This window comes from Coregonus lavaretus, assembly GCF_964263955.1.
Source record: "Coregonus lavaretus genome assembly, chromosome: 20".
Classification (NCBI taxonomy): Eukaryota; Metazoa; Chordata; class Actinopteri; order Salmoniformes; family Salmonidae; genus Coregonus; species Coregonus lavaretus.
The window spans coordinates 13,882,287-13,992,952 of NC_140007.1; the positions used below are offsets into that span (position 1 = coordinate 13,882,287).

At 42.6% G+C, this 110,666-nt stretch overlaps 3 protein-coding genes across 4 annotated transcripts; all 3 read left to right on the forward strand.

Annotated features, from left to right (window-relative positions):
* Positions 1 to 13,139: 13,139 nt before the first annotated feature.
* On the forward strand, positions 13,140 to 20,632 carry LOC311147367 (coiled-coil domain-containing protein 22-like). Its single transcript, XM_084184058.1, has 15 exons — positions 13,140 to 13,476; positions 13,971 to 14,148; positions 14,858 to 14,990; positions 15,188 to 15,294; positions 15,795 to 15,879; positions 16,100 to 16,269; positions 16,387 to 16,599; positions 16,739 to 16,930; positions 17,074 to 17,310; positions 17,395 to 17,496; positions 17,614 to 17,721; positions 17,857 to 17,952; positions 18,081 to 18,140; positions 18,285 to 18,359; positions 18,510 to 20,632. Exons 1-15 carry the CDS (start codon positions 13,427 to 13,429, stop codon positions 18,621 to 18,623), a joined length of 1,920 nt encoding a protein of 639 aa, XP_084040184.1. The 5' UTR covers positions 13,140 to 13,426; the 3' UTR covers positions 18,624 to 20,632.
* Positions 20,633 to 22,713: 2,081 nt separating this feature from the next.
* Positions 22,714 to 44,406, forward strand: LOC311147369 (5'-nucleotidase domain-containing protein 2-like). Its single transcript, XM_084184060.1, has 14 exons — positions 22,714 to 23,192; positions 23,727 to 23,911; positions 24,027 to 24,101; positions 24,238 to 24,293; positions 24,414 to 24,507; positions 25,250 to 25,378; positions 33,841 to 33,901; positions 34,599 to 34,701; positions 35,876 to 35,977; positions 36,128 to 36,209; positions 41,891 to 41,977; positions 42,177 to 42,317; positions 42,657 to 42,721; positions 42,874 to 44,406. Exons 1-14 carry the CDS (start codon positions 22,838 to 22,840, stop codon positions 43,133 to 43,135), a joined length of 1,797 nt encoding a protein of 598 aa, XP_084040186.1. The 5' UTR covers positions 22,714 to 22,837; the 3' UTR covers positions 43,136 to 44,406.
* A 17,271-nt stretch (positions 44,407 to 61,677) lies between these two features.
* On the forward strand, positions 61,678 to 83,576 carry LOC311147364 (TBC1 domain family member 25-like). 2 transcript variants are annotated; one of them, XM_084184051.1, is made up of 7 exons: positions 61,678 to 61,881; positions 66,106 to 66,215; positions 70,236 to 70,390; positions 71,828 to 71,952; positions 72,121 to 72,312; positions 72,833 to 73,108; positions 80,240 to 83,576. In XM_084184051.1, exons 1-7 carry the CDS (start codon positions 61,816 to 61,818, stop codon positions 81,992 to 81,994), a joined length of 2,679 nt encoding a protein of 892 aa, XP_084040177.1. In that variant the 5' UTR covers positions 61,678 to 61,815; the 3' UTR covers positions 81,995 to 83,576. The 2 variants fall into 2 exon arrangements, with proteins under 2 accessions (XP_084040177.1, XP_084040178.1); XM_084184052.1 differs by lacking the exon at positions 66,106 to 66,215.
* Positions 83,577 to 110,666: the final 27,090 nt, after the last annotated feature.

Genomic DNA, 110,666 nt, shown 5'->3' on the forward strand with positions numbered 1-110,666 from the left:
CACACCGTAGACTTGGTGCGGGTGGCAGGAACAGGCCGGACCGGGCTGGCGACGCGCACCGTAAGTTTGGTGCGAGTGGCAGGAACAGGCCGGGTCGGGCTGGCGACGTACACCGTAGGCTTAGTACGTGGAGCAGGAACCGGCCGGGCTGGACTGGCGACGCACACCGTGGGCTTGATGCGTGGAGTAGGAACTGGCCGGTCCGTACTGGGAACACACACCACTGGCTTTAACTGGGGATCAGGAACGGGCCGGACCGGACTGGTAACACACATCAGTCTCTCACGCCGTGCCGCAACAACTTCCCTTCCTCTACTCGCCAATGGCTCCCGTAATCCGATAGCCTTCTCTCCACATCTCCCTGTGGCAGCCTCCTGCTGCCCAACCGCCCAAGCCATGTGCCCCCCCCAAAAAACTTTTTGGGGTTGCCTCTCGTCCCTCCGACGATGGCCCTGCCGACGCCGTTGTTCCTCTCTCCGTCGCCTCTCCACTGTCTCGCTCCATGGACGGCGATCCATCCCTTCCAGGATTTCCTCCCAAGTCCAGGACCCTTTTCCGTCCAAAATCTCCTCCCATGTCCAGACCTTTGGAGCTGGGTCCTGTTGCCGCTTGACACGCTGCTTGGTCCTCTTATGGTGGGTTTTTCTGTCACGATCGTCTATAAAGGGAGCAGACCAATACGCAGCGCGTTGAGTGAACATGATGACTTTAATAAAGAAAGCACGTAACTACAAAACAAAAGACGATAGTGAAGTCCAACAGTGACAAAATACTGAACCTGGAACAAAAACCCACAACTCCCACAGGAAAACATACAGATAAATATGGCTCCCAATCAGAGATAACGAGCCGACAGCTGACACTCGTTACCTCCGATTGGGAGTCATTGACCAAACCTAGAAATAAACCCCACAGAACTGCAAACATAGAAATACACCCAAAACCCAACAAAACAAAATACACCCTGGCTCAAATACAAAAGTCCCGGAGCCAGAGTGTCACAATAGCATGTAGGACACATAACACAAGGCTTGACAGACACGGCCTACCATAATATAACATCTGAGATTTTATAGAAAAAAACTGTTAATAACTCTATAAATGACCTTGATCCCCCAGACATACAGTGGGGGAAAAAGTATTTAGTCAGCCACCAATTATGCAAGTTCTCCCACTTAAAAAGATGAGAGAGGCCTGTAATTTTCATCATAGGTACACGTCAACTATGACAGACAAAATGAGAAAAAGAAATCCAGAAAATCACATTGTAGGATTTTTAATGAATTTATTTGCAAATTATGGTGGAAAATAAGTATTTGGTCAATAACAAAAGTTTCTCAATACTTTGTTATATACCCTTTGTTGGCAATGACACAGGTCAAACATTTTCTGTAAGTCTTCACAAGGTTTTCACACACTATTGCTGGTATTTTGGCCCATTCCTCCATGCAGATCTCCTCTAGAGCAGTGATGTTTTGGGACTGTCGCTGGGCAACACAGACTTTCAACTCCCTCCAAAGATTTTCTATGGGGTTGAGATCTGGAGACTGGCTAGGACACTCCAGGACCTTGAAATGCTTCTTACGAAGCCACTCCTTCGTTGCCCGGGCAGTGTGTTTGGGATCATTGTCATGCTGAAAGACCCAGCCACGTTTCATCTTCAATGCCCTTGCTGATGGAAGGAGGTTTTCACTCAAAATCTCACGATACATGGCCCCATTCATTCTTTCCTTTACACGGATCAGTCATCCTGGTCCCAAAGCATGATGTTTCCACCCCCATGCTTCACAGTAGGTATGGTGTTCTTTGGATGCAACTCAGCATTCTTTGTCCTCCAAACACGACGAGTTGAGTTTTTACCAAAAAGTTCTATTTTGGTTTCATCCTCTTCTGGATCATCCAAATGCACTCTAGCAAACTTCAGATGGGCCTGGACATGTACTGGCTTAAGCAGGGGGACACGTCTGGCACTGCAGGATTTGAGTCCCTGGCGGCGTAGTGTGTTACTGATGGTGGGCTTTGTTACTTTGGTCCCAGCTCTCTGCAGGTCATTCACTAGGTCCCCCCGTGTGGTTCTGGGATTTTTGCTCACCGTTCTTGTGATCATTTTGACCCCACGGGGTGAGATCTTGCGTGGAGCCCCAGATCGAGGGAGATTATCAGTGGTCTTGTATGTCTTCCATTTCCTAATAATTGCTCCCGCAGTTGATTTCTTCAAACCAAGCTGCTTACCTATTACAGATTCAGTCTTCCCAGCCTGGTGCAGGTCTACCATTTTATTTCTGGTGTCCTTTGACAGCTCTTTGGTCTTGGCCATAGTGGAGTTTGGAGTGTGACTGTTTGAGGTTGTGGACAGATGTCTTTTATACTGATAACAAGTTCAAACAGGTGCCATTAATACAGGTAACAAGTGGAGGACAGAGGAGCCTCTTAAAGAAGAAGTTACAGGTCTGTGAGAGCCAGAAATCTTGCTTGTTTGTAGGTGACCAAATACTTATTTTCCACCATAATTTGCAAATAAATTCATAAAAAATCCTACAATGTGATTTTCTGGGAAAAGAATGCTCAATTTGTCTGTCATAGTTGATGTGTACCTATGATGAAAATTACAGGCCTCTCTCATCTTTTTAAGTGGGAGAACTTGCACAATTGGTGGCTGACTAAATAATTTTTTACCCCACTGTATAGTAATTTAGTTAAATTCTATTGTTTTATATTGTTTTTTCAAATCGTTTTTTAGTGAGAGGTCTATAGGTTTATGTTGAGAATCGAGCTGCAATGCTATGGTTACACATCATTTCATAAAGACCTCAAATGATCACGTAGGCCTAGTCCTCAACACATTATTGGTATGAAAATAGTTGTATCTATAGGCATATAGGGTGTGGGCAATGTACAATTACACTGCCATTTAGGGCCATCCGGAGACACTCCTCAAGTGTTTCCCAGTTATTGCCCTTTACGCATGCAGTATAGATCATATTGTAGATACTAGGTTAGATGTAAGCCTAACATTAGGCAAACTTTTAGTCTGCTTGACCCATAGAATTAGGAATTATTGGATCTCTATGGCTTGACCAATGATGAAACTATATGCATTCTATTTTGCTACTAGAAGCAAAATCATTTTCTAATCTTATAACTATGGAGACTTTTTGAAAGAGGGATTCTAATAATGTTGACAATAATGTCAAGAAAAGTCCATTAATATTTATCATATGGGTATAAATATAACTAGAAGGTAATTTTCTTTATAAAAAAATTGTGTGACTTGCTCTTTAAAAGCATTTTTGTGGTAGTTGAAGAAGTTTAAAACGTTTTAGTTAAAGATGCAATCTGCAGTTCAAACAACAACAAAGCGGCACCCCACAACTGATTTGGTAAACAGCTGAGGGATGGGGCTGTTGAAATGTAACCACTCTCAAATTCATAGACAACGCTACGGATGCAAGGAATGACCACCCACTGTGCAAAAACTGGTTCCATCAATGTTGTTTCCACATCAACCCAAAAAATCTATGTGATGATGTTGAATCAATGTGGAAAACTGATTGGATTTGCAAAAAGTCATCAACGTAAGGGCATTTAGCATTTTTTTTTAAACCACACTTTTAACCTAAATCCAATGACATGGTGACATTTGCTGTTGATTTGACGTTGAATTCACAGTTAGTTGACAACTCAACCAAATGTAAATCAAAACTAGACGTTGAACTGACATCTGTGCTCAGTGGGCAGCCATGAGATTAAAATAGTTTTTACCATATATACAGTTGAAGTCGGAAGTTTACATACACCTTAGCCGAATACATTTAATCTCAGTTTTTCACAATTCCTGACATTTAATCCTAGTAAAAATGCCCTGTCTTAGGTCAGTTAGGATCACCACTTTATTTTAAGAATGTGAAATGTCAGAATAATAGTAGAGAGAATTATTTATTTCAGCTTTTATTTCTTTCATCACATTCCCAGTGGGTCAGAAGTTTACATGCACTCAATTAGTATTTGTTAGCATTGCCTTTAAATTGTTTAACTTGGGTCAAACGTTTCGGGTACCCTTCCAAAAGCTTCCCACAATAAGTTGGGTGAATTTTGGCCCTTCCTCCTGACAGAGCTGGTGTAACTGAGTCAGGTTTGAAGGCCTCCTTGCTCGCACACGCTTTTTCAGTTCTGCCCACACATTTTCTATAGGATTGAGGTCAGGGCTTTGTGATGGTCACTCCAATACCTTGGCTTTGTTGTCCTTAAGCCATTTTGCCACAACTTTGGATTTATGCTTGGGGTCATTGTCCATTTGGAAGACCCATTTGCGACCAAGCTTTAACTTCCTGACTGATATTTCGAGATGTTGCTTCAATATATCCACATAATTTTCCTTCCTCATGATTCCATCTATTTTGTGAAGTGCACCAGTCCCTCCTGCAGCAAAGCACCCCCACAGCATGATGCTGCCACCCCCGTTCTTCACGGTTGGGATGGTGTTCTTCGGCTTGCAAGCCACCCCCTTTTCCCTCCAAACATAACGATGGTCATTATGGCCAAACAATTCTATTTTTGTTTCATCAGACCAGAGGACATTTCTCCAAAAAGTATGATCTTTGTCCCCCATGTGCAGTTGCAAACCGTAGTCTGGCTTTTTTATGGTTTTGGAGCAGTGGCTTATTCCTTGCTGAGTGGCCTTTCAGGTTATGTCGATATAGGACTCGTTTTACTGTGGATGTAAATACTTTTGTATCTGTTTCCTGCAGCATCTTCACAAGGTCCTTTGCTGTTGTTCTGGGATTGATTTGCACTTTCCGCACCAAAGTACGTTCATCTCAAGGAGACAGAACACGTCTCCTTCCTGAGTGGTATGGCTGCGTAGTCCCATGGTGTTTATACTTGCGTACTATTGTTTGTACAGATGAACGTGGTACCTTCAGGCGTTTGCTCCCAAGGATGAACCAGACTTGTGGAGTTCTACAAAAAAAATTCTGAGGTCTTGGCTGATTTCTTTTGATTTTCCCATGATGTCAAGCAAAGTGGCACTGAGTTTGAAGGTAGGCCTTGAAATACATCCACAGGTACACCTCTAATGACTCAAATGATGTCAATTAGCCTATCAGATGCTTCTAAATCCAGGACATCATTTTCTGGAATTTTCCAAGCTGTTTAAAGGCACAGTCAACTTAGTGTATGTAAACTTCTGACCCACTGGAATTGTGATACAGTGAATTATAAGTGAAATAATCTGTCTGTAAACAATTGTTGGAAAAATTACTTGTGTCATGCACAAAGTAGATGTCCTAACCGACTTGCCAAAACTATAGTTTGTTAACAAGAAATTTGTGGAGTGGTTGAAAAACTAGTTTTAATGACTCCAACCTAAGTGTTTGTAAACTTCCGACTTCAACTGTACATACAGTGTTTGTTGACGTTTTAAAAAATATATATGTTTTATTGTCACATACACCAGATAGGTGCAGTGAAATGTGTTGTTTTACAGGGTCAGCCATAGTAGTATGGCACCCCTGGAGCAATTGTACAAAAAAAGCTTAGGATTTGTATTGTGATGGGGTTCGACAGTTGAAATAAGCTCATGAGGCATTTATAAGTTATAGTGCTGAGCGATTAACTGATTTTTGTTGTTGTTGTTGCGGTTATTAAACAACTAATTGACCAACGTCAGTTCAATTACTTGAATTCCATTTAGTTCTTGATTTTGTGAGCTCAACGCGCCATTTCTCTAGAGAGAAATCATATCATTATTTTGATTCATCCAATTGCAATGGTGGCAACTTCCCTCTGTAACTAGTATTAAACTATTTACACTACCAGTAAAAATTTGGATACACCTACTCATTCAAGGGTTTTTCTTTATTTTTAAAAATGTTTACATTGTAGAATAATAGTGAAGACATCAAAACTATGAAATAACACATATGGAATCATGTAGTAACCAAAAAAGTGTTAAACAAATCTAAATATATTTTATATTTGAGATTCTTCAAATAGCCACCCTTTGCCTTGACGACAGCTTTGCACATTCTTGCCATTCTCTCAACCAGCTTCATGATATAGTCACCTGGAATACATTTCAATTAACAGGTGTGCCTTCTTAAAAGTTGAATTGTGGAATTTATTTCCTTCTTAATGCGTTTGAGCCAATCAGTTGTGTTGTGACAAGGTAGGGGCGGTATACAGAAGATAGCTCTACTTGGTAAAAGTCCAAGTCCATATTATGGCAAGAACAGCTCAAATAAGCAAAGAGAAACAACAGTCCTTTGAACTTTGTTTCTTCAAGTGCAGTTGCAAAAACCATCAACCGCTATGATGAAACTGGCTCTCATGAGGACTGCCACAGGAGTGGAAGACCCAGAGTTACCTCTGCTGCAGAGGATAAGTTCATTAGAGTTACCAGCCTCAGAAATTGCAGCCCAAATAAATGCTTCACAGTGTTCAAGTAACAGACACATCTCAACAACAACTGTTCAGAGGAGACTGTGTGAATCATGCCTTCATGTTCGAATTGCTGCAAAGAAACCACTACTAAAGGACAGCAATATGAAGAAAATACTTGCTTGGCCAAGAAACACGAGAAATGGACATTAGACCGGTGGAAATGTGTCCTTTGGTCTGGAGTCCAAATTTGAGGTTTTGGTTCCAACCGCTGTGGCTTTGTGAGACACGGTGTGGTTGAACGGATGATCTCCGCATGTGTATTTCCCACCGTAAAACATGGAGGAGGAGGTGTTATGGTGTGGGGGTGCTTTATTGGTGACACTGTCTGTGATTTATTTAGAATTCAAGGCACACTTAACCAGCATGGCTACCACAGCATTCTGCAGTGATACGCCATCGCATCTGGTTTGGGCTTAGTGGGACTATCATTTGTTTTTCAACAGGACAATGACCCAACACACCTCCAGGCTGTGTAAGGGCTATTTTACCAAGAAGGAGAGTGATGGAGTGCTGCATCAGATGACCTGGCCTCCACAATCCCCCGACCTCAACCCAATTGAAATGGTTTGGGATGAGTCGGACCGCAGAGTGAAGGAAAAATATCCAACAGGTGCTCAGCATATGTGGGAACTCCTTCAAGACTGTTGGAAAAGCATTCCAGGTGAAGCTGGTTGAGAGAATGCCAAGTGTGTGCAAAGCTGTCATCAAGGCAAAGGGTGGCTATTTGAAGAATCTCAAATATAAAATATATTTTGATTTGTTTAACACTTTTTGGGTTACTACATGATTCCATATGTGTTATTTCATCATTTTGATGTCTTCACTATTATTCTACAATGTAGAAAATAGTAAAAATAAAGACAAACCCTGGAATGAGTAGGTTTGTCCAAACTTTTGACTGGTACTGTATATGATACCAAGTCTGAGCTTCTATATGTGAGTGAAGGAAACAAATGTGCCTGAAAAGAAGGGAAAGTACAGTATATGGCACAGAAGAGCACAGCACATAAAACACCCTCTGACCCCCTTTTCTGTACAATAAAGGGGTGTATACACTACATATTATGTATGGCTTATTTGCTACGTAAGGTTTATTTGATCTAATGGAAACGTTTAAGTTGTTACGAGTTTACTGATATAAGTAGGACACGTGACATCCCGGCAACTTTGAGAAAAAACACTTTATATCGGACTTGTCTCGAGATAGCTATGCATATTCATGGAATGAGGCTAGTAGCATAGCATCTCTCTCCATTGAATACATGCGGTTGACGTCAACAACCCTCATCGAATATTCAAAAAAGATTACAATAATGAAATGTATCCACCAATCCAAATAAAAAATAGGTGGGAGCTAGACAGCCCGCTGTGCCGCTTTGTGGTCTCCCATTGTTAGGGCGGAGAGACTCTTTGACACAGACCACATAAGACAGCATGAGAGAAAAATGTACACAACACAACAACAAGAGAAAGCTCTATCCGATTGATAGTTGTAGTAGTCTGTCTCCACCTCAATGGACATTTATTTTTTCATCACTACCACAGTTGTTATTATTTATATACAGTGGGGGAAAAAAGTATTTAGTCAGCCACCAATTGTGCAAGTTCTCCCACTTGAAAAGATGAGAGAGGCCTGTAATTTTCATCATAGGTACACGTCAACTATGACAGACAAAATGAGAAATAAAATTCCAGAAAATCACATAGTAGGATTTTTAATAAATTTATTTGCAAATTATGGTGGAAAATAAGTATTTGGTCAATAACAAAAGTTTCTCAATACTTTGTTATATACCCTTTGTTGGCAATGACACAGGTCAAACGTTTTCTCTAAGTTTTCACACACTGTTGCTGGTATTTTGGCCCATTCCTCCATGCAGATCTCCTCTAGAGCAGTGATGTTTTGGGGCTGTCGCTGGGCAAAACGGACTTTCAACTCCCTCCAAAGATTTTCCATGGGGTTGAGATCTGGAGACTGGCTAGGCCACTCCAGGACCTTGAAATGCTTCTTACGAAGCCACTCCTTCGTTGCCCGGGCGGTGTGTTTGGGAACATTGTCATGCTGAAAGACCCAGCCACGTTTCACCTTCAATGCCCTTGCTGATGGAAGGAGGTTTTCACTCAAAATCTCACGATACATGGCCCCATTCATTCTTTCCTTTACACGGATCAGTCGTCCTGGTCCCTTTGCAGAAAAACAGCCCCAAAGCATGATGTTTCCACCGCCACGCTTCACAGTAGGTATGGTGCAACTCAGCATTCTTTGTCCTCCAAACACGACAAGTTGAGTTTTTACCAAAAAATTATATTTTGGTTTCATCTGACCATATGACATTCTCCCAATCCTCTTCTGGATCATCCAAATGCACTCTAGCAAACTTCAGACGGGCCTGGACATGCACTGGCTTAAGCAGGGGGACACGTCTGGCACTGCAGGATTTGAGTCCCTGGCGGCGTAGTGTGTTACTGATGGTAGGCTTTGTTACTTTGGTCCCAGCTCTCTGCAGGTCATTCACTAGGTCCCCCCGTGTGGTTCTGGGATTTTTGCTCACCGTTCTTGTGATCATTTTGACCCCATGGGGTGAGAACTTGCGTGGAGCTCCAGATCGAGGGAGATTATCAGTGGTCTTGTATGTCTTCCATTTCCTAATAATTGCTCCCACAGTTGATTTCTTCAAACCAAGCTGCTTACCTATTGCAGATTCAGTCTTACCAGCCTGGTGCAGGTCTACAATTTTGTTTCTGGTGTCCTTTGACAGCTCTTTGGTCTTGGCCATAGTGGAGTTTGGAGTGTGACTGTTTGAGGTTGTGGACAGGTGTCTTTTATACTGATAACAAGTTCAAACAGGTGCCATTAATACAGGTAATGAGTGGAGGACAGAGGAGCCTCTTAAAGAAGAAGTTACAGGTCTGTGAGAGCCAGAAATCTTGCTTGTTTGTAGGTGACCAAATACTTATTTTCCACCATCATTTGCAAATAAATTCATTAAAAATCCTACAATGTGATTTTCTGGATTTTTTTTCCTCAATTTGTCTGTCATAGTTGACGTGTACCTATGATGAAAATTACAGGCCTCTCTCATCTTTTTAAGTGGGAGAACTTGCACAATTGGTGGCTGACTAAATACTTTTTTTCCTCACTGTAGTGCTATTTCCATTTCTATTGTTTTTATTTCCATTTATATTATTTTATTTAGCATGTTGTAGCTCGAAGCATAAGATTTTCACTGTACCCTGCAATCACACCTGCAACCCGGTACATGTGACTGCTAAACACTGAATAGTAGTTGGTAATAAGCAATCTTGAAAGTATGCCGTACAGTTGAAGTCAGAAGTTTACATGCACTTAGGTTGGAGTCATTAAAACTTGTTTTTCAACCACTCCACCAATTTCTTGTTAACAAACTATAGTTTTGGCAAGTCGGTTACGACATCTACTTTGTGCATGACACAAGTAATTTTTCCAACAATTGTTTACAGACAGATTATTTCACTTATAATTCACTGTATCACAATTCCAGTGGGTCAGAAGTTTACATACACTAAGTTGACTGTGCCTTTAAACAGCTTGGAAAATTCCAGAAAATGATGTCATGGCTTTAGAAGCTTCTTCAGCAAGGAAGAAGCCACTGCTCCAAAACCATAAAAAAGCCAGACTACGGTTTGCAACTGCACATGGGGGACAAAGATCATACTTTTTGGAGAAATGTCCTCTGGTCTGATGAAACAAAAATAGAACTGTTTGGCCATAATGACCATCGTTATGTTTGGAGGGAAAAGGGGGTGGCTTGCAAGCCGAAGAACACCATCCCAACCGTGAAGCACGGGGGTGGCAGCATCATGCTGTGGGGGTGCTTTGCTGCAGAAGGGACTGGTGCACTTCACAAAATAGATGGAATCATGAGGAAGGAAAATTATGTGGATATATTGAAGCAACATCTCGAAATATCAGTCAGGAAGTTAAAGCTTGGTCGCAAATGGGTCTTCCAAACGGACAATGACCCCAAGCATACTTCCAAAGTTGTGGCAAAATGGCTTAAGGACAACAAAGTCAAGGTATTGGAGTGGCCATCACAAAGCCCTGACCTCAATCCTATAGAACATTTGTGGGCAGAACTGAAAAAGCGTGTGCGAGCAAGGAGGCCTACAAACCTGACTCAGTTACACCAGCTCTGTCAGGAGGAATGGGCCAAAATTAAACAAGTTAAACAATTTAAAGGCAATGCTACCAAATACTAATTGAGTGCATGTAAACTTCTGACCCACTGGGAATGTGATGAAAGAAATAAAAGCTGAAATAAATCATTCTCTCTACTATTATTCTGACATTTCACATTCTTAAAATAAAGTGGTGATCCTAACTGACCTAAGACAGGGAATTTTTACTAGGATTAAATGTCAGGAATTGTGAAAAACTGAGTTTAAATGTATTTGGCTAAGGTGTATGTAAGCTTCTGTCTTCAACTGTATCTACTTTGAAGAACTACTAAACTGATTTTGTCAGACGGCTCTGCAGCATAGGCATCTACTAACTAGCCACTGGCCTAGCTAAATAGGATGACTCAATTGAGAGAAACAGCGATAACGTTACATGGTTGTCTGGCTGGTAGCTTCTGCCTGAGTAGAGATGAGATGATGACTTTAGGAAATGAAATAATAAAGTCATCAAATAAAAAAAAGTAATATACACAACTAAAATATTTGATTAAAGTAAGGTCATGTGAATAAATGATGGTTAATAAGTATGCAGTAATGGACAGTCACTACCATCATGGGGCTCTTATTCATTGTTTTATTCTGTGTTGTTAGATAATGGAATGTTTTCAATGTTTTGGCAATTGAATGTTCTGAATATTTGCCTTTGGAATTTCAATTAAAAATCTCTAAAATCATTTCAAGGTCATATTTCGTAATGCATTTAATATTTGTTTATTTATTTATTTATTACCGAAACCGAAAACAGAACCGACCTCAAAAATCACTAACCACTCTGCACTAATAAGTTATATTCTTCAAGAATCAATGGGTATATATCACCAATTGAAATGTCCAAAAATTGATGTGGCAATCACAGATTGCCCCCTTTAAGTGAAGCAGTAATATATTAAAATAGCTTGTCTGATTACTTTGATAGACTACTTATCAACCTTATTACTTTGGAGTGTGGGGCTGTTAGATCCTATATTTCATCACAAATAACTGCTCAGATTAGTAGATTAGAAAGGTTTTAGGCTATTATTTGGGGAGAGAAATATGAGGTTGCATCTAGTTGAAGAAGTTTAGAAGTTTGTTAGTGTTAAAACATTTTGACTGGTGTAGTAGTAAGTAGCCCAGAAGTACTTGTAGCAGTAAAGTGTAATAGTGAATGGGTAGGTAAGTTTTTATGTAAGTTGTTGAGAAAGTTCAGTTGTTTGTAAAAGTTGAGATAAAATGTCGTTATAATAAATATAATTAGAGGGTGCTTATAAAGTCCTGTTTCACTGTATGTACAAATGGTTAACCTGTACAAGTGTGAGGTGTGAAATGGAAATGTGTATTTTGCATATCCCACTCCCACTGAGAGTGGGGTCACAGCCAGGGGATCAGCCATTATTGATGGCGACCATGGAGTAATTACGGAAATTTGCCTTGCTCAGGGATTCGACCCAGCAACCTTTCAGTTACTAGCCCAACACTCCTAACCGCCATGTTACCTGACGCCCCCATTTGATGTGGTTACTAAAACAGCTGCATCGTTTGGTTGGTATACTGTTCTGATTTCAGATTTGAAAAGCAGGGAAGTAGACCAAGATTTCATAAGTTGTTGGGAAAGTGGTCAAAGTAGCTGATTTGCGTCAAAAGTTACATTGTTTACAGTCAATAGAATGTTGGAAGTCATGGGAGTTTTCAATAATGGGAGCTTTAGAATGTTGAAGAAATCCCATTAAAGTGGATGAAGGACAAAAAGTATAAATGTTATCCAAAAAAAGTATACAAGCACACTGGTCCTGACCAGTCTACACATTTTAAAGTTTGAATTATGTTTCTACCTTAAAGGGGCAATCAGCAGCTGAAACAATATCAACCAAACCCCTGTTTCGGTAAAAGGCTGAGGGATGGGTCTGGAGAAATGTAACCACTCTCAAATTCATAGATATAGCTATGGATGCAAGGACTGACCATGATATCAAAATTGTAGTTTTAACCATGTTTTGAGGCTGTATAGTGTTTGTTTACATTTACTTTGTTTTAAACGATTAGAGTAAAACAAGCTTATATTTTGGGTTTGATGGGTTTTGACAGTTGAACTAAGTTCATGAGGCTATAAGTTATATTCTTCAAGTATTAATGGATACATATCATTAATTTATAAATCCAAAAATGGATGTAGCAAATGCAGATTGCCCCTTTAAACAGTGTACAAAAAATTTAGTTCCAAATAATAATAAGTCCGAAATAAATTGTACAATAGTTAAAGTGTGATTAACAAGTTCTATTAACAAACATCCCTTTGAAAACAGGCACACGTCTCAAATAATACAATTTCATAAATGCACGTGCCAAACCAGTAATAAATGGTCACTAAGCGACTAGTGGGGGCTTGCTGGGAATCAGAGTTTTACTTGCCCAACTCTCCAGTTTATTTTTATTTTTATAAAGCTGCAGAAGAATGTTGAAACTCAGAATCCCATAAAACACTGCTACCATGTACTCCTCCCATACTAAACTGCCTTTAGTTTAGATATGCACAATTTTAGATTACACGAATGTGTTAGCTAGCTATTTTTCATAAAAGGAAAAGCAATTTGCAAGACATTTTGAAATAGCCAGTGCCTCTTGTTCATGCGCTGTGGAGTGACAACGTTAGCTAGCTAGTTCGCCAGCTAACACAGGCAAGCTAGCTAGCTAGCTTTTTCCAATGGACAAGCCTGTGAAACTGCTTGCTAGTTAGCCAACAGAAGCTTCTTTCTAAAGGCATTACAAGGCACTTCATCTTCTTACAGTGATGGATGAAGTTGATAAGATTTTAATTCACTCGCTTAAACAGACCGGCACGTAAGTATCTAGCTAGCTAACGTTAGTTTCTAACATTATCAATAACCTGTTGTTGCTAGCTATCAATTTAGTTAGTTAGCTAACGTTTGCTAGCTTATGTGTCTACTGTAGTGAGTTTGTCTAGCTCTTGGCTTTCATCTGATAGCTACTGACACCCAGATCTACATTCAATCACTCATCAGAGCCAATAAGTTATCAGCTAATATTTTCCTTGTGAACATTTGCTGAAGTGAGCGCAAATCATGGCTACATTAATTAAAACGTGTAAAAATAGCTATTTTGTTCTAACAGCTGGTTGTTTGATTTTCACTCTGCCAATCTTAAAATATGTCAGCTAGTGTAATGAGCAGAATTTGTCCATATCTTTCTATCTAGCTTGTTAGTTACACCACAGAGCTTTGAATATAATTTGAAAGTGTGTAACCGGCTGATCACATGACTAGTGAGAAGTTAACCCCGTGCACCTGCACCTCATGCTCTGTCTGTTTGCACAGGGATGTGGGGAAGGATGTGCAGAGTGTGAAGCACTTCACCAGTGAGCTGATAGTGGAGGCGGTGGTGAGATGTCTGCAAGTGATCGACCCGGCCTTGGGGAGCGGCCTGTCCCCCTCCTTACCCCCCGGCATGTCTGCCCGCTTCCGAGTGGGCATGAGCCTGGCACAGGCCTGTCAGGTGAGAGAGGAAAAGAAAAAGGATAGTCATAGTGCTCCCCCTCCTGTTGTGAAGTGGGGCTCACTCCTTCTTTTGATCACATGAAGATTAAGATATTGTTGGCTGTAAATGGATAACCATGCATGACTTATTGATGTACCCATATGACCTATACCCCCTTTGCATGACACTCAGTCCAGGGTTTTTTGTATTCTAAAATGAATTTACTGTCATTATATCAACCTCTGTTTTTCTTGGTCCCAACTACATGCATGCAGTCTGGACCACTGATGTCTGAATAGAAGTCATTCAGCAACCAATTTGACCTCCTGCTACAATGTGATTTCATGTCATATAGACTAATGCCATTCTATCTCTTTGAGTATTGTTTTGAACAGTTTTTTATTTCCTCGCTTGATTGGCTGTATTGAATAGCCCAATTGCTTGCATAACTTCAGTTGAGTGATCTCCTGAGATGTAACAGTTTAATTACAATATTTAGAATCTGCCAAGTGTGAATATATTTGGTGTGATCATTTTGTGAGGTAGGCTACATCGTTGCACATGTTCATGGATGGTCTTTATACAAAATCTCATAGACATTTCTGGTTCCATTTCTTACCCGGAATGACCCTCATGTTCTAAAGGGTAGGGGGGAGGCATTACGCTAAGGTCAATGACCTGTGTATGAGCGGACTCCATAACCAGGTTGACATGCGTTTATTTGCAGGACCTTGGCTACAAGGGAGAGATTGGCTACCAGACCTTTCTGTACAGCAATGAGCCAGAGATCCGCTCCCTGCTCATGTTCCTGGTGGAGAAGCTGCCCAGAGAAAGTGCCGAGGCCTCGGACCAACCAGCAGGTACAGACTCAATGTCCCACCATTGTACTGAGAACCATTCATCCCTTAGCTTTAGTTCTCCCCTTATACATTGGTCTATTTATTTGCTTTATGAGCTGAATTCCGATCAATAAAAAGACATTGAATGTTTCTGAACTTCTAAAAATGACAATTGTCTATAAGTATTTCTTTGTCTCATACATTGTACCCCCTAACAGGTAAATCGACCCTCCTCCAGAAATCCATAGCTGCCCAGATTAAAGCTCAGCTGGCTTTGCCCTGGCTCTCTCCATCCTGCAGACTACCCCTCCTCTGTAAAACACAGGTACATCCTGCTAGCTATGCCACAAAGCATTATCAATGACGTGGCCAGCTAAATTTAATATACACTGACAAATAACTTTGGTTTCCTAGATCATGAAGGAAGCTAGATTTCAAGGCTGTGTTTTAGTGAAAATAGTGAGGCAATAATGCAATCCCCCTTTCATGTTTATCCTGTTTTTCATGGCTTCATGATATTTACTCAAGTCAATATTCCCCAGAATGATGCACTATACAAACTTCCAATTTGAATCTATACACACTTCCTATTTGAAACTCTGTGTCTTTGTGTCAACAGTGTTCCCTCTTATTGTACAGTGAGCACCACATATGTATGAAAATACCCTCAAATTAAAGCTGACAGTCTGCACTTCACCCTCATTGTCATTGTATCCTTTCAAACTCAAAGTGCTAGAGTACAGAACCAAAATAACAAAAAAATGGTCACTGTCCAATGAATGATGGTGCTCATTGTATGTGTTCTCACTTCACGTTTCTTTTTAGAACCCAGGACCGTCCCACAGTTTCCACTCTCAGCCCCTTAGTTTACCGCACTGCCTCAAAGTGCCTGGGAAAAGGCAATTGAAAGGTAAGCCTCAGAATACAAGGACCCTTTTTAACTTACTGTCATTGCATATCATTCTGTAATCCAATTCTTCCAATTGTGTAGGATTCTGAATGAGTAGCCTATATACATAGGCAGGTGTTACATTAGGCTTGGTACGAGATCTTCTTTGCCACTGAAATGAGAGCATGTGGTGACAGTTCAACACCAGTATACCACGTCATTCTTTTCTCCCCCTCTCCAGAGGAAAATGACTACCACAGGGACTTCCTTCCCCCTGTAACTGCCCAGCTGTCGCAGCATGCCTCAGTGCCGGCCTCCCTGCTGGAGCAGCATGCAGGGGAACTCAGTGCTGCCCAGGAGTGGGAGAATGAGTGGAACAGCCAAGGCCTCCTCTCCCGCCTCACCCCCGAGGTACACTCTTAAAGGGATAGTTTAAGTTTTTGACTTGAATTTGAGCACAATAATAATATTTCTGTGTTCAATGCAGTGTTTTCATCTGTGAACTCCTTTCTCCTCGTGTCCACCCAGGAATATCGCTCCAGGAAGCGTGCACGTCTACAGAAGCGGATCGAAGAGCAGCTGCGCACTGCGGCCCAACCCCGCCCGGACACCCTCAGCGCCCACAGGTCGGGCTCTGACCTCACAGAGCTGCTGCAGTCCTTCGGGGGCTCTGCCCTCATTGGTGACATCCTTGCCAAGGGCACCCGCTTCACCCACACCGAGAAATTCACTTTCACAGAGGTGAATGATGGGTTAAACAAAGCCTACCCCAAAGACATTGAGCAACATCTACAAATGTTCCCCCTTTTGATTTCCAATCTGAATCCAGTCTTTGTTTCTCTCTAACTGGTCCATGCCTCTCTCTGTCTGTGTGTGTCAGGAGCCTGAGAAAGCTGCCAAGCAGATGGCAGCAGCGGCCAACTCCCTCCCCAGCTCGCATCAGTCGGAGGAGGACCTGCAGGCCCAACAGCAGGAGGAGCTGGCCTCTCTGCAGCAGCAGCTCCAGCAGCTCTCCCTCAGTCTTGAGGAGGTGGGCGGAGACATGAGGCAGCTCACTGTGTCCATACATCAGGTAATTGGAGCCTATCTTATTCAAAACAGACAAACTCTGTGTATTTGCGTAGACCTCGGACCAGAGTTACCACAGTGGAATGAACTACGACATGTAAGATGTAGTCACCCTGCGACATTTACTTATCTCTTGTCTGTGTGCAGGTGTCAGATGAGCTGAAGCAGAAAGAGCTGAGCAACATGGAGGAGGAGGACTCTGTGCGGGTAAAGAAGCAGACCATTAACCTGCTGCCGGACGGGGAGAACAACCTTGCTAAGCTGCGGGCCCTAGTAGAGGGAAGTGCCGAGCGAGTGGTCAACCTGGCCGCCCAGTGGGAGAAACACAGAACTCCGCTTATCGACGAGCACCGCAGGCTCAAGGAGCTCTGCAGCAACCGAGAGGTAGCGTTCGTTTCATTAGATATCACCCAGTGTGTGTGTGTGAGAGAAAGAAACTCTTATTTCAACTTCCATTATTTTCTCTAGATGGAGTCCTCTCGGAAGCTATCTGAAATCAAAGAGCTTCACGACAAAATCCGTCAATCTGCGGAGGAGGCCAAGAAGAAGGAAGGACTGTATAAACAACTGGTATTAGAACTAATTACATGTATTTGGGATGATTTACTTCCACACTGTGTATTCATTTGGTTCCTGTCCAAGCATTATGTCAAACACAATTTTTGGGGAATCTGACTTCTCCTTTAGATAACAGAGTTTGAGAATCTCCCCAAAGATATCTCCCGCTCAGCCTACACTGCGAGGATCCTGGAGATTGTTGGCAACATCAGGAAACAGAAGGAAGAAATTACAAAGGTATACCATCTGAGACACCTCGCATCAATACAGTCCTGAGTATCTCCTTAAAAACAGTCATTCAAACTGAATTTGAATCTGAGTAGAGTGATTTTAAGTATGGTATTTGTGTGTCCCCCCTCTTTGTCTCTGTAGATTCTGTCTGACACTAAGGAGCTGCAGAAAGAGATTAACAGCCTGACTGGAAAACTGGACCGAACGTTCGCTGTGACTGATGAGCTGGTCTTCAAGGTAGAGCACCTAGCAAGATAACTTTTTGCAATTAGAGGTCAAAGAAATCCCTGATAATTTTATTTCAATGGTTCTATACCACAGTTTTCTTCAGTTGCCTAATCAATACTTTTTCTCATACTGTGCAGGATGCGAAGAAAGACGACTCTGTCCGCAAATCCTACAAGTACCTGGCAGCCTTACATGAGGTAAGAGCTTGTTGGCAGAATATAACCTTCTCTTAGAAACTGAAGAGCAATGCATATATCCTTGGGTCTGGTGCACTGTGGTCATTTTAGGGCCCTATAACTATATTGGTTAGTTGTGTGACTTGATTCTCTTTCCTGGTATAGAACTGCACTCAGTTGATCCAAACTATTGAGGACACTGGCACAATCATGAGAGAGATCAGAGACCTGGAGGAACAGGTATATATGGACTCTTCTTTTATTCCAAACCACTAACTTGCACTGCTACTGTACAACATGAGTCAAAGTCATAGTTTGTCATTTTATTTGGCATAGTGATATAGGTCTGACTTGGTAGAGCAAACTTTTTAAGTTCCCTTCTCTCCATAGATTGAAACAGAGAATGGTAAAAAGACAGTAAGCAACCTGGAGAAGATCCTGGAGGACTACAAAGACATTCGCCAGGAGAACTCTGCTCTGGCTGCCAAGATCAGAGAGGCCTGACGTGACCCTCCTCAGCATGAATCACCGTAGTGGCCGCCTGACTTGTCTGCTGGTCAAACTGACCGGTAGATAGCATGCCCTCGAGACTGCCTGTCCTGTGTGTGGAACCAAGAAACCACACTCCATCTCGTCTCAAGACTTTCAACGCTGTCCTTCGTCCACTGTCACCTTGTTGCATTGCCTTCTGGGAGCACCGACAGCATATGGGGGAGGGGAGATTGAATTTTGTACTGAAATGACTTATAATTTTTTTTGGCACAAACCTTGGCTGACCAAAAACCATGCTGGATATAGAACAGATTTGTGATGCATAAAACAGTGATGAATTATACTTGCCTTGCATCCCTGGTGTCCATACACTGGTTGCATATTGATTCCACCCAATCAAAAAATAAGTTCTGTAACAATGATGCTCTCAGACTTTCTATTAGAAATGATCTCAATTGCAGTAGTTCTGATAGACCGAATCAAGTGAATGTCTTGTTGATCTGGTACAATTACAGAAGCACTGATTTACATCCCTATAAATTTGAGCACATCAATCATTACCTACATTCTTAGACCCAGTCATTGGAAATTAATGTAATGTGGATTTAGAACTCATGAGGTCATTTGTTTGAATGTCATCCAGTCCTAGACTAGTAAACCGAGTCAGTGTAAGTGATTCTGCTGAATCTGGTGAGGTTAGTGTCCTGTGAAAATGTCAGGTTTATGTACTCTCAAAGTGCACAATGTTTCAGAAGTAACATGCACCATCAAAGTCCCCCTGAGTAATGGTGGCTGTACAAATTACCAGCTTTAAGCTTTTTTATGTATAATACTTCAAGTAAACTTGATACTACTTTGAAATGCAATGTAGGTCCATGTGTTAAGGTGAATTTCTTCATTTTGCCCCTCCTGTTCCACAGACCAATGCAATGGTTAGGTATGGCCTAAGATACCGTTGATTTGTGCAGAAAGAAATCCATGCCATATTTTGTCTTACAAACTGGAATCGCTATAGAGATTACTAGGTTTGTCCTGTCTAGTTCATTCTCAGCCGTAATCAAATGCTGCTTTTGTCTCTCTTTTGCTGAGTATTATTTGGCTTAGGGTAAGTTGCCTCACCTTTTGGGCATTGATCTCCTGAAATGGTCTAGATTAGATAACAAATAAACTACATTGATCGAAATAATGATTCATGCAAAACTTGTATAAAAACAATACAAAATGTTAGTTGGCAGAAAATTAACATTTAAATGAAAGTCCTGTGCTATGTTGTGTTTTCTTTCACACGTTAAGGTTTAATTAATGTTGAAATGCTGAAAGGTCCTTTGTGTCACGTTTGTATTCTGGCCTTTTTTCCTGATCCTGTGGGAATGCCTGTTGTACTGGCTCTTTAGCCATGTTTATACCTGGTACTAACATGCACCCTTTGTCCTGATCTTGTCAACATTCTAATTGTGCCCACATTTTTTGATGGGTGTAGATGATTAAAAGACACATTGTGATCTCTGTGATCAGATCTCAGGAGGTAGTCAGGCACGCATTGGCTGCGTTCACACAGGCAGTCCAGTTCTGATATTTTGCCCAATTATTAGCAAAAGAGCTTATCTGATTGGTCAAAAGACCAATTAGGGAAAAAAAGTATGCTGCCTGTGTAAGCGCAGCCATTGTGTCTAGATATCAGTCAAGTGTTAACAGATCTGGATGGTCAAACTAAATCATCATTATACTGGCCTCTAAGATCATTGACACTGAGCACCATTGACTTATGGCATCAGCAATTGTCTTCAAATAAATACATTCATATTATTTTGAAAGAATATCTCAAATGTGCATGCAGGGAGACACCAGCTAATCTGGTCACAATGTGGACAGTGGATGGGTAGCTGCATCAAACCTGGATCAGATAAAAAAAAACACATGTTAACACAAGGTGTAAACAAGGCTTCTGAAACAGTTATTTTTGGGACATTTGCATCAGGTACAAATATCCATTATCAATCATTAGTATATCCACACATGTACCTCTCTTGGACCCATCATGCTGTGTTATTTTCAATAATATACTTTCAATATTGAATTGCATGTATTAATATATTTTAATATAAATTGATGTGTTCCAAACTGTAGTCATGCAGTTATAATTGACACATGACATTGCTGGACATGGTTGATCTCGTAATTTTCACTACAGTCGTGGTCAAAAGTTGAGAATGACACAAGTATTGGTCTTCACAAACTTTGCTGCTTCAGTCTTTTTAGATATTTTTGTCAGATGTTACTATGGTATACTGAAGTATAATTACAAGCATTCCATAAGTGTCAAAGGCTTTTATTGACAATTACATTAAGTTTATGCAAATAGTCAGTATTTGCAGTGTTGACCCTTCTTTTTCAAGACCTCTGCAATCTGCCCTGGCATGCTGTCAATTAACTTCTGGACCACATCCTGACTGATGGCAGCCCATTCTTGCATAATCAATGCTTGGCGTTTGTCAGAATTTGTTGGTTTTTGTTTGTCCACCTGCCTCTTGAGGAACGACCACAAGTTCTCAATGGGATTAAGCTCTGGGGAGTTTCCTGGCCATGGACCCAACATTTTGATGTTTTGTTCCCCGAGCCACTTAGTTATCACTTTTGCCTTATGGCAAGGTGCTCCATCATGCTGGAAAAGGCATTGGTCGTCACCAAACTGTTCTTGGATGGTTGGGAGAAGTTGCTCTCTGAGGATTTGTTGGTACCATTCTTTATTCATGGTTGTGTTCTTAGGCAAAATTGTGAGTGAGCCCACTCCCTTGGCTGAGAAGCTACCCCACACATGAATGGTCTCAGGATGCTTTACTGTTGGCATGACACAGGACTGATGGTAGCGCTCACCTTGTCTTCTCCGGACAAGCTTTTTTCCGGATGCCCCAAACAATCGGAAAGGGGATTCATCAGAGAAAATGCCTTTACCCCAGTCCTCAGCAGTCCAATCCCTGTACCTTTTGCAGAATATCAGTCTGTCCCTGATGTTTTTCCTGGAGAGAAGTGGCTTCCTCCAAAAGTATTCGCCTCACTGTGCGTGCAGATGCACTCACACCTGCCTGCTGCCATTCCTGAGCAAGCTCTGCACTGGTGGTGCCCCGCTCCCGCAGCTGAATCAACTTTAGATGACGGTCCTGGCGCTTGCTGGACTTTCTTGGGCGCCCTGAAGCCTTCTTCACAACAATTGAACCTCTCTCCTTGAAGTTCTTGATGATCCGATAAATGGTTGATTTAGGTGCAATCTTACTAGCAGCAATATCCTTGCCTGTGAAGCCCTTTTTGTGCAAAGCAATGATGATGGCACATGTTTCCTTGCAGGTAACCATGGTTAACAGAGGAAGAACAATGATTTCAAGCACCACCCTCCTTTTAAAGCTTCCAGTCTGTTATTCTAACTCAATAAGCATGACAGAGTGATCTCCAGCCTTGTCCTCGTCAACACTCTCGCCTGTGTTAACGACAGAATCACTGACATTATGTCAGCCTGTCCTTTTGTGGCAGGGCTGAAATCCAGTGGAAATGTTTTTTGGGGATTAAGTTCATTTTCATGGCAAAGAGGGACTTTGCAATTAATTGTAATTTATCTGATCACTCTTCATAACATTCTGGAGTATATGCAAATTGCCATCATAAAAACTGAGGGAGCAGACTTTGTGAAAATTAATATTTGTGTCATTTTCAAAACTTTTGACCACGACTGTTGATGGGTAACTTCTTACTGCGGGAAACCACTTGTTGAATCCCATTGCGGGCAAATTACATGTAACCCCGATTTTTCACCACAAACAATTTTATGAAATTTTGATTATTAGAATAAAACCTAGATTTAATCAAACTATGGTTCCCACGTTTTATAAATATTGAATCCATGAAAAAGAAATAAGACACAAGAAGCTGCAGGGGATGCTCCTGCCAGCTGGAGGCTTAGTTCAGTCACGTAGCAGGCGTAGGTTGAACTGCGCATGGAAACACGTTTTGGGAAGATTGCATTCTTTCCCACCATAGGCTGAACGTCAAATCAGTCGTCGTCTCACGGTGCGTGATTCGATGAGGAGGTTGATACAAGAGAGGAAGAGGCGGAGTGTCGAAGATACGATGTATCTTTCTTGTGCGTCAGAATCACTGGCTATTGAAGGCTATCCACTACATAGGGTGTGAATGAGAGAGCGTTCTAAAGATACTCTGATAAATGCCAGGTAGTAATGTCCTGTCAAAAAATAAGAACGTTTAGCCATGCGTTATGGCAGACAAGTAAGTCAACGTCGCTTTGCAAAGTTTCTGTGGCTTCTTGTGGTAGCGTGGCATCTAGAGGTCCGACCACCCAACTAGGAAAATGCTGCGAAAATGAACAAAGTTGTGGATCAAATTTAGGTATCCAGCCTGCTGGGTCCACAGCCATCCCAACTTCTCCATCACCCGCAAATCACAGACAAGTCGCGGGCAACAAACAGAAGGAGGTGTCGCCTACCTTGTCTGAAAGGGCATTCACAGGACCCAAGATTGACTCCAGGACTTACCTTTGGTCAAGATATAATGAAATGAAACGGCTTGTGCACGGTAAGATGTTTTTATGTCATGTTAAAGTTTGCCTAAAATATGTTAGTTTTTTTGCCAACTGAAACTGTATAATCACTAACCTATTTCCCTTTTTGTCAATACAGTTTTTCCATCCATACCAGATCGATTGTTGGTTGTCAGATGACAAATGTTAGACTGCTGCCATATCAACTTGTATTATTGCTACAATCTGGAAACCTTTCAACCTCGTTTGTCATTTTTAGTAATGAAGTTCCCCCCTTGATTAGAATAAGGTTGACTAATAAACTAATATACCTAGTCTTTTATAATAACACCCCCCTCCCATTCCAATTATTATGTCTGTAATAAACTTCGATTTGATGTTCCAACTGTGAGTGAAATGTTCATAACCTAATGAAATACATATCTTGCCATTTTTAACTAAAGGCCCCTACTGCCCAAAATTGTCAGGCCAGACTTCAGTTTACGCACACAATGCATTGAAGACGAATCATGAAGACTGCTCATGGTAGATTAGGTATTTTGTTTAAAGTCCCCCCTCCTTTTCTGCAGATCTGATTCCTCCAGGTGTATGTAACTTACTGAACCCCTCCACCATCTATGCCAACAATGAGGTTGACTTGGACGAAGTGGACATCTATGGCTTTGATTATGACTATACGCTCGCTCTGTACTCCAACACTCTTGATACAATGATCTACAATACAGCTCGAGAATTCCTTGTCAAACACTACAAGGTTTGTTTGATGGAAATGCGACGCTGTTTGCCTCAAATCCTCATACAAATGTTCATGATGCACATTGTTTGTTTGATTGAATTAGTTAAATTGTTACTTTTAACTCCCCTAACAGTATCCAGAGGGCATTTGCAAGTATGACTATATTCCCAACTTCGCTACACGTGGTCTCCACTATGACATTCAGAAGGTAAGTGCTTTCATTGGTGTATGAAAGCTTATAGTATAAACATTCAACAGGAAAAGTTAGAAAATAGCTGGAATATTTTTATTTTTTTTACTAGAGTGAAATGGTAGTTGAGGTAATACAATTGTTTTTCATGCAGGGACTGTTGATGAAAATAGATGCTTTCCATTACATCCAGCTGGGGACTGTATACAGGTGAGATAATTGCTGGGTGAATATATGTAAAACGAAAGTTTTTTTCTAACAACAATGCTATGTCATGGATTAAATACTGTAGTCAAGAGACCATAGTGAGAGAGATGTTAATTCCCACAGGGGTCTGAAGCCTGTTCCAGATGAGGAGGTTTTGGAGCTCTATGGTGGAACTCACCATGTCCCTCTTCAGGAAGTCAGTGGCTTCTATGGAAAGGTCCCTACTTCACCACATTCTTCGACAACACTCGCCTGTAACTTCCTGAACAGATGAGCTAGATAAAAAACAAGGATCGGAGATTGTGCATAAACATATTTGACCTATAAGCCTAAATGTTGAAAAGCAAGCAAATAGTGCATAATAAGCACATGCAAAAGCGATGCGCTTTAAAGTCAAATAGTTCACAATTGCAATTAATTCTAGTTGCAATGCCAGTAACTATAAGACACAAGCACAAAGACAGAAATAATGGGATGCAATGGGTAAGATAGCCCTTAGACATATAGGGATACCAACTACGAACATGGTAAGGGCACTAAAACAGAACATTTATACAGTTTTACCAAGTCCGTGACCTGCTCTACACCACATTCTTTATTTTAATCACAAAGAATCCTATGGAGACTTTAGGCCAGCTACTGTAGAAATATGCATGTTCCCACTCCTTTATTGCTCTGTTTTCTCAGTGCTTTGGGAGAAGTTGAGTTTATTTGCCCACTTGATTAAATAGCCTACTAACCAAATGGTTGGTATTCTCATAATGTACTACGGGAATAAAAATCTATAAACTGACTGGTGTGTATGAATATGTATAACTTGGTTTGGAATAAGATGGTATTTATGTCGGATTATCTGTAATAAGATCTGTTATAGACAAAATCATTTGTAATAATCAGATATGTTTCTTTTTATTTCTGATGCTCCGCTTCTATCCCGTTGGGCTAACGTTATCTTACAGGGTCCAATGATGAAGCAGTTCATGGATGTTTTCTCCATCCCAGAGATGACTCTCCTGGCAGTTGCCAATGACTACTTCAACTCCAATGACATTGAATATGACCCTGGTCATCTCTACAAAGACGTTTCGGTGAGTGCATTCAGCAACAAAACATACCCACATTCTGACGCACTTGAATCCAAAGATAATACTTTATTTTAATTCAGACATTCAAAGTGGGACCAATTTTAAAAATATGGGCAAATAGCTGGTTCTGAAAATAGAAGGCTTTAAACTAAAAAGGCTAACTTAGTGCATTGCTGCACCCTGACTCCTGAGTAGTTGCACCAAAGTCAATGTCAGTGAATTGTCCGTTTGTCTACCAGTGTGCATGGCAGTTGGGAATGTGGGTAAACTTTGTTTTTCATGCTGTGTCGGTCAGTCCAGTGTGCCAAAAGCTCATTAATTCATCCTCTCCCTCCCCTTCAAATGGAGCCACTTACTAATGCTTAGTGTGTCTAAATGGAAAAGGTTGGGCAGAGCTAAAGAAAGACAAATATATGTCGGTGTGCCTGCCAAGTTACCAATGTGTTGGGCTCTGTTCAAATGCTTTCAAGACATAGTGAAAAGTTCCCCATTTGTTCTTCTCATTCAGTTTAAATGGCAGCTGAACTCAAAAACCAACTTATCTGGTTGAAAATTGCATATGTTGCATTGATATTAGTCATAAACATTGACTCTAGTGTAAAAAAGTACAAAAAAAGTGTAAATAGCATTAATTTGGTCATAGTCAGTATTTTCCAAAACAGAGATTTAGGGAAGCTGTTACATTCCTAGATTCATTGGATATTTTGAGGGTTGTATTTTGATGTCGATCATGTCGACTAACACGGGATGGTAAAACCTAGGGAGAATTGTCATGCATGGAGAAAAAGCTGCTCTGATTGCGCTCTATTCAACTGTGTGGCAGAACCAACAGGCAGTAAGACAGACCTGCCCACATTACTCAGTGCCTCAGACTTGTTTACATATCGTCGCTGTCTGATAACATTTTAGCCTTTATTTTTACATTTATTCAAAGCATTTACTCCTCAATGTATGCTGAACATTTCATGACTCTAGGAAGAAGAACATTTATTCAAAATAGCTTCTGAAGTTTCATGTATTTTCGTTAATGGGAAAATATGGTAATTTTTCAAATTTCCTGAAAAGTTTCTGTTTTGGAGGTGACGTTTTCATCAGACAGCGACGATAAGACAATACTTGGCCCATAAGCCCTTTATCGAGTGGCCTCTTGCTGATGTGTTTGATAGTGATCACTCGAGTCTTCCACAGTTTTGGGCAAAATGAGAATTGAGACGATGCGCACTTGCATCCCAACTGTCACTTGTCAACATTCCAAAAATCAAAAGCCATTTGTGATCATCATGGGGCCATACTTGCGAACATTATAAAAAGTTTAAGTTGAACTCTCAAAATTCGCATCAGCCAATTAAAATCATAGACACAATTGCACTTACCTATGAAAGCGTCCTTAACAGAAGTCTAATGGTACGTTCTGATAATCAAAGCAACTAGATCATGTGTGTTTGACTGACTGGTCAAATAGCTTTCTGTGTAGAGTGCTTAGCTCCACGTAATGGTCGCAGATTGTGGCAAGGGTTCGAATTTTACATGAGTTGTTTTCCCCTTTGAAATGTAGAATTAAATTTATTGTGTTAGTGTGTTGAGAAATGCAGCCAAAACCTTGTGAATGATGATTATGAATATATTTAAGGCAGCAGCTACTCTTCCTGGGGTCTGGCAAAATTAAGGCAGTTATACAATTTTAAAAACATTACAATACATTCATAACAGATTTCAAAACACACTGTGTGCCCTCAGGCCCCTACTCTACTACCACATATCTACAACACAAAATCCATGTGTATGCATGTGTCTGTGCCTATGTTTGTGTTGCTTCACAGTCCCCGCTGCTCCATAAGGTGTATTTGTATGTTTTGCATCAGTTACCTGATGTGGAATAGAGTTCCATGTAGTCATGGTTCTATGTAGTACTGTGCGCCTCCCATAGTCTGTTCTGGACTCGGGGAAAGTGAAGAGACCTCTGGCATGTCTTGTGGGGTATGCATGGGTGTCTGAGCTGTGTGCTAGTTGTTTAAACAGACAGCTCGGTGCTTTCAACATGTCAATACTTCTCACAAATACAAGTAGTGATGAAGTCAATCTCTCCTCAACTTGAGCCAGGAGAGATTGACATGCATATTATTAATGTTTGCTCTCTGTGTACATCCAAGGGCCAGCCGTGCTGCCCTGTTCTGAGCCAATTGCAATTTTCCTAAGTCCCTCTTTGTGGCACCTGACCACACGACTTAACAGTAGTCCAGGTGCAACAAAACTAGAGCCTGCAGGACCTGCCTTGTTGATAGTGCTGTTAAGAAGGTAGAGTAGCACTTTATTATGGACAGACTTCTCCCCATCTTAGCTACTGTTGTATCAATATGTTTTGACCATGACAGTTTACAATCCAGGGTTACTCCAAGCAGTTTTGTCACCTCAACTTGCTCAATTTCCACATTATTTATTACAAGATTTAGTTGAGGTTTAGTGAATGATTTGTCCCAAATACAATGCTTTTAGTTTTTGAAATATTTAGGAATAACTTATTCCATGCCACCCATTCTGAAACTAATTGCAGCTCTTTAAGTGTTGCAGTCATTTCAGTCACTGTAGTGGCTGATGTGTATAGTGTTATCATCCGCATACATAGACACACTGGCTTTACCCAAAGCCAGTGGCATGTTGTTAGTAAAGATTTAAAAAAGTAAGGGGCCTAGACAGCTGCCCTGGGGAATTCCTGATTCTGCCTGGATTATGTTGGAGAGGCTTCCATTAAAGAACACCCTCTGTGTTCTGTTAGACAGGTAACTCTTTATCCACAATATAGCAGGGGATGTAAAGCCATAACAAATTTTTCCAGCAGCAGACTATGATCGATAATGTAAAAAGCCGCACTGAAGTCTACCAAAACAGCCCCCACAATATTTGTATCATCAATTTCTGCATCAGCCTATCAAAGATCTTAGACTTTATATCCACCAACCAATGGCATTTCTTAAAATAGGTCAACTTGGCCACCAAATTGCATAGACGTGTAGGCTACACTTTACATGTACAATGTTTTATATGCATTTTTATAATCATCCACTTTGTCACATCAGTTATTTGAATCGAGCATCGAGGACCAGCAGTGAACAGTATTTTCCTTAACAAAAATGCTTGACGCGAGGGGGGCTCGAACCCACGGTTAATGTGCGCTGTGGTTTTAGTCAACCACTTTGACTCTAAAACCACAGTGAAACAGACTAGCAGAAATGTGGGATTTTGTCATATATACGAAAATGTGCCTTTTGAATTTTGTCTAATCAACGATGCATCATGCAATATTGGCACTCTACACTTGAGAAGGACCAAGCGGAGGAAAAGTAAACCTTGAATTTTGAGGTTTAAAATAGCCCTCCGGTGGCCAAGTTGACCTATTTTAAGAAATGCCATTGGTTGATGGATATAAAGTTTAAGATCTTTGATAGGCTGATGCAGAATTTGTTACAAGAAAATAATCACTGCCACCTGCTCAGGTTAGCATAGGGCTAAATGTGCCAGGTTATGTACAGTGGCTTGCGAAAGTATTCACCCCCCTTGGCATTTTTCCTATTTTGTTGCCTTGCAACCTGTAATTAAAATGGATTTTTTTGGGGTTTGTATCATTTGATTTACACAACATGCCTACCCCTTTGAAGATGCAAAATATTTTTTTTTGTGTAACAAACAAGAAATAAGACAAAAAAGCAGAACTTGAGCGTGCATAACTATTCAACCCCCCATAGTCAATACTTTGTAGAGCCACCTTTTGCAGCAATTACAGCTGCAAGTCTCTTAGGGTATGTCTCTATAAGCTTGGCACATCTAGCCACTGGGATTTTTGCCCATTCTTCAAGGCAAAACTGCTCCAGCTCCTTCAAGTTGGATGGGTTCCGCTGGTGTACAGCAATCTTTAAGTCATACCACAGATTCTCAATTGGATTGAGGTCTGGGCTTTGACTAGGCCATCCCAAGACATTTAAATGTTTCGCCTTAAATCACTCGAGTGTTGCTTTAGCAGTATGCTTAGGGTCATTGTCCTGCTGGAAGGTGAACCTCCGTCCCAGTCTCAAATCTCTGGAAGACTGAAACAGGTTTCCCTCAAGAATTTCCCTGTATTTAGCGCCATCCATCATTCCTTCAATTCTGGCCAGTTTCCCAGTCCCTGCCGATGGAAATACATCCCCACAGCATGATGCTGCCACCACTATGCTTCACTGTGGGGACGGTGTTCTCGGGGTGATGACAGGTGTTAGATTTGCGCCAGACATAGAGTTTTCCTTGATGGCCAAAAAGCTCAATTTCAGTCTCATCTGACCAGAGTACCTTCTTCCATATGTTTGGGGAGTCTCCCACATGGCTTTTGGCGAACACCAAACGTGTTTGCTTATTTTTTTCTTTAAGCAATGGCTTTTTTCTGGCCACTCTTCCATAAAGCCCAGCTCTGTGGAGTGTACGGCTTAAAGTGTTCCTATGGACAGATACTCCAATCTCCGCTGTGGAGCTTTGCAGCTCCTTCAGGGTTATCTTTGGTCTCTTTGTTGCCTCTCTGATTAATGCCCTCCTTGCCTGGTCTGTGAGTTTTGGTGGGTGGCCCTCTCTGGACAGGTTTGTTGTGGTGCCATATTCTTTCCATTTTTAAAAATGGATTTAATGGTGCTCCGTGGGATGTTCAAAGTTTCAGATATTTTTTTAGAACCCAAACCTGATCTGTACTTCTCCGCAACTTTGTCCCTGACCTTTTTGGAGAGCTCTTTGGTCTTCATGGTGCCGCTTGCTTGGTGGTGCCCCTTGCTTAGTGGTGTTGTAGACTCTGGGGCCTTTCAGAAGTGTGTGTGTGTGTGTGTGTGTGTGTGTGTGTGTGTGTGTGTGTGGTATGGGGAAAAAGTATTTTATCCCCTGATGATTTTGTACGTTTGCCCACTGACAAAGAAATGATCAGTCTATAATTTTAATGGTAGGTTTATTTGAACAGTGAGAGACAGAATAACAACAAAAAAATCCAGAAAAACGCATGTCAAAAATGTTATAAATTGATTTGCATTTTAATGAGGGAAATAAGTATTTGACCCCCTCTCAATCAGAAAGATTTCTGGCTCCCAGGTGTCTTTTATACAGGTAACGAGCTGAGATTAGGAGCATACTCTTAAAGGGAGTGCTCCTAATCTCAGTTTGTTACCTGTATAAAAGACCCTGTCCACAGAAGCAATCAATCAATCAGATTCCAAACTCTCCACCATGGCCAAGACCAAATAGCTCTCCAAGGATGTCAGGGACAAGATTGTAGACCTACACAAGGCTGGAATGGGCTACAAGACCATCGCCAAGCAGCTTGGTGAGAAGGTGACAACAGTTGGTGCGATTATTCGCAAGTGGAAGAAACACAAAATAATTGCCAATCTCCCTCGGCCTGGGGCTCCATGCAAGATCTCATCTCGTGGAGTTGCAATAATCATGAGAACGGTGAGGAATCAGCCCAGAACTACACGGGAGGATCTTGTCAATGATCTCAAGGCAGCTGGGACCATAGTCACCAAGAAAACTATTGGTAACACACTACGCCATGAAGGACTGAAATCCTGCAGCGCCCGCAAGGTCCCCTTGCTCAAGAAAGCACATATACAGGCCCATCTGAAGTTTGCCAATGAACATCTGAATGATTCAGAGGAGAACTGGGTGAAAGTGTTGTGGTCAGATGAGACCAAAATCGAGCTCTTTGGCATCAACTCAACTCGCCGTGTTTGGAGGAGGAGGAATGCTGCCTATGACCCCAAGAACACCATCCCCACCGTCAAACATGGAGGTGGAAACATTATGCTTTGGGGTTGTTTTTCTGCTAAGGGGACAGGACAACTTCACCACATCAAAGGGACAATGGACGGGGACATGTACCGTCAAATCTTGGGTGAGAACCTCCTTCCCTCAGCCAGGGCATTGAAAATGGGTCGTGGATGGGTATTCCAGCATGACAATGACCCAAAACACATGGCCAAGGCAACAAAGGAGTGGCTCATGAAGAAGCACATTAAGGTCCTGGAGTGGCCTAGCCAGTCTCCAGACCTTAATCCCATAGAAAATCTGTGGAGGGAGCTGAAGGTTCGAGTTGCCAAACATCAGCCTCGAAACCTTAATGACTTGGAGAAGATCTGCAAAGAGGAGTGGGACAAAATCCCTCCTGAGATGTGTGCATACCTGGTGGCCAACTACAAGAAACGTCTGACCTCTGTGATTGCCAACAAGGGTTTTGCTACCAAGTACTAAGTCATGTTTTGCAGAGGGGTCAAATACTTATTTCCCTAATTAAAATGCAAATCAATTTATAACATTTTTGACATGCGTTTTTCTGGATTTTTTTGTTGTTATTCTGTCTCTCACTGTTCAAATAAACCTACCATTAAAATTATAGACTGATCATGTCTTTGTCAGTGGGCAAACGTACAAAATCAGCAGGGGATCAAATACTTTTTTCCCTCATTAGTAACACACTAGTTAGTAACACACTAGTTAGTAACACACTACGCTGTCATGGATTGAAATCCTGCAGCGCACGCAAGGTCCCCCTGCTCAAGCCAGCGCAAGTCCAGGCCCGTCTGAAGTTTGCCAATGACCATCTGGATGATCCAGAGGAGGAATGGGAGAAGGTCATGTGGTCTGATGAGCCAAAAATAGAGCTTTTTGGTCTAAACTCCACTCGCCGTGTTTGGAGGAAGAAGAAGGATGAGTACAACCCCAAGAACACCATCCCAACCGTGAAGCATGGAGGTGGAAACATCATTCTTTGGGGATGCTTTTCTGCAAAGGGGACAGGACGACTGCACCGTATTGAGGGGAGGATGGATGGGGCCATGTATCGCGAGATCTTGGCCAACAACCTCCTTCCCTCAATAAGAGCATTGAAGATGGGTCGTGGCTGGGTCTTCCAGCATGACAACGACCCGAAACACACAGCCAGGGCAACTAAGGAGTGGCTCCGTAAAAAGCATCTCAAGGTCCTGGAGTGGCCTAGCCAGTCTCCAGACCTGAACCCAATAGAAAATATTTGGAGGGAGCTGAAAGTCTGTATTGCCCAGCGACAGCCCCGAAACCTGAAGGATCTGGAGAAGGTCTGTATGGAGGAGTGGGCCAAAATCCCTGCTGCAGTGTGTGCAAACCTGGTCAAGACCTACAGGAAACGTATGATCTCTGTAATTGCAAACAAAGGTTTCTGTACCAAATATTAAGTTCTGCTTTTCTGATGTATCAAATACCTATGTCATGCAATAAAATGCAAATTAATTACTTAAAAATCATACCATGTGATTTTCTGGATTTTTCTTTTAGATTCTGTCTCTCACAGTTGAAGTGTACCTATGATAAAAATTACAGACCTCTACATGCTTTGTAAGTAGGAAAACCTGCAAAATCGGCAGTGTATCAAATACTTGTTCTCCCCACTGTGTATATATATATATATATATATATATGCTAAGATCATGTGACACTTAGATTGCACACAGGTGGACTTTATTTAACTAATTATGTGACTTCTGAAGGTAATTGGTTGCACCAGATCTTATTTAGGGGCTTCATAGCAAAGGGGGTGAATACATATACATATTTTTTAGAATTTCTTTGAAACAAGTTATTTTTTTCATTTCACTTCACTAATTTGGACTATTTAGTGTATGTCCATTACATGAAATCCAAATAAAAATCAATTTAAATTACAGGTTGTAATGCAACAAAATAGGGAAAAAGCCAAGGGGGATGAATACTTTTGCAAGGGACTGTAATGGGAACAGCATTTAATCACGTGCAACGACGTCAACGATTTTAATTGACTGATGCACTTTTCTAATGTTCGCAAGTATGGCCCCCATGTGTCCCACCGCGACCTGTTTTGTAACATGATTTGCTATGAAACACTGCCAGACAGACTCTCACTCCGGTAATAGATCGTGAGAAAGTTCAAAACAAAACAGCACCGAAGCTCTTTGCCACTCACCAGTGACTTGATAAGCTGATTTAGCTAACGTGGCCTGCTGCTCATTGTGCCTGCTAGCTACTAGCTAGCTTCATTGACAAACACAGATGGAACTTAGCTAGCTAGTGGTTTTGGGCACTGATAAACAGCATGTAGCTTGTGCTTTATTTACGATAGTTTTACAGCTTGCCGATGAAGTTGTAGACATGAAATCTCAGAAATCAGTCCTGAGCGCAGCAGCAGTTGACTCGATACTGTCTACTTCCCAGTTATAGGGATGCTAGATCTTTATAGCACACTCCGGAAACATTCAATGGATCTCTACCAAGAGAGGAGAACCATGTTGGAAAAAAATGTGGCTGGTTAAATGTCCTTTTTAGATGGGAGTAGTAAGCCCTCAAAAGTGTTCAGAAGTCAAGTCAGAAATGTCTTTAGACCTTGAGCAAGACAACTGTAGACAAACATTCTCAGTGAAAGTTGAGTTTATCCACACTTTTATTTTCCTCAGGATGCCATTGGAATGGTGCATATCAAAGGCTACATGTACAAGTGGATAATGCAAGACTTGGGTGAGATATACAATTGTGGGTTCTTTTCATCTTCGCTTCTAGATATTCAATCCCAAATATGTTTGTATGGGATGCTCCCCATCTCACCCACGCCCAGTTTGCAGTTTTTTAAAAACTGAACATTGTGAATATCCCCTATATAAAAAGCAGTGTTGTCTTGATTCACTGTTCATATTCTCTATTTGAAAACCTAAACGGTAGAGCAATTTAACTGCCCTGCAGATAATAGTTTTGGGGTTATGATAAGATAATAAAGCAGTACACATTTTCATCAAGTATTTTAAATCACTTTCTTCCAAAACCATGGCCAAGGGGAAGTCAAGATAATTGATAAAATGTTGCTAACATACTTTAAAGTGCAAAAATATTAACATACTTTTAAGTGTATATAAAAATGACAGTACACTTGACAATTTATAATCTTAATTAAGTTTTGTTTAAAGATGTGTTTACAGAGTTAAGGTTTATCAGGAAAATTTCAGGACATTATAATATGTCTCTTTATACTCTGCTGTCTCACAATTACTTTAAATGCCTTAAATGATACATGCCTGTTTCCCAATGGACAAAGCTGCCAGTTTCCTCCAAGGGACAACATGTTCTGACGGAAGTGGAATATTTACATACTTGCGAAATACTCAGGGGAAGGGGATATTCCAGTCTGAATTGACCCTCTGTTCTCATTTTCCTCCCACAGAGAAATATATTCTCAGAGGACATGAGACATACGCAGTTCTGCACCGTCTGGCCAGCCATGGCAAGAAGCTCTTCCTTATAACCAACAGCCCATTTAGCTTTGTGTGAGTGTCACCATCAACCAAATCAAACTGACAGTTAAATAAATCAGAGATACACATACAGGTTACTGATTTGGTTTCTGGCATAGGCGGCGGCGTGAGTTTCAAGTTGTTTGGGGAAGCTAATGTTCACCATAAAAATGCACCTTTATAATAAAGCATTTAATGGATCATCGCATTTGCAGACTTATGTAAGATAGCCTACTATTTGTAATGTGACGAGTAGATTGGATAGTCATAATTTAGGCTAATAATATAACTCGATCTCTGTTTGCAAAAAATACTGTTCAATGCATGGCTGAGCGCGTTGTGGCGTAGAGCAGACCTAGGCTGTAGTCTATAGCAGATACATATCTTATCCTTTCTTTGCACGGGAAGAATTTGGCCTTTTTATGAACACATTTCATGCAATTCTACTACACTTTATATGACTGGAGACATTAGCAGAATATGTTTAAATACAACAAATTACAGGGTAGCCTACTCTGCTGACACTGACAAGCAGATCAATAAAAACAACGTTGCCTGATCCATATAATAGGCCTATGAGAAGGGGAGACACAAATACAATATGATGTCCATCTAACCTGGAGGAGGAAATTGTCCAAAAACAAACTTTCATGTGGCACTGATCCAACAATGGTAAAGAGTGAATATGCACACTCACCGGGGATATGCTCTCCGCTGGTGCCAATAAAATAGGCTATACTGGTTGCTCAATTAAGTTGAGAATTTTGATAACTAAAAGATAGATTTAGAGGATTTTTGTCTTCTCTTTACAGCAATATAGCCAATATAGCCAATCGTTTTCTCACGATTGTATTTTGAAATACTGCGATGTGCCTGGCTGGGGCTCTCTACCTTTCACTGACAGTTGCAACTTGACAGTCATCTATTAAAAAATTAAATAATCATCTAATGATTCTCTGTGGCCAAATCATGCTTTCTGGTATAGTAGCCTATTTTGAATGATTGTATTTATTTGTATACACAGGAGTAGCTTAATTAGGTTATATAATTTTGGCAATTTAATTCAATTGACTTTAGGGGAAGCTTTGCTTTTATTTGTAAAAAAAACGGGCCTTATGGACACGCCGTCTGTGGGCACTTTCAGCTCTTAACAGTAGCTGTACATTTCGTGGTTGTTGACTAACCAGCTGTTTTCCTAATTATTTAGAGACAAAGGGATGAAATACATGGTAGGAAAGGACTGGAGGGACTTCTTTGACCTTGTCATTGTTCAAGCTGATAAACCACACTTCTTCAATAACTGTGGCAAGTAAGTCTGATATTCGGCATATCTTTATACTCCCAACCAAGAAGTGTCGAAATTCTACATTCTTGTTCTTCACACAAATGTACAGAAAACAAGAGCACTCTACATACTGTTCAGGTCATTGTGTGACCTGATCAAATTTGCTATTTGCAGACCTTTCAGACGTTTGGATGGCAACGGGGACCTTCAGTGGGACAAGATCAAGAGCTTGGATAAGGGCCAGATCTACAAACAGGTAGGAGCGGAGACATTACCCAGAAGTATTACTGTATACAGTGCATTCAGAAAGTATTCAGACCCCTTGACTTTTTCCACATTTTGTTACGTTACAGCCTTATTCTAAAATGAATTAAATCGATTTTTTTCCACATCAGTATACACACAATACCCCATAATAACACATTTATAAAGAATCCCCCCCCCCCAGAAATATGACATTTACATAAGTATTCAGACCCTTTACTCAGTACTTTGTTGAAGCACCTTTGGCAGAGATTACAGCAGAGTCTTATTGGGTATGACGCTACAAGCTTGGCACACCTGTATTTGGAGAGTTTCTCCCATTCTTCTCTGCAGATCCTCTCAAGCTCGGTCAGGTTGGATGGGGAGCGTCGCTGCACAGCTATTTCCAGGTCCCTCCTGAGATGTTAGATCGGGTTCAAGTCCGGGCTCTGGCTGGGCCACTCAGGGACATTCAGAGATTTGTCCCGAAGCCACTCCTGCGTTGTCTTGGCTGTGTGCTTAGGGTCGTTGTCCTGTTGGAAGGTGAACCTTCGCCCAAGTCTGAGGTCCTAAGTGCTCTGGAACAGGTTTTCATCAAGGATCTCTCTGTACTTTGCTCCGTTCATCTTTCCCTCGATCCTGACTAGTCTCCCTGCCGCTGAAAAACATCCCCACAGCATGACGCTGCCACCATGCTTCACCGTAGGGATGGTGCCAGGTTTCCTCCAGACGTGACGCTTGGCATTCAGGCCAAAGAGTTCAATCTTGGTTTCATCAGACCAGAGAATCTTGTTTCTCATGGTCTGAGTGTCTTTAGGTGCCTTTTGGCAAACTCCAAGTGGGCTGTCATGTGCTTTTTACTGAGGAGTGGCTTCCATCTGGCCATAAAGGCCTTATTGGTGGAGTGCTGCAGAGATGGTTGTCCTTCTGGAAGGTTCTCCCATCTCCACAGAGGAACTCTGGAGCTCTGTCGGAGTGACCATCGGGTTCTTGGTCACCTCCCTGACTAAGGCCCTTCTCCCCCGATTGCTCAGTTTGGCCGGGCGGCCAGCTCTAGGAAGAGTCTTGGTGGTTCCAAACTTCTTCCATTTAAGAATGATGGAGGCCACTGTAGAAAGTTTTTGGTACCCTTCCCCAGATCTGTGCCTCGACACAATCCTGTTTCGGCGCTTTACGGACAATTCCTTCGATCTCATGGCTTGGTTTTTGCTCTGACGTGCACTGTCAAATGTGGGACCTTATATAGACAGGTGTGTGCCTTTCCAAATCATGTCCAATCAATTAAATTTACCACAGGTGGACTCCAATCAAGTTGTAGAAACATGTCAAGGATGATCAATGGAAACAGGATGCACCTGAGCTCAATTTCGAGTCTCATAGCAAAGAGTCTGAAATCTTATGTAAATAAGGTATTTCTGTGTTTTATTTTATATACATTTGCAAACATTTCTAAAAACCAGTTTTCGTTTTGCCATTATGGGGTATTGTGTGTGTGTAGATTGATGAGGGGGAAAAAAACAATTTAATCAATTTTAGAATAAGGCTGTAACATAACAAAATGTGGAAAAAGTAATGGAGTCTGAATATTTTCCGAATGCACTGTGTATATTTAACTAAAATGATACGTTAGCGTGTGGGCCAAAGTTCTTTGCCAGTTTGTAAATGATGAACTTGTCTATTAAATTGCAAAGTGACTAACTCAGTTGCAGGACTTACCAGCATTGACTGCTTGCGTTCCAGATTGCGCTAATTTGTGAGATTCACAATGTCAGTCGCATTTGTTCCTTTTACTGTGGGAAGTGAATGACACATGATTGGACTATCATTACATTTTTACATTTTAGTCATTTAGCTGATGCTCTTATCCATCGCAACTTACAGTAGTGAGTGCATACATTTACATACTTTTGCGTACTGGTCCCCCATGGGAATCGAACCCACAACCTTGGTGTTGTAAGCCTATTGAACTAAAGTTCCACACGTCACAAGTTACTATTTAGTCAACCTGAATCAAATGTCCCTAGTCTGAGTTAGGCTGGTCTTACAATGATGGCCTTTGAATCCTACGCAAAGATGTTAGTCTTGTCCTTGAAGTTAGTTCCCTGTTGTAGCTGAAAATAGATCAGGTTTGGTGAAAAGTGGTTTATATTTTGATGCTGTGACAAGTATTGCCTTTAGGGTTGCAAATGGAGGGTATATTACTGGAAAATTACGAAGTTTACCTGTAAACTACCAGAATTTTGGTGATTTAAGATGTTATTTTATCAGATTATATCTAGTGTGGCCTTTGTGGGTACTTCCTATTATCTCTGGCCCTCTGTGTGGCCTTGTCACATGTAAATATAAAATAATCAAATAAGATGATTCTAAACTAAAAATTTGAATGACAAAGCTGTAAAACATTATCCTAAATATAAACCATCAACTTAGTGAATACCACTGGTGTTTTAATATGAGGGTTTCAGCATGAAATATCCTTTTTATATTTTTTTTTACACACATTTATTTTACTATGTCTTTGTTGTAAAGGTTTTTGCACCAAACTGGTGGCAGTTGGGGAAAAAAAGTCAATAGTTGAAAGAGTTGCAGAGTTCATTGAAAATAATGCCATTGCTGATTTAGATGTTTTTTCCCCATGAATTAAGCTTTTTTTCTGTTGAACCATATAGTCTATTCGCTAGAAACGCATGGACAATATGGACACAAATATAAAAAATTTATACTATATATTAATACATTTTTATTCAAGTATAAATTATTAAAGTTACCATAGATTGACATAGATTACCTGTTAATTCTGTTAACTTTGGTAAATTACTGGTAGCTTTGCAACCCTAATTGCCACAGTAGGACATGCTAACCATGCAGTACTTTTCCTCTCACCCTAAGAGCACTGCCAACATCATTGGCAGATGGACCCATAGTCAAGGCCAATAGTTGTCTGCTGCTAAGGCCTCAGCAGAATTTGGTGGAAGACCACGTCCTTGACCACATATTTATATGAATTGTAATTAGTCATGTTATAGTTCTGCCAATCCACAGTCCTTTTTTTGCCTTATTTCCTCAGTTTTTACTTCAAGCATTAAAACTTAAAGGCCCAGTGCAGTCGAAAATGTGTGTTTCATATACACTGAGTGTACAAAACATAAAGGACACCTTCCTAATATTGAGTTCCACCCCCATCCACCCTTTTGCCCTCAGAACAGCCTCAATTCGTTGGGGCATGGACTCTACAAGGTGTCGAAAGCGTTCCACAGGGATGCTGGCACATGTTGACTAATGCTTCCCACAGTTGTGTGAAGTTGGCTGGATGTCCTTTGGGTGGTGGACCATTCTTGATACACACAGGTAACTGTTAAGCATGAATAACACAGCACAAACCAGTGCGCCTGGCACCATCTACCATACCCCGTTCAAAGGCACTTAAATATTTTGTCTTGCCCATTCACCCTCTGAATGGCACACATACACAATCCATGTCTCTATGGTCTCAAGGCTAAAAAATCCTTCTTTAACCTGTCTCCTCCCCTTCATCTACACTGATAAAGTTGATTTAACAAGTGACATCAATAAGGGATCATAGCTTTCAGCTGGATTCACCTGGTCAGTCTGTCATCGATAGAGCAGGTGTCCTTTAATGTTTTGCACACTCAGTGTACAGTGGGGGAAAAAAGTATTTAGTCAGCCACCAATTGTGCAAGTTCTCCCACTTAAAAAGATGAGAGAGGCCTGTAATTTTCATCATAGGTACACGTCAACTATGACAGACAAAATGAGAATTTTTTTCCCAGAAAATCACATTGTAGGATTTCTTATGAATTTATTTACAAATTATGGTGGAAAATAAGTATTTGGTCAATAACAAAAGTTTCTCAATACTTTGTTATATACCCTTTGTTGGCAATGACACAGGTCAAACGTTTTCTGTAAGTCTTCACAAGGTTTTCACACACTGTTGCTGGTATTTTGGCCCATTCCTCCATGCAGATCTCCTCTAGAGCAGTGATGTTTTGGGGCTGTCGCTGGGCAACACGGACTTTCAACTCCCTCCAAAGATTTTCTATGGGGTTGAGATCTGGAGACTGGCTAGGCCACTCCAGGACCTTGAAATGCTTCTTACGAAGCCACTCCTTCGTTGCCCGGGCGGTGTGTTTGGGATCATTGTCATGCTGAAAGACCCAGTCACGTTTCATCTTCAATGCCCTTGCTGATGGAAGGAGGTTTTCACTCAAAATTTCACGATACATGGCCCCATTCATTCTTTCCTTTACACGGATCAGTCGTCCTGGTCCCTTTGCAGAAAAACAGCCCCAAAGCATGATGTTTCCACCCCCATGCTTCACAGTAGGTATGGTGTTCTTTGGATGCAACTCAGCATTCTTTGTCCTCCAAACACGACAAGTTGAGTTTTTACCAAAAAGTTCTATTTTGGTTTCATCTGACCATATGACATTCTCCCAATCCTCTTCTGGATCATCCAAATGCACTCTAGCAAACTTCAGACGGGCCTGGACATGTACTGGCTTAAGCAGGGGGACACGTCTGGCACTGCAGGATTTGAGTCCCTGGCGGCGTAGTGTGTTACTGATGGTAGGCTTTGTTACTTTGGTCCCAGCTCTCTGCAGGTCATTCACTAGGTCCCCCCGTGTGGTTCTGGGATTTTTGCTCACTGCTCTTGTGATCATTTTGACCCCACGGGGTGAGATCTTGCGTGGAGCCCCAGATCGAGGGAGATTATCAGTGGTCTTGTATGTCTTCCATTTCCTAATAATTGCTCCCACAGTTGATTTCTTCAAACCAAGCTGCTTACCTATTGCAGATTCAGTCTTCCCAGCCTGGTGCAGGTCTACAATTTTGTTTCTGGTGTCCTTTGACAGCTCTTTGGTCTTGGCCATAGTGGAGTTTGGAGTGTGACTGTTTGAGGTTGTGGACAGGTGTCTTTTATACTGATAACAAGTTCAAACAGGTGCCATTAATACAGGTAACGAGTGGAGGACAGAGGAGCCTCTTAAAGAAGAAGTTACAGGTCTGTGAGAGCCAGAAATCTTGCTTGTTTGTAGGGGACCAAATACTTATTTTCCACCATAATTTGCAAATAAAGTCATTAAAAATCCTACAATGTGATTTTCTGGAGAAAAAAAAATCTCAATTTGTCTGTCATAGTTGACGTGTACCTATGATGAAAATTACAGGCCTCTCTCATCTTTTTAAGTGGGAGAACTTGCACAATTGGTGGCTGACTAAATACTTTTTTTCCCCACTGTATATGTCTACACTATGAGGTTGGAATAATACTATGAAATTGTGAAAATGATGATAATGCCCTTTAGTGTAAGAGCTGTTTGAAAAGACCGCCTGAAATTTCAGCCTGTTTTTGGTGGGATGGAGTTTTGGCTTGCCGGGTGGGCGATAAATTAGTTTATAGACCAATAAGAAAGAGTTCCAAACCTCTCTGCCAATACGTGTTTTTTCTTCCATTTTCCCAACCCCACTCTGACCACTCCCAGACATTCCTATCTAAATTCTTGCTTGAGAAATTGCTCTTTGCTAAAAAGCTAGTTTTGTTTCTTTTTGACCATTTTAATTTAAAACAATCACAGTAAGCTACTTAATTGTTACCCAGAAATGATTTGATATGGAGATCAAAACGGCTGCATTGGACCTTTAATCATCTTTCCTGTCTCCTTGTTGTAGGGCAACTTGTTTGACTTTCTCAGGCTCACAGGATGGAGGGGATCCAAGGTGCTCTACTTTGGAGATCATCTGTACAGTGACTTGGCAGTGAGTCATACTATATTTAGTTAGTCTGAACTTTTGGTTACTGATACAGGCAGTGTGAATGTGATTTCAGAACACAGGAAATGCACACATTCATTTGTTTTAAGGACTGTGCCTCGCAATGTTGTGCTTACAATGTAATAACTTGTGGAATGCTGTGGCTAGTCGTTGAACTGCGCTGACTACTCATGCTCTCCTGCAGGACCTGATGCTGCGTCACGGCTGGCGGACGGGGGCCATAGTACCAGAGCTGGAGGTGGAGACCAGGGTGGTGAACACGGAGCAGTATGCACAGAGTCTCACCTGGCTGCAGGCACTCACCGGTCTGCTGGAACGCATGCAGGTACACTATAGGGTGTTTTACAACATAGAACTCAGCAAACTGTGAGGTCAAAGCAATAGGTTAAGCTACATATGTTGCATTTACCATGAGGGAGCTGGGATTGTGTAGAGACTTTGGATGGACACTGAATGAGAGAGATTTATTTGAAGAATATTGCCTTTATGGGATGTATTCCCAATCAATTGTACCCACACAAAAAACATGACTACAACAAGCTAATATTATGATTTTGCTAACCATCAGCCATGCAATTAAGAAAGGAGACACTTGACACCATGTACTTCTTGAATGTTGAGATGAAAGTATTCAAGTAAAACATTTTTTATTGAACCTGTGCAGATGCATCGAGATTCAGAGTCAAAGGAAGTTCTACAGGATTGGTTGAAGGAGAGAGAAGAGCTTCGGTGAGTGTAGTTATAGTAGATCAATTATACTTAATTTATCAAGACCGTCGGACAGCTAGTCAGACCTTAAGGATTCAGTGTCATTTTGACTTGACAAGCTTCGTACAGACCTATGAACTTCCTTCTACCCTCTTCCATTTTCCCCCTCACAGAGCTGTGACCAAGAACCTGTTCAACCCTCACTTTGGCAGCATTTTCCGCACCTGCCACAACCCCACCTTCTTCTCCCGTCGCCTGTGTCGCTTCTCTGACCTCTACATGGCGTCCATCAGCTGTCTGCTCAAATACGACCTCTCCTACACCTTCTACCCTCGTCGCACCCCCCTGCAGCACGAGGCGCCCCTGTGGATGGACCAGCTTTGCACTGGCTGCATGAAGACTCCCTTTCTGGAGGAGATGGCTCACATCCGCTGAGAGGGCCGCTCCGAGGTCTCCCAAACCTCAAACTGAATATAAAGAGGCAGGAACTGAGGCTATGCTGAGAGGAAGGAGAGTTGGGGCATGGTGCACAGATCATGAGTGCCACCTGCTGGGTTGTTGGATGCCAGTAGGGAAAGTGAAAAGGAAGGGAAAGAGGGATAGCTAGTCAGATGCACAACTGAATGCATTCAACTGAAATGTGTCTTCCGTATTTAACCCAACCCCTCTGAACCAGCCTACAGGAAAATATCTGGCTATTCAAGTTACTCAATATCACTTGGTTGGCAAGGACATTTGATGGGTTAAGCCTTTTGTTACTTTTTAGGTTAGTTTAAGTTGAGGTTGCAACTTGTAATCAAAAACAATTTTAACATTAACTGTTGGTACATGGTTTGGATATCTGTTACTTGATTACTATTTTTTCTCTCTTCTCATTTTAACCATGTACTTAATTTAACTTCACTGTAACAGACTGATGTCATGTAATGACACATCTTATGACCTCATCAGTTTGAGTTATGAGTAATGGATCTTAAATGAATTGGCGTATAGTCTTGGCTGTTACTGTATGTGAGTATGACCATTCACATTGCAGTATGATGATGATTGTTGCCAGAGGTTCAGGGCAAGCTAAGTTGGTGCAGTCGCTAGAAATATATTTTGGGTAATTCTTGAATCAGGGTGGCATTTTTGCAACCATGAATTAACACTTTTTAAAATGACAAATAGTTACACATCATACATGTTTTTGTTTATCAATAATAAAACATAGGCTAATGCAAGTCCTTTATACTGTAAAACTTTTAAGTCCCAAATAAAATGACATTTTATTTTCTTGCTTAATATAGCTTGAAATGTATAGATGTAAGCTTAATTAGCCATTTGTGTCACTTCAAAGTAATAAATATGAGTTATAAGTACTTATCCAACCATGACTGCAGAAACACATCAACAATACAAATAGGGTATCTCCCTATCATAAACGAGACTCATAAATGAGAGTTGAGTGATACAAAATAAAAGTGTAATTTAGCTGACAATGGTTTATATATTGGCTCCTGGCTGTCAGTCCATTGGTCTCTGTGGGACAGCCAGTGGCGACCCGTCATTCAGGGCAGGTGGGGCAGAGCCTGTGTTTTTTGTTGCCTGTTTTGCATGTTATTTTGACATTAAAACGTGTCACGTATCAGTTTTGAAACAATGTAAAAAAAAATAAACAAATAATCATTGAGTTAATAGAGCCGCATACAAACATGGTCTCTTTTTTGTTTTCTTGAGTAAGGCAGCTACAAAATGCAGGTGTTTCAGCCTAGCTCAGTGCTTTCTGTGGTGAGCGGAAAATACAGAGCGTAGGGGTTGGTAATGTTCTCTAGTTGCGCCGTGATTGGGTAATGTTCTCTAGTTGCACCGTGATTGGCTCAGTGTTCTGTCACTCATGGGGACACTATGTCACCACCAAATCTAAGGGTAGAGCTCGAACATTGAAGCCCCTTGGGTGCTGCCATAGTTATATTAGAAGTGTCCATCCAAAATGTATGCACTCACTAACTGTAAGTCGCTCTGGATAAAAGCGTCTGCTAAATGACTAAAATGTAAAAAAAAAAAAAAAAAAAAAAAAGAAAGCTCAAGGTCATTGGCCACAGATAAAATGACGTCAAATCACGTTATATCTACAGTAGCTTTGATTGGACTGATAATGTCAACATCATACTTTCAAAATCTTAGCTAGCAGTCATCATCATCTATCATGAATGGGCCTCCTGTAGCTCAGTTGGTAGAGCATGGCGCTTGCAATGCCAGGGTTGTGGGTTCGATTCCCACTGGGGGCCAGTATGAAAAATGTATGCACTCACTAACTGTAAGTCACTCTGGATAACAGCATCTGCTAAATGACACACAAAAAAATTGACAATCTACGGCAAATGCTTTTTCATAATAAAGAGAAATTATAGATAAAACGTATCGGTGCTCATCGGCCATTGGACATAAACATTACACAACAAGTTGGAAATTCAACAATGAGTGGTTTGGAAGGAATCAGTGGCTAACTGCAAGCATTGCAAAGCAATCACTAGCCTGATATTCAGTGGAGTGGGTGTCTGGGTTTAAGGGTCTCTTTTCCAAGCTTAAAACGATAATCATTCAACACTGGCCATGCTGTCAATCCAGCATGACTTCTGCTGCGCTCAAAACAACTGGAAACTCGGAACTGGGAAATCTGACTTCAGTGTGTTTAAGACAACTGGGAACTCTGAAAAAAACAAGCTCCGACTGGGAAAATACATTTTGAACGGTCATCCAACTCAGAATTGCAAGTCGGGAACTTGGGCCTCTTTCTAGAGCTCCGACCTGAAGATCCTGACGTCATCATGATTCGACCTTGTATTTTTTCAGAGTTCCCATTTGTCTTGAAAGCGCCATAAATCCAGAGAATGCCAGACTTTGATGACAAAATTTGCCGGAGAAGGACCGCCGCGCCACCTTCCTGTTCAAGTGAACACAGCACAAAAAGGTGATTCCAAAAAAATTGTTGTATGCTGCTTCATAAATAATGTAATATGCCAGGGAGATATGTATACTATAGCTAAGAAAGTAATACTAAGTGTATGTTGTGTAGTAAGCTGTTAGTAGCCCATGTGCCTCACCCTAATAACTTCGCCTACTGTTCTGACTTGGTGATGCACATGTAGCCTATAGCCTGTTTTAGATAAATGTAATCATCGAATATTGTAAGAACTTTAATTGTCTCCTTATGCCCTCTTTATTTATCCTACGATTCTGACTTGGTGTACATGGAGAATACTGTAAGAACGGCCCGTATTCTGAATTCTGTCGCTGTACATTTCAAAAGTGCTGAACAAATAGTTATATTGACTACGTCCGTCCTAGCTCGCTCATTAATGTCTTAATCGAAATCACGGATTAACTCTTATCCGCTCGTCGTCCCCTTGTGCCATAGTTTGTACATCTCAATTGTCAGTAGAAACCACATTTGTTTAAGAAAGTCAGCCATATCGGCTATGTTTTTTTTTTAAGGCAGTAAATGAGGCTGAATGATCTGTTTCGCTGCCAGACAAGACTCCGCTGATAGCCAGGTGTAGCGGTGGTAAGGTGTTGGGACAGCTTTGTGTAGGCCCTAACAGTTTGTGGGCACTGTTTGTCACCGTTATAGTGCAAATAATGTATTGTTTAGTGTCGTATAGTGGCTTTGCTGGCATGCATCTAAAAAAATTGAATAAGTGTTTGCCCCACTAAGATTTACGTGCTAAAATCGCAACTGGAGACGGCTGATGATGCGCAGATTTGAAAACGCCTGTGGGCTCGATTCAATCCATCTCGCTGAAGCTATAGCGCGCTTGAAACGTAAAGTGAATTTCCGATTGAGCCGACATATGCAGTGTTTACTGTGAATGCAGCCTCCACGAACACAGGAACATTGCCTTTAAATTTCAATCATGCTATAGTGTTGAACTTTGGCGATACAGATGTAATCTAGCCCTGAGTTTGTGAATGAAACGGGAATTGTTTGCGATTTTCATTCAGCAAGGGATTGGGAGTATTTTCCACTCTTTCTCACTAATGATTAGTGCCAGCATGCTGCCGTGGACAGTGCTAATAATAATCACGGAAGCCAGCCGTGTACTGGTAGGCTAAGTGAAGCTATGTAGTTAGCAAGATAGCTATCCAGGGGTGTAGTGCTGCCAGAGAGCACCGGAGCAACGCTCTGACACTTCTCAGAATGTTTGTTTATTATAAATGTCTAGATCAAAGCTGAATCAATGCCTTGCAAGATCACTTAATGATTCATTAGTATATTACATAACATGCAGAATGTAATTGTATAGTATAACGTTACTGTTAGTCAGACCAAAAACACCACATTGTATCCTAATTTCTTTGAGGATGATTGTGCTGAATAGATAGAGCATTTGATTATTGAAATATCAGCATCAATTAAATGTCATAGTTGCTTTTTTCTTTCTGAGGGCTAATTGGGGAGAATAAAAAAAATGTAATGCGGCCTAAACACTAAAAGCGGTGCCACTAGGCTAGGATGAGATGTCCCCGATTTTGGTGGCCTGTCCAAGCAACCTGGTCTCAGAGCATTTCGTATTATTCTGTACGTAAATCAGTTTTTTTTATCAAGGGAGGCCAAATGCTCACAGGCTTCCCTTGCATTCAATGCTACGGGCGGCAACAATCTCGTACTCTTTTGGACCAGACCGCATTAGATAGGTGGCCTACACATACAGAGACAGAGTGGAGCTGTTTCGCTCGCTTGGATGCTTTCTCCGGTGAGATTCATACAGCCTTTTGCGAATTTAAGGAACATTTTGAAACACAGATAGACAAAAGATAAATATATAGTACCAGTCAAAAGTTTGGACACCTACTCATTCAAGGGTTTTGCTTTATTTTTACTATTTTCTACATTGTAGAATAATAGTGTAGACATCAAAACTATGAAATTACACATGTAGTAACCAAAAAAGTGTTAAACAAATCAAAATGTATTTAATATTTGAGATTCTTCAAAGTAGCCACCCTTTGCCTTGATGACAGCTTTGCACACTCTTGGCATTCTCTCAACTAGCTTCACCTGGAATGCTTTTCCAACAGTCTTGAAGGAGTTCCCACATGCTGAGCACTTGTTGGCTGTTTTTCCTTCACTCTGCGGTCCAACTCATCCCAAGCCATCTCAATTGGGTTGAGGTCGGGGGATTGTGGAGGCCGGGTCATCTGATGCAGCACTCCATCACTCTCCTTCTTGGTCAAATAGCCCTTACACAGCCTTGAGGTGTGTTGGGTCATTGTCCTGTTGAAAAACAAATGATAGTCCCACTAAGCCTATATTTTTTGGTGAGAGTTGGGAACCTAATCGCACAAGAGACGTTAATTTGGCTTCCGGATTTGCGTAGTGCTACCACTGCTTTTTGAGCTCCATACACCGATTATCTGTAGATAAATTATAAAAACATTAGCCTGTGAATTGATAATTCGTCACTGCAGGAACAATAGGTAGTGAGGTGAGAGCCTCATTCTGGTCCATGCTGATTTCTGCAATGTGAAATAATTTTTTATTTATTTTTATTTTGCAAGCAATGTAATTTAGTCAGTAATTTTTTTTGGATTTGAGCTCACATTTTACGATCTGAGATAATGGTAGGCAACTTTCTAGGCTTTACATCAGAAATGTGCTATTTTTCATGTTTCTTTCCCCATAAATGTTTAAGCACTACTGAAAGAAGAGCCGTTTAGGAGCAAAATGAACGTCTCTTTTAGCTGAAGAGAGCCAAAAGATCCAGCTCACCGAAAAGCCTCGGGAATGTCCATCACTACTCCTACTTTATGACATAAGCAATATAGTCCATGAGCCAGCGGAAAAATGTATCTTTGGGGTGGCAAAGGTTTGATGGTATTACATTTTTCCCCACAAGCCCCTGATAGTCTCTCCAAAAAAGTAGCTTTCTATCTTTTACACACCTTTATATATCTTGTTGTATGTGAGTCTATGCAATATGATGTTCGCAGGTTGATTTAAAGGATGTTGAGAAAAGTTGGAATGTTCACATGCTCATTGAAAATGACTATCAAACAACAATGGAACATTAATTTGGGTGGATCATCTGAAAAACCATGGAATTTGGTACATTTTTGCCATCATATCTAATGAAACAAGAATGTTACAAATAGCAAAACTACATATTTGTTTTAGGGAAATTTGAGATCCTAATCTGGTTTTATAGTTGCCACCTGTAATAGTCTGTTGTATAGTAATACTCAGCATGCTAAGATGAAAGGTATGCTCTGTCTTGTTGAGTTGTCCCAGCAAGTTAACACAAATATTTAGGTAAACCCAAATGATCTCTAAAAAGGAACATTTGTGATTATAAATCTATTCTGACCATGATCTTTAAATTATTTTATTTAACCTTTATTTTAACATGGAGTCATGCTGAGACCATGCCCACTGGGCACCAATGTCAGTTCAACGTCTAGTTTGGGATTTACATATGGTTGAATTGTCAAGTAACATGAATTGTTCAACGTGAAATAAAATAAACATTCACTGTGTCATTGGATTTAGGTTAAAAGTTGGGTGAAAAAAGACAACATGCCCTTGCGTTGATTACTTTTTGCAAATCCAATTAGTTTTCCACGTTGATTCAACGTCATCATCACATAGATCTTTGGGGTTGAAATGATGTGGAAACAACGGTGATTCAACTATACAGTTTTTGCCCAGTGGGAGGTCTCTTTCACAGAGGAGCCATACACATCAAACACATCAATATACACCATACACATCAATATTCACATCAATACATGAAAAGCAAAACACAATCATAGAAAAAACACATTCTTCAGTAAAAAGGTCCTCAATCAGCCTTTTGAATTGCCCTAGAGGCACCCATTCATCCAACTTTATGCTCTCTAACCTTACAAGTTATTGAATATGTTATTTAATCAAATTTTATAGAAACTGCAATTTCTGATTAGAAGAAATCGAGCCTTTTAGCAATTGGACTTTTGCATATGGCCTCGACAACGACAACCCTCAGCAGCCACTAACCAACACATATTTCAGTAGGCCCTATAGGCCTACTACAATATACAATTTTTCCATAAATAGTGTAACTAGACATAATCTATAAAGGCTGTAAACCTAAGGCTTTAATACTTCATCCGCCTATGTAAGTTGATGCCATCATTAGGCAGTTTGTTAGAATGTTATGTTGGAATGCAGTGTATATGACAGGATTCAAGACATAGATTTTATATTTAGCAGTATGGAAATATTGTATATCATTATAATCACTACAAGCCAGTGAAAGATCCCTTTAGGGATATTATAGATACATTTTTAATTGTTTGAATATAAAATATAGAAATTAGGGATGAAAATACTGACCAAAAACGGTTATATTTATAGTATTTTTCCCAAATGTTTTGAACAATTTTGCTAATATACTGTATTACAACAATTATATTTTTATTTTGCAAACCTGGCTAATTTGATCTACATTTTAAAATGATAATTGGGCATATTCCACCAATTACTGAAAGAGTTGTGGCAATGTCAGACCAATCATTTTAATACCAATGGAACAGGCTGGCGGGCATTTGGGAAAATATGTTGGTTGAATCAGCAATAGCTAGGCATCATCGTTTAGACTTTTCCTAGCTTTATGTAAAGTTTGGTGTACTCATTATGAAGGCATTTTGCAAAAATGGCTTACCTGTACCTCTTTGCTCAACGTAACACATTCCTATGGGATTTCATATAGGGTGCAATGTATGGTGGCAGGTTTCCTTGTTCTGTATGAACTTTGGAGTAGTTATCATCTAGGGTACCATGTGATAATAGAGCACATCCCAATACTGTCCATTCTGGCTCTATATACCCCAAAATGCATACATGTATGACCTTTAACCCCCCCCAAGGTGGGCAAATAGAGAGGTCATTACCGTTCCTATTGTTTCAAACCTTAATGTGTTGTATTATGAAGTTAATAACATATCAAATTGCCATAGTTGGAGAAGATTGTTCCCTGATAATACAAAATTACATTTCATACCCTCAATCCTGTTAGCCCAACTAACCACATAGGAGTCATAACATATAATACAGTGATAATCACATTTATCCAACTCCGACACGTGGCTATCATACCAAAATATAACTCACAGACATGGACCTTAATGAAAATCATATTATTAGACTTTGCCACCCCAAAGTGGACAAATATGTGAAATTTGGCCTGCTGGTCCATGGACTAATACAGCCTATTTAGACTTCATATGGGCTGCTAGTTGCTAGCCAGCTAACAGCCTATGTTTTGCCTTTAGAATTCGCGAAAATGAACAACTAAGGACGAAGGATGTCTCCCATTGACTTGCCAAAGCCCGGTCTGTCGAGTCTGCTTCGCGAAGTGACTAAAAAGAAGAATCGTGAAGTATGACTAACAAAAATGATAAAACATCCAAATGTGTATCAAGTCGTACGTTAATTAATATATACTAACAGCATAATAACTGGTTTTATAGTTTTATATTGAGCATTTGATCTGTGGCTTCCATTTAATGAAAATCCTCAAGTATGTCAAATTTGGCATTGGTGTTGTCACGGATCCCCCCAGTACTGCCGCTCATTCCGTTCACCAGCTCCGGAGGTCTACGTCACCGGCCTTCTTGGTGTCACTGAACGATTAGTTACCGGAGTGTAACTCCAGTTCTATGAGTGGAGCGGAGCCCCATAGGGGAGCTCTGCTCCTAATGGTTTACCCTCTGCCCTAAGGCAGCAGCAGCCTGAGACAAAATTATGCACACACCTACAGCCAATAGGAGTACAGGTGTCCCTATAAGAGGGGGTGCCTCCCCTCAATCAGCCTCCCGAGATATTTTTCTTCAGCGAGACTAGAGAGGGTCGGCAGGGCCTTAAGTCCTATGGGGCTCCGCTCCACTCATAGAACTGGAGTTACACTCCGGTAACTAATCGTTCTATATCGTGGAGCTCCGCCCCATAGGGGAGCTCTGCTCCTAATGGTTTAAGGCGGAGCGTAGCGCTCCAAAATGTACTCCCTGCCGAGCCTAACACTTCCCATCGAAACGAGAAAGTCAAGCCTAGCAATGGCTGCAACCGAGTCCCGCAGTACTGCAACTAAAAACCCCTACGGGCGTCACAATATACCGCGTCATCGGTTAAAAAACCCGCCCCACCTAGTCCAATGGCAATGCCAATGACTAGTGGGCAGATCACCAGAATAGAAGCCATACTAATCTGTACTAGCAGATAGATGTGCCTCAATATCCTGTGAAAACACTACCGACCACTAATGGAATGACATCAAGTGTCACTCTACATTATGAACGCGGTAGACCGCCTCACTCACTCAATGGAATCCCAGAGATTAGTGGGCAGGAACAAAAACATGAGTCATACTAACTGAACAAGCAGATAGATGACCTCATATTCTGTTAATCAACGCATGCCTCTACTGTACTGATCCTGTCAGTCAGGATTCATGTCACAAATATGTTTTCTTATCCAAAGCGGACCTGATGGAAACCGAGTCCATAGTCCTGCTTTTCCCTCTCTTCCTAGCTCCAGATCTCCCTTCAGCTATGCTGAGTACAGACCGAGCCAAAGAGTTAGAAAATACATCTGTCAAAAACACGTCTTCCTAACCAAAGCGGACCTGATGGAAACCTGAGTCCACAGTCCTGCTTCTCCTCTCTTTCTTGCTCAAGATCTCCCTTCAGCCACGCTGAGTACAGATCGAGCCAGAGAATTAGAAGACATATCTAAGAGATAGAAACGGATAAATGGAGACGGCGTCGACCAGGATGCTGCTCTACAGATATCCTCTACTCCTGTTCCTCTAAAAAGGGCAGTAGAAGCCGCTACTCCACGAGTGGAGTGAGCTCTGATACCCTGAGGCAATTGCCGCCCTGCTACCTCATAAGCTGTCTCAATGCCTTCACAAAGCCAGTGAGACAGCCTCTGTTTTGAAAGTGGTCTACCTAGTGCAGCCGCACCGTGACACACAAACAATTGAGGCGATGACCTAATCGCTGCTGTGCGCTCGACGTAACACGCCAAAGCGCGTACCGGGCACAGGCGATGGAGCTTCTCCTCACTCCTTTCTCTATGAGGAGGAGGAGAAAAAGCCCACAGCTCCACGGTCTGTGACCTATATGAACTCTTAATAACCTTCGGCACAAATGCCGGGTTAGGACGTAACACTGCTCTGCTCAGGTCACCATTGATGGCCAGGCAGTCAGGTCTCGTCGAAAGAGCACACAAATCACTGACCCGCTTAGCTGTAGTCAAAGCGAGCAACAGTGCTGTCTTGATAGACAGCATCTTGAGGGGTATTTGATTCAATGGCTCGAACGGCGACTTACATAGCGCTTCGAGTACCAAAGCCAAATCCCACTGAGGAAGCGTGACTCTAGGTGTTGGCCTAAGTCGCCGCGTTCCTAATAGGAAGCGTTTCACTAGAGGGTGACTAAAGACATTGTCTCTGCCAAAACCCTCATGACAAGCTGAAATCGCTGCTGCAAACACTCTAATCGTGGCAGGCGATTTTTGCTTATCAAACATGAGCTGCAGAAAAGAGAGAATACTCTCCACCTGACAGCTCATGGGGTCCACACCTTGTGTGACACACCATCGTGAAAACACGTTCCATCTACTGGCATACATCTTAGAAGTGGAACTGGCACGTGAACCCTGTATGGTCCTGATCACTGCATCAGATAACCCACGGCGCTCTAGCCTGTCCCTCTCAGCAGCCAGGCCTTCAGTGGTTGGCCGATTATGGGCAATTTCCCTATCGTGCCAGCCGCCTGAGACAACGCGTCCCGTCGATGTGGAATTGGCCAAGGTGGCGCAATCAACATCTGACTCATCTCCGCAAACCACAGAGCCCCCGGGCGATCGGGCGCTATCAGTATCACTGACAGCCCCCCTGACCTCACCCTGGCTAGCAGTGGGAGAATGCAGGACAGCGGAGGGAATGCATACAGGAGAACTATCGGCCACGGTTGGTGCGCAAAGGCGTCCCTTCCCAGTGGCGGTTCGTCCTGTTCCCTCAGAGAGAACCACAGAGGACATTGCGCGTTCACGCGTGACGCGAATAGGTCCACCTCGGCTCTCCCGAATTGTTCCCAAATCTGGAGAACAATGTCTGGATGCAGACACCACTCGTCGTCTCGAGGACCCCCTCTTGACATGAGGTCTGCTCCTACGTTCAAGTAGCCCGGAATGTGTGCTGCTCTCAATGAGCGAAGGTGCTCGTGAGCCCACAGCCACAATTCCTCTGCCGCCCGATGGAGAGCAGGCGACCTGACTCCACCCTGGCGATTTATGTGGGCTACTGTGGTCCGGTTGTCTGACCAGACCAGCACATCGCGACCCCGAAGGGTAGACGCGAAGTGGGTCAGAACCAGTCGAACCGTTTCCAACTCCAGGAGGTTGATGTGACGACCTGATTGAGGCCACACACCTCCTATCGCTTGTGTCTGACATGTCCCTCCCCATCCCGTCAGGGACGCATCCGTGAATACTGGGATGTGAGAGGACACCTTTCCTATCGGGACTCCGTGCGTGAGAACGCGCGAGTTTCTCCAATAGTTTAGGTCTGCACTGAGCGAGAGGGGAACCACCACCAACCGATGACGTTGACGCAATGGGTCTAGTCTTAGTTGGGCGAACCATCGCTGCGTCCTGCGCATGTGCAGGAGTCCCAGCGGAACCACAGAGTGGGCTGACGACATGAGACTCAAAAGTGACATGATCGACAGCGCCGTCACCGTGTGATTCGGACGACACTTCCTTAGGGCTAGCAACAAGGCTACCCTTCGGGGGTCCGAGATTCGAGCCCTCATCCTCACAGTGTCTAGCTGTATCCCCAGGTAGACAATCTGATGAGTGGGCCAGGGCGCGCTCTTTTTCCAATTCACAGCGAACCCCAGACTTGTGAGATGCATCACTGTCTGTGTTGTGTGAGTGATCGCCAGCTCTGCTGACGGGGCGAGAACCAGTAGGTCGTCCAGGTAGGCTAGTAGCCGTATTCCCTGACGACGCAACGGTTCCAATGCCGCCTCCACACACTTGGAAAATGTGCGAGGTGCCAGGGCGTACCCAAATGGCATCCTCGTGTATTCGTACGCCACCCCTTGAAAGGCGAACCGCAGAAACTTCCTGTGACGCGGCTGAACCGGCACATGAAAGTACGCGTCCTTTAGGTCTATGCTCGTACAAAAGTCCCCTCTCTGGCCACATTCCAGCAGACGTTTTGTCGTTAGCATTCGGAAGGGCCGTTTGGTTATGCTCTCGTTGAGAATGCGTAAATCCAAAATCGGCCTCACTCCCCCCGTCTTTTTGGGCACTAGGAAATAAGGCGAATATAGCCCTTTGTTCCTTTGCTCCCGGGGAACTACTGTCACCGCCTCCTTCGCCAAAAGTTCCGTAATCTCTGTCATCAGAGCGGCCACTTTGTCTGGCGTTTTCATCACCGTCTCCACCACTCCCCTGAACGGGGGTGGGGTCCGGTGGAATTGGAGAGCATAACCCTTCTGCAACGTCTGTTCTAGCCAGCGTGAGAGGGTGCAGCTTCTTCGCCACTGCCAGCAATGCTGAGAAAGTGGCTGGGCGCGAAGCTGTGGTGCATCCAGTAGGAAGGACCTGTATTCCTCTATGGCCCTTACCGCCACTGTTCCCCAACATTGAAGTGGTGGAACAGCCCAAGGTGGGCCTCCCGTGAAAGGGAGAGGAAATGCGTTCTGAGAAAGAAAGAGGAGTAGGGACGTCGGTTAAACCCGTAACCGTCGTATTCCTGCCCTCCTTGAACGCATCGAGGGTCTGAATTGCACTGACCGAGGCCACAGCCTGCGGCAGGGCACCATCCCCAGCAAGCGATTGCGTCATCTTAGGTGACTGCAATTCGCTATCAGAGCCCTTCACTACAGTACTCCTAGAAGTCTGTAGTATGAGGTCTCTATGAGGTAAAACAAGGCGGCGCCTTGATACCTTCTTAACTTTCACCTTCTGTGTGTGTTCAACTCTGCACCCCTGGTGGGTTGATTCACGCTCAGTGTGGTGAGTACTGGCTCGTTCTGTCAGGGGAGCTGATACTTTGGTTATACCCATAACGCTAGTAATCCTGCCCTCCGTGAACGTAGCATGGGTCTGAATCGCATTAACCGACACCTTGGTCTGCGATAATGCGCCGTCCCCAGATAGCTGCTGTGTTACAATGCCTGGGGGCGCCGATACTCTGGGCACCTTGGTGACCGCGGTAATCGGGCCCTCCGTGAACGCAGCATGGGTCTGGCTCGTACTAGTGGAGACCTTAGTCTGTACTAGTGCGCCATCCCCAAATAGCGGCTGCGTCCTCATGTCAGAATCTGACCGGGACTGCTGCCTTCTATGTAAAGCACTTCTTATACGTGAAGTGTGATGTGACGACCTGATTGAGGTCTTCTGGATACCTACTCTTAGTGCCTGTTCAGCAACGCACCCTCGGTGGGCTGAACGGCTCTTAGAGTGGTAAGGAAGAGAGGGTGAGATTTGAACGCTCTCGGATGTATTATGGAAAAGAGGCTATTTTTTGACAAAGTCAGGTGGAGCCAACTCTTTATTAAACACATCAACAAAAGCATTTACATCAGCACCCGTCCCTTCAACCGAAGGGTGGGGGGGAACAGTGGGCGCGTTCGACACCATCGATGCGTCCTCCATCCTCTCCCCCGCGTCCCGTCACGTACGCCTCCTCTTGCCTCCCTTGGAGGGCCAGGTCGGCGTCCTCGTCACCTCCCTCGCCGGCTGTAGTGGGACTACCGTAGCTGCTGGGAGGGCCGAGCCCGCTCCCTTGCTGCTCGTGGCCGCCGGATGACGCCGATTACGCCGCCTCGTCGTAGATCCCGGTCTACTTAGAGGGGCGGAGGTAGATGGCCTTTGGGGAGGAGGGGGGCCGAGTCGTCCTGCCAACGGCAGGTGCTTGGCCAACTGCTTCTTCTCCTCCTCCAACTTCGAAAAACGCTCCGTCGCCTCCTTGACTGCGACCCCAAAGAGGCCGTCGTCAGAGAGGGGGGCGTTCAAGAGAGACGTCCTGTCTGCCTCTTTCATGGAAGTCAAAGACAACCAGAGGTGTCGTTCCCCGACCACCGAAGTGGCCATGGATCTCCCCGCGCAGACTGCGGACGCCTGTGTAAGGTGGAGTATGGCGCCAGAAATTCTGGACGCCTCCTCCACCTCCTCCGGTGCCATCTGTCTTACCCGTGGTTAAACGGGACAGAGAGGCCGCCAAGAGGGCAATGTTGTTAGCTGCTGCTACAGCTTGGGCGACGCTGTGAGTCGGTCCTTCTGGGATGGCAACGTGGCCTTCTTGGAAGAGGGCCAAGGGCTCGAACCCGGTACGAGATACGCCGCCATGGCGCTCTCTAACCTGGGGATTCCCTGACCCTGAAGCCTTCCTTCCACTCTCGTGAATGGTAGATACGCTTTTACAGGCGAACGCGCCGCTAAAGGTGCCTCCCACGAGCCTCCAACGTACCTAGCCAAAGAAGGCATGGCAGGAGCCACTGGCTCTGCCGCCTTCCTTGGCCTGGAATAAGGACCGCCCTCCATCATATCAACCTCCGGTGCGGAGGGAAGAGGGGGCAGCTCTATTGCCAGCCGTTGAGCAGCTCTCTCAATGAGACCCGGAAAATCCGCTCTCAGAGAGGCTGCAGCGAAAGAGAGAGCTTCTGATCTCTCAGAGCTCGTATCCCCTTCGCTATAGGGACTACAAGCCCTCTCGCTCTCCAAAGGAAAGGGGGGCTTGAAAGTATGAGGGACGGGGTCCGACTGTTCCATTGGAATGCCAGACCCTTCCTCAAAATCCCCATCTTCCCCCGAGTCTGCGCCGTCGGACGACGCCTCTGAAGCAGAGGCTAGTATCGACAACACATCCTCAAGGGGGATGTCCTCCCTGAAAAACGCCCAACGCTGCTTCCTCTCCTTTAAAGAAAGGAGGGCGCAGGAGGCGCAATTCGGGGGACTGCAGACGCCTTCCTTGGCATGCTGGGATCCCAAACACACGAAACATAAGTCGTGGTGGTCACCGGCCGCCATGGAAGTGCATCTGCACTGAGCTCTGAAAAGAGCTTTTGGGGGTGGAAAATCTCCCGGTGTGCTCATTTAGACGACGTTGATGACTGGAATATCAACGGCGTTTTCGTCCTGAGTCTTCGTGCTTCGTCTCTTCTTGGCTCTTCAGTCTAGTCATCCAGTCGCTGAAGAAAAAGGGAGGCTGATTGAGGGGAGGCACCCCCTCTTATAGGGACACCTGTACTCCTATTGGCTGTAGGTGTGTGCATAATTTTGTCTCAGGCTGCTGCTGCCTTAGGGCAGAGGGTAAACCATTAGGAGCAGAGCTCCCCTATGGGGCGGAGCTCCACGATATAGAACTAGATCATTACCACCAACCCCGGACTGTCTTGTCTCATTACGCACACCTGGTTCCCATTCCCCCTGATATGTGTAAATCATTTATGTGCCCTCTGTTCCCCATTGTCCTTGTCGATAATTGTCCCATGTCCGTTGGTCTCGTGAGTACTTTGGATTACATACCGTGGAATTGTGCACTTGTTATTACGGGTCTCGTCCCGTGTATTATTTAGAGGTTTACGCCTCGCTTTTTTGTTTGGGATTCATCCCTTTGTTATAAATATGTGTTTGTTTTGGACTTCGTTCCCGTCGTTTTTTCATGACGTACCTTGTGTTGGCTGGAGTAAAATAAAACCCCTATTACGTATTCCTGCGCCTGTCTCCTATCATTATACAACATGACAGGTGTTACCATCATTGATGTTACTACGCCTACTCGTGGCACAATGTTATCATAATGGTAAAAAGTATTTAAAGTCATTAAACTGCCATATTATACTGAACAAAAATATAAACTCAACATGCAACAATTTCAAATATTTTACTGAGTTACAGTTCATATACAGAAAACAGTCAATTGAAATAAATTCATTAGGCCCTAATATATGGATTTCACATGGCTGGGAATTCAGATATGCATCTGTTGGTCACAGATACCTTTAAAAAAACGTAGGGGCATGGATCAGAAAAACAGTCAGTATCTGGTGTAACCACCATTTGCCTCATGCAGAGCAACACATCTCCTTCGCATAGAGTTGATAAGGCTGTTGATTGTGGCCTGCAGAATGTTGTCCTACTCCTTTTCAATGGCTGTGCGAAGTTGCTGAATATTGGGGGGAACTGGAACACGCTGTCGTACACGTCAATCCAGAGCATCCCAAACATGCTTAATGGGTGACATGTCTGGTGAGTACGCAGGCCATGTAAAAAAGGGGACATTTTCAGCTTCCAGGAATTGTGTACAGATCCTTGCAACATGGGGCAGGCAGTCCATTATCATGCTGAAACATGAGGTGATGGTGGCAGATGAATGGCACGACAATGGGCCTCAGGATCTCGTCACGGTATCTCTGTGCATTCAAATTGACATAGATAAAATGCAATTGTGTTCTTTGTCCGTAGCTTATGCCTGCCCATACCATAACCCAACCGCCACTATGGGGCACTCTGTTTACAACGTTGACATCAGCAAACCACTTGCCCACACAACACCATACACGTGGTCTGCGGTTGTGAGGCCGGTTGGACGTACTGCCAAATTCTCTAAAACGATGTTGGAGGCAGCTTATGGTAGCGAAATGAACATTAAATTCTCTGGCAACAGCTCTGGTGGACATTGATGCAGTCAGCATGCCAATTGTACGCTCCCTCAACTTGAGACATCTGTGGCATTGTGTTGTGTGACAAAACTGCACATTTTAGAGTGGCCTTTTATTGTCCCCAGCACAAAGTGCACTTGTGTAATGATCATGCCATTTAATCAGCTTCTTGATATGTCACAACTGTCAGGTGGATGGATTATCTTGGCAAAGGAGAGATGCACACTAACAGGGATGTAAACAAATTTGTGCACAAAATTTGAGAGGAAAAAGCTTTTTGTGTGTATGATCTTTTATTTCAGCTCATGAAACATGGGACCAACACTTTACATGTTACGTTTATACACTTGTGGACATCCCTTCAAATTAGTGGATTCGGCTATTTCAGCCACACCGTTGCTGACAGGTGTATAAAATCGAATGCACAGCCATGCAATCTCCATAGACAAACATTAGTATTCGAATGGCCGTACTGAAGAGCTCAGTGACTTTCAACGTGGCACCGTCATAGAATGCCACCTTTCCAACAAGTCTGTTCGTCAAATTTCTGCCCTGCTAGAGCTGCCCTGGTCAACTGTAAGGGCTGTTATTGTGAAGTGGAAACGTCTAGGAGCAACAACGGCTCAGCCGCGAAGTGGTAGGCCACACAAGCTCACAGAACGGGACTGCCGAGTGCTGAAGCGCGTAGCGCATTAAAATAGTCTGTCCTCGGTTGCAACACTCACTACCGAGTTCCAAACTGCCTCTGGAAGTAACTTCAGCACAATAACTGTTAGTCGGGAGCTTCATGAAATGGGTTTCCATGGCCGAGCAGTCACACACAAGACTAAGATCACCATGCGCAATGCCAAGCGTTGGCTGTAGTGATGTAAAGCTCACCGCCATTGGACTCTGGAGCAGTGGAAACGCGTTCTCTGGAGTGATTAATCACGCTTCACCATCTGGCAGTCTGACGGACTAATATGGGTTTGGCGGATGCTAGGAGAAGGCTACCTGCCCCAATGCATAGTGCCAACTGTAAAGTTTGGTGGAGGAGGAATAATGGTCTGGGGCTGTTTTTCATGGTTCGGGCTAGGCCCCTTAGTTCCAGTGAAGGGAAATCTTAACGCTACAGCATACAGTGACATTCTAGACGATTCAGTGCTTACAACTTTGTGGCAACAGTTTGGGGAAGGCCCTTTCCTGTTTCAGCATGACAATGCCCCGTGCACAAAGCGAGGTCCATACAGAAATGGTTTGACAAGGTCGTTGTGGAAGAAGTTGACTGGCCTGCACAGAGCCCTGACCTCAACCCCATCGAACACCATTGTGATGAATTGGAACGCCGACTGCGAGCCAGGCCTAATTGTCTAACATCAGTACCCGACCTCACTAATGCTCTTGTGGCTGAATGGAAGCAAGTCCCAGCAGCAATGTTCCAACATCTAGTGGAAAGCCTTCCCAGAAGAGTGGAGGCTGTTATAGCAGCAAAGGGGGGACCAACTCCATATTAATGCCCATGATTTTGGAATGAGATGTTCGACAAGCACTTTTGGCCATGTAGTGTATTTTTGTTCAATTTAGTTGATGTAGAATGGGAAGATGTACCAAAAATAAATTTAAATAAAATAAAACATCTGGAACATCTATTTTTTCCAAAATACCATGCCCAAATGCCACCATAAATCAAGCATGACTCTTTTAACAAAAGGTGTTGTGTTGTAGTGACTCAGCGCTTTCGTAAAAGTTTATGGATAGAACACTCAGCACTCTCTAAGGAAGGGGTGAAGTATGTATGCAAGGTGAATTCAAGAATTGGAAAACCCTCATTAAAAAGAAATTGCTGTTTTCAATTATTGTTTTCCAATCTCCTAATTTAAAATGGAATTGATTGCAACCATGTCACACTAACCGTGACCATATAATTTGTAGATTCCAGCTAATTGTCATACCGATGTAAAATACTGGTGATTATAGCATTCCTCTGCATGCAAAACAAAAAAAGATTCAGAAGCATCACTAAATGATGTAATGTATATAAGCGTCATATCCTGATTTCCATTCGTAAATGCTGAAACTTCAATCATTTTTTGCAATATTAAAAGTCCTCATTTGTTACCAAGAAAGGTATTTTTTGACAAATGGTTTAGTAAATCTGTACATTATATCTGTTTTCTGTTTCTTGTTATTCAAAACATAACGGAAATAAGCATTGATAAATTGGTAAATGAGCTTCAGTGAAGTCCTGCAAATGTTTGAGAAGCGCTTTTATTTTGATAGCTCATTCCAGTCAAACAGGAAATAGATTTATCTTATTCTTGCAGATTTACAGGTCTGGACAAAGCGGCGACGGAGAAAATGAGTCGCCGCAATCGGTCTCTTCTCGTTTTACAAATGGCTATAATATAAGAAAAATATAAAGTGAATACAACGGTCTTATGTCCAGTGAACTCCTAAACATGGCAACTGAGGAGGAGAGGGGCGTAGTGCGTGTCAAAGTCAAGGTGAGGAAGATGTGAATGATGGAATAGCAGCGGCTAGCTAGCTGGGCTACCCTGGCGTATTTTGACAGGTATCACATTTCCAGATAGATAGCTAGCTAGCTATTGTCATCACTGTGGCCGACGTATTTGAGCCATTTCACATGACATTTGCTGTAGCTTGTAGCGTGCCTTCTTGATGTTGGAACTGCTAATTCACTTCATCTGCCCAGTCCAGACCAGTGCTTTGTTTTTTGTTTTTAGCATTGAGCCTGCTGTTGCTAACATATAATGAGAAAAGTGTACAGTATGGTGTTTTCAAGACAAGGAGGAGGGGGGTCAAATCTTGACGTCAGTGATCTTCAGGTCGAAAGTCGGAGATCAAGAACGATGCACACGTTTCTGACTTGGAATTCATAATTGTATGACCATTCCTGTGGAGCTCGTTTTTTCCCCGAGTTCCCAGGGGTAAAAAAACACGCTGAAATCGGAATTTGAAAATGTCAGATTTCCAAGTTGTTTTGAACGCGGCATTATTCTAACGTAACCAACCCTCTTGGATCTTCTGACTACAAAAAGTCAATAATTGATTTAAGAAAAATAAATCTAGCTAACAGATTAGGGAGATTCGGGGATTGACAATGGGTTTACCTGCTGATGTGATGCGTTGTGATCATGCACTCGGAAAAGCATAGAAAGCAAGATTGTAAGTCAACTGATCTTAACAAGTCTTGACAGTTAGCTAGTAGGTTAATTGTGTTATTCCAAATAATGAATTCAGCGATTCACAGACAGAACCCCACAGTGACGTGGCTGGGTGATATGAAGTTAGCTAGATGGTTTTTAGTACAAGTGAGTCATTTAGTAAACATCACCACTCCAGGGGTGTATTCATTACGCTGATTCTGTTTCAAAAAGTTTCGCCAGTTGCGAAAGTTTTGCAACAAACCATTTACCAAATGCAAACGAGAGTTTCTATTGGACACATTCAGATAGGTTTTGCAACAGATTCGGCATAATGATTACAACCCAGGGGTGTATTCTTTAGAGGGTTTATTCATTATTCGGATTCAGTTGCAAAACGTTTTGTCTTGTTGCAAAATGCAAGCCGATTTACTCCAAACTGAAACCGTTTTGCAACGAAAACGAGAGTTACTATTATTAGACCAATTCAGGTAGGTCCCGGACTCCCTCACCTTTTCGTTTGCTCTGTTTGCTTCTGTTTGGTTCTTAAACGGTAAACTGTTTCCAATGCAAGTTGCAATGAACACTCCCCTGGTGACAGATAGCTGACTAAACTAAACTCCACCATATAGAGCCCCACAGTGGCGGTGTCATAAAACCTAGCAGTCAAACAAGGAAATGGTTCCAATCATTTCCCACTATCCATTTCCCATAGGAGATTTTAGAAACACTTAAAATAAGAGCTGTGTTTCGTGTAGGCTTATCCTGGTGTCTCTCGGACAAGGTGACTTTTATCAGTATGCTTGGCTTTATTTAGTCTCAGATTCAAATGCTAATTAGCATCAAAGTAGACATCATGCAAAACTAAAAATCCCTGCAAGCTCCTGCACATCATCTCTAGCTGACACCTTTGCTAACAGGTATTGTCTAAATTTAAAACTTGCACAAGACAGTTCACAAAATTGTCAATTTAAAGAAATGTAGCCAATTTATTCATTACTACGTTTAGCTAACATTAGATAGTTAATCGAGAGATTCTTACCTTTGTCTCGATTCGGCAGTCTCGTCCAGATCATGGCATTTGTAGTTCTTTATGATAGCCACATTAGCAGCTAATTAGCGTTTAATCTTTGGTGGGTAAATACAGGTGAATACAGTGCATTCGGAAAGTATTCAGACCCCTTCACTTTTTCCACATTTTGTTACGTTACAGCCTTATTCTAAAATTGATTAAATATATTTTTTTCCTCATCAATCTACACACAATACCCCATAATGACAAAGCAAAAACAGGTTTTTATAAATTTTTGCATATATATATTTATTTTACGGAAATATTCCATTTACATAAGTATTCAGACCCTTTACGCAGTACTTTGAAGCATCTTTAGCAGCGATTACAGCCTGGAGTCTTCTTGGATATGATGCTACAAGCTTGGCACACCTGTATTTGGGGAGTTTCTCCCATTCTTCTCTGCATATCCTCTCAAGCTCTGTCAGGTTGGATGGGGAGCGTCGCTGCACAGCTATTTTCTGGTCTCTCCAGTGATGTTCGATTGGATTCAAGTCCGGGCTCTGCATGGGCCACTCAAGGACATTCACAGACTTGTCCTGAAGCCACTCCTGCATTGTCTTGGCTGTGTGCTTATGGTCGTTGTCCTGTTGGAAGGTGAACCTTCGCCCCAGTCTGAGGTCCTGAGTGCTCTGGAGCAGGTTTTCATCTAGGATCTCTCTGTACTTTATTCCGTTCATCTTTCCCTCGATCCTGACTAGTTTCCCAGTCCCTGCCGCTGAAAAACATCCCCACAGCATGATGCTGCCACCACGCTTCACCGTAGGGATGGTGCCAGGCTTCCTCCAGACGTGACGCTTGGCATTCAGGCTAAAGAGTTCAATCTTGGTTTCCTCAGACCAGAGAATCTTGTTTCTCATGGTCTGAGAGTCCTTTAGGTGCCTTTTGGCAAATTCCATGCGGGCTGTCATGTGCCTTTTTACTGAGGAGTTGCTTCCGTCTGTCCACTCTACCATAAAGGCCTGATTGGTGGAGTGCTGCAGAGATGGCTGTCCTTCTCAAAGGTTCTCCCATCTCCACAGAGGAACTGGAGCACTGTCAGTGACCAACAAGGCCCTTCTCCCCCGATTGCTCAGTTTGGCCGCGTGGCCAGCTCTAGGAAGAGTCTTGGTGGTTCCAAACTTCTTCCATTAATGTTGGAGGCCACAGGTGGCTTACCACAGGTGGACTCCAATCAAGTTGTAGAAACATCTCAAGGATGATCAATGGAAACAGGATGCACCTGAGCTCAATTTCGAGTCTCATAGCAAAGGGTCTGAATACTTATGTAAATAAGGTATTTCTGTTTTTTTAATTTGTATACATTTGCTAAAAAACTGTTTTCACTTTGCCATTATGGGGTGTTGTGTGTAGATTGAGGGGGAAAAAATAATTTCATCAATTTTAGAATAAGGCTGTAACGTAACAAAGTGGAAAAAGTCAAGGGGTCTGAATACTTTCCGAATGAAGAAATGTGAGTGAGCCCACTCCCTTGGCTGAGGAGCAACTCCACACATGAATGGTCTCAGGATGCTTTACTGTTTGCATGACACAGGACTGATGGTAGCACTCACCTTGTCTTCTCCGGACAAGGTATTTCCCGGATGCGCCAAACAATTGGAAAGGGGATTCATCAGAGAAAATGCCTTTACCCCAGTCCTCAGAAGTCCAATCCCTGTACCTTTTGCAGAATATCAGTCTGTCTCTGATGTTTTTCCTGGAGAGAAGTGGCTTCTTTGCTGCCCTTCTTGACACCAGGCCATCCTCAAAGTCTTCGCCTCACTGTGCATGCAGATGCACTCACACCTGCCTGCTGCCATTCCTGAGCAAGCTCTGCACTGGTGGTGCCCCGATCCCGCAGCTGAATCAACTTTAGAAGACGATCCTGGAGCTTGCTGGACTTTCTTGGGCGCCGTGATGCCTTCTTCACAACAATTGAACCTCTCTCCTTGAAGTTCTTGATGATCCAATAAATGGTTGATTTAGGTGCAATCTTACTAGCAGCAATATCCTTGCCTGTGAAGCCCTTTTTGTGCAAAGCAATGATGACGGCACGTGTTTCCTTGCAGGTAACCATGGTTAACAGAGGAAGAACAATGATTTCAAGCACCACCCTCCTTTTTAAAGCTTCCAGTCTGTTATTCTAACTCAATCAGCATGACAGAGTGATCTCCAGCCTTGTCCTCGTCAACACTCTCACCTGTGTTAATGAGAGAATCACTGACATGGCAGCTGGTCCTTTTGTGGCAGGGCTGATATGAAGTGGAAATGTTTTTTTGGGATTAAGTTCATTTTCATGGCAAAGAGGGACTTTGCAATTCATCTGATCACTCTTCATGACATTCTGGAGTATATGCAAATTGCCATCATCAAAACTGAGGCAGCAGACTTTGTGAAAATTAGTATTTGTGTCATTCTCAAAACTTTTGACCACGACTGTATGTTATGAAATAGGCCTACAATGTACCTCAATGAATGGTTACATTTACATGATTGTTTCTCACCTTCCTCAGAAGTGTGAGGGGATGCTGCCAGTGGAGTTCCGCTCATTTGCTGTGGATCCTCAGATAACGTCACTAGAGGTGCTACAGCACATCCTCATCCGAGCCTTCGAGTTAAATGGGTGAGAAGCATCATCAACATCATAACGTCTACAGTGTTGTTGATTGACATGGAAAGCAGAATAGCGGAGGTGCATAAAAGTGGCAGGCCCCATGCACTTATGACAAATGCCTTGTTTTCTAAGTTTGCCCTATTGTACATTGCTCTCAGTTACTCTTTTTTTTGTGTTGGAATTTTGGATGACTGTAATTGGCCAGCCACATTTTTTTGTTTTTTTTTACGCACATTTTCTCCTTTCCTCCGCTCCGGACTGCATGTGCTGCCATAGAAATAGAGTTAGCGTCACCATTCAAGTCAATGATGGCATAATGGGTGGACTGGCGGCCATTGCGAGTGTACCCATAGGAACAAGGCAGGAAGTAAAAGCAGGAAGTAAAAACCATCAATATGTGCTGTGATTTGTTGATTCAACTCAACTGACATTACAAAAAATACATCCCATTGCATGAGCCACATCAGTTAACATCATTTGAATCATAGAGGTCCTATTAACTTACAGTATTCTAATTCCTTATTTGAATGAACATTCTACATTACCATGGAAATTATGGCATCACAATACCAGGCAGCCATTGCGAGTGTACCCATGAGTTTACCAGTCAAATTGCCAGGGTTAGAGCTTACAAGCCCATTCTATTCATTGCTTGTTCAACACCTTGCTTGTTTCAGCAAGGAGCAACAAAGTTTCATCACATTTTTAAGAGACCATGTAATCGCAGAAATGGACTCAACCGCGCAAATGCCGGGCTGTTTTTTTTGTTGTAAAAGTGTTATTTTACGGTCTTCATCCATAACCTTTTGTTATACGGTAATTATGCCAGCCCTAGCATTAGCACAGTATACATGATCCCAATTTTAGCTCCAAGACGCCGGCAATTTGAAAAGCCGCAATAGTAGATTGTGCTGATTTATTGGCGCATTGAACTTTTTTACGTGCCGTAGTTAAAAAAAACTTAATGGATAATGCTAAAACAATGACAGCATACAGTGGGGGAAAAAAGTATTTAGTCAGCCACCAATTGTGCAAGTTCTCCCACTTAAAAAGATGAGAGAGGCCTGTAATTTTCATCATAGGTACACGTCAACTACGACAGACAAAATGAGGAAAAAAAATCCAGAAAATCACATTGTAGGATTTTTAATGAATTTATTTGCAAATTATGGTGGAAAATAAGTATTTGGTCAATAACAAAAGTTTCTCAATACTTTGTTACATACCCTTTGTTGGCAATGACACAGGTCAAACGTTTTCTGTAAGTCTTCACAAGGTTTTCACACACTGTTGCTGGTATTTTGGCCCATTCCTCCATGCAGATCTCCTCTAGAGCAGTGATGTTTTGGGGCTGTCGCTGGGCAACACGGACTTTCAACTCCCTCCAAAGATTTTCTATGGGGTTGAGATCTGGAGACTGGCTAGGCCACTCCAGGACCTTGAAATGCTTCTTACGAAGCCACTCCTTCGTTGCCCGGGCGGTGTGTTTGGGATCATTGTCATGCTGAAAGACCCAGCCACGTTTCATCTTCAATGCCCTTGCTGATGGAAGGAGGTTTTCACTCAAAATCTCACGATACATGGCCCCATTCATTCTTTCCTTTACACGGATCAGTCGTCCTGGTCCCTTTGCAGAAAAACAGCCCCAAAGCATGATGTTTCCACCCCCATGCTTCACAGTAGGTATGGTGTTCTTTGGATGCAACTCAGCATTCTTTGTCCTCCAAACACGACGAGTTAAGTTTTTACCAAAAAGTTATATTTTGGTTTCATCTGACATTCTCCCAATCCTCTTCTGGATCATCCAAATGCACTCTAGCAAACTACAGACGGGCCTGGACATGTACTGGCTTAAGCAGGGGGACACGTCTGGCACTGCAGGATTTGAGTCCCTGGCGGCGTAGTGTGTTACTGATGGTAGGCTTTGTTACTTTGGTCCCAGCTCTCTGCAGGTCATTCACTAGGTCCCCTCGTGTGGTTCTGGGATTTTTGCTCACAGTTCTTGTGATCATTTTGACCCCACGGGGTGAGATCTTGCATGGAGTCCCAGATCGAGGGAGATTATCAGTGGTCTTGTATGTCTTCCATTTCCTAATAATTGCTCCCACAGTTGATTTCTTCAAACCAAGCTGCTTACCTATTGCAGATTCAGTCTTCCCAGCCTGGTGCAGGTCTACAATTTTGTTTCTGGTGTCCTTTGACAGCTCTTTGGTCTTGGCCATAGTGGAGTTTGGAGTGTGACTGTTTGAGGTTGTGGACAGGTGTCTTTTATACTGATGATAAGTTCAAACAGGTGCCATTAATACAGGTAACGAGTGGAGGACAGAGGAGCCTCTTAAAGAAGAAGTTACAGCTCTGTGAGAGCCAGAAATCTTGCTTGTTTGTAGGTGACCAAATACTTATTTTCCACCATAATTTGCAAATAAATTCATTAAAAATCCTACAATGTGATTTTAGTTGACGTGTACCTATGATGAAAATTACAGGCCTCTCATATTTTTAAGTGGGAGAACTTGCACAATTGGTGGCTGACTAAATACTTTTTCTCCCACTGTATCTGAATTTAGCGTCTTTATGCACCTTCGCCATTCTGCAGACAATATTAGAAAGTATTGTTTTGAGAGAAAGCTTTGTCTACAGTAAAGTTTAAAGAAATGATGGAGTGGGACATACAGTGCATTTGGAAAGTATTCAGACCCCTTCCCTTTTTCCACATTTTGTTACGTTACAGACTTGGATTAAATGGATTAAATGAATTTTTACCCCATTATGACAAAGCGAAAAGTTGTTTTGTTTGTGAAAATTTATAAAAAAAAAAAAAAAAACGGATGCCTTATTTACATAAGTATTCAGACCCTCGAAATTGAGCTCAGGTGCATCCTGTTTCCATTGATCATCCTTGATGTTTCTACAACTTGATTGGAGTCCACCTGTGGTAAACCACCTGTGGCCTCCATCATTCTTAAATGGAAGAAGTTTGGAACCACCAAGACTCTTCCAAGAGCTAGCCACCTGGCCTTGGTAAGGGAGGTGACCAAAAACCCGATGGTCATTCTGACAGCGCTCCAGGGTTCCTCTGTGGAGATGGGAGAACCTTCCAGAAGGATAACCATCTCTGCAGCACTCCACCAATCAGGCCTTTATAGTAGAGTGGCCAGACGGAAGCCACTCCTCAGTAAAAGGCACATGACAGCCCGCTTGGAGTTTGCCAAAGGGGAACTAAAGGACTCAGAACAAGATTCTTTGGCCAGAATGCCAAGTCTGGAGGAAACCTGGCGCCATCCCTACGGTGAAGCATGGTGGTGGCAGCATCATGCAATGGGGATGTTTTTCAGCGGCAGGTACTGGGAGACTAGTCAGGATCAAGGGAAAGATGAACAGAGCAAAGTACAGAGATCCTTGATGAAAACCTGCTCCAGAGTGCTCAGGACCTCAGACTGGGGCGAAGGTTCACCTTCCAACAGGACAACGACCCTAAGCACACAGCCAAGACAACGCAGGAGTGGCTTCAGGAAAGTCTCTGAATGTCCTTGAGTGGCCCAGCCAGAGGCCGGATTTGAACCCGATCGAACATCTCTGGAGAGACCTGATAATAGCTGTGCAGCAACGCTCCCCATCCAACCTGACAGAGCTTGAGAGGATCTGCAGAGAAGAATTGGAGAAACTCCCCAAATACAGGTGTGCCAAGCTTGTAGCGTCATACCCAAGAAGACTCAAGGCTGTAATCGCTGCCAAAGGTCCTTCAACAAAGTACTGAGTAAAGGGTCTGAATACTTATGTAAATGTGATATTTCAGTGTTTTTATTTATTTAAAGCTGTTTTTGCTTTGTGATTATGGGGTATTGTGTGTAGATTGAGGACACATTTTTATTTAATCTATTTTAGAATAAGGCTGTAATGTAACAAAATGGGGAAAAAGTCAAGGGGTCTGAATACTTTCCAAATGCACTGTATTTGGATTGCCATGCTTTCTAGAATAGATATCAGCTTTTTTAAAATCTTTTTTTATTTTTCTTGTTTCCTAATTAGCAAACGCAACTTTGGGATAAGTTACCTCTCCCGGGACCGTGGAGGTGTGGAAGTGTATCTCTCTCTCCTTTCTGACTGGGATTTAGATGCTGCTTTTGTCAGTGCTGCTAAACCTTATCTACAGCTCAAGATGGACATTCATCTCTCCGAAGACAGTAAGCAGACTTGTCAAACATTCACTTGTATATCCATTTAGGTCATTTAGTGAAAGCCAATCTCTTGTTAATGTCAGTCTCTGTTTGTGTTCCTTTGGGTCACCACTAAGAACTGGTACAGTCGTTGATTTGGTGTGTGTGTGTGATTCAGTATTAACAATTAAAGGCCACTCTAAAATCTGCAGTTTTCTCACACAACACAATGCTACAGATGTCTCAAGTTTTGAGGGAGCGTGCAATTAGCATGCTGACCGCAGGAATGTCCACCAGAACTGTTGCCAGAGCATTGAATGTCAATAAGCCACCTCCAATGTCGTTTTAGAGAATTTGGCAGTACGTCCAACCGGCCTCACAACCGTAGACCACGTGTAACCACACCAGCCCAGGACCTCCACATCCGGCTTCTTCACCTGCGGGATCGTCTGAAACCAGCCACCCGGACAGCTAATGAAACTGTGGGTTTGCACAACTGAAGAAGTTCTGCACAAACTGTCAGAAACTGTCTCGGGGAAGCTCATCTCAGGGAAGCTCATCCGTCTGCCTGCAATCTGCCTGGTACAGTTGAAACCGGGATTAATCCGTGAAGAGCATACTTCTCCAGCAAGCCAGTGGCCATCGAAGGAGAGCATTTGCCCACTGATGTCGGTTAAAACACCGAACTGCAGTCAGACCCTGGTGAGGACGATGTCGTGTGGGCGAGTGGTTTGCTGATGTGAACAGAGTGCCCCGTGGTGGTGGGGTTATGGTATGCAATGGCATAAGCTACGGACAACGAACACAATTGCATTTTATCGTTGGCAATTGTAATGCACAGAGATACCGTGACGAGATTCTGAGGCCTATTTTCGTGCCATTCATCCACCGCCATCACCTCGTGTTTCAGCATGATAATGCATGGCCCCATGTCGCAAGGAACTGTACACAATTCACAGAAGCTGAAAATGAAATAAATAAACGTCACCACCCATTGAGCATGTTTGGGATGCTCTGGATCGACGTGTACAATAGTGTGTTCCAATTCCCACCAATATCCAGCAACTTCTTACAGCCATTGAAGAGGAGTCGGACAACATTCCACAGGCCACAATCAACAGCCTGATCAACTCTATGAGAAGGAGATGAGGCAAATGGTGGTCACACCAGATACTGACTTTTTCTGATCCATGCACCTACGTTTTTTAAAAGTGATCTGTGACCAACAGATGCATATCTGTATTCCCAGTCGTGAAATCCATAGATTAGGGCCTAATGAACTTATTTCAATTGACAGAGTTATATATGAACGGTAACACAGTAAAATCTTTGAAATTGTTCAGTGTAGTTTGTACCAAGCATCTCTTTCCCATTTAAAACTTTTTTTGTAATATATTTGTGGGCCTCTCCTTCATACATTCATTGATCGATCACCTCGTTTTCCCACTTTCTTATTCCCTTAAGGTCCCGTTATGGAAGAATGGGACATAATAAGCCCCAAAGATGTGATTGGTTCTGACCAGCTTCCTGGGGATAGGAGGTCCTTGGCGGCTGCCGCCCTTCCCTTCACCCAGTCCCTGCTGTCCCAGGTTACTGACGACACTCTCGCTCTTCACACTGTCAGCCATATTTTTTACCATCCAGTCAGTGTTGTCTTGAGTCAGGACCTTCTGCTAATGCTAAATATGTCCACTAGGTTAGTGTTGCTTCCAATGACCCACCTGGGGTTTAAACTCTCGCTGTCTGTCTCTGTTCAGATGATGGGTCGAACGCTGTCCAGAGTACAGCAGGCCTTGAGCTGGTCGTACGGGGAGGAGGTGAAGCCTTTCAAGCCCCCTCTGAGTGATGCCGAGTTCCACAGTTACCTCAATGGCCAGGGCCAGCTGTCCCGGCCAGAGGAACTGAGGCTGCGCATCTATCATGGTGGGGTGGAGCCCTCTCTACGCAAGGTAATTGGACATTCACTGAGCGATTCCAACAGCAAGTCTGCTACCGGACAGCTTTTTTAACCCTCAATACCAGACAGTTTCACAAATCTAATTTGAAATTGCTGAAATATCAGATCAAATCACATAGGGCCGAATCCTAACTTGAGTGTGTGTAACTTAGACTTTCCCCTAAACCTTGCATTGATGTCAATGGGAGATTTATGCAACATTTGAGTTGTGATTGAGAAGGGCATATGTTCTCCAAAACATTGACGGGAAGTGTTTACTTATGCTCTTTGGATGTTAATAATTTCCTAAAATGTGGATTAGATGTGGGAATAGAGCATTTGGGTGTATCCTTGTTGTATTTTGGAGTGTAAACAGACTATCTATGTAGGTCATTCAATGTGGAACAAGAAAAAATAGCACAAAGAAATGCCATTTGGAGGTAGGAGAGCTATATTTATATATTACTGTGTTATATGAACGCAGAGATTTTAGCTATATCCTGTATGTCAAAAACCCTTTCCTCTGTGCCCAGGTTGTCTGGCGATACCTCCTGAACGTGTACCCCGATGGGCTGACCGGTCAGGAGAGAATGGACTACATGAAGAGCAAGACTAGGGAGTATGACCAGCTGAAGGGGGAGTGGTCAGCAAGGGCCAGTCCAGAGGACCTGGAGTTCATCAGGGGCAACGTACTGAAGGACGTCCTGAGGACCGACCGGGCCCATCCCTATTACGCCGGCTCAGAGGACAGCCCCCACCTCACTGCTCTCACCGACCTGCTTACCACCTTTGCCATTACACATCCACAGGTGTGGGGATCTATATTTTGTTTGCATTCTTTTTAATTTCCTTGACATGCAGACATGCTAAAGGGTGTGGTATTATAAATGCAGTGAACGAAGGATATGCTCAACTCCTCTTCTCCTCTCCTCTGCTCTGCTCTGCTCTCCTCTCCCCTTCCCTCCTCATCTCCTCTCCCCTCCCCTCCTCATCTCCTCTCCTCTTCCCTCCTCATCTCCTCTCCTCTTCCCTCCTCATCTCATCTCCTCTTCCCTCCTCATCTCATCTCTTCCCTCCTCATCTCCTCTCCTCTTCCCTCCTCATCTCATCTCCTCTTCCCTCCCCTCCTTTCTCCCCTCTCCCCTGTTTGGCATCTTAGATTCTGATTATTTGCTATTGAGTTATGATTAGTAAACTCAGTCTGCCTGCAGTGATATGTAAGCCCAGTTGTTGGAGATCATATGTCAGGGCTCCAGACTGCGACCATTTAGTCGCATCTTGCGACCCTTTGACTTGTTATATTATATTATATTATATTTGGTCGCATTGATGCGATCTGCACATTCTACATGCTCACCTCACTCCAAACATCCTATTTTTTAAGCTACTAAAACCATGATTTGGTCAAACAGTAATGTGCATTATCCTCATGATTCCTGTAATGAAAGTCTCTGCCCTGTGCCTGTTTCGCTGGGGCCTTCTGCTGTGATTAGCGAGCCACGCACTCCCTCTCCCCCATACTCTGGGAGAAAAACATTTGTTCTGATTGTAGGCTATACCATTTCAATTACTATTGTCACTGTTGAAGAGAGGAGATTATCAGCTTTCTGTAGGTACAATTTGTATTTCTTGACTCTTAATATTGAGCTCTATTTTACAACCAAGATATTTGAAATTACTTTGAGATACGTAGCGAGCTAAAAGCGCATCAGCCATTGCAGGCCTCATTGTGAAGTTTTTTTAGGACATTGAATTTACTATTAGATTAGGGATCATTCAAGGGGGGGATTCAGCATGCTTTTGTGGCACAGTCGATGCCATGCAGGGTTATGGGCCAGAAGGTTGAGGGTTCGCCGACCACCACGGACGAGCTCACTCTCCCTGCCCGTTTCATTACACTACGGTCAGAGCCGGCTGCAGACAATGATCAGCTAGGAGGGCATCAGATTTTCAACATTTACATGCTACGTTTATGATATAAAATATATTCAACAAATCTTCCACCAACCGGTTTCTGTGCCACTGCACCGCACAACCAATAAGTAAAGAATATGGCACTTCAACATCATGGTTTGCGTTTTCAACACCACAATCAAATACTGTCATTCTCGAAAAAGAGTAAATGCATCCCTCCCTATCTTGTATCGAAGGCTTAGCTTGACAATCTCCTAATGTCATTAAACTTTTTGATGTTTTGTAACGTCTTTTTCCATTCATCAAATGGCCGGTGCACATTGCACTGTTTGGATGCTGGAATTATATTAGCGTGGACGAACGTGCGCAAGTAGCCTACAGGAGACTTTTCTAATCAGATGAAAACATTGACTGGTTGTGTTTATGCTGCATATACAGTGGGGGAAAAAAAGTATTTAGTCAGCCACCAATTGTGCAAGTTCTCCCACTTAAAAAGATGAGAGAGGCCTGTAATTTTCATCATAGGTACACGTCAACTATGACAGACAAATTGAGAAGAAAAAAATCCAGAAAATCACATTGTAGGATTTTTAATGAATTTATTTGCAAATTATGGTGGAAAATAAGTATTTGGTCCCCTACAAACAACCAAGATTTCTGGCTCTCACAGACCTGTAACTTCTTCTTTAAGAGGCTCCTCTGTCCTCCACTCGTTACCTGTATTAATGGCACCTGTTTGAACTTGTTATCAGTATAAAAGACACCTGTCCACAACCTCAAACAGTCACACTCCAAACTCCACTATGGCCAAGACCAAAGAGCTGTCAAAGGACACCAGAAACAAAATTGTAGACCTGCACCAGGCTGGGAAGACTGAATCTGCAATAGGTAAGCAGCTTGGTTTGAAGAAATCTACTGTGGGAGCAATTATTAGGAAATGGAAGACATACAAGACCACTGATAATCTCTCTCGATCTGGGGCTCCACGCAAGATCTCACCCCGTGGGGTCAAAATGATCACAAGAACAGTGAGCAAAAATCCCAGAACCACACGGGGGGACCTAGTGAATGACCTGCAGAGAGCTGGGACCAAAGTAACAAAGCCTACCATCAGTAACACACTACGCCGCCAGGGACTCAAATCCTGCAGTGCCAGACGTGTCCCCCTGCTTAAGCCAGTACATGTCCAGGCCCGTCTGAAGTTTGCTAGAGTGCATTTGGATGATCCAGAAGAGGATTGGGAGAATGTCATATGGTCAGATGAAACCAAAATATAACTTTTTGGTAAAAACTCAACTCGTCGTGTTTGGAGGACAAAGAATGCTGAGTTGCATCCAAAGAACACCATGCCTACTATGAAGCATGGGGGTGGAAACATCATGCTTTGGGGCTGTTTTTCTGCAAAGGTACCAGGACGACTGATCCGTGTAAAGGAAAGAATGAATGGGGCCATGTATCGTGAGATTTTGAGTGAAAACCTCCTTCCATCAGCAAGGGCATTACATTTACATTTACATTTTAGTCATTTAGCAGACGCTCTTATCCAGAGCGACTTACAGTTAGTGAGTGCATACATATTTTTTTTTTAAATTTTTCATACTGGCCCCCCGTGGGAATCAAACCCACAACCCTGGCGTTGCAAACGCCATGTTCTACCAACTGAGCTACATCCCTGCCGGCCATTCCCTCCTCTACCCTGGACGACGCTGGGCCAATTGTGCGCCGCCCCATGGGTCTCCCGGTCGCGGCCGGCTACGACAGAGCCTGGATTCGAACCAGGATCTCTAGTGGCACAGACCACTGCACCACTCGGGAGACTTGAAGATGAAATGTGGCTGGGTCTTTCAGCATTACAATGATCCCAAACACACCGCCCGGGCAACGAAGGAGTGGCTTCGTAAGAAGCATTTCAAGGTCCTGGAGTGGCCTAGCCAGTCTCCAGATCTCAACCCCATAGAGGGAGTTGAAAGTCCGTGTTGCCCAGCGACAGCCCCAAAACATCACTGCTCTAGAGGAGATCTGCATGGAGGAATGGGCCAAAATAGCAGCAACAGTGTGTGAAAACCTTGTGAAGACTTACAGAAAACGTTTGACCTGTGTCATTGCCAACAAAGGGTATATAACAAAGTGTTGAGAAACTTTTGTTATTGACCAAATACTTATTTTCCACCATAATTTGCAAATAAATTCATTAAAAATCCTACAATGTGATTTTCTGGTTTTTTTTCCTCATTTTGTCTGTCATAGTTGACGTGTACCTATGATGAAAATTACAGGCCTCTCTCATCTTTTTAAGTGGGAGAACTTGCACAATTGGTGGCTGACTAAATACTTTTTTTCCCCACTGTAAAATGCCATGCATTTTAAAAGTTAAATGACAAATATATTTAGGCTATATTGACACGTCAGGTTCAAAGTGCACGAGGAATAGCCGCTCGGATCGTAGAGGAAGCAGAGCGTGCATTAAGCTTTCCTGAATAACTGGGCCTGCTGGAAGCATATGTGGCCACATTATTATAGGAGGAGTTGGGAGAATGATGAACCACAACAGACAGCACATCTCAGTACCAGAAGCAGAAATCCAGCCAGACTGGCCTGCTACTGTGCCTTTCTTGTCCTTTTTAAGGCTTTGGCTCGTGAGACTGCTTTGAAATAAATGTTAATCACCAAAGCTTTATTAAAAGATCTAGTCTGGCAGCAGCAAAACAGTGAGCAGACGTCCCCTCTTTATCTTTGTATTGTGCATTATTTTAGCCAGCTCCTAATTATTATTTTGGACGTGCTTAAAACCCCCTCCATATATGTCCATATGCCCATCATGAAACGAGAAATGAGATGATGCCAGTGCAGCGACCCTCTTTTATTAGAAACGTTTAAGTTACTTTACTGTAACAGCTGCTTGTTTTGGTTTCACTTGATTAAAAACCAAGCCCTCAGTAGGCTACCCTTATCCTACTGTAACGGAGTCTGGTTCAACCGCAATGTGTCGTCGGGTGTCTTTCTTTTATCCTGGCCTTGTAGCCTATCCATAAAAGGTGTTTAAATCGTCCATTCGTGAGAGTGCCTTGGATTGAAAATATACTGCACATCCTAAAACATACACATATGCCTACCTGCATACTTCATTTTGCTTAAAGTGCCCATCCTCATTTCCAAAGAGAGCCTCTCATCCAACCGGACGCACTCCTCCAAACTTCAATTATTAAGTCCTATAACCTGTCGAGAGTAGACCCACAACTGATCCAAATGGCTGCCTTGGCTAGATGCAGTTAATTCGGAATGAAGCATTCAAATCACAGGGCTTTTGCACCATTATTCAAATGACATTCACTGCATTTTACAGCCTAGAGTAGAATCTTGTACTCATTTGAAAACAATAATGCAATTATTCAATGCATTGTGCTGTTGTTGGCTAGTCTAGGTTGGATAATTTTATTGTCCCTAAATAAGATCAATAGGGGAACTTTTTTGAGCAGCGTATCTCATCACTTAACTGTTCTTTTCATGCACAATGGCCTCTCCGCTGCCTATCAGCTATTCCTCTTTGTTGTTTTGGATTTATATTGAAAGCTTTGAATGATTTTATGTGTGGTATGATTACTAGTTAGCTGATTTGCAGATCTGGACAAACAATCCACCTACCACTAATGTCACTATGAATGGTGGATAGAGGGCAGGATCGACTGGTAGACTGTGGTATAATTAGCATGCCGAAAAGTGTTGTGCATAAGGAAAGTACCAAAGCACCTTGAGGGGAGGCAAGCAGATGAGGAAATTTGGCTAGGATGGAAGAAATTATATAGTAAAACCTGCAAAACGGCAAATGGAAACCGGGGGGAAAATGCACTATCCTCCCCTGTGCCCAATAAAAAAATCCTCCCCAAAGCAAGAAAATAAAAGTGACCCCCATCCCAAGTAATCCCTTAATACATGGCTACCAGCAGTGGGTATTATGTTTAGAGTTAGTGATCTACAGTGAGGGAAAAAAGTATTTGATCCCCTGCTGATTTTGTACGTTTGCCCACTGACAAAGACATGATCAGTCTATAATTTTAATGGTAGGTTTATTTGAACAGTGAGAGACAGAATAACAACAAAAACATCCAGAGAAACGCATGTCAAAAATGTTATAAATTGATTTGCATTTTAATGAGGGAAATAAGTATTTGACCCCTCTGCAAAACATGACTACTTGGTGGCAAAACCCTTGTTGGCAATCAGAAGTCAGACGTTTCTTGTAGTTGGCCACCCGGTTTGCACACATCTCAGGAGGGATTTTGTCCCACTCCTCTTTGCAGATCTTCTTCAAGTCATTAAGGTTTCGAGGCTGACGTTTGGCAACTCGAACCTTCAGCTCCCTCCACAGATTTCCTATGGGATTAAGGTCTGGAGTCTGGCTAGGCCACTCCAGGACCTTAATGTGCTTCTTCTTGAGCCACTCCTTTGCTGCCTTGGCCGTGTGTTTTGGGTCATTGTCATGCTGGAATTCCCATTTTCAATACCCTGGCTGAGGGAAGGAGGTTCTCACCCAAGATTTGACGGTACATGGCCCCGTTCATCGTCCCTTTGATGCGGTGAAGTTGTCCTGTCCCCTTAGCAGAAAAACACCCCCAAAGCATAATGTTTCCACCTCCATGTTTGACAGTGGGGATGGTGTTCTTGGGGTCATAGGCAGCATTCCTCCTCTTCCAAACATGGCGAGTTGAGTTGATGCCAAAGAGCGTGATTTTGGTCTCATCTGACCACAACACTTTCACCCAGTTCTCCTCTGAATCATTCAGATGTTCATTGGCAAACTTCAGATGGCCCTGTATATGTGCTTTCTTGAGCAGGGGGACCTTGCGGGCGCTGCAGGATTTCAGTCCTTCACGGCGTAGTGTGTTACCAATTGTTTTCTTGGTGACTATGGTCCCAGCTGCCTTGAGATCATTGACAAGATCCTCCTGTGTAGTTCTGGGCTGATTCCTCACCGTTTTCATGATCATTGCAACTCCACGAGGTGAGATCTTGCATGGAGCCCCAGGCCGAGGGAGATTGAGAGTTATTTTGTGTTTCTTCCATTTGCGAATAATCGCACCAACTGTTGTCACCTTCTCACCAAGCTGCTTGGCGATGGTCTTGTAGTCCATTCCAGCCTTGTGTAGGTCTACAATCTTGTCCCTGACATCTTGGAGAGCTCTTTGGTCTTGGCCATGGTGGAGAGTTTGGAATCTGATTGATTGATTGCTTCTGTGGACAGGTGTCTTTTATACAGGTAACAAGCTGAGATTAGGAGCACTCCCTTTAAGAGTGTGCTCCTAATCTCAGCTCATTACCTGTATAAAAGATACCTGGGAGCCAGAAATCTTCCTGATTGAGAGGGGGTCAAATACTTATTTCCCTCATTAAAATGCAAATCAATTTATAACATTTTTGACATGCGTTTCTCTGGATTTTGTTGTTGTTATTCTGTCTCTCACGTTCAAATAAACCTACCATTAAAATTATAGACTGATAATTTCTTTGTCAGTGGACAAATGTACAAAATCAGCAGGGGATCAAATACTTTTTTCCCTCACTGTAGCTAATGTGTTTTGAGTTTCCACTTACTCAGGTGGTGAATTAGCCCCAAATAAATTAGCCTATGATATTAATGCATATAAAGATGTAGGCAAATGTATCTCTATTGAACAAAATACAATTCTGAAGCCCTATTTTAACAGTAAAATAGAACAACAATAGCCTAATTGTCAACCCAAGATTTGACAATCACTGGATTAGGTTGCACATCAAAATATCTTGAATCATGCATTCCTGCATGCACATGTTTAGATGAAACGACTTGTTTCTTGAATATCATCTCAGTAGTCTATTACACCTCTTAATAAAGGACTGTGAATGATTACACATTTTTTCTATTGCGTGACGCCGAAATCATGGGCTGGTGCCACCAACTGAAAACGTTAGTGGCACCAGGGAGAAATCTTAGTCTGGTGCCCTGTATATTTTTGCTGTGTTTAATTTATTCTGAACTCTTTGTTTCGTAGGTGTCGTACTGCCAAGGCATGAGTGATATTGCTTCTCCGATACTTGCCGTCATGGACAATGAGGCACATGCATTCATCTGTTTCTGTGGCATCATGAAACGCCTAGAGGGCAACTTCTGCCCGGATGGCCAATTCATGTCCGTCAAGTTCCAGCATCTGAAGCTGCTACTGCAGTACTCCGACCCCGAGTTCTACTGTTATTTGGTGTCCCGCGGAGCTGATGACCTGTTCTTCTGTTACCGCTGGCTGCTCTTGGAACTCAAACGGGAGTTTGCCTTCGACGATGCCCTGAGGATGCTGGAGGTCACCTGGAGCTCCCTGCCCCCTGACCCTCCTGAAACAGAAGTGGAGCTTCTTGGGCCGCCGCTAGAAACAGACCAGACCATAGTGACATGTGAGAGTGGTGTTGAAAAGAGGCCCGCCATTACAGGGGATGCTGGTGAAGAAGGGGAGCAGAAAGAGAAGCAGCGGAGACGACACATGTTGAGGCCCTCAAGAGAGGAGGCAGATGGGGGGAGAAGGATCAAAATGGAGGAAGGAAAGAGGGAGGACAGAGGAGCCAGAAGAGAGGGTGAGGGGAACTTTGACATGCCTTACGTAGGAAAGGAGCAGGCGCACAACAATGTGCCTGTTCCTTCCTTCGAGAAGCAGACCAGTTTTGACGAGTTCAAATACTACAGTGCACGGAACAAGGACAGCTTAGATTTCGAGGAGAGAGCCCCACCAGAGGGTCCTGTTGAGATGGAAGCCTCCTCGCACCCAGGGGAGAGAGCACATCTTATAACGGACGTTGACAAGTCCTCCAACCCAGATACAGAGGAGAGGAGCTCCCCAAATGGACAAATAGCCTCTCCGGCCTCCTCGTTTCCCCCTGGCCTGCCAAGCTGGAAGAATGGTTCCTCTCTGTCTCCAGGGTCCACTCCCTCCCCCTCGAGTTGGAGAGGTGCCTCCCCAGACACCCCGTCACCAAAGTTCACCTCTCCCATTTTACCCAACGGAAGGGTTGAGTCGCCAGAGAAAGCCACAAGAGGGTTTGCTTCCTTTGCCTCGGTGCCGAATGGAACCGGAGCCAACTCACCCGCTACCCCCACAGGGAGGTCCTTGGTTTCCTCTCCGCTGTTGTCTCGAGCGTTGCTCTCCTCGCCTATTTTGTCCTTCGGGAGAGCTCTTCCTTCGCTGCCCGTCGGAACGGTGAACAAGTCCTTTTCTAGTAACCTCCAATCTCCTTGCAGCAGAGCCTCCAGCACCGCGCCCCACACTCCAAATTCAACCAAACCAGAGAATACCACCATCAAACCTTGTTCCCTGCCACCTCCTCAAGAGTTTGGCAAAGGAAATCCTTTCATGTTGTTCCTGTGCCTGTCGATCCTGCTGGAGCATCGAGACCACATTATAAAGAACAGCTTTGATTACAACGAGCTGGCTATGCACTTTGACCGCCTTGTTCGTAGACACAATCTGGGCAGGGTGCTGCAGCGCGCCAAGGCCTTGTTTGCGGACTACCTGCAGAGTGAGGTATGGGATTCGGAGGAAGGGGACGAGGTCAGCTCTGATTCGCCCACCACAGTCACTGCTGCTCTGCACTCCCCGCCCCCCTCGGCCACCAGGCCTCTTTTTACCCCTTTGTCATCCCCACAACCATCCTCCCCAAACTCCACCTATAACCTGGCTGACACCATACCTTCCCCTTCTTCACCTCTCCCTCTCTCCTTCTTGACTTCTGTCACTATATCCCCAACACACTACAATGACTAATGGTGGCCTACTCTAGCTGTTTGTCCCATTATCGTTGCTCATCTCATTTAGTTCTCCACCCATACCAGACTTGACTGGAAGGTTACTACTGATAGTTTTCCCTGTGTATGCTGTCAATATTGCTCTTCTCTCCATTTCCTCTAATCAACAAATCCTCATGCTTACTCTTGCCTTGCTATGCACGCTTCCATCAAGTTTTCACTGTTTCACAATGTTCTATTTTTGCCTTCTCTTTTAGTTACAGGGATAATAAAATGTTTCAAACACCTTTTTAACTTCATATTAGGGCCCAGGGCTGGACACGTTTATCGCGTGTTGCCCACAGAACCTTATATTGGATAAGCCACAACTGTGTCTTCTTGACCAAAGCGCTGTAGTTGTGTGATCACACTGCTAAGAACCAACACTGCCACGTTGCTAGTCTTGACTGCGCTAACGGCAGTGTGTGTGGTTACTGGTTCAAGCCCTGCCCCTTTATTCCCTGACTTGGCTACAGTTGGAGGGAGCGGTGGGCACTGGCCATTGGAACTATAGAAAAATATGAACAACATGTATATGAATGAGTCTTGTGATTCCCTTAAATGCCCTCTTCTTGAGAATATGTAAAATATGCCTGTATTTGACCGCACACATCCCATCATAGTGATTATGAGGACATAACAACTGAGTTTTGTAAATGTTATATTCATGAGTCATAATTGCATATTTATAATTGCATTGTGTTGATCACCTCGGTTATCTTTACCTTTTCTATCAAAATAATTTCAGTACTGTATATTATTTTGTGTTGCAAGGTCACATTTTAAGTATCAAGGTGAGATGAAGTTCTTTCCAAATAAACTATGAAGTATGGTGTGCTGTATAGGAATCTGAACGGCAAAGAAAAGTTATTGGGTTTCAGTACTGTAGTTTCATGGCTAGTTTCTGCATTTGCTCTCTTAATTGACTTTGTTTGCTTTATATCGCACATAACTGCTATGAACTGAACGGTATATTAAGGGGTATGTTTTGCTATTCAGGGGTTTAATGAATCAATTGATCATTCAGTCGATCAAACTGTTTAATATATCACATTGCACAAATGATGCATTTGCCCTGATCATGTATGGCGCTGTGATCGTAGGCGACGGTTACATTGCACAATGCGCAGATGGCTACTATATGGTGCTAAAATATTTCATTAGAGTAGGATTTATCATGGCTGTAGGAGAATGGTTATAAATATGTGTAAACATGAATAATAAGTATTATGTTATAGTAAGTCTAGATTTTTAAAATTTCCTGTCAGTTATTAGATTGATTGGTCAAGCTGTACTCTGAAGCGAAACATTTAGCTGTGAATGATATCGGCCGCTTTCAGCAGGGCACAACATTGTGGAACGTCCAGATATAAATATATTATGTAGAACAAAAATGCCTCTAACATGTAGAATAACGTTGGTTTCATGGAAAATCCTGATTTCCAAAAAGTACACTTCAGGAATAGATTTAAAAAATATATATATACAGTACCAGTCAAAAGTTTGGACACACCTACTCATTCCAGGGTTTTTCATTATTTTTACTATTTTCTACATTGTAGAATAATAGTGAAGACATCAAAACTATGGAATAACACATATGGAATCATGTAGTAACCAAAAAAGTATAGCCACCCTTTGCCTTGATGACAGCTTTGCACGCTCTTGGCATTCTCTCAACCAGGGGTGGTATACAGAAGATAGCCCTATTTGGTAAAAAACCAAGTCCATATTATGGCAAGAACAGCTCAAATAAGCAAAGAGAAACGACAGTCCATTACTTTAAGACATGAAGGTCAGTCAATACGGAAAATGTCAAGAACTTTGAAAGTTTCTTCAACTGCAGTCGCAAAAACCAAGCGCTATGATGAAACTGGCTCTCATGAGGACCGCCACAGGAAAGGAAGACTCAGAGTTACCTCTGCTGCAGAGGATTAGTTCATTAGAGTTACCAGCCTCAGAAATTGCAGCCCAAATAAATGCTTCACAGATTTCAAGTAACAGACACATCTCAACATCAACTGTTCAGAAGAGACTGTTTGAATCAGGACTTCATGGTCTAATTGCTGCAAAGAAACCACTACTAAAGGACACTAATAAGAAGAAGAGACTTGCTTGGGCCAAGAAACACGAGCAATGGACATTAGACCGGTGGAAATCTGTCCTTTGGTCTGATGAGTCCAAATTTGAGAGTTTTGGTTCCAACCGCCATGTCTTTGTGAGATGCAGAGTATGTGAACGGATTATCTCTGCATGTGTGGTTCCCACCGTGAAGCATGGAGGAGGACGTGTGATGGTGTGGGGGTGCTTTGCTGGTGACACTGTCAGTGATTTATTTAGAATTCAAGGCGCACTTAACCAGCATGGCTACCACAGCATTCTGCAGCGATACGCCATCCCATCTGGTTTGCGCTTTGTGGGACTATCATTTGTTTTTCAACAGGACAATGACCCAACACACTTCGAGACTGTGTAAGGGCTATTTTACCAAGAAGGAGAGTGATGGAGTGCTGCATCAGATGACCTGGCCTCCACAATCACCCGACCTGAACCCAATTGAGATGGTTTGGGATGAGTTGGACCGCAGAGTGAAGGAAAAGCAGCCAACAAGTGCTCAGCATATGTGGGAACTCCTTCAAGACTGTTGGAAAAGCATTCCAGATGAAGCTGGTTGAGAGAATGCCAAGAGTGGAAAGCTGTCATCAAGGCAAAGGGTTTAACTGTTTTTTGGTTACTACATGATTCCATATGTGTTATTTCATAGTTTTGATGTCTTCACTATTATTCTACAATGTAGAAAATAGTAAAAATAAAGAAAAACCCTTGAATGAGTAGGTGTGTCCAAACTGTTGACTGGTACTGTATATTTCGATCTCTTTCAAAGTCTTGAGTCACGTCAACTCTTTTCATTACAATTCTATCTGCAATGTTCCGCAACGTTTGCCTACTGAATATTACCCTGGTATCAGGTGCAGTAGCAATGGAAATTTGGTGAAAGTGCCTCTATCTCCAAAAGTTCTTGTGTACTGATAGCATTGATTTATGTTTGTTTTTGTGTGAGCTTGATGCTCATCTTTATTTACTCCATCAAAAAGGCTCAATTATCTTCATATTGAACAGCTTGTGCATAGCCATTAAGGTTGGTTATCACAAGGCAAATGTATGCCTCTGTGGGACCTAACAAAACCACAGGGTCCTTTTGAGACATTTTGTAGGAGTACTTTAACCCTTATTTTACCAGGTACTGTAAGTGCTATGTATCAGACAAGGGCAATGAGAATGGGGGTTGAAATCCAGTTTAAATGCCAATACCCAGCACAAAATGCCTTCATCATGTGAAGTTTTACATCTAGCTGTAGGTGTAGAGAAGACACGTTAAAGACAGGCCAGAAAATGGGTTGAGATGGTGTCCAAGTATATTTAAGCAATAAGGCCAGAGGAGGTGTGGTATATTGGCCATATACCACAAACCCCTGAGGTGCCTTATTGCTATTATAAACTGGTTACCAACATAAATAGAACAGTAAACAAGTATTTTTCCATCATACCGTGGTATATTGTCTGATGTACACACGGCTGAAATGCTGTTTCAGCCAACCAGCATCCAGGACCCAAACTACCCAGTTTATAATGTCTATTAGTAATTTCAGTGTGAAATCCAATATCAGAGTGGACTTGTTGCAGGCATGCTGGACACATTTTGAAATAGATCATAATCTCATAATACCCCCATGCCTATTGTGAATGATCACATGTTGAAAGAAGACATGGACACATTTTCATAAACACTTAAGTGACTGTATTGTCTGTCATTTGGATTTTATATCTTAGTAATATACCAGGTGTAGATGGTGTCATGTATTATAATAAGTATGCCCGAACTGAATATTTTAACTAACCAGAAAACATAATCATGATGCCCATCTGCATTAGTCCTATGTGGGAGAAAGCATCTTATTTTATGATGAGAGAAATTGCAAAGCAATTACATTATCAAGTGTTTGATTCTCCCTTCTGAGAGCAATATCTATTACAATGTGCTGAACTCCTGCATTTGTAAGTCATATTTTTCCTGACAGCATTGACCATATTTCTAACACTTTGGTAATGTTAATTTCGTCTGAGGTTGTAGAAAGATTTTAACTGGACCAGGCCTTTAACAAGGATCAATAGTTATTTGGTGTCCTTGTGATTTTGAGTGATATGATAATTATGATTCTTTGTTTTTGTATGATAGTGTTATAAAACCTGTTTAAACATTTACCCCTTGAATAAACTTGCTGGACTGAATGCTAGTAATATGCATATTTGTACAATAAATAAACTCAATATTGTACTTGTTTATTTCTTACTTGATAGATGCACAAAACAGTAAACAGTCATTATGACTGACTAATGCATAATTAACCCCCAAAACGGTTCTACTTGGAACAAGCTTGCACTAGATCACACATACTAACAGAGAGAAAGGGTCAGACAAATGTTTCCAGAACCATAGACCTATATTTCCTTCCACTATATGAAGACAATAGCTAGATTTTCATCCACTTGTATATCGATTTTCAAGTGAATGATCTAATATTCGCTCCAAATGATATGCACATTTTATCGGCAGAGGTGTGCTTCTATCATTGATTTTCCATCCATGTACAGGGACGTGACTAGAAGTAGAATTTATTTTTTTATCAGTGGAAAATACAATGAAAAACAAACAATATAAATATATTTTTGAATCTATACAAATTAAATAAATAAAATAAACCTCACTACGCACAAGTTTTTTATTCCATTTGCAGATACTAATTTAAAAGGATTACATTTGTTTAAAAAAATTATAATGTAAGAATATATTGTTTGTCATTTAGATATTTTTATAAATATTCAAGTTCAAGTAGAAAAACATTGCATTTAGGCACAGATTTCAAATATTTGTGTTTGTGTATGAAGAATTTACCAGATAGTACTGTATAAAGAAGTTCAAAATTAATTCAGTAGCTTTCTTTTCATTTGAATAATTTCATAGTAAATACATAGGTCTTATTAATGAAATCTTAACGTGTTCTCCAAAACACAAGTGAGATTTAATTAATTGAGAAAGTCCTAAAGGTATTTCTTTGCATTTAGAATTTAATTATTTATGTATTGGGAAGTTCTGTTTCTAAGAACTTTCTAAAAGAGTATATTCCCTTATTCCCAAAATTTAGGGAATAATTAAGACTTATTTTTAATAACAATATCATTGTTGTTCCACAGAAGTGTTTTGTGGGGGGATAAGTTGTGGACATAACATAGTTTCCAGGCTAAAAGGACTTATTCGTTAAATATTGGACAGTTTGATGGGTCATTTTGCAGGAGAATAGTTGCACTTCAACAAAAATTGAAGACCACCCAATACAAATATGACAAAGAAGGAAGTACCATAAAGATTCAGAGCTAAGTATACATATTTTTTACCAATTGACTTTAAAGGTATTGTTGATAACAATTTAATCGTGACTAGAAGGTTCTCGCGTGCGCACTGTGCAAGGGGTGACATAACCGCTAGAGCGAGAACAGCACGAGGAGCCTCCCCTGACAACGGTCATTCGAGGACATTTCTGGTAGCGAAAACCAATCATATCGCCAAAGACTGTGATACACTGTTCGCTACCAAGAAGCAGGGGAGAACGACTGCCCCTCTCATTGAAGCCAAGAAGTTCAAGGCCAACCGCGGGAGTGCAGCCTGTTGTTTTCAGAAAGGAGTGAATGGGAAAGTTGGAATCTTCGTTGTCAATATTCAAATTAAATTGTATTTGTCATATGCTTCGTACACAACAGGTGTAGACTTACAGTGAAATGCGTACTTACGGGCCTTTCCCAACAATGCAGAGAAAAAAAGAGAAAAATAATAACACGAGGAATAAATACACAATGAGTAACGATAACTTGGCTATATAAACGGTGTACCAATACTGAGTCGATGTGCAGGGGTACGAGGTAATTGAGGTAGATGTGTACATATAGGTAGGGATAGACAATAAACAGTAACAGCAGCGCATGTGATGTGTTAAAAGAGTTAGTGCAAAAAGGGTCAACGCTGATAGTCCGGGTAGCTATTGGTTAACTACTTAACTAACTATTTAGCAGTCTTGTTCGAGAGATCACACCTTAATGTGTCATGGGTATATTATGGCTGACTGATCTACAAATAATAATGAGTAGTTATTTATGATGCAAGAGTTTTTGTAGATCAGTCAGTCAGCAATCACCTGCAATGTCGAACAAGCCCAAATGGGTGCGTTCAAGCGGATCACTTTTGTCAAGACATTGGCCAACTTTGGTCACCACCTTTCAAAGTGTGTTGCATTATGGGTATACAAATTGTCCGACTTGCATGTCCACTGCATAACCTTTACAACAACCATGTGATTAAAGGTCATGAATTTTCGACTGCAGTCAACTGGAAATTTCTGCATTTGCTCCTCACCAACTGAAACCTGAAGTCGGAACCAAAGCATTGTGGGAGACAACCTTCTTCAATTTTTTTGGAAGCAAAAGGCACTACATGCTCATAAATGGTTGATGTCGCCCTCTATCATTGGCTATTATCAATGCATGTTGACTTTTTTGGGTGGATGATTATTTTGAGCTTAAATATGTCTTCATCCTTACATCCTTACAATCTATTAGATATGACTACATGTGATCCAAATTTCGAAAATAAATACATTAAATATTGTACTTGCAATAATATACAGTTGAAGTCGGAAGTTTACATACACTTAGGTTGGAGTCATTAAAACTCGTTTTTCACCCACTCCACAAATTTATTTTTAACAAACTATAGTTTTGGCAAGTCGGTTAGGACATCTACTTTGTGCATGACACAAGTAATTTTTCCAACAATTGTTTACAGACAGATTATTTCACTTATAATTCACTGTATCACAATTCCAGTGGGTCAGAAGTTAACATACACTAAGTTGACTGTGGCTTTAAACAGCTTGGAAAATTCCAGAAAATGATGTCATGGCTTTAGAAGCTTCTGATAGGTTAATTGGCATCATTTGAGTCAATTGGAGGTGTACCTGTGGATGTATTTCAAGGCCTACCTTCAAACTCAGTGCCTCTTTGCTTGACATCATGGGAAAATCCAAAGAAATCAGCCAAGACCTCAGAAAAAAAATTGTAGACCTCCACAAGTCTGGTTCATCCTTGGGAGCAATTTCCAAACACCTGAAGGTACCACGTTCATCTGTACAAACAATAGTACGCAAGTATAAACACCATGGGACCACGCAGCCGTCATACCGCTCAGGAAGGAGACGCGTTCTGTCTCCTAGAGATGAACGTACTTTGGTGCGAAAAGTGCAAATCAATCCCAGAACAACAGCAAAGGACCCTGTGAAGATGCTGGAGGAAACAGGTACAAAAGTATCTATATCCACAGTAAAACGAGTCCTATATTGACATAACCTGAAAGGCCGCTCAGCAAGAAAGAAGCCACTGCTCCAAAACCGCCATAAAAAAGCCAGACTACGGTTTGCAACTGCACATGGGGACAAAGATTGTACTTTTTGGAGAAATGTCCTCTGGTCTGATGAAACAAAAATAGAACTGTTTGGCCATAATGATCATCGTTATGTTTGGAGGAAAAAGGGGGTCGCTTGCAAGCCGAAGAACACCATCCCAACCGTGAAGCACGGGGGTGGCAGCATCATGCTGTGGGGGTGCTTTGCTGCAGGAGGGACTGGTGCACTTCACAAAATAGATGGCATCATGAGGAATGAAAATTATGTGGATATATTGAAGCAACATCTCAAGACATCAGTCAGGAAGTTAAAGCTTGGTCGCAAATGGGTCTTCCAAATGGACAATGACCCCAAGCATACTTCCAAAGTTGTGGCATAATGGCTTAAGGACAATAAAGTTAAGGTATTGGAGTGGCCATCACAAAGCCCTGACCTCAATCCTATAGAAAATGTGTGGGCAGAACTGAAAAAGTGTGTGCGAGCAAGGAGGCCTACAAACCTGACTCAGTTACACCAGCTCTGTCAGGAGGAATGGGCCAAAATTCACCCAACTTATTGTGGGAAGCTTGTGGAAGGCTACCCAAAACGTTTGACCCAAGTTAAACAATTTAAAGGCAATGCTACCAAATACTAATTGAGTGTATGTAAACGTCTGACCCACTGGGAATGTGATGATAGAAATAAAAGCTGAAATAAATCATTCTCTCTACTATTATTCTGACATTTCACATTCTTAAAATAAAGTGGTGATCCTAACTGACCTAAAACAGGGAATTTTTACTAGGATTAAATATCAGGAATTGTGAAAAACAGAGTTTAAATGTATTTGGTCAAGGTGTATTTAAACTTCCGACTTCAACTGTAGCTAATGTATTTATCTAGAAGTTACAGTAATGTTATGTCCCATGTAATAGCCTACAATTTGTCTTGTCTGTGCGCCCAATGAGAGAATTGAAAAATTCTTCCTTAGTTTATTATTTTTTTAATTGAACTTGTATCTAATCAAAATGGCACAACATTTCATAAACGTCACTGTGGGAAAGTTGTCACGATGTCGGTGTATGCGGTAGACTGAAGTCAGGCGCAGGACACAGAACTCAAGGGAAAAACGTAACTTTACTAAAGCTCGTAAAGAAACAAGAAGCCTCCACGCAGGGAGGAATAAATCCGCTCACCAATGACATACGAGTACAAGCAACAAACACGCACAGAACACAATGGGAGCCACAGGGTTAAATAGGGGCGGAGTAATCACAAGATGGGCAACAGGTGTGAAACAATCTGACACAACAGGTAGAACATAGAAACATAGAACATATATCGGCAGCAGCTAGTACTCCGGTGACGACGAACGCCGAAACCTGCCCGAGCAAGGAGGACGGGCAGCCTCGGCAGAATCCGTGACAAAAGTTGATATGTTGATATGCTTCAATTTGCTGCCATATGACTGGTTTCACATTTGTCTCCAGCGATCATAAGGTATAATAGATCTAAATCAAGTGTCATTTATATTTACAATCCCCTTATCCAAACGGCTGACTCATTTCCTTAGCTCTTATCAATAGCTCTTATCAATTTGTAAATTACAGTGCATGGAGAATGGTGTAATTTCTATTGAAATTTCTATTGAAAACATAAAGTAGATGTTGTTCCACTTGGAACCGACAGGTTGCTCGACCTTATTCATCGTTTAATCGCTCGTAAAGGTGGTGGACTTATTAGGGAATTAAGTCAAGGTCAGAATACAGCGTATCTGTAGACACACTTCTGCCACACCTCGATTTATGTGATCTCCACCCCGAAAGAATAGCTGGCTGAAACATGTTACCTCATGCCTAAGTTCAAGCTCAGAACACGCATAGAGAGAAAAGTGCATAAAAAGGGAATTAAGTTCCATTTACCAGTGCATAACTCCAGTCTGAATCGGCCCCAAACTGAGCATGTTATGTCTCCATGAGATGCCATTTTAGCAAGCTAAAACCAGACTTCATTGGCTTCAAATGCCTATTGAGTCTTCACATAGAATTGAATGGTTTCACTTAATCTTCTTCTTCGGTGGAGTTTAACTGCGGTTGGCATCCAATATGTTGCATTACCGCCCCCAGCTGAACTATAGTATAAATCCATTACACTTTATGATACAACATGGGAAATGGGGAATATAGTTTTAATTACCCTGCCAACTAACCCTACACTCATTAAAACCCACCACCTTATTCCACTACTTTAACCCTATCTGATCCTACCCCAGGCCAACGACCTGAGAGGACGGGACACTTCCACTCAACACACCCTGTAACTCTTTTGAAGTCAAATCCGGGGACTTTAATGCAGGGAAACTTAAATCCGTTCTACCTAATTTCTACCAGCATGTTAAATGTGCAACCAGAGGGAAAAAAACTCTAGACCACCTTTACTCCACACACAGAGACGCATACAAAGCTCTCCCTCGCCCTCCATTTGGCAAATCTGACCATAACTCTATCCTCCTGATTCCTGCTTATAAGCAAAAACTAAAGCAGGAAGCACCAGTGACTCGGTTAATAAAAAAGTGGTCAGATGACGCAGATGCTAAGCTACAGGACTGTTTTGCTAGCACAGACTGGAACATGTTCCGGGATTCTTCAGACAGCATTGAGTACACCACATCAGTCACTGGCTTCATCAATAAGTGCATCGATGATGTCGTCCCCACAGTGACCGTACGTACATACCCCAACCAGAAGCCATGGATTACAGGAAACATCCGCACTGAGCTAAAGGGTAGAGCTGCCGCTTTCAAGGAACGGGACTCTAACCCGGACGCTTATAAGAAATCCCGCTATGACCTCCGACGAACCATCAAACAGGCAAAGAGTCAATACAGGTCTAAGATTGAATCATACTACACTGGCTCTGACGCTCGTCGGATGTGGCAGGGCTTGAAAACTATTACAGACTACAAAGGGAAGCACAGCCGCGAGCTGCCCAGTGACACAAGCCTAGCAGACGAGCTAAACCACTTCTATGCTCGCTTCGAGGCAAGCAACACTGAAGCATGCATGAGAGCACCAGCTGTTCCGGATGACTATGTGATCACGCTCTCCGTAGCCGATGTGAGTAAGACTTTTAAGCAGGTCAACATTCACAAGGCCGCAGGGCCAGACGGATTACCAGGACGTGTACTCCGAGCATGTGCTGACCAACTGGCAAGTGTCTTCACTGACATTTTCAACATGTCCCTGACTGAGTCTGTTATACCAACATGTTTCAAGCAGACCACCATAGTCCCCGTGCCCAAGGACTCTAAGATAACCTGCCTAAATGACTACCGACCCGTAGCACTGACGTCTGTAGCCATGAAGTGCTTTGAAAGGCTGGTCATGGCTCACATCAACAGCATTATCCCAGAAACCCTAGACCCACTCCAATTTGCATACCGCCCCAACAGATCCACAGATGATGCAATCTCTATCGCACTCCACACTGCCCTTTCCCACCTGGACAAGAGGAACACCTACGTGATAATGCTATTCATTGACTACAGCTCAGCATTCAACACCATAGTGCCCTCTAAGCTCATCACTAAGCTAAGGATCCTGGGACTAAACACCTCCCTCTGCAACTGGATCCTGGACTTCCTGACGGGCCGCCCCCAGGTGGTAAGGGTAGGTAACAACACATCTGCCACACTGATCCTCAACACGGGGGCCCCTCAGGGGTGCGTGCTCAGTCCCCTCCTGTACTCTCTGTTCACCCATGACTGCATGGCCAGGCACGACTCCAACACCATCATTAAGTTTGCCGACGACACAACAGTGGTAGGCCTGATCACCGACAACGATGAGACAGCCTATAGGGAGGAGGTCAGAGATCTGGCCGTGTGGTGCCAGGACAACAACCTCTCCCTCAACGTGACCAAGACAAAGGAGATGATTGTGGACTACAGGAAAAAAAAGAGGACTGAGCACGCCCCCATTCTCATCGACGGGGCTGTAGTGGAACAGGTTGAGAGCTTCAAGTTCCTTGGTGTCCACATCACCAACGAACTATCATGGTCCAAACACACCAAGACAGTCGTGAAGAGGGCACGACAAAGCCTATTCCCCCTCAGGAGACTAAAAAGATTTGGCATGGGTCCTCAGATCCTCAAAAAATTCTACAGCTGCACCATCGAGAGCATCCTGACTGGTTGCATCACCGCCTGGTATGGCAACTGCTTGGCCTCCGACCGCAAGGCACTACAGAGGGTAGTGCGTACGGCCCAGTACATCACTGGGGCAAAGTTTCCTGCCATCCAGGACCTCTATACCAGGCGGTGTCAGAGGAAGGCCCTCAAAATTGTCAAAGACTCCAGCCACCCTAGTCATAGACTGTTCTCTCTGCTACCGCACGGCAAGCGGTACCGGAGTGCCAAGTCTAGGTCCAAAAGACTTCTCAACAGCTTCTACCCCCAAGCCATAAGACTCCTGAACAGCAAATCATGGCTACCCGGACTATTTGCACTGCCCCCCCACCCCATCCTTTTTACGCTGCTGCTACTCTGTTAAGTATTTATGCATAGTCACTTTAACTCTACCCACATGTACATATTACCTCAACTACCTCAACTAGCCGGTGCCCCCGCACATTGACTCTGCAACGGTACCCCCCTGTATATATAGCCTCCCTACTGTCACTTTATTTTACTTCTGCTCTTTTTTTTCTCAACACTTTTTTTGTTGTTGTTTTATTTTTACTTTTTTTGTTTAAAATAAATGCACTGTTGGTTAAGGGCTGTAAGTAAGCATTTCACTGTAATGTCTGCACCTGTTGTATTCGGCGCATGTGACCAATACAATTTGATTTGATTTGATTTGAAATCTCGAACTCCTAAGTACTTCTCTGCAGCTGCCGCCACAACATCTATTTTCTGTGGCTTACGTGTGATAACCATTGCTATGAACGCCAAGAAGCCAACCGTACTGAAACATATAACACTCATTGGCTTATCCCTCTGTTCTGGCACAGATCTACTATTCACAGGAATCCTCTTAGAATCCCTCCTCTACTTTCTTCACTGCCTCAGCATACAAAATCTTCTGCACTACTCTGACCCTGGCCACCTCAACCTGCCTCTCTCGCACCGGACACCTCCGATCCCCAGCAACATGGGCACTCTTACACACACAATGAAACGACACATTCCTCTGTTCCATGTCCTCCTACACACTTCCCACATCACACTGCTGCGACATGCCCATAAACGTGACGCCTATAACACTGTAGTGTATTCGACACAAAAGCTCTAACAGCATAACTCATATATCCTAATCAGTGCCGATTTTAGCATGTAAATCTTGGTGGGGCAAACTCCCCAACATATTTTTAGATGCATGCCAGCAAAGCCACTACACAACACAACACATCACTAAACAATACATTAATTGGACTATAACGGTGACAAACGGTGCCCACAAACTGTTAGGGCCTACATAAAGCTGTCCCAACAGCAGAGTCCCAAAAGCATCTCAACACCTTACTACACATGGCTATCAGCGGAACCTTGTCTGGCAGCGAAACAGTTCATTCAGGCTCATTTACTAAAACATAGCTGATATGGCTGACTTGCTTGAACAAATGTGGTTTCTACTGACAATTAGATGTACAAACTATGGCATAAGGGGACGACAAGCGGATAAGAGGCAATCTGTAATTTCAATTAAGGCATTAATGTGCGAGCTAGGACAGACGTAGTCAATATAAATATTTGTTCAGCACTTTTGAAATGTACAGCGACAGAATTCAGAACATGGGCCGTTCTTACAGTATTCTCCCTGTACACCAAGTCAGAACCGTAGGATAAATAAAGGGGCCATATAAGGGACCACATTTTTAGGGTGAAACATATGGGCTACTAACAGCTTACTACACAACATACACTTAGTATTACTTTCTTAGCTACAGTATACATTTCCCTGGCATATTACATAATTTATGTAGCAGCATACAATACACTTTGTTATGCTGTGCTCACTTGAACAGGAAGGTGGTGCGGCGGTCATTCGTGGGCAAATTTAGTCATCAAACTTTGTCATCAAAGTCTGGCATTCTCTGGATTTATGGTGCTATCAAGACAACTGGGAACTCTGAAAAAAACAAGTTTGATTCATAACGTTAGTGATCTTCAGGTCGGAGCTCTAGAAAGAGGCCCGAGTTCCCGACTTGGAATTCCAAGTTGGATGACCATTCAAAACGTATTTTCCCAATCATATTTAATCAGTTCCCAGTTGTCTTGAACTCACTGAAGTCTGAAATTTCCCTGTTCCGAGTTTCCAGTTGTTTTGAACGCGGCAGAAGTCATGCTGGATTGACAGCATGTCCAATGTTGAATGTTTATCCTTTTAAGCTTGGAAAAGAGACCCTTAAACCCAGACTTGGATCACACATCCACTCCACTGAATAGCAGGCTTTGCAATGCTTGCATTTAGCCACTGATTCCTTCCAAACCACTCATTGTTGAATTTGCGATTTCCAACTTGTTGTGTAATGTTTATGTCCAATGGCCGATGAGCACCGATACGTTTTATCTATAATTTCTCTTTATAATTTTTCTTCATATGACAACGATTGAAAAGGATTTGCCAGTAGATTGTCGACTTGATTCATGATGATGACTGCTAGCTTGCTAGCTAAGATTTTGAAAGTATGATGTTGACCATTCAAAGCTACTGTAGATATAACATGATTTGATGTCATTTTATCTGTGGCCAATGACCTTGAGCCTTCTTGGATGGGCATTTCTAATGTAACTCTATGGCAGCACCCAAGGGGCTTGAATTTTCGAGCTCTCCCCGTAGATTTTGCGGTGACGTAGTGTCCCCATGAGTGACAGGACACTGAGCCAATCACGGCGCAACTAGAGAACATTACTAGAGAACGTACGGCCCAGTACATCACTGGGGCAAAGCTCCCTGCCATCCAGGACCTCTATACCAGGCGGTGTCAGAGGAAGGCCCTCAAAATTGTCAAAGACTCCAGCCACCCTAGTCATAGACTGTTCTCTCTGCTACCGCACGGCAAGCGGTACCGGAGTGCCAAGTCTAGGTCCAAAAGACTTCTCAACAGCTTCTACCCCCAAGCCATAAGACTCCTGAACAGCTAATCATGGCTACCCGGACTATTTGCACTGCCCCCCCACCCCATCCTTTTTACGCTGCTGCTACTCTGTTAAGTATTTATGCATAGTCACTTTAACTCTACCCACATGTACATATTACCTCAACTACCTCAACTAGCCGGTGCCCCCGCACATTGACTCTGCAACGGTACCCCCCTGTATATATAGCCTCCCTACTGTCACTTTATTTTACTGTATATATAGCCTCCCTACTGTCACTTTATTTTACTTCTGCTCTTTTTTTCTCAACACTTTTTTTGTTGTTGTTTTATTCTTACTTTTTTTGTTTAAAATAAATGCACTGTTGGTTAAGGGCTGTAAGTAAGCATTTCACTGCAATGTCTGCACCTGTTGTATTCGGCGCATGTGACCAATAACATTTGATTTGATTTGATTTGATTTGACATTACCAACCCCTACGCTCCGTATTTTCCGCTGGCTGCCCCACCACCACAGAAAGCACTGAATTTTGGAGCTGCCTTACTCAAGAAAGCAAAAAAGAGACCATGTTTGTACGCGGCTTTATTCACTCAATTACATATATATATTTTTACATTGTGTTCAAACTGATATGTGACACGTATTAATGCCAAAATCACATCCAAAACAGGCAGCAACAGGCTCTGCCCCACCTGCCCTGAATGACGGGTCGCCACTGATCCTAACATTACTTTGTCAGGTAAAGACTGAATCAAAGCTCAAAAGAACAGACTGTGTCATCTCTGTTTCACCACGCTCCCCACCGGATCTGCGTTGCGCCAAACGTTGAGCGTCACAAACACCAGGAATCGTCAATTTAAATTATCCACCTCCTCACTTAACGCTACCCCATAAATCACTCCCTTCAATGGTGCCCTGTACCTAAGCGCAAAGCAAGATACAGGTCTTTCACCAAGTTACGTCACACGGAGAGCCTGATCACTTTGATCTGAAGAAACACAACCAAACATCACAAGTCCACTTCGGGTTACCTTCAGCGACTCAACAGCACCCACCATCTAGAAGCAAAATTCAGGTTTCCTCAAAATAATAATTATTGCAAGCTATGACATGAAGTAATAAAGGAATTTGAATATGTGGCAAGAGAAAAGATAATTCGCCCTTATTAAACTCGCCAGAACATTTGCATAAGGGGGTATGGTATATGGCCAATATACCACGGCTAAGGGCTGTTCTTAAGCGTGCCTGGATACAGCCGTTAGCTGTGGTGTATTGGCCATATACGGCAAACGCTGTGGGTGCCTTATTGCTATTATAAACTAGTTACCAACGTAATTACAACAGTAAAAAGTAATGTTTGTCATACCCGTGGTATATGGTCTGATACACCAAAGCTTTCAGCCAATCATCATTCAGGGCTCGAACCAGGTTCATGATTGTAAATAAATCCTCTTTGCGCATGTGCATAACTATAGATAAATCCGACACGAGAGTTTGAGTGATGAAAGTTGGACAGAGGATCTTGACATCTCTGAGCAAGAAAAACTTGGATGAACATAAAAAACGAATGTTAAGGTATTTTCTGCCAATTCTGCTGTTATTATGTGCCAGCTGGTTTAGAGAATGCCAAGAGTTTGCAAAGCTGTCATCAAGGCAAAGGATGGCTATTTGAAGAATCTCAAATATAAAACATGTTTTGATTTGTTTAACACTTTTTTGGTTACTACTTGATTCCATATGTGTTATTTCATAGTTTTGATGTCTTCACTATTATTCTACAATGTAGAAAATAGTAAAAATAAAGAAAAACCCTTGAATGAGTAGGTGTGTCCAAACTTTTGACAGGTACAGTATATAGATATATTTATATTTGTAGCTAAACAGGTGGGGCCCCTTAATGACGGTTCGCCACTGAGAAGGCTAATGTTAACTAGCTAACGTTGCCCTGAATGGAAGTTAGGCTAGCGAGCAAGCATTTTAGCCAGGTGGCCTAAGACAACAAAAATTAAAAGCCTGTACTGTATGACAGAGTGATAGACCGTTTCGTCAACATGAAAGAGAGGAGGATGGCATTGGTGTTTCTCTACAAGTAGAGTGAGTCAACATGTTTTTCTGCTTGCACGAACGCGCACACACACAAACACACACACGTACACAAAAATCTGAACCATGGACAGCCACATCATATTTAGCTTACGTTGATTGGAATAAATTGTTTTTGGTATCTTTTAGTTGTCACTGTATTAGAATAAGCACAGATGATTTGATGATGTTGAAGTTGAAATGGTGCTGGAATAGTGGAGGTAGCTCCTGTTTTCTTTGCGACTTGCGGTAACTCTCTGTGGGGGGATGGGGGCTTGGCTTCCCCAGTGATTTTACCCCCGCACCGCTACTGCAAATGAGTCATTGGTCTAAGGGTATGATTCTTGCGTTTGGTGTGAGAGGTAACGGGTTCAAATCCAAAGCAGAGCCCTTTATACAGGAGCAGTCTTACAAAAAAAATTGTATATCAAATCCCTGAAACACATACAGTCAACAGTAGTTTTAACAATTATTTTCAGATAAAAAGCCGAAATGGGCTCATTGGTTTAGGGATATGATTCTCACTTAGGGTGTGAGACGTCCTGGGTTCAAATCCCGGACGCGCCTTTTATACTGGAGCAGTCTAAGAAAAAACCTGTACATCAATTTACCGAGCTGCTTTTGACTGAATCACTCGCAAAGCTAACAGTAGTTTTAACCTATATTTTCAGATCAAAAGGGCAGGGGTGTCAAACTCATTCCATGGAGGGCCGAGTGTCTGTGGGTTTTTGGTTTTTCCTTTCAATTAAGACCGAGACAACCAGGTGTGGGAGTTCCTTACTAATTAGTGACCTTAATCAATCAAGTACAACGGTGGAGCGAAAACCAACAGACACTCGCCCTCCGTGGAATGAATTTGACACATGGTCTAGGGTATGCGTATTGCTTTGGGTGCAAGAGGTCCTGGGTTCAAATCACAGACAGCCTGCTATTACAAAGGTGAGAAATGTAATCCTCTCTGAGGATGTGTTGGTACCATTCTTTATTAATGTCTGTGTTCTTAGGAAAATATGTGAGTGAGCCCACTCCCTTGGCTGAGAAGCAACCCCACACATGAATGGTCTCAGGATGCTTTACTGTTGGCATGACACAGGACTGATGGTAGCGCTCACCTTGTCTTCTCCAGACAAGGTGTTTCCCGGATGCCCCAAACAATCAGAAAGGGGATTCATCAGAGTAAATGACTTTACTCCAGTCCTCAGCAGTCCAATCCCTGTACCTTTTGCAGAATATCAGTCTGTCCCTGATGGCTTATTTGCTGCCCTTCTTGACACCAGGCCATCCTGCAAAAATATTTGCCTCACTGTGCATGCAGATGCACTCACACCTGCCTGCTGCCATTCCTGAGCAAGCTCTGCACTGGTGGTGCCCCGATCCCGCAGCTGAATCAACTTTAGGAGACGGTCCTGGCGCTTGCTGGACTTTCTTGGGCACCCTGACGCCTTCTTCACAACAATTGAACCTCTCTCCTTGAAGTTCTTGATGATCCGATAAATGGTTGATTTAGGTGCAATCTTACTAGCAGCAATATCCTTGCCTGTGAAGCCCTTTTTGTGCAAAGCAATGATGATGGCACGTGTTTCCTTGCAGGTAACCATGGTTAACAGAGGAAGAACAATGATTTCAAGCACCACCCTCCCTTTAAAGCTTCCAGTCTGTTATTCTAACTCAATCAGCATGACAGAGGGATCTCCAGCCTTGTCCTCCTCAACACTCTCACCTGTGTTAACGAGAGAATCACTGACATGATGGCAGCTGGTCCTTTTGTGGCAGGGCTGAAATGCAGTGGAAATGTTTTGGGGGGATTAAGTTCATTTTCATGGCAAATGCAATTCATCTGATCACTCTTCATGACATTCTGGAGTATATGCAAATTGCCATCATCAAAACTGAGGCAGCAGACATTGTGAAAATTAGTATTTGTGTCGTTCTCAAAACTTTTGACCACGACTGTACATCCTCTCAAGATTTCATCACATTCCTGATTTGTCTTTTTGTATGTAGTCATTTTCAGCTCTTCAGGTCCTACTCACTGTTGTCAGATGCTCAACTGGATGAGAGGATCAAATGATAGGGCAGAATGAAGAACTTGGTGCAGAGTCTGTAAGGGCATGCTTAAGAGGAGAGGGTGTTCGAGTCCAGCTGGAGAGGGTCAGACAAAGTCTGATCCGTGTCAACCCCCAGGGAGTTGTGAGGAGAGCCATGCAGCAGCCTCTACACCGGAGACAGAACAGAGTTGCAGGCCCAAATTATTTGTGGCACATCAAGCTGATCCGGTAAGTGCATACTCTTAGGCCTCCTGAACACTATACATTTTTACAATCTTAACATCGAAAAAACGAATGGTTTATATGGTCATGAAAGAATTGTGGCCCTATTCCCGGGTATACAGTAGCTTCAGAAAATATTCACACCTCTTGACTTTTTCCACATTTTGTTTTGTTACAACCTGAATTTAAAATGGATTAAATTGTCACTGGCCTACACACAATACCCCATAATGTCAAAGTGGAATTATGTTTTCAGATTTTTTTTAACAAATTAATTAAAAATGAAAAGCTGAAATGTCTTGAGTCAATAAGTATTCAATCTCTATGTTATGGCAAGCCAAATATTAATTAGGGAGTAAATATTTGCTTAACAAGTCACATAATAAGTTGCATGGACTCACACTGTTTGCAATAACAGTGTTTAACATGATTTTTGAATGACTACCTCATATCAAGGCACTGTAACTGTAATAATGTTATCAGTAATAAAAAACAGAATGGTGTCACTATAAGAGGGGGATAAAAAAGTTGTTGTTGCAACCTGTTGTAAAACAAATGTATCTTGTTTTTTAGGTGGAAGGTTGTTATCCATGGTGCTGTGGATGGCTACAGCAGACCTTTGGTGTTTTTGAAGGCCTCCGACAACAACAGGAGTGCCACAGTCATGGAGTCATTCGAAGCAGCCATCACCAGCTACGGAGTACCATCTCGGGTGAGATGTGACCGGGGGGGTGAAAACGACCATATCTGTGCCTTCATGGAGCAATTCAGGGGTGGTAAGAGAGGAAGTTCCCTCAGGGGAAGGAGCACAACCAGAGGATAGAGCGGCTGTGGTGGGACATCTCAGATGTCACGTCTGGCATGCCAACGTTTACCATGACCTGTTCACCTTCTTGGAGACGGAACAGATCATCGACATAATAATAATAAAAAGACATCAAGAATGAGGTGCACTTGTGGGCACTGCACTTTGTGTTCCTGCAACGGGTGAACAGAGATCTTGCTGTGTTTGCCAGTCAGTGGAACCACCATGGGCTGAGGACTGAACAACGGCAGTCACCTCTGCAGTTGTTCGTCTCGGGTTCCCTGGCAATGCAGAGGGCCAATCTGACAGCAGTAAGGGATTTGTTCGCACCTGCTTTAACAACCATGACCTCTCAAGCCACCACCTCAGCTCCTCCAACCACCACCCCAACCTCAGCTCCTCCCAACCACCACCTCAGCTCCTCCAACCACCACCCCAACCTCAGCTCCTCCAACCACCACCTCAGCTCCTCCAACCACCACCCCAACCTCAGCTCCTCCAACCACCACCTCAGCTCCTCCAACCACCACCACCTCAGCTCCTCCAACCACCACCTCAGCTCCTCCAACCACCACCCCAACCTCAGCTCCTCCAACCACCACCTCAGCTCCTCCAACCACCACCACCTCAGCTCCTCCAACCACTGGCGTCGCAGGTTTTATTGGTCGGAAGGGGTCCTCAGATGCAGCCTGGGAGTTGACATTCTACAGAGGGTTATGGCAGTTCTACAATTGCCCTAAGTGCTCCATGCTCACCCTGTGACTGGGACGAGGGATTGGACGCTATATCTTCAGTGCCACTCGTTCCTTTGAATCAGTTCATCTTTATAATACTGTTTGAAATGTTAACACAACTCATATTTTTTCAGTTCTTGAATCAGTTCATTTTTATAACACCAATAATAACACCACCAATTAGGACACCATCAGTGAACTCTTCTTCAACCAGAGCTTTGGAAACCCCCTCCTCCTTGCACAGAAACTGTACCCGAGGTAACACTCCCCCTCTTTCACACACTGTATGATTTGGTCTCTAGAAAGGTACTACAGACATCTTCAACCCTTAACAAAGAGTCTCAACGTGTATGGCCCTTCAGTGGGTTCAGAGATATATCTATGTGTTTAGGTACTACTGGAGTTGGCAGTGCGCAGTGTTCCCGACACCGTTGAGGTAACTAGACAACTCGTGCTGAAGCGACCTACCCCGCCTCTCCATTTACCTTTGATTTTGAATGACCTTATCACGCTTTGTTGATTTCCCTATTGAGTTGTGGATATATCTACTATTATTCATTATTGTTTGTTTTTTACTTTGCCATTACTGTATTCCTGCTTTTGGAAACCCCTTCCACCCTCCCCCCTATTTCACACACTGTATGATTTGGTCTCAAGAAAGGTACGACAGACATCTTCAACTCTAAACGGACAGGGACCAGAGTTTAGACAGATGTGGCCTCAACAAAATTAAGTAATATATAATAAATAATATGCCATTTAGCAGACGCTTTTCTCCATTCCATTACGATTTTGTTTGACCATATTTGGAGAGAGTCAGGTACTTTTAAGATATACTGCCTATGGTCGAGGTCTATTGTATTTTGCTCTATGATGCTTTAGCACAACAGCGGCATCTGCTGACAGAATATTTGTCTTCCACCCAGTGCAACACCACCCAGGAGACGCCTACTGAAAGCACTGGATTGGAGCATTCAGAGCGTGCCTGCTGTGGGAGGACAACAGAATATTCTGAATGGACAGTAAAACAGAACTTTACCTTTTGGAATGCCCAATCGGGACTTTTATAAATTGCTAAAATAATTGTGTGGAACGCACTACAGTCTGCTCCTTAACTTTTTTTTTTTTAACCAAGACAAGGATTCTACTGGTGGTTTGGCCCCCGTGACATTTTCATTTTATATAATTGTGATTAACAGCAGCCTATTACAGTTAGCAACACAAAATTGTTGACACCTCGAATAATGTGGTTGAAGCTGTACTAGTACAGGGCTTTCCAACCCTGTTCCTGGAGAGCTACTGTCCTGTAGGTTTTCGGTCTAACTCTAATCTAGCGCACCTGATTGTAATAATTACCTGGTTAATAAGTTAATCAGGTTAGTTACAAGTGAGGTTGGATCGAAAACCTACAGGAGGGTAGCTCTCCAGGAACAGGGCTGGAGAGCCTTGGATTAGAGGATCTTAGAGATCAATGCATTTGGAATTTGATAAGTCACTACAAAGGTGCAGTTCCCAGAAGTGGAGCTGTCACAATGCAATGGATGGGAAGCCTTATCATTTCATATGGTTCTAATTGAATGATAATGGTTGAAGTTAATTTGTTCTTAAATGTAGGACATCAAATGATCAGATTTGGATGAGTTGGCTGCAATATAGCAGCAGTTCTTCAGTCTACTTCAGTCAACGTCAGTCAATATCAGTAAAGGATATTGTTTATTAGTGAAGAGTCAGTAAAGTGTTTCTGTAAAACAATTAAACCATAAAACACCAAGACAAACAACAATATGGAGTGTATAATTAATTTCATTTCAAATTAATGATCATTACATGAACATTAACAGCCAATATGGATATCCTAACAATACATCGACGGTAAACAGATAAATGCTTAAAAAATGATGATGTGCTGTCTAAATAAATAAATGCCATACCCATCAATACTATTATACACAGACATAACTTAAAACTTTCAAACACTCAATTGCTACTGTAGTTTAGTGCTATTAGATAAAATGAATGCATTCTACAAATTCTGTACCATAAAAATACATATTTAGAAAAACAATTAATTTAGCTGCCAAATATATCTGCTCACTTGTCTCCATAAGTCTGTTGACAAGTGGGCAGAAAAGAGGTACATTATGAAATTCAAAGAACAGGTTTGGAAATATACAAGTCTTTAGTACATAGCTAGTACATATAAAAAGTGCCCTGAAAATAAGTCCTAAATATGAAACAGTGGAAGAGGGAAGGCAGAACAAGTCCCACAGACTTGTGAATGCAAGTAATTTACCCTCCAATGTTCTAACTATTATGTGTCACTCTCCACTAAGGTGTGTTTATGCAACACCGAAATGCGGGGAATTCACAATACCTGAGGTCAAGAATTCCCTAAAGGCATTGTAGGTGCTATGAAGAGGGAGCCTTAGTGTCACAGCACACGTGTTTGCCTTTGGGTACTTTTTCTACTGCTGCCTAGCGAGACTGCCTCTCACTGTGTGGTGGAACTCGATGGTTTACTCAAACCCAAGGGGTGGCACCACCGTCGCCCCGGTAGCAAACTCCAACACCATCGCCACTGTTAAAGAAGGACATTCTCCATCTGAGGAGTACACAGTAAAACATTTAAAATACACATTCAAATCACAAATGGAATGCAGTTACCGATAAACTTTAACAACTGAACTACTATCTTACCTTGTACCTTGGCCAGCCAGTTGAACCAGTGGCAGATGGTGTCGTTCTCCAACCACCGCCGGTTGCCGCCTGGAATGGAATAGGTGACAATAAACAGGTCCCTCAGGTCCCTGGCAGTGGGAGGCTTTATGATTTCCACAAAAAGTGCTCGGAAGCTGTCTGGGTGCTTCCCCAATGCCTCCAGCAGCCCAAAAGAGTTGAGACCATATTTGACCTGTTATGGTTTAGAGACAGTATGTGTTTATAAATAAAACATATTAAGTGTTGTGTATTGATTTAGGGGGGTGGACCGATTGAAAAATATTTGTTAGATGTAATGACATGTACTTCACATAGATTTATAACAGAGTTGACTTACTACTCCAAGGTCACCTGCGTGCTCCCTTGGACAAATTGTTGAGCTACCAATTCAACTACACCATCCAACTCAACCACATGTCCTCCATTGTCTTGGCAACAATCCTTTTCAGCCTCAGTAGGCTCAGCCATTCTACCGATTCCTCCAATTTGTTATTCACCTCTGATAGGTCCTCTGCTTTTTTGATCTAGAATAAAAATGTAGAGAATTTTAAACACAGAAAAAGAAACCATACATGTAAGGCCCCGTGTAGCTCAGTTGGTAGAGCATGGCGCTTGCAACGCCAGGGTTGTGGGTTCGATTCCCACGGGGGGCCAGTATGAAAATGTATGCACTCACTAAACTGTAAGTCACTCTGGATAAGAGCGTCTGCTAAAATGTAAAAAAGCATTATCTATTATTTCCTTTTGCTGTTAGGGAGGACATAAAACGTACATTTTCCAAACGTGCTCTCAGAGTAGTATGGCTCACCTCCTCCAGACTGAGTGGAGGAGCAGGCTTCCCACACACTGCTGCGAAGAGTCGCTCAGAAAAGAAGTGTGTCCCAACTCCTCCATGGACCACACACACACACTGACCATTTTCCCAATGGTTCCATACAGGGCCTCATGTGATGCTAAAAATACAATTTCAAATGTGTGCCAACTTTATTATCCCTATGATCTCTCGCCCTGGACAAAGTACCTGAAAAAGCCTCTTCACTCATTTTTTGGCCTTAAATTCTGTATTTTACATGGGTAAAAAGAAAAGAAGACTTACCGTGGACATCCGTTTCGCTCCTTCAGGACCCTCGAACATGGCCGAGTCCCTCATGAGGAGCCAGTAATACTCCCATGGTCAACTGCCCCCTCCACCTTGGACTCAACGTCCACAAAGGCAACATCCATCTTAGCCCCTGCATTACAGTTTTGGAGTTGAAACGCATGAAGGCTACTATCTAGGACGTTGCCCCTGTGGACGTTTATCATGTTGGCGATGGGGCACTTGTCCTGGTCCACTCGCTCTCCAGAGCGTACGTAAAACGGTATGTAGGTCCATTCTAGAGGGGGTGGAGGGGAGCTCATTCAAAATGTATGACAAATCCAATAAGGATTGATCCGAAAGGGAAAATAGTCTGACATTGAAGTTTTAAATAATACATTTTGTTTATAAACAAATGCTCTTAAAACAACTGACTCAGTCTCTGGATCCATTGATGGAGATGAGGGAGAAGTAGAAAGTGTAGCTCAGTTGGTAGAGCATGGCGCTTGCAACGCCAGGTTTGTGGGTTTGATTCCCACGGGGGGCCAGTATGAAAAAAAAATGCACTCACTAACTGTAAGTCGCTCTGGATAAGAGCGTCTGCTAAATGACTAAAAACATTTAAAAAGAAAAAAAGAAGAAAAGAGTGATGACATTGAGGGGTGATAAGGAAAGTCTGGTGATGAAGGAGGTGAGTGAGGAGGAGGCTGATGAGAGGAGAGGGGACAGGTGAGTAGAGGACAGGTGTAAGGTGAGAAGAGAGCACAGTTGAGAGGGGGCAAGGGAGAGATGAGGAGATAGGATTGCCTGTAATTGGACAGAAACAACCACACACAAAGGTTATAACTATCAAGTAGTTCAACTGTAGTCCGATACAAACATCAAATGTGTTATTATTAAGTAGTGTCATGCTAGTCAACTCCACAGACAACCACAACACATACAGTGTTGCTCCTCCAACGGCCTGTTAATCGTGCTCTTCAGGGTTGCGAAGCCCGCTGCCGCCTAGAGGGTAAAAACCTTGCTCGAGGCATCATCCTCCCCCACAAAATCAAACATCAATATAACAAAGGACCAACATTAACAATTGTAATTCAGCCTGAAATGTACATTTATAGTACTGAGTTTATCAACAAGTGAATGAAGGACTTACCTGAATGGATTCAGAGAGCCGGAATCTCCTAATCCGCTCCTTCCCAACCGGGTATTTGATTTTAGAGGGCACTCCATCAAGCTGCTCTGGATGAGAGACCACCCTCTGTCTTCTCTCCTCTATTGACTACAATATAGAATATTGTTAGTGTTAAGTTCTAAATATATTTATACCGCAGCATTGTTGAATTCTAGAATGGGCATTAAAAACAGTTCAGAAACAAAACGGCACGTAGAACTACGTTTAACCATTTATTAAGCAATGAATAATGCAAGTATTGGCGATACAGGCTCAGCTCCTTCAGGGTAGCTCACTGCCCAAGCAAAGCGTCAATATAAAATAGCCTACACTCAGTGAGTGCGAGAACCCAGTGCATAGTAGCAGTAGCAGCAAGCAGCAGCAGGACTTCTGCGGATAAATGTGTGCTTTAGTATTATTTTCTTTGGCAACTGTGGTATAAGCGGGATAAATGCCTCCGTTCTGTACATTACCTTGGAAAAATGAACTCCGCAAAGGGACTCGACTCCGCCTTGTCCCGCTGCGTTGTCCATTATTTCCAAGGTAATGTACAGAACGGAGGCGTTTATCCCTTACATAATACACAGATGATATCAACTTGGTGAAATCCCTTATCTTCCTCCGCCTGCTCTCCCACTCCTCAAAACGACAATGTTTCATCTCCTGTGGCAAAAATAAGTATTGAATTAATCTGTTTTGTGTATGAAAAGGTAAGTGTTTCCTGTTGGAATTCCAATGATGTGTGATTTGAAAACATTTTTTACATTTACATTTTAGTCATTTAGCAGACGCTCTTATCCAGAGCGACTTACAGTTAGTGAATACATATTTTTTTATACTGGCCCCCCGTGGGAATCAAACCCACAACCCTGGCATTGCAAACGCCATGCTCTATCAACTGAGCTACATCCCTGCCGGCCATTCCCTCCCCTACCCTGGGCCAATTGTGCGCCGCCCATGAGTCTCCCGGTCGCGGCCGGCTGCGACAGAGCCTGGATTCGAACCAGGATCTCTAGTGGCACAGTTAGCACTGCAATGCAGTGCATTAGACCACTGTGCCACTCAGGAGACAAGATGTCGATTTGCCAAGTTTTATTATATACATACAGTGGGGAAAAAAAGTATTTAGTCAGCCACCAATTGTGCAAGTTCTCGCACTTAAAAAGATGAGAGAGGCCTGTAATTTTCATCAGAGGTACAACTTTAACTAATTAGGTGGGAATTATTTGATTTAAATAAAAAGACTGAAGTACTTTGAATAACGGCAGAATATTAGAAACGCGCTAAAACGAGAAAACAGCTCCTCACAGCTCCTCAAAAAGCCTGTTCCCCCTGGACAAGAAAGAAGTAGAGTTGCGAGGGGAGGGGCTGGAGAGAGCGAAAGTGTGGTTTTTGGAGCCAGAAAAGACTGGCAGTTGGCTGGGAACGCATGTGGGTATCTGACGAGAGAATGTTCTAAACTTGCTCACCCGAGCATCATGGGTGAGAAAGTAGAGAATGTTTACATTTGTGGTAATTTGGCAGACGCTCTTGTCCAGAGCGATTTATGGGAGCAATTGGGGTTGAGTGCCTTGCTCGAGGGCACATCGGCAGATTTTTCGCCTGGTCGGCTCGGGGATTGGAACCGGCGACCTCTCGGTTGTTGGCGCGGCGCTATTGGTCACTAAACTGCCAGCCGCCCCATATGAGTTTAAGATTGTGGCGTTGTTGGATAATGTGATTGGAATAAACTGACCATAAGTAATGTTGTTTTAGACGTAATGTATAATATAGTACAAAGCAAATAGAGGGTTAAATTGAACTAATTATCATGGTAGAGCTAACGTAGTACAGTGAGGGAACTTCATTTTGTGTCAGAGGGTAAGATGAGATCATTAATGGTACTATTGGTGGAAACATATTTATCATTTCAAGGCAGTAACAATCTGCATTTATGAGTGTAAATTCCACTGCTGATGTGTTGATTGAATGGGTACGATGAGTATTTGGTTTGGTAATGTTGAATGGACTATTTGTAGCGTGTTTAGGGGTTAAATAGAAAAACTAACTTATTCAATAGGGAATCAAAGGGAGAGAGAGTTTTTTTTGCTGAGGTGAAAGCTACTGCGATTTTCATTTGGTGACGTCACTTGCTCTATGAACTGGGAGTAGTTACTTTGAGAGCATCGCAGATGGTGTGGAGTGACTGGCGATGTCCCTGGTTCGAACACAGGTAGGGACAGTAGACAAAGCTTTCGCAGTGGGGCTATATACCTAGATTACTATGTGGATTGAGAAATGTGAAAGGTTGAATTAGATAGCTTAAATAGAAGTATTCTAGAAAGAGAGATAGTTTTTACGTGTATTAAAAGTTGCATAAGATAGCTTTAGTAGTATTTTAGATAAGTCTATGAAAATATGTTACAGGTACGAATTACATTATTTCCTAAGAAGGAAGATTGTAGGGACATTTCCCGCGCCTCCCCCATAATGCAGGAAGGAGCAGGAGAGGGAAAGGAGAGATAAGAGACAGGACATAGTTCAGATAATAGGAATGTCATTAAGCGTATGCTGATAAACGATAGCAAGTATTTGTTTTATTAATTAGGGCATAATCAGAGAGAACAGTTAAATAAATTGAATAGCGAACTGAAATGGGTTAGCGGGAAAATACAAATAATTGGACGATTATAGAACGATAATTTATTTTGGTTAGGATGCAAGTATGCATTGGCTGTTGTGCTGGGGAAATAGCGCCAGCCTGTGGTGGGTTATGGATTTGTTACACAAACTTATATTTTAAACTAAAGTGATGGAATAGGCTACAATTATAACATTATCAGAAAAAAGACACAATTTAATGTGAAATAGTTATTACAATTATTATTGATAGTTATTACAGTTATTATCATTGATCCAGTAATGATATAAGGATAGTAGAGGAAGGCAGGGGATTTAATCTCATTAGGGAAGTTATATTAGGAAGAAAATACCATTAAATGAGGGAACATTTGATGTAACCGTGATTGTATTGGCTAAAAACTCAAATATGACATTTACAGGGGGGACAGGAACAATAGAAGGGGAGACAGATTTTCCTAGGGGGTTGAACAAATAATTGATAATGGATCATTTGAGATGAGATCACATGTAGCAGAGTTAGGGTAATCAATTAAATAATCATTGTATACTCGAGGAATTTTGAGTGGTTTAATGAATTAGATAT

What these genes read in the sequence shown, in the direction of transcription:
- LOC311147367 (XM_084184058.1), top strand. Translation starts at nt 13,427, where the DNA reads ATGGATGAAGTTGATAAGATTTTAATTCACTCGCTTAAACAGACCGGC. An exon ending in TCTCCCGCCTCACCCCCGAG is followed by an intron (nt 16,270 to 16,386) that starts GTACACTCTTAA and finishes GTGTCCACCCAG; the next exon opens with GAATATCGCTCCAGGAAGCG. An exon ending in AGAAGGAAGAAATTACAAAG is followed by an intron (nt 17,722 to 17,856) that starts GTATACCATCTG and finishes TTGTCTCTGTAG; the next exon opens with ATTCTGTCTGACACTAAGGA.
- LOC311147369 (XM_084184060.1), top strand. Translation starts at nt 22,838, where the DNA reads ATGTCCTGTCAAAAAATAAGAACGTTTAGCCATGCGTTATGGCAGACA. An exon ending in CAGCTGGGGACTGTATACAG is followed by an intron (nt 24,294 to 24,413) that starts GTGAGATAATTG and finishes TAATTCCCACAG; the next exon opens with GGGTCTGAAGCCTGTTCCAG. An exon ending in TCAGTGGCTTCTATGGAAAG is followed by an intron (nt 24,508 to 25,249) that starts GTCCCTACTTCA and finishes GTTATCTTACAG; the next exon opens with GGTCCAATGATGAAGCAGTT.
- LOC311147364 (XM_084184051.1), top strand. Translation starts at nt 61,816, where the DNA reads ATGTCCAGTGAACTCCTAAACATGGCAACTGAGGAGGAGAGGGGCGTA. An exon ending in CCCAGTCCCTGCTGTCCCAG is followed by an intron (nt 71,953 to 72,120) that starts GTTACTGACGAC and finishes GTCTCTGTTCAG; the next exon opens with ATGATGGGTCGAACGCTGTC. An exon ending in TTGCCATTACACATCCACAG is followed by an intron (nt 73,109 to 80,239) that starts GTGTGGGGATCT and finishes TTTGTTTCGTAG; the next exon opens with GTGTCGTACTGCCAAGGCAT.